Source organism: Schistocerca cancellata, chromosome 3, assembly GCF_023864275.1.
Source record: "Schistocerca cancellata isolate TAMUIC-IGC-003103 chromosome 3, iqSchCanc2.1, whole genome shotgun sequence".
In the NCBI taxonomy this organism is placed as follows: domain Eukaryota; kingdom Metazoa; phylum Arthropoda; class Insecta; order Orthoptera; family Acrididae; genus Schistocerca; species Schistocerca cancellata.
This window is the reverse complement of record NC_064628.1, coordinates 276785838-276930016: the sequence shown is the minus strand read 5'-3', so window position 1 is coordinate 276930016 and position 144179 is coordinate 276785838.

Below are 144179 nucleotides of genomic sequence, written 5' to 3'. Positions count from 1 at the left end.
TTCCAGTGTGCTAACTACAGTGGCAACCTGCGAGGCAACAGAACTTGTAGCAGGTGAATTACTAAAAGATGGCATGTAATTCACCTGCAGATATGGAGGAAGTCTCAAAATATACATACAGCTGTGATCTCTAATAGGACTGCGAAACGGCAAAATAATGGCAATCACCTCCTCCTTGATATATTTCAATGCTTTTAGTGGTCACAAATTTAATTAATGACAATCAAAGACTTGGTGTGGGCCCGATGGGTTCACATACAGGTGAACAACAACAGGTAAAGAACTATGACCATGTTCGTATTACCAATCGCACTTTCCCGTTCTCGTTTCAATACACATTGATTACTGTCCCTCGAAGTTTAATACGAGTATACGACAGGATGTGCTTGGTTTATATTCAATAACTCTGATAGACACTTGCAGTTATAGTCACTGTTTATTGGGCAAACATTTCAACTGGCTTCTGTTTACATTCATATCTATCATTGCCTTTACAACACCAATTTCACTGTGGTTACTTCTAACTTGGAAATTTCATCATGAAAGTTACTAAGGTTTAAATGAAACATCCCGCTTTCTATCGTTCAGACCTGACTTACTAACCTTAAGCACTTGAGCTAGAATATATTTAACCATATGTTCCTTTCTCTTACTCTTTTGCCATTTATACCTATCGTTGACATATACGAGTATTTCCGTTTAAAATTATCCAGTGTTCAACAACTTTGTTCCTCATAGTTCTCCAACTCCACTCAAGAGAAAGATCGAATCACATATGAGAAACTCACTAGCCCAATTCGGAAAACTTGCATTTACGGTACTTCAGTGATTGTTGCCCTTCAATAAACTTGGCCACGGGTAGATAAGCTGTTTGATCCGATTTGCCAGAGAGTGATCCAGAGACTAAAAGTAGACTAAGAACATGGAATGGTATCTGAGGAAGCGTTCTAGGACATCTTTCTTCATCAATCATTCTTGAGCGGTTTTGAGGTTTATTGCTTAACTTTTAAACCATAATGGATAATTTATAACATATTGAAACGTATTTTGCTCCATCTAGTTAAAAAAAGCTAAAAGTAATTATGTTTTTTTAGTTTTTCTAAATGTTCAAACTAGATGTCCGTCACGAGGTAGAAAAATACTGCTGTGCCAAGTGCCCAATGTGTTGGAGGTGCATCACAAAGAAATACCGGTCGATGTGAAAAGTAGACCATTATTAACTTTCTTCCTTCGCAGCCTGTTTCCCGCTCCCGGAATTGCAGCCAATCGCAGCAACACAGAATTTCATTGGAGAAGCTGAGACAGATGAACGAACGAGTTTCTTCTGTTGTCTGACGTCGATCAATGGAGTCAGAAGTCAGAGATATATTACCGTACGGGAAACTTATATCGACAGAAAAGGCAGGCAGAAGCGAGAACAAGGCACCAACTATCTCAATTTAAAGTTGGGCCTCATCTCAGTTGCTGCAGGGCAAACAAAAGTTTTCCGAAGCTAACGCGTTGTGGAGAAACACATTGCGGAGTGCTGAGCTCACGTGCGCAGGAAGTCGGTTCCTCTTTCGTGGAAGGAAATCGCTGCTTTTGTCCCACAGGGACTATGCTTCGGGAAACATGAACACACTGTTCACTTCCGCATCGTGAAGTCCTCTTCAGCAAAGAGAGGGATGAAGCAGATTAAGACATTTTCGACAGGAATATAATCCATAGATGCTGAAGTCGGCATATGGTACTCATACTACAACAGGTTTAAAGAAATAATACGAGCGGAAGTAACTGAAGTGGTGGTGAGGCTACTACAAGATAATAACAATAACACAAGCGAAAATTGCAGCATGTTAGCGACAGAGTCAATAGAAAACTGAGTTACAACTATAATAGCGTATATTGTCAAAATTCTACCGAGAAAATGTCTGTGAAATTGATAGCGGTTGTGGAGCAACAGTCGCAGTTAAATGAACCGAGGCTTACTTCGGAGTACTTTTAAAGTTAAGTAACTAGCTTATAAATGAAACACAACTCCACATTCTCGGTCTTATCAAGACCAGGACGGATGAAAGTTTGTGCAAGTATGGGTCTGACAGTCCAGACTGCTCACGATGCACCTGGACAGGCGAAAAATTAATTGCAGTTTCCCACTTTCAAAGCGAGATAGGTAAGGTAGTTAGTTACTAACATTTTTCATGTATCGTTTGACACAATAGTCCGTAATAATGTGGAACGAGTTTTTTATACTTACAGCGGAAAGTAATACATCTGATTACTTTCTGAACACACAGATATAGTCAATAATTCCTACCCACCATCTTTGAGACATTACAATAATGGAAATGCTTCTACGGAATAGGAGATGTTAGGGAGAAACTTTCTCAGTTTGCTTTCAAAATTTACTTTGCTGTCTGTCAGACATTTTATATTACTGGGTAAGTGAAAACAAATTTTCTTGCAGCGCTGTGCACCCCTTTTTCTGCTTAAGGTGACCTTATTGTGGAACAGTGATTGTCTTTTTTCCTCTTGTTTTGTAGTTATGTTCATCATTGTTCCTTTTGAAATATAGTGGAGTATATAAACAAACTCCATGAGGGAATAAATATAGTACGAATCATTAGTCAGAATGCCCAACTCCTTAAACTGATGTCTACAAGATGGTAATGGGTGAGCACCACATGTTACTCTTACATCACGTTTTAACGCAATGAAGGCTTTCTTTCTTTAAGATGAGCTACCCCAGAACATTATTCCATATGACATTACTGAATGAAAGTATGGAAAAAGTGTTGTCTTACTGATACGTCTCTCTCCAAGGTTTGCAATGATTCTGAGAGCAAATGTGGCTGAACTAAGTTTTTGAGGAGTTCCATAATGTACTTTTTCCAGTTTAAATTCCCAACAATATGAACATCTAAGAATTTTGAAGTTTATACCTTATTTATTACTTCGTGGACTTGTGTAGTAACACTAGATGCGAATAACTGAATATGTTGTGTCTTTTTAAAACTGAGACCATTCGCAGAAAGTTAGTCAATGATACTTTTAAGATTATTTACCATTCCTTATGTTTCCATATGTATGCCTGGACTGATTACAATATTAGTGTCATCTGCAAACATAACTGATTCTGCTTCTTGTATATTAGACCCAAAATCGTTTGTAAGGAACAGTAGTGGACGTAAGACGTAATCTTAGTAAACCCCATATCTGATTTCTCACAAGTTCTCGTACAATATTGGTTGAATTACGAAGTACGACTTTCTGCATTCTCTTGATTAGATATGACATAATCCACTGGGTGGCTATACCTTCAGCCCCATATATCTTTAATTTATTTAGGAAAGTACTATGATTCGCACAGTCAAATACCATAGATATGTCGCAGAAAATACCAACTGGCGTTGTTTTGTTATTTAATGTTTGTAAAATCTGTTGAGTGAACATGTAAATGGCAGTCCCAGTAGTGCATCCCTTCTGAAACCCAAACTGTGATTTTTGTGGATATTGTTATTGTGAGGTGCAATACTATTCTAGAATACATTAACCTCATAAAAATTTTGGAAAATGATTTCAACAGTGAGCGGGATCATATTTCAGTGATTAATTATCCGATAAGAGTAAAGAAAATGTAGTTTTGAAATGGACGTTATCTCTAACAAAACATTTTAAGCTCCAAGTCGCATGTTAAAAATAGAAACAAGTTACGAGGTCGTGAATTTTAAATGATTTGTAAATATCTCGAATTCCGTTCTTTGTCATGCTTTATAAAGGATGAAGTGCAAGTACGGTGACAAATACCTGCCATGAATGCAATCGGCATAAAATCCGGCAGAGAACGACATTACAAACGTAGGGACCGGGTTCGAAACGTACTTACAGTACTGCCGAGGATACGTGTGCTGTAAGAAAAAAGGGCTATCTCAAACGACATTTCACAGATCCAGTGGTAGCATTGATATTGAACTCGTTTCTGATGGGATTGGGGGGGCGGGGGGTACGATGAATAGGAACATTACCCATCAGAACAATTTCGCATGTCTAACATTGCCGCCGGCCCCCAAAATGAGTCTAGTACCACACCCGACAACTGACGTTTCAGAATGGTATTCAAATATTTTTGAGGCCATATGTACCGTATTTTTACCTTAGTTCAAGCTCTTCTATCATTTTTTCTTCTCTTCTTTTTCCTACCTAAGAATTTTGGTCTTCCCTCACAATCTGCTGTATCTACCTGAATTGTTTGTTTTATTTCATAACACATTCTTTCACTGCGGTCATCATCTGCGGAGCTAGAGCGGCAAATAAACTTGTGTTGCTGTCGTGAGTGTCTGCTTCATGTCTACGTTAAGCACGATAATGTGTCCACTACGTTTTCTATATTCCCCGTCTCTATTTTGTTATGCTGTACTAGACCTAATCTGTATTGATAATCGTGTACTCGTTTGAGAAGAATTCTGTTATTCCTGTCACCGCACTTCAGTAAATCCCACCATATCTAACTTCAAACTGTATATTCCCCTTTTTAAATTCTGAAACTTACATAATCGAGTAAGGGAGCTAACATTCCACGCTCCGAAGTCTACAACATTAAATTTGTTTTTTCTGATGACGACACTTTGTCTGTAGTCGCCGCCCAGAGCTCCGAATTAAGGCTAATTTTGCCTAAGATGATGCTATCATCAGTAAGCTACACGTTAGACCGGAATGGCTTCGGGTTGAACTACGGATGTTGTCCTTGTTTCAGCCGTTTTGGTACCAATACAGCAAGACAAAGTTGGCTTAATCTTACAAGGCCAGATCATTCAATCACCCAGACCATTGCCCCTGTATTTTCTGGAATGGCTGCTGCCCATCTTCAGGAAACAAGTGTGAGTCCTCCGTTGTGACAGCTCTTACGATACGGTTACCTGTATCGCTGAGGCACACAAGCCTTCCCACCCTCATAAGGTCCATGCTCCATGTGGAGGAAGTCGCTGGTAGATTCTTGTCTATAGCAAAGATGGTTGTATACATGGAAGAGACTGGGTGCACCGGACTGCTTCACATAGGTTATATAGTGGTAAGATAAATATTTCAATGATTTAAAACAGCAGCACATTTCCAGGGTCAGCTGTCGACTGTGATCACAATTTATTGCTCACGAATTTCAGAATAAAACAGAAAAAACTGCTGAAACGTAGGCAAAATTAAGGAAATGGGACCTCAATAAATTGGAGGAACCAGATATAGTTGACAGTTTCAGAGAGAGCATCAGGTAACGATTGAGTGAATCAGGTGAAGAGTATACCACAGGAGACGAAATGGTAGCTTTAAGAGATGAAATGGTGAAGATGAGAGAGGATCGCAGTCAAAAAGATAAGAGCCAGCAGATATGCTTGAATAATAAGAGATATTGAATATAATTGGCGAAAGGAGAAAACATAAAATACAGCAAATGAATGATGCATAAGGGAATTCAACTACTTAAAAATTATAGTGGCAGTAATTGCAAAACGGTTTAACAGTTACAGATATAGGGCAAATGCAAGACTGTGGGAACATGTACAATTCTAAGAAGAAGCGGTGCTGCCTACAGGAAAATTGAAGAGATGTTGGAGACACGAAAAGCAGCTGTGTGAGTATACAGTGGTCAGATGGCCACACAGAATTAATCAAAGAAGGGAAAGCTGAAATGTTGAATACAGGGACAATGAATTTGAAGCCAACATTATTGAAATGGAAGACGAAGTAGATGGTAATGGAATGGGACAGATGACACTGTGAAAGGCATTTGACAGAGGGCTGAAATACCTAAGACGAAACGATGCCACTGGAGTAGATGGCATTTCCTCAGAGTTAATCAGATACTTGCGACAGCCAGACATATCAAAATTGTTCAACTTTCGTGCAGGAAGCTCGAGAAATATCTATCAAACTGGAGAAAATATGGAGTTTCAGTCTTCGATCGCTATTCTTTATTTTCAATTACCGGTTTCGGGCTAGCTGCCCATCTTCAGATCATATGTTGTAGTTACAGAGTAACTTGTCCGTACAGAACACACTGTTCACTGTCATAAGTAAAGTAAATTAGGAAATTTACTTTACTTATGACAGTGAACAGTGTGTTCTGTACGGACAAGTTACTCTGTAACTACAACATATGATCTGAAGATGGGCAGCTAGCCCGAAACCGGTAATTGAAAATAAAGAATAGCGATCGAAGACTGAAACTCCATATTTTACTTATTGAACGATCGCGGAATTCCCAGTGAGACAACTATGTCTAGTTTTGATAAAACTGGAGAAGATTGTAATAATTTAATTATCAAATATTCAGGTAGTGACTGGTGTGAATATTACCGAACTATCATTTTGGTAAGTATGGTTACATAACACATTGAACAGTATGTGAGGAAGAACTAAGGAGAAATTTAGTAAGGGAACTCAGATTCAGGGAAAACAGGTAAAGAGTTTCAGGTCTGTTGATGAGACTATAATTATGGAAGAGGCAGGAAAGGACTTGGAAGAGTTGTTGAACGGAATGGTTACAATCTTCAAACGAGGTTAAAAGGTACAGCTCACCAAAAGTAAAAAAAAAAACGTAACGGAATGCAGTCGAATGGAACCAGTTTATTGGAAGTAACTAGGTTATGAAATGAAATAGTAAAAAGTAATAGATGAGTTTTGTTGTTTACAAAGCATAATAGCTAATAACGGTCGAATTGGAGAGGATTGGCAATAGCAAGGAAAGCGTCAGTGAGAACGATAAACGTTTTAACATCTGTTGTAAACTTCTATTAGGAAGTGCTGACTAAAAGAAAGGGTAGTTTCACAGTAATCCATATAACAACAATATGCATTATTCACACAGCATGACCGTCTTCGGAATATTTAAGCCGAAATAAAACAATTAGAAAGCGAAGAACAGGAAATAAAATGTTGACTGATATCGTCACACAAATCGTGACTACTAAGAATAAATATGTTCTGCGAACAAAATTGTGGCGCACTAGTTACCATAAAAAGCACTCCGTCTTCAGGCCACAAGTGGACCATCGGTACCATCCGACCACTGTGTCATCCTCAGTTGAGAATGTGCATAGGAGGGCCGTGTGGTCAGCAGAATGCTCTCCCGGCCGTTATGTTACCATAAAACCCTCGTATATTTCAAAAAAAATGTTTCTGCCTCAGAGTTACATTGTTTGCCAAAACAATTATCTCTCCTATAACTAAGGATATTATAGAATCGTTTTTGAATATGTATTGCGAGATGAGATAAACTATAAAATACACATACTCGGTTTTAATCCTTCAGGTGGTCGACTGCGTACACCAGAATTATGGGATACTTTTCGTTACATATATAGCTATGTTCATTATAGTTCCTGTCATTACATCTTGGCCCACATAAAACCCGAAAACCAGGCGAACCAGACATGTAAATAAGGCAACCAACTATCGACAAGTTTATTTGTCATAAAGAACTTGTGACACGTCTCAGCATCTTCTGAAACTGTTTTCTTGCAGATTACCACGGTCCAACGAAAATTAAATGTTTCTTCTGGTGGCCATTTTCGCAGCAGCTATACATACATTTCTGTGGCTTTAAGCTGAAACGCCTTTTGCACATAAATATTTGTTTTGTTGTGGCCCCTGATGCATTTCGCGTTATTTAAATGCGTTTTAATGGATTTCACGAAATGTTAGATGATTTTTATTCGTTTGCACTTATAGGCTATAGTCAGAGCAGTTAATGGAATTTTCTAGAATAAAATGGAATGTGCTTACGGATCAGAGTCTAATTCATTATTTGTAAGCCAAACAGTTTTCTCTCATCGGGGAAACTGATTGAAAGACTGCAGCTTTTCTAGCGGTCGTACTGCATTCGATACAAAGGAGTGTAACAGCTGTTTTCTGTGCCATATTGATGTATGATTTCGCGTGTTTATGTAAGTGTGTGTGTATGTGTGTGTGTGTGTGTGTGTGTGTGTGTGTGCTGCACGGTTTTTACTTTTTTTATTTGTATTTTACTTATTTATTGTTATTATTGTGCTCACTTTTAATTTTTATTTGTTTATTTACTCTTTTTTTATTTATATCTTTGTGTTTGGAATGGGATTTGTAATCAACCATTCGGATTTCTTCTTGTTATTCGATCAATCAGTTTAAACAGTGAGTGCTTAGTAATATTTACTTGCTTAAATTAGTAGCAATTTCTTTCCAGCCTCTGATTTGTGTATGGGAGAATATTCTCGTAAGCTTAGGAGGAGTCTTTCATTAGTTATTCTGTTTTCATGTTTGAAAAGAATACGACCGTTTTCATACGCCGTCCCATTTCGTGATATGTCCATAACTATCTCGTTCTCCTCTATGTGTCTGTAAATCTTAATGTTTCTTCATCTTGTAACAATTTTTAGCAAAAACTATCTAAATTGTTTCTGCTTGTTTGAATAATAAAGGTGTTCTGTAGACAACGGTTTGATCAAAACACAATGACAGAACGGATGATAAAATATAAAGAAACAAATTGTGCTTTGCTGAAGGCAGAATCTTCAAAACCTGTGCATTTGCTAACGTTGCTTCCAAAAACTAGAATATATAACTCACATTATCAGCACATACGTCAAATTTGTCCTCATGAAGCAGCATTAGGATACAAAACATTATCTGACTAGAAACAATAAACTACTCAGTGAATAAAAAAATAGATGTACTACTACAACAAGGTAATCCATAGCTTCGACCGTCTTTTGACTTTGACATACTTGACCCTGCCTAACGTATTCGCTAGTCCACGATATGTGATGTGGGAGCCTCGTGCCAAATACATTTATTGCTGTTGCCTTCGTTTTATAATATATGTTTCTTTACAGTAAAAACCGATAGTGCCAACTCTCATCTCAGCAACATTGTCGATTGATATACTGCTCTTTGCCAGCATTGAAGAACATGACTTTTCTTAAACCAGAAGCGAAGGCACAGTGAAATATTAACTGCTGATTACAGCTAACGAAAACAAAATTTAGATGTCTCTGCAGCCATCTGTAATTACGATTTGTAAATCTCATCAATATTTCGCGGACCAATAATTCAACAATAGACTATATTGTGTTTTAGTGAAATACTTGGCGCCCACTCAGCTCAAACGTTCGTAGAGTAGAAGCTGTTGCATCAACAAGCGCTGCAACCCATATTTACACAGTGGCTTTTTTTAATCTCGAGTATTACGAAATAATGAAATTTTAAATTTCTCCGCGTGGTTTTTAATAATCGGGCTACACTTCCATAAACTTCTTGTGTCCTTTTATTGACTTTCATTGGGTTATACCAGACGGCTTGTGTCGTTGAAGTAATATTGACTAAAGAAGTAATTAAAAGTTTCCGGGCTCCTACTGAAACTGCATCTAAGAAACGCGGCACGGCTAACATCATAAAGTAGTAAATCCTTGTAATAAAGGAAGTGCTTTGCGGCTCCGACAAGAATTGAGAATCGCATTTTCGATTCCAGGTACGAAGAATGCTGTTATAATTTCATAAGAAAAAATTTACAAATACCATATCCGGGAATCATTTGTTATTTTGGATACGTGCTGCATCAGCAGTTACACTTTGTTATTTGTTACTCTTTTGATATCCCTATGATTCTTGTTTCTTGGTGTTGTCCTGATGCCCTCAAAATACATCTAAACGAGCTGCTCTTTGTTTCTAGCCTAATATTTTGCCTTCCTAGATATTTATAAAAAAGGAGCTGTGTCTACAGTTTGGATTCCAGTTTGATTTTCTTTCTTTTTACTATTGCTCTGTCCTCCTTTACTCAGCAGTTTACGTCTACACTTGATCCTCTTCCCAATCGATTGCATCGTACCCAGTCGGGTCTCCATTTTCTTCCACGGTATGTTCTTTTCACTTCCCTACAAACTACTCTACACAAATGATTCTGCGAAGGACTTCAGCATTTCTACATTTATCATTACTGTCCTTTCTGTAATGAGATATTTCTCTGCCATTAATACTTATTTTGGTGATGTTATTCTTTTCTTCACGTCTACAAAAAAAAAATCGTGTGTCAGTATACTACCGAGAAACAAAATTCCATTATTTATGTACTTTTTGTAGCATTTCGTCGTTTCCTCTATGTTGTCCTTTTCAGTACTTTTTGCTGTCGCAATTATTACTGTTCTCTTCTTTTTACTTTTATTTCTCTCGTTTCATGTGTATTAGATATCACGCGTATCTTGTTATTAAAAAAAAAGAAAAATAGCAGAAAAACAGCTAAGACAGTTAACATCTTAAGTAAGAGCATTTTCTGCCTGGTTAGGAGCTTCATGAAGCACACCATCTTACATTCTGCGAATTTTGCGTGATTTTCTCTCATACCCCTGATATTTACTGCTGTCCATAGGAATTTGTGAAGAACATAATTTTTTTGGCTTTAATTTTCCTTCCAGATCTGTTGTGCTCCTATTGAAAGTAGTTAAGAGATAACTCTGCAAGTCATAGGGAACTGTAATTGTAGCTATTATATCAGAAACAGCCTACATTTTAAAAGTACGGTTCCAAATTAAACTATAGAAAGAAAATAAATTAATACTGTATGATGTGAAGTTGGTAACAACTAAACTTACTTGACATAACGGTATGCCAAGATACCAACAGTGAAGCTGTTAACACGTGTAGGGAAGTTACTACAATACATGAAACTTTAGACGTAGATCCAACCAGAATCCAGACTAGTGGTTATACTTAGCCAAAAGTCCACTAGCTGAATTGTGCGTGTGAAACAGAGACGGTAGGACACGCAGTTATGGCCTGTAATTATCACTCTTTAACACTTCACTTACTAAGAAATGTAATTAAAATTCAACAAACAAGACATTCGTCAGCAAACAATAACAATGGGCCACGATGTTGCTAGTGAAGTACACCACAATGCACAGATCACAAAAGAGAGGTAACGGTCAACATAAAGGTCTTCGGCGATATGTGTTAGCACACAGACGCTTACTGTGAGAACGGGACATTCATATTAGTTAGAGGAATAAGAACATATAGCAAAAGCATATTCCGACTGTAAAATGAAACATACCCACTAAGCGGAAATCTGTTAATCGGGATATTATTTGTAACAATGGGATGGCATCCGATATTGTAACTTCAATAAAACAGTTAATTTCGATTTGAAGCCTATTCTCAACGAACCGATTCTCTTGTATAGCCTAACTACCTTAGTTAGAATTATAATGTCCATTAGTTTGTAGGTAAGGTGAGATACTAGGTTTCCACTAAATCTTCAGGATATGGGTTATCATTTTTGTTATAATCTCACTGTTTACTCAGAACGAGCCCTTTCCATATTTCAGTCAAGTGACTACACGTAAATATTAAACATCCAGTCGACATTTGCTTATGACCCAGTCTGTTAAAGTTTCAAAAAACTGAAATAAACGTTATCAGAAAGCAATAAGAGCTTTGAATTTCTGTTGCCTCGCTAAGAAAATTACCAAACCTAAAACGTTAAAGTCTTGTTGTCACACTAAGAAAATTACTAAACTAAAGAAACCACGACAAAGATACATGGAAGAGATAATCAGCTAAAACATGTGTAATCAACCATTGTTGTAAATGTTCGGTCATTTAGAGAAACTGGCTCATACATTCAGAATAAATTGTACAGTCCGTCTTTATCATAGTTACTATAGGAACAATACATTCCGCTCATTGTGCGTTACAATAGTAGACATAAGGACATCGAAATTTCGGCAGAGGAATGATGTTAGCCATTGTACTATACTGCTCGTAATGATCTGTCGTAACTTCGTGATGTGCGTCAGACACTGGGGCACGGAGGGACTCACGGCGCATCCGCAGCAGCAGATCTCTCAGGTCTACAGAAGGAAGGATCACCTCACCTTAGGATACAAAGCCTGCCCCGTCTTCCTTTATCTTCATTGCCTCTTAAAGTCACTAGTGCACCCCAAACAGTGCTGCACATTACAAGAGCAGCGACAGTATTATGGACGGGAGGTTACCACAGATTTCTTCTCATTTTATACATGTAGATCCTGGTTGCGTGTTCTGAGATTTGAGTAGGGCGAAAGGGCAAGGGGAGAGGTAGTTAAGGGCATTATCAGTCTTCTGACTGGTTCGGTGACACCTGCCACGACTTGCTCCCAGTGCCAGATCATCGTCTCAGAAGAGCATTTACAGTGAACGCTCTCATTTAGCCGTTGCATGGATTCCAGGCTTTGTCTTTCCTGGAAGTTTTTGTTCTGTAAGGCTCCCTCCAATAACAGGTAAGTTATTGTTGAAGCTTGTTCTTGTTGGTATTCCTTCCTTCACCTACACTACGGCGAACTTCCTAATTTTATATTATTAGTCCAATTAATTTTCGTCATCTTCTGTAACGGTAACATCACAAAATCTTCGATCCTCTTTCTTACTTCCCCATAGTTCATCACTCACATCAATATGACGTACACTAGGCGTACATTTGCCGAAATTTGATCCTCAGATTAAGGTCTATGGTTCAAATGGCTCTGAGCACTATGGGACTTAACTGCTGTGGTCATCAGTCCCCTAGAACTTAGAACTACTTAAACCTAACTAACCTAAGGACATCACACACATCCATGCCCGAGGCAGGATTCGAAACTGCGACCGTAGCGGTCACGCGGTTCCAGACTGTAGTACCTAGAAACGCACGGCCACTCCGGCCGGCTAAGGTCTATGTTTTTTGATGTCAATAGATTTCTTTTATGCAAGGGGCAGTCAAATGAAAATCAAATAGGAGCCCCAATGGAACCATGGAATGGTTTCATCCAAAAGTAATCACCACAGGCGTTAAGATCTTTATCCCACTGACAGACGAGACGATCCACTCCTGCCCCATCGAACGCAGCCGGACGCCGACGGATCCACAACCGCACACACTCTTCCACTTCCTCGTCCGACGTCTACGCATGTCTTTCGCTAGGTCGCCAAAGATGTGAAAATGACATGGTAAAAGATCTGGGCTGAAAGAAGGATTTTGCAGTTTTCCCAACCACATCGCCAAAGGGTAGCCTTCGTCCGACTGTTAGCATGTGAGATGGCGTTATCATGCAACAGGATGATTCCACCCGACAGCATTCTTGGGCGTTTTGAGTTCATAGCGCGTCGCAGTTTCTTCATAGCGCCATAATGTCAACATGCCCAGAAATCGTGTCGGACGGAATTATCCCTAACACGATAACGCCCGTCCCCAGACTGCCAATCGGACGAAGGATACCGTTCAGCGATTTTGTTGGGCAGCAATGCAACATCAGCCTGTGTAATTTTGGCGATTTGAGGAAAGACATGCATGGACGTCGGTTTCAGTCGAAAGAGGAATTCGTCATCTCGTCGCCCAATGGGATAAATGCCTTAACGTGTGTGGTGATTACTTTTGAATCGAACCATTCCATGCTACCGTTGTGGCGAGTGTTCGGTTTTTATTTGACAGTTCTTCATATATGGGTGTTCTATTCGCTTTGCATCGCCCGCCATGGTTTATTTTCAAAGGCCGCGTGGTTTGAGGTGCCATGTCACGTATTGCGCGGCCCCTCCTGCCGGAGGCTCAAGTCCTCCCTCGGACATGTGTGTGTGTGTGTGTGTGTGTGTTGTTTTTAGCATACGTTAGTTTAAGTTAGCTTAAGTAGTCTGTAAGTCAAGGGACAGATGTCCTCAGCAGTTTGGTCCCTTAGGAATTCACAAATTTGTTTGTTGTTTGTCAGGGATGGAAGACTGCATCATTGCACTACAACCTCATTAACCTGAGCATTTATCTTCCATTCTTTTTATCCCCTATTGATTCTTGTCCATATTGTATAGTATTCATCTATACAAACAGACTACACTTATTTTTCTGAGAGAGAGTTACATATCGTATCATTTTATGTTGGTGGACGTCATTTCTCGTCGACATATGCTATTACGGTGTCACTCTTAGTCTGAAGTCTTGCTTCTGTTTATCAAGCGCAACGACAGAACTGCCTCTCTGTTGCCTTACCTTTCCTAAAGTCAATGTGATCGTCATGTGTTAAAGGTTCAGTTATGTTCTATATTCCTCTGTATACAATTTTTATTAGCTGTTTAGATGCATCAGATGTCTAAATGAAATTACTCCCGAAGGCAGATAGTACGTGTCCCTTCTCATAGATATTACACAATAACTTGAACAATACCTTTGTTGCCTCTCTTTCCGCGATTTTAGGAATTCTTAAGGAATCTTACCTATCCCTTCTGTCTAGATTGTTTAAATGTTTCTCAAGCTGTCATACCTTGACTTTAATACCTGAGCTAGTGGGTTTTAAAAATCGAAAATTACGTCTTCTTACATTACGTTGGTCTGTGGGTAGCGTCTTGGATTAGTAATCGAAACGTCTTCGGTCCCAGTTCCATCCCCAACACCGCTTAGATTCTGAACAAAAATCATCAGCAATGGCCACCGAAGACTTCGGGCGTAAGAAGACACCCTCATTCAGCCAGTCTCCTTGTCAAACATGACGGAGGAGCGGAGAGAGGTTCAGGGCACTCTCTTATCCTAGGGGTGGGAAACTGCCCCTAATGGCGGAAGAGTCAGCAATGATCAACGGCATGTGGATGCAGAAGGCAATGGAAACCACTGCATTTCAGACAGATATGTGTAGCCACAGGAGATGTGGCCTGTAATTGAGAAAGTGTCATGAAGATATTTGTACTGGTAAAAAATTACGGACTAGACTCCCATTCGGATTCCGGGAGGGCGAGTTGACCATAAGAGAAAGACTGAATAAACAAAGAAAGGATAACGTTCTACGAGTCGAACCGTGGAATGTCAGAAGTCTGAACGTACTAGGGGAGCTAGAAAATCTGACAAGGGAAATGCTAAGGCTCAGTCAAGATATAATGGGGGTCAGTGAAGTGAAATGGAAGGAAAACAAGGATTTCTCGTCAAGCGAGTATAGGGTAATACCAACAGCAGTAGAAAATAGTATAATGAAAGTAATATTCTTTATGAATAGGAAGGTAGAGAAATAGTTAGTGAAAACAGTTCAGTGATAGGAATTTTCTCATCAGAATCGACAGCAAAGCAACAACGAACCAAGAGTACAGGTATAGATGCTGACATCGCGAGCACAGGATGAAGCGATAGAGGAAGTTTATGAGGATATTTCACAGGTTATTCAGTACGTAAAGGAAGACGAAAATCTAATAGTCTTGGGAGATTGGAATGCGGGGAGGGAGCAGAAAAAATATGATGGGAGAATATGGCCTCGGTAACAGAAAGGAGACAGGAGAAAGTTTATTGAGTTCTGCGATGAATTTCAGCTAGGAATAAGGTTCAAGAGTGGAACGAAAGTTCAGGGTGAAAGAACATCAATGGTAAGAGTCCCTGATGACATTGCCATCCTCAGTGAAACTGAAAAAGTATTTCAGTAATGAAATGAACTGTCTAATGAGTAAATCTAAGAAAGGCGAAAGTAATGAGAAGTATCAGAAATGAGAACAAGGAGAAACTTAACACCAAAATTGGGGACCACGGCCGGTCGGTGTGGCCGTGCGGTTCTAGGCGCTTCAGTCTGGAACCGCGAGACCGCTACGGTCGCAGGTTCGAATCCTGCCTCGGGCGTGGATGTGTGTGTTGTACGTAGGTTAGTTAGGTTTAAGTAGTCCTAAGTTCTAGGGGACTGATGACCACAGATGTTAAGTCCCATAGTGCTCAGAGCCATTTGAACCATTTGAGGACCACGAAGTAGACGATGTGAAGGAATTCTGCTACCTTGGCAGCAAAATAATTGTGACGGACGTGGCAAGGAGGACATACAAAATAGACTAGCACTGGCAAAAGGGGCACTCCTGCCTTGAGGAGTCAACTAGTATCAAACATTGGCCTTAATTTGAAGAGTTTGAACGTCAGGAGCATAGCATTGTATGTTAGTGACACGTGGGCTGTAGGAAAAACGGAACAGAAGAGAATCAAAGCCTCTGGGATATGGTGCTACAGAAGAATGTTGCAAATTAGGTGGACAGATAAGGTAAGGAACGAGGTGGCTCTAAGTAGAATCTTCGAGGAACGGGATATGTGGAAAATACTGACAAGAGGCAGGGACAGCATGATAGGACATCTGTTAAAGCGTCATGAAATAGCTTCCACGATATCAGAGAAAGCTGTAGGGAGTAAAAAGTGTAGAGGAAGACAGAAATATACATCCAGCTGATAATTCAGGATATCGGGTGCAATTTCAACTCTGAGATGAAAACGTTGACACAGGAGAGAAATTCATGGCGGGACTCAGAAGTCAGAAGTCTGATGATTTCCCTACCCCTCCTCCAAAAAAACAAAAAAAAGTCACTTCAGTAGACAATTCAACACCTATGTGAAGGCGCTTTCTGTACTCTTTCTACCTGTCGGGTCTCTCCTCTGCGTTTAACAGCAGAATTACTTTGGGCGCTTACTGTTAATGCTCTTTCTTTTTAATTTTTCTTTCGATGGCGATTTCTTTCCCAATTTTTTTCTTATCCTATTTAGCTTCCCAGAACTTTCTCCTGATTTCATTCCTCGGTCTATTACACTTTTGTATTCCTTTCTTCCTGAACAGCTTTTAATTTCCTTGTTACATCGATGAATTGAAATATTTCTTTTGTTATGCAAAAAGTCATAGCAGTTTCCTTCGACCAATCTGAATCTATCTGTGCAACATCTGACATTCATTTCTTAGGTATGTCCATTCCCATCCAAATGAACTGCCCGCTATGGTATTTACTATCGCAGATGTAGAGTGTCAGAGCACTTCAAACGTACTTAATCATGCCTTAATATTTCAATATGTCACTTCGTTTTACATTGATTCTTCTTCAGCGTCAGCCTACTTTTCGTCATTATTAAATTGTGATCTGACTCCGTCTGTGTGTCTGATTCTGGATTAGCGTTACGAACTATTACCGGATTTATGAATCTCTATCTCACCACGACGTAATCCAGCCTCTATCTTCGCATGATTCCAACCTTTTTCTTAGTAAATAACCTTTTCTTGACATTATTTAACATTGAATTTGCTACTAATAGCTGAAATTTATTGCAGGAGGTATCTCAAAGGTGAGCAATACTTTGGCTTTAACACCTCCTCCCGCAGCCTAATAGCCAACGCTTATTCACCCTGAACTTTGTGATCTGTTCCTTCTCCTGCTAAAGAGTTCCAATTCCTAATGGTATGATTACTAGATTTTCCATTTATCTTGATTTACTGAGTTACCCGTTCAGTACTCTTATATACTCTCTCTCTTTCTCTGCTGCGTCGGTATGTATACGTGAATTAATGTTGTTGGTTTGCTGTCAGTTCTTATGAGACTATTTCTATCATTAAACTCTACGCTGTAACTCACTCTTAGCTCTACCTTTCTATTCATAATGAATCCTACTCCTGGTATACATTATTCCCCAACATTCATCTGTTCAGGAATCCTATCCTGTTACGTCTGAAACCAAAATAGCTCTGCTTGACAAACTTCTGTAGAAATCCTGTTATATCTGTCGATATCTTTGCTTTCTTTCTGTACGAACAGTAGAAGAGATGTTACACCTCTCAGGATCTTTGATTCCTTTCCTTACGAACACCCTTTTGAAACAACTGGTAATGCACTGTCTATCCTCGCGATAATACTAAGTTTTCCTTTTATTATTGAGAAATGGCATACACTAACTATCTGCTGCGGAAAAAGGGCAAATTGCTCTTACAAACCTAGGACTTGGAAATTAGAGGATACAGGGGGAGAAACTTACAGTATTTAATTGCAAGATGAGAGTGATAACCTTCCAGTGCCAGTCACAAGGGGGGGGGGGGGGGCTACAAAACGGTTGGTAAGGAACGAATGTACTATAATCCAAGAGTTTGCATTGTTGAGAGAATAATCGAGAACGCGTGTGCTATACCTGCTGTATTCCTTCTTCATTCGCTAAAGCTGCCGAAGCGCCACGGGACGCAATAATCTGATCGTTGACTCTGTGTGCTCTCTAAGTTCCCATTTATGGATCACCTTTCTGCTTCTTTCGTACTTTGCAGGCGATGTGCCTGTCATGGTTAGCATGCTTCAAATGTGATTCTTGAATGGACAATGGGCACAGGTTGGTTGCTCACTTAATAATTTGTGATATGCCATTTAAGGAAGCCACATTCTACATCCGCTGAGCTGAATTTTATATGTACAAACTACGAGGAGCACGGTGGAACACCTGCGGCAGACTTTGGTCACTGATTGAGCGCGATTCACCACACCGGGCACCATGGGTCTGGATGCCCACCACCCTGTCAAAACGGGGAAAATATACTATTGATCAAAAGTATCCGGACACACCCAAAAACACAGGTCTTTCGTATTAGGTGCATTGTGCTGTCACCTACTGCCAGGTACTCAATAACAGCGACCTCAGTAGTCATTAGCATTCGTGAGAAGCAGAATGGGGTGCTCCACGTAACTCATGGACTTCGAACGTGGTCAGGTGATTGGGTATCACTCGTGTCATACGTCAGTATGCGAGATTCCCACACTCCTAAAATTCCCTAGGTCTACTGTTTCCGATGTGATAGTGCAGTGTAATCGTAAAGGGACACTTACAGTACCAAAGCCTACAGGCCAACCTTGTCTGTTGACTGACAGAGACCGCCGACAGTTGAGGAGAGTCGTAATGTGTAATAGGCAGACATCTATCCAGACCATCACACAGGAATTCCAAACTGCACCAGGATTCACTGTAAGTACTATGACTGTTAGGTGGGAGGTGAGATTTCGTGGTCGAGCGGCTGCTCGTAAGCCACACATCACGCCGGTAAATGCCAAGCGACACATCGCTTGGTGTAAGGAGATTGAACATTGGAAAAATGTTGTGTGGAGTGACGAATCGCGGTACACAATGTGGCGATCTTACGGCTGTATGTGGGTATGGCGAATGCCCGGTGAACGTGATCTACCAGCGTGTGTAGTGTCAACAGTAAAATTTGGAGGCGGTGGCCTTGTGGTGGAGCTCTGTTTTTCATGGACGGGGCTTGCACTTCTTTTTTTTTTTTTTTTTTTAGTGGTAGTATTACAGTACACGACTACTGATGTTATAATAAGCACCTTCTTGCTTCCCACTGTTGAAGAGCAATTCGGGGATGGCGATTGCATCTTTCAAGCACCTGTTCATAATCCACGGCATGTGGCGGGGTGGTTACAGGACAATAATTTCCCTGTATTGGACTGGCCTGCACAGAGTCCTGACCTCAATCCTATAGAACACCTCTGGGATGTTTTGGAACGCCGACTTCGTGCCAGGCCTCATGGACGATCTTCGATATCTCTCCTCAGTGCAGCACTCCGTGAAGAATGGGCTGCCATTCCCCAAGAAACCTTCCAGCACGTTGAACGTAAGCCTGCGGAAGTGGAAGCTGTCATCAAGGTTAATGGTGGGCCATCACCATACTGAATTCCAGCATTATGGATAGAGTTCGGCGCGAACTTGTGTCATTTGCAGCCAGGTGTCCGGATACTTTTGATCACATAGTGTAGCTTCGTTGGCACAGTTGGCTTCACGGCGGAAGATTAAACCAGCCGTAGACTTTCGACACTCTCTGCAGTGAGCAAAATGCTGGCAACAAGATCACTTCATCGCATTTGAAAACCAGCAGCGTCACAGGCTGCAAATGACAATCGCAGGCGTACTGGATAGAGGACGGAAGTTTTTTCAGATGAATGGTAGAACGAAAAATTAAGGGTTAACATGCCGTTTACGACGCAGCAGTTGGGTTCGGAACATAATTTCTCATTAGGGAAGGACTTATGAAAAAAGATCGACGGCTTACTCATCAAAGGAATGGTATAGCAATTGCCTTATACGAGCTAGAGGAAGGTAACGTGTGTACCACTGCCATTTCATTTCTTTCCTTTCACGTTCTAATGATGAGTGATACGCTGGATGGAAGTCTGTTGGTAAACCTCCGTGTGAGTAGGAATTACCTTCATGATGTTTTCGTGAATTATAGGTAGGGGGAAGCAACATATTGATTGCTTTTCTGTGAACATACCTTCTAGAAAATTTAACAGTAAACTACACTACGATACACAGTGCCTCTCTTGACACACCTGCCTTTGGAATTGAAAGAACATCCCCTTACGGTTTCGACCTTTGCAAAAGAACCTGTGACGGAACGTGCTGCCTTTCTCATTCATTTATTTACTCTGTCAGTCCTATCCGGTGAATATACCAAACCGTCGAATAGCAGTCCAGTATAGGTCGAGCGAGTATTGTAAGTTACCCACTTCTTTGACGAACTAAGGACAATTTCAGTGAGCTCAGAATGGCAGATATCTGTCCTAAGATTAATTTTATGTGCTCGTCCACTATCCTGTCACGAAATAGCTCCGTTCGCATACTCCTATACATTTAACGGATGTGACTCTTCCTGTTACTATTCATCTATCATTTAATCCTATGTTATGTTTAACTACCGCCGGCCGATGTGGCCGAGCGGTTCTAGGCGCTTCAGCCTGGAACCGCGCTGTTGCTACGGTCGCAGGTTCCAATCCTGCCTCGGGCATGGACGTGTGTATGTGCTTAGGTTAGCTACGTTTAAGTAGTTCTAAGTCTAGGGGACTGTTGACCTCAGAAGTTAAGTCCCATAGTGCTCAGAGCCATTTTTAATCCTAAGAACGAGTGCTCTAAGAACGAGTGCTCTAAGAACGAGTGCCTCTAAATGGAGAAAGACATTTTAGATGCGAATAAAGGCCAAGGCATACCCGCTTTCATGCGGAGCAGGCGAATAGAGTATACGCAACACACGCAGACCGCAGAGTGCCTGCGTTCTGCCGCCCCACAAGAGCATACCCGACAGTTAAAGAAGCCTAGCGTCGGCCGGAAGCGTCACCGGACATTTTGTCTGTAACAAAAGCTGTTCTCCACAACAAGTTCTATCACCCTTAGAGGTTTGATAAATTCAATCAAAAAGCTGGTTTGATATACCGTTCACTTATATTTTGTGCTTTAGACGACACTTCGGAAACGTGTCGAACTCCTACAGTATTGCTCTAAACACGGTATCCATATAAACGCCGGCATCTAATGCATCCTAGTTCTAGACGACGAACATATTGTATTGTTCCCTTTCCTTCCTAATTCACCTAATGTTCACACTAGTCGTTTATGAAGAATTGAGAGGAGGAGTGAAGATTACAATAATTTTTTAGATCACTTAGCTTGTCATGTAGAGTTGGGTCCAATTCTTCTCGTCAAGGGGTCTGATACTTGAAGCAGAAAATGTCACATTTTAGGTCCTCACGGTTTGATTGATCTGAATAAATCTGAAAATTATTGCTGCAGAATTGTTGTTTTTACGTAAATCTGTTTTATCACATTTTAGTATATCATGTAGTCTTTTGATTTTTCATGTTAAGAAATCCGAAATTACAACATTGTCCACACAAAACACAAAAATACGTTCGATCACATCAGAGGCATGCTTACGAATCTCACTGTCTGCGTAAATAACCATATTCCAAAGGGTTTACGATTTTTCGTAAGAAATGAATTTCTATTAGTTCCTGTTACATTACTATTTTCGATTATTATTTCATAAATGAATCCATAAATAAACATAGTAACCAGTACAGTATTGCGTAATTAATAATATAAGTTTTAATGTGCCGAATAATTCTTAATTTCTAATGTATCTTACAAAGTAATTTTAATTGTACACGCGGAAATAATACTTATCGATTATAACATCTAAAATAAAGAAATTTCCTTCTTGTAAATTTTAGCTTGAAATACAATATACTGTATAAAAAGTTAGATAAAAGTTTTCAGAAAAGCTGCTGAGATAATACTGATCTGTCCAAAATTCGAAAAATAATACTGTTATCGACAACTACTGTTGAGGATAAATAATGCCAGAAGAGGATGTTCCGTTTCAAGAGCGAGCTCGATTTCACACGACTATTGTTTGCACAACTGATTTTGAGTCTTGCATCGGAGGTTTTTGATCTGCAAAATGGTCTTAATACATAGGCATAAAACTTGTTAAAGCATTCATCCCACCGACATGTGCGTGTTACTGTGTCTCTTTGTTCGACGCCACTTCACGAGACAGAGAACGAAGTGCACATTTTTGCACTCAGTTAGAATGCTTCGTTCATCATGCGGTCTAGAGTGGATTACTGCTTCAAGAGTATTTAATGAACACACCTAAAAGCTGATGAGCAGGTGAGGACTGAACATCTAATATAGAGAGCGATGTCGAGGTCAACTTGAGCGTCAATCGCTACACCTCGGAGGTTACTAAATTCCAGAAGTTACCCTCCTTTAACCGACAGCACAGAAAGTGTACAACTGTACAGTGCTAACCATTCCTGTATTATCGTGTACGCAATACATAATGCAGAGTTATTTTCAGTCACTTTCTGCTCTTACGGTTTCCTCCCTTGTTATAATGAAACTTGCGTTCTCTCGGTACTTACGGGTTCAATGTCTCTCCTTACTGAAGAAAATAATCGAAAAGATGTTTCGTTAAAAGTTACAGCAACAGAAATTAGATACCGCAGAAACATGTTACGCCGTATATAAGACATATCTGGCGTTACGTGGAAAGCATTCTACCCTTTCTGTTTCATTTACGTGTAGCATTCAAGCCTGCCAAAACGCCCATCATAGTTAAATTTGAAAAGTAATTGAAACAGATTAAAATGTGAAACAAAACAAAAGAATGTACAAAAATTTAATAGTTAAGACCCACAAAAAAGCATCCGAAAACACTTAAAACTAAACGTTATCTTCGGAGAAAATTACGTCGCGATAAGCAAGAGATAACCAGGTTTTTATATTTTGCAGCAGGCGGAACTATAGGAAAATAATCTTATTTATAAATATAGGACAAACGAAGGACACTGAGGCATCGTAAATGAAATATTTTGAAATACTCATAAGCTATACACCATACTTTTTCAGACATAACAGTGTTAAATACGAAATGAAGAGGTATGGTTTCTTAAATAATCTAGTACGTAGGATATATTTCAGTACATATACTGCAAAACTGAGTACTTACAGCTCACCTCAGTATTAAGTGCTATTGAGAAAGAGGACAGGAAAGTTCTCCACACTGAGTAGGTGTTCGGCAGTGTAAGAGATGAATTTCTGTAACATTAACTGAAAACAACAACCTCGATGATGGTCTTCAAAAATGTACGTGTAGAGAACCGTAATTAGATCTGTTCCTTTTTAAATTACCACAGCAAATGAATTGTACATAGATAGTGTTTTATAGTGTGGTTCTGAACTCTGCATAGCCACTAAAATTTCAAAAGTTTTTGGGGACACATCGATTTAAGGGCCAAGTGGTGTCCCATGGTTCCTAACAGAGGAATCGCACTTCTTTCGGTTTCTTATACACAGTTTTCTGTTCATGTTTAACTGAAAACATGCGCACAATACTATAAATGTCGATGTGTGCACTGGGTCTTGTTTGGAAACAAATTTTTTCTATTGACTCAGGTACTTGGAGATGGCTATTGGAAACAGTAATGCCTACTTTACTTGACTCGTTACCCTCAGATTTCCATTCATTACTGCTCGGTTCTGTGTCGAGTTTATTTTTCCGGCGGTGCTTGTTGTACTATGACAGTAATACACAGCAGTATGGATAGGATCACCGATGAATACCGAAAAACAGATTGAATACATTACGATAAAAGTGTCGGTGTTTCGTCTGAGGGTTGACTTACTATTTTGTGTTGTGCTTTAGGATTGCTGCAAATTGTAGGCATTTGCACTATTGTGAAGGACACACTAACAGTTGTAATGAGAATAAAAAATAGAATACGTTATAATCACATTATTTCTCTGTAATGAGACATAGGAGTCCACAGGTCCCTTGTACTCAAATACTCAGAAAATATCCGTGGAGAACCTGCGAAGCCTTGTCGGTGAAGTTCAGGTTCACCTACGGGTACTTGAGAACTATTATTTGCTTTAATTCCTTACACCATCCGCTAAAAACATAGGTAACAGATATATATTTGAAGCTATGCGTCCGTTACAAAATGACTTTCTGATAGAAAAACATTTTACACCAAAAATCATGTTATTCTAAAACTCGGAAGGAAATGGTCTGAATTGCAAACGATTCTTCCTGCGTATAATGTCTCTGTATGTTATCGATCAACCAGATTAGCTAGTGCACTCCGAATTAATAATACACTCAGACATTTCGCTTTACAGAAGGCAAGCCACGCGTTGCTGGAGTTAATAAAAGAAACAGCTATTAAGAGCACGAGACTGGCGCAGAAATCGGCGTCATAAATCTCTTCGCTGCGTGATCAAGTAGCCTTCTGTTTTCTATCACAAACGCTCGGCTCCATCGTGGTCTGCTCGACTCTTGTGAAGTCGCCTTTAGCTTACACCATCGCCTTTCAGCGCTATTTTGTGACGCTGATAATTTCTGTACTCAGCCAGAATCTGAGCCCTTTGAATCGCTATTAAAAGCACGCCATAAATATGTCCGAACAGAAACACGCTATAAATCTGGTTAACGAATATGCTATGGGGAAATGCCTTACATTGACTTCATGAGCTATTCAGTACTTACGATCCTGCCGAAACCGCATGGTTCTTTGACAAACTGTCAAACAAAAACGGTGGTAACTCTTCAGGGGAAACTTGGTTTTATTTTGTTTCTTTATTTATGAAAAGCAGGTATGTAGAATGGAACTGAAAATTGATACATTATAAGTAGAGTTCTGAGGAGATCGGTAATAATATTTTCTTTGCGACTTATTTTTCTTTTCAAGATCCCCTCCGTGATATGAGTTTAGAAGTATACTTAATATACATTTCTGCTATCTGACAGAAATTTTCTTTCCACGAGTCAAGACTTCTATAGCGGCATATTTCACCCTCATCTGTACCAATGTAAGATTTATTTGAGGGTAAAGTTTATAATTTTTCCTTCTAGTGCTGTGCTTGTGTATAGCTCTATTACTCTGAAATTCCCAAGGACCGTTAATAACAAATATCATAAGTGAATATATGTGCTGAGAGTCTGTGGTTAATATTCCTGGCTGTTTAACGAAAAGTCTGCAATGTGCATGTGTGTGTGAATCCCATACACATTTATAATTACTTACCTTTGTTCAATGAATACTTTCCACTTAAGTGACAACTTACCGAAGGATATAATCCCGTAAAACTAGAGTAAATGAAATTGTAAAATTTTTGAACGTAGTACCTTCTGTACCCCTACAGTTGGCAATTATTCTTATGACGAAAGTAACTGAACCTGAAAGTTGTGGTATTGGATTTTCAAATTCAAGTTTTTATCAATATGCCTACCTAAGAACTTTCTATCCTGTTTACTATTTCTCGCTGGTGTACTAAATTAATAGAAGTTGAGATATCTTCGATAATATGGACCTAGATGTTCAATGCTTTTTCCAAGTTTAGAGCTAACCGATTTCCGCAAAATCAATCGATTACTTTCACAGAAACGTAATTTACTATTTCCTGTGTGCTGCTCCTCTGTTTGGTTTCACAACAATGCTTGTTCCACATGTATACAGGGCTAATTCTGCCTCTTGATTCAAATCAAATTAACATAAAGTAAGGGCTGTCATGGGTCAATGATCGAACCCTGCAGGGCTGTCATCGTAGTTGCTCTTCATGCAGATAATGGGGCGTTCCTCTTTGTGTTACTCGAACGGTCTAGGGTAACTTGATGCATTCCCTTAGTTAAGTAAGAACAACCCAACTATGTGCTAAACTACATATTATATTACAGTTTAGCTTCTCTACTAGAATATTGTGAACAACGCAGTCAAAAATCATCAACAATTGATAGAAAACCATAACTGGTTATATTTTACTATTTACTTGTTTAATATGTGCTCACGAAATGTGTAAATAGTTGACTCAGAGCAGTAGCCTCTTTAAAATATAAAGCTTGATTAGCTAAGAGTCCCATTACTACATATATAGAGTACACAACTTTCTCAAAAAACTTATAAAATTATGTATCATTCTTGAAGTGAGAACTAACAATGCCATTTTTAATCTGTCTAGGAGAACCCACTGATTTAATGTTGCATCACATAAGAGACTAATATCATTACATATTACAGGGCTACAACTTTTTAGTGCCTCATTGGGGCTAATACCCGCCCCATACGAACTTTTACGTTTAAGACTCATGATGGTCCTTCTTGTTTCAGATGTGGATGTGAGATTAATTTTTAAATCATTAAATTATCACTTCTTCAGTGTACTGATTTGCTTTCTCTTCTTAACTATTTGAACCAGTTTTTTTATCTATTTTTAAAAAGTAATTATTTAAAATATCTCCTACGTATGTATTGGGCGTAACAATGTGCCATTCTCTTTTACAGAAGTAATATCTTCTATGGCTTCTTTCTCTTTCCTTCTTTTAACAACTTTCCATATTGTTGATATGTGCACACTCCTGAAGTTTTATACAGTTTTTTAACGTGTTACAGTGCTGTTTTCAATATGAAAGTATTTCTGGTTATTATTTGTCCTTGCTAGTTTGTGTGTGTCCCTTCTTCATTGTGCAGGTACTCTGACCCAAGGTTTTTAATGACTTCCCTGTATTGCACTTGATTACCTCTTTATGAAAACTACTTCAAAAAATGGATAGAACCACACTGAGAAATATGTAGAATTCGGACCTAGAATTATCCTCATTGTAAACTTAAACCAATCTAACTTCTTCTAAGCTTTTTTTTAAATACTCAGTTATTTTGTTGTTAATAAGTACTCAGCCTCTCAATTCTCTTTAAGTGTTTCTGCCTTTCTTATGTTTCGCGTATTATCCATGGAACGTTTGTACGACACCACTCGGTCAACAGTTTGTTTGTTGCCAGTTAATTGACAGTGAATTTAGGGTAACTTTATGGCCATGGATTTGAATATGTCACTTTTTTGCTACTTTAGCTCTATTTATTGTGGTAACGTAGAATATGTAGATAAACAACCAAACTAAAATGCAAAATATTAATTGAGATACATTGTGTACACAGTCAAATGAAAGTGAGGAAAACATACCGAAAGGATCACAAAAATTCAGTTTCATTGTTAATTCATCAAGAAGGAAAAAGCAGACAGTCTTTTAAAAACATTACAATTAGCATATGGAAAAACTAAGCCTGTGTGATTTTCTCTTGTGTTGATCGTCATGACAGTCACGCAGAAGATTCCAGCAGTAGTCTGCCATCATGTGCTTGTCCCATCTACCTTGGTATCGTTCTTCCATTACCTGAAAATTTTGATGGAATCTTTCACCTTGTTCTTTGCTGTAGCCACCAAGATTGTCCGGAAATCTATCAAGACGGCTGTGGACGTAGTAAATCTTAATCCTCATATTAGCCCGCAAGCTTTTGAGGTTTCTGAGCGTGTTTTGCACCAGTTCCTCGTAATTATATGCTTTGTGGTTACCTAAGAAATTCTTGACAACAGACACAAAACTGTTCCAGGCTGAGGCTTCAATGCAATTCATAACTTTAATTAATTCCAAATCATGTATAATCTTTCAAATTTTTGGACCATCAAGTGTACCAGCTTTTAATATTTTGTTACTGAGTCCAGGGAAACAGTCACAATTTTTGTCCACTGCTTTCACAGATTGCTTCATTAGACCAGGCTTGACATGAAGTGATGGAAGAATAATTTTGTCCTGTCAACTAATGGTTCTCTTAGGATATTAGCTGCTCCTACAGTAAAGCTATTTCTTGATGGCCATGATACGTTTTTCCAGTGATCATACTTTGCTATGCTGTCCCTCATGCAACTAAAGCAAGGGAATTATATGTATGTACTTTGCTGTCCAAGGATAAAGTTAACCACATTTAAATCAACACAGATGGACCATCGGTGTTGACTATATCGAAGCTTCTGGAGAATCATCTGGATATTTTCGTATTCCTCACGAAATTTTATCGAGTGGCCATTTGGAGTGGATGCATAGCTGTTACCACTATGCAGCAACACTCATTTTGGGCTTCTGGTTGAGCAGTCGATCAAAAGCCTCTAATCTTGAGGTTGATTTCTTGGTAGTCTTAATTTTAGTAATAATCCAGGGATGTCACTGCAGTAAACAAGCGCATCATCTTGACTGAATTATGGAAGTAGATCTTCTTCTCTTGTCCGGTAAGCTGTGATTTTAGTTCCTGGTTGTAGACAATTCTTCTCATTTAATCTAGATGCCCAGAGCTCAGAAATCTGTTTAGCAATTCCGAGGTTTCTTATCAAATCGTTAAGCTCTTCCTGACTGAAGAGATAACGTCATGAGGAACTTCTTTCGTATTCAGATTCACTGGTACTAGTGTTAAAATTCTGAAAATCATCATCATTTTAAGGAAGTAGCTGTGGCAGAGAGGTGAAAATTGGTATGGGAATGTCATCGCTATGTGGCACAAGTCGTCTTACTGATTCCAAATGGGGATATTCCCACTTACGCCTCTTGTAGCGATTGAAAGTTTTTAAATTTACAGTGGCAAAATAACAATCATTATGGTGGGTCTTTGGCACCGCCACACTATTGGCACTCGAAAGTTTAAAATCCTTCATTTGCCATTAGTCGACAGTCGTAAGGACTCGACATAGCTTTTGCAAACTTAGTGCCCCAGTTTAATCCATAATGCGCTAGATAGGCCTGTTTCACAAAGTCAGTGATATTCTTCCGTTGTTCTTGCAGAGGGTATTCTCCACGAATATAGAGAACACAACAGGAGAGTTGAAACAACCACTAGGGGAAGAACTCATGTTTATCTATGAAAAGAATAAAATAAAATAAATATTATATTTGCAAAAATATATTATTATAAATATGGTACGGTGGAACTAATATGACTAATGTATATTACAATTAGATCAATAACTTACATTTAGCTAACAATACTGTAATAACTAATAGTGAAATACCGTTTTCTTGATACAATGAACGAGAAATTCTTCGCTAATAAAAACGTATAACAGCTATTACGCAAATAGCGGCCTCTCACACGCTCTTTCCTCGCTCGACAGCTGCACTGAGCACAAACAAGGAGATGGGGGATACTGTTCTTCAATGCAGCAGTGTGACCAACTGACTCTCCTTGAAGTTGTGAGACACAAGAGGGTGTCTCGAGTTACTACCACGTCCCGTAATCTCACCTTCTCCTCTATAATGTGTAACATATAAGATATTACATTTGTGCATACCCAATCATAAAATATAAAATGAATAGGCATACAGAATATGGAATTCACGAGCAATTTACTGATAATTTAACAATTAGACGCTACACGTCAGAGTTAGCCTGTATCTAAGAAAATAGAGCCAGTAGGGGAAATCTGTTTTCTGATTGAGATTCAGATTGCCAAATATACCCAGTATTCGTTCAAATATCCATGGCAACTACATAACCTTTTTTTTTTGTACAGCTGTGTAATACGTAATGATGTAGAGTAAATCATTTTCCATTCATATTGTACATTCCATTGTAGGTATGGATACATAGTAACAATTTACGAGCTTCTTTCAGACATATGCGAACTAGTAATTGATACCCCCACCTTTCACACATTATATAAAATAAATTTGTTACTTATTAGATGAATAACTTCATCAAACCGATCATTGTCATTCTTATTTCTATCGCCTTTATCCACTCATGTTGAAAAGTTAATCATCTAACAACTTTCTTGATGACTCATTTTTGTAGGTTGTAGGTTGTGTAATTATACACGAAGCCGTCAAATGAAAATGAGAAACGTGCGGATAGTAAGTAAACTGTTTATTATTTCAAAAGTAGTCTCCATAACTGTTAATATATTTATGCCACTGTGAGACAAGACTGTCTGGAAAAAGTTTTCGCTTGTCTAGGGAATGATGATGGTACCCATTGGCGCACTTGTTCGTCTGAAGCAAATCTAAACCACAAATAACTTTCTTCAGGGCTCCAAAAACATAAAAATCGCATGAGGAGGAATCGGGATGTATGGAAGATGTGAAAGGGACTCAAAAAATAAAAGGGTCAAATGGCTCTGAGCACTATGGGACTGAAGTTCTGAGGTCATCAGGCCCCTAGAACTTAGAACTACTTAAACCTAACTAACCTAAGGACATCACACACATCCATGCCCGAGGCAGGATTCGAACCACCTGCGACCGTAGTGGTCACGCGGTTCCAGACTGAAGCGCCTAGAACCGCACGGCCACACCGGCCTGCGAAAGGGACTCCCAGAGAGACTTTTGCAGCACAGTTGAAACGATCTTGGCAACGTGTGAGCGGACCACAGAAGCTGCAGCAGCTTGTAAGATGGGAAAACAACGTTTCTAAATAATTATCTAAGGAATACTCCATTAAAATTTCAGGCACTAACTATGGTTAGTTATTCGGAAAACTGCTGCCTACAATGCAAAATAAAGACCAAAAAGCGACTTTTGCTGTTTTCTCAGGAACCGCTCATGAAAAAATGGGGCTTCTATAAGCCACGCTAGACCACACCCGATACAAACGAACTAACCGATATGCTCAGTTTGCGTAGGCTGGGGGAAGCGTGCAATATTTAAAATTTGACCATATACGGTACACCCACCTTTCCGATAGGTATATAAATAGGTGCTAGGCTAAGCACTATCCAAAATCCTTGATCGCTTATCTCCGTGATATGTACAACGATATTAGCCCCCGAGAAATTGCATTTTTTGTGCAACGCCTTTTTGAAACACATTGATACCGTGTACTGCCATGCACGAACCGATTTCATCGAGACAGTAGAGCTTCTGCTCTCAAATAAATAAGGATTAGGAAAGCATCGCTCGTACGATACTCAGCTTGTCCGATTCTCGTACGATGTCCTGCTATACATGGGTGAAGTGTAACAGGCAGATCCCACATCCCTACGAGGGAAGTTCATTTACTAATGCAACACACTTTTCTTCTGACAGCAGGTTGGTTTTATTCAGGATTCCACATATTATTCTACATTCTATTGGCTACAAAACGCTAACATAATCTCCACTCAAAGCGCTGGACTTGCACCACCTTACTGTGAGGGCCTGTATGCACGCATGATACCAGCTTACTGGTCGAGGTCGAAGCCAACATTCTGTTGCATCAACATACTCTCCGTCATCCAAGTACTGCTTCCAGCCGAGCGTATCCTTCATTGGGTGAAACACGTGGAAGGGGGAAGGTGCGAGATTCTAGCTGCAGGGTGGATGAGGAAGAACAGTCAGATTTAGGTTTGTTGAGTTCCTCTAGGGTGCACGGACTTGTGTCAGGCCTCACGTTGTCATGTATACGGAGAAGTTCGTTTCTATTTTTGTGGCGGCGAAGTCGCTAAGTCGTTTCTCCAATTTTTTTCCCTTTATTGTATTTCGATTCCCCTTGAAGCGGGCGGGCTGGCAGCAGCTTATTACGCTGCTCTGCAGCCTACGGACTTTTTAAAATGTAAGGAGAAGTTAAGAAACAATAAAAGCCGGCGATGAAACGGGGACTTCAATTGTAAAACGGCGGAAAATCGGGGAGAGTTAAAACATAAAGCAAAGGGTTGGCAAAGCGAATAAAAATACCCAGTATGCAGACAGGTAACATAGTAGACAGATAAATAAAAAACATGGTGACAGTCTGGTTTCTGTTCGCAAGAGATATAAAATCACACCCAGCGACAGTATGATGGCCGTTCGCAACTCTTCGGAAAAGACACACAACACTGAACACTCACTGTAAACACTGTACTAAAATGTCGGCACAAATAGGACACACCATAGCCGAGGGCAGATTGGGGGGGGGGGGGTGGACCTGGACAGATGAGGGGCAAAACAAGGAGGGAGGAGAAAAATGAAAAGTGGGGGGGCGGAACCAAAGGAGAGAGAGGACCCATAATGGGGGGGGGGGGGATGGGCAGGGCTGACGCGAGAGGGAATGGGAACAGAAAGAGGAGGGAAATACAAAAGGACTCGGAGGAGAGAAGGGGGGCAGAGAGAGGGTAGGTGGGGAAAAAAGAGGATGGAAGGGGGGGAGAGGAAGCCCAAGAAAAGGATGGAGGAAAGGATGGGAAGGGGGGGATCAGAGTTGATCGTTTCTTCAACGGCAGGCACGCGGGATACAGGAAGGTTTCCGCGATCTTATTGCGATAATGATTGACTCCTTGCCCAATGACTCACAGAGTGTTTTATTATTATTATTTTTTTTTTTCTGCCGGGTCTTGGTGGACATTCTGCAAGCCCCCATGAACGTCTGGTACACTCTGGTTCCGTAAAAGAAAAAAATCGATGATAACTCTTTCGTTTGAGCACACCTCTGTTATGGACTCCATTTTGAAGGCTACATCTAGCGCCGCCACCTATCGAAATTTCGTGAAACAATAGGGGGCTGAAGTGCGAATGTTCCACGATGTCCCACAATAAATTTCACATTTTTTCATCAGAAATTAGGCAAGAAGAAAATGTGTTGCATTACTTACTGAATGCCCCTTGTAACTTTCCTGAAGGCGTTGGACACGGTGCCCCACTGCAGCCCGTTAAGGAAGGCCTGGGCGTACTGGTTACGTTCCCTGACGTGTGTGGCTCAAAGACTTCATAAGTAATAGAACCCAGTACGTTGTCCTCTCTCCGACGGTACTCCGAAAGGATACCGTCCTTCGATTGTGCCATTCCAGCACTAATCGAAGCGCTAGGGTTTCAGGTGCCAGCCAGCCAGCCAGCCAGCCAGCCAGCCAGCCGAACAGCAGCGGTCCAGCCAAACAGCAGCGGTCCAGCCGAGCAGCAGCGGTCCAGCCGAGCAGCAGCAGCAGCAGCAGCAGCAGCAACGGTCCCGGCCAGCAGCAGTGGTCCAGCCAGCAGCAGCGGCCCAGCCAGCAGCAGCGGTCCAGCCAGCCAGCCCTCCAGCAGCAGCAGTCCAGCCAGCCAGCCCTCCAGCAGCAGCAGCAGCAGCAGCAGCGGCGGCCCCGGCCCCGTCCGCGACAGCAGCAGCAGCTGTGGCATTCCTGCCAGCCGTCGCCAGCGCAGCGCCAGTGCCAGCGCCAGCAGCGTGGGACTCTGGTCTTCGTCCGTCTTCGTCATCGTCTGTCCCCAGGTTTTTCCTCTCCTTCTCGTCCTGTGCTTTTTTGTTTATCCCTGTCGCCATGTCAGCCCCCACCACCACTGCCACTACTACCACCACTGCCTTTGTGTACACGTCGCCCTCCCCCGCCACCTCCACAATTACATGGTGTGCCCAGTCACACCCCCCTCTTTCCATCCCTCCACTTCTCACTCTCCCTTCGCCCTCGCTCTTTGTCGCCCCCTCTCCAGCTTCTTCCTCCCACTCCTCTCCCTCTGATCCTTTCCCCCACTCACCCAGCCTATCACTGCAGCTCCAGCTAGGGTGATGGCCAGTCGGGCCACTGCCCATGCCCAACTCTCCTCATCACCTTCGCCATCACCGCTACCACCATCGTCGTCGCCGTCACCTTCACAGTCACCATCTCCGGCGCTGACTGCTGCGTCCACGCCGGGACCTGCCCCTTCCTGCCACCTCCCTATAACTCCCGTCCCTCGTGTTACCACCCACTCTTCTGCCGCCGTTAAACGCCCTAGTGGCACCACCACCTTCTCTGCTCCCAAAAAGGCTCCGCCCCGTCCTTTCCCCCCCCCCCAGGATGCCATGGATGTCTCTCCGCCTGGCCCTCCTCCTCCTCCTTCTCCCCCCTCTTTATACAAATACCTCCTCTCCCGTCCCGATCCTTCCCTTCTTGAGGCCTGGAATCTCTCACTCCTCCTCCGCCAACACTTCCCTGGTGCCCCCATCTCACTCCTCACTCCCAGATGGGATTCAGTTCTCATCTCGTCCCCCAGCCCCAACCTCCGTACTGACATCCTCTCCCGCCTCCCCATCACCCATTTTGGCCCCATCGCCTCCCTCAACCCTGCTCCTTCCCCATCTACCACCCGCAAACCCCAACCCCTGCGTCGCCCGCAGACCCTCACCACCGTGATCACTCGGCTCAGACCGACGATCACGGAGGAGGAAGTGTTGGCGGAGCTCAAGGCATATCCCATGCTGGAGGTGCGGGCAGTCCGCCGCATTTTCAACTCGGCCGGCCCCACCCGCCTTATGCTGGTTTTCTCTGAGGACGCACCCTCCATTGACCGTCTCCTGAAGGAGGGTGCCCTCCTCTTCAACCAGCGCTATAAGGTCGACACCTCCAATTCCCCTCCTTAATCCCTGCACTGCCAGAGGTGTCTGCGCTATAACGCACACCCAACAGGCGAGTTCCGCAAGGCCCCCACCTGCCCGCATTCTAGGCAAGCGCACTTCCTCCGGCAGTGCCCTAACCTTCAATCCCCTCCCTCCTGTAATACCTGCAATCTCCCCCATCCCACCTACTCCCAAAAGTGTGAAGCCCGACACCCTCCAACCACTCCTGAACTCACCGTCGCTGTCCACCCTCTGCACGTCCCCACCCCACCTGGCAATTCCCTTCGTCCCCCCCCCCCAACCCCACCGCTGAGGACATCATCAGGTTCCTCACCACTGACCTACAAAACTTCCACCCTTTCCAGCGCGCTCACACCCTCCAACAGGTCTCCCTCGCCTCCTGTTCCGTCTTCCACCTCAAAATGTATGCCACCTACTCCCACAACCAGGCCCATTTCAGCTTCTCCCGTCTTGACCTCCTCGTCTAAATCCCAGTTATGGCATGACAGCACCGTATCCTTTTCAACAACATCCGCTCCCTTCCCGCCAACAAGAACCTCTTCCTGCACGCCCTTGCCACCCACCGCATAGAAGCCTTCCCCCTCAATGAAACCTTCCTCCAACCCCACCACACCGTCCACACGTCACCCTACCTCCTTCACCGCTCCGATAATCCCTACTCGATTGCGCGTGGTGGAGTTGCCATTGGTCACCACCGCCAGATCCCAGTTCAGCTCCAACCTCTCCTTCCCGACCCCACTGAACACCTGATCCTTAGTCTCTCCTTCCCCGGCCTTACCGTCACATGCGCCACCATCTATGTCCGCCCTAACGCCCCTATTCCCTTCGACTTCCTCTCCCACATTGACCATACCTTCTCCTCCTATGTGATCGCCGCCGACTTCAACATCCATAGTAGTTCCGCCGCCCAGTTATGGCAGTGGCATCGGTTCCTTTCCTCCCTTCAAGGCGACCTCATCCTCATCCCCCAGCACACCCATCCCACATCTAACTCCACGCTCGATGTTATCCTTTTCTCCCCTAACCTCCTTGGCCGCATAACGGTGGATGTCCTGGAGCCTATTGGTAGCGACCATCTCCCTGTCCTCCTCACTGTTTCAGACGGTCGTCGTCCCCGCCCTGACCCTCGTAATGACCCTCCCGCAAAGTACGTCCACGACTATTCCCGTGCCAACTGGAATGCCTACCGGAATACCCTCTCCACCCAGGACGATAGCCACCCCTTCACCTACCACCACCCTGACAATGTAACACATGCTTTCTCCAGCAGACCTTGTCTGAGGCCGTGGAGGCCCACATCCCTACTGTTGCCATCCACCCCCACCATCCTACCTTACCCCCACAGGCCGTCCTCCTCCTCCATGAATCCCGCCATCTCTACCGTGCCTTCTTCCACACATGTGACCCAGACACACTCCGACGTCACCGGCAACTCCAGCGACACATTCGAAATTTGCTCGCGGCTAAGAAACGCCAGGACTGGCGACAGACATGCACCTGTTTAAATGCTACCCTACTTATAAACTCGTCCAAGTTCTGGTCAGCCTTCTGTCGCCTTACCAGAACTAAACCCTTCCCCTACTATCCTCTTCTCTATGATGATCACCCCTTGCCTGACACCCTTAGTAAGGCCAATCACTTTGCCTCTTACCGCTCCGATGTCTTTTCCATTCCCAAAAGATCCCCAGTTCGATTACTCCCTCTTCCCTGATGTTCGCGATCGAACTGACACCTATTTCCCTCCCCTCGCACCTGGTTTCCAGTACTTGGACAACATTGGACACACAGAACTCAATGCCCCTCTCACTACACAGGTTCTCATTGCTGCACTCCGCACGAAACTCAACACCGCTCCTGGTCACGATCGTGTCACCTACCATCACGTTCGTGAAGCTCCTGTCTCTTTCCTCTCCACCCTGGCCAGGCTCTACAATGTAGTCCTGTCCACCAGTTACTACCCCAACCTGTGGAAAATCTCCTGTCTCCTGATGTTCCTTAAACCTGGAAAACCGCCGTCTGCCATCTCCTGCTGCCATCCCATCAGACTTACCTTGGTCTTCAGCAAGGTCCTGGAATCTATCCTCACCCGACGCATCCACCAGCATCTCCACCAGCACCGCCTCCTTCCCGTTACCCAATGTGGCTTTCGGTCGTCCTTCTCTTCCGACGACCTTCTCCTTCACCTCACTCATCTCTTTTCCGAACAGCTTAATTCCCGTCACTCTGCAATCTTCCTCTCCCTGGACCTCAAACGTGCTTATGACCGCATATGGCATTCCAGTCTCCTCTTCAAACTCCAAACCTTCGCCCTTCCCATTAACTATGACCGTCTGATCGCCTCCTTTCTCTCCCACCATCCTTCCTACGTCACCATCCATAAAACGGATTCCTACACCTTTTTCCCCTCCACCAGTGTGCCCCAAGGCTCCATCCTCTCCACCCTTCTGTACCTTTTATATACTATATACGGCGGACATGCCGCAGCCGTCACCCCCCCCCCCCCCCGTCAACCTTCTCCAGTTTGCCGATGTCACCGCCTTCCTTGACCTTGCCCACACCCTGCAGCGCTCCCAACACCTTCTCCAATCCCATCTTGACAGAGTTCACCGCTTGGTGCAACCAGTGGTTGCTCAAGGTCAATCCCTCCAAAACCAATGCGATCATTGTAGGCAAAACCACCCCTTCCTTCCGCCTCCTTGATTTCTATCTCACCGTCTATGGCCGTCCTATCACGCTCAGCCCCACCCTTAAGTACCTTGGCGTCACCCTCGACTGTCAACTCTCCTTGACCCCCCATCTCCGGACAATCCAAGCCAAGGCACGCTCCCGACTCTGTTACCTCAAGTTCCTTTCTGGCCGTACGTGGGATCTGGACCCCTCCACCATCCTCCACACCTATAAATCTCTCATCCGCCCTATCCTTTGTTATGCCCATCCGGCCTGGATCTCCACCCCCACTACCTTTTATAAATCCCTCCAAATCCTTGAACGCCATGCTCTCCACCTCGCCTATCGCATCCGTCTCCCTTCTCCCATGCGTATCCTGTACGATCTCATTCCTTTCCCCCACCTCCTCCTTTTCCATGAAAGGATACGGATCCTGTACACCTCCCGCAAACTCGATCCTCCTCACCCATTTGTCTCGCCCATCCTCTCCCGCCCCCGACCACTGCCACGCCTGCATTCCTACGTCCCACCTGGTCTCCATCCATCCACCCTCCTTACGCTCTCCCAAGGTGGCTTCAGCCAGCTCCCTCTCCCTGATGATGCCCTCCTCCCCTCCATCTACCCCTCCTACCAACTTTGATCCTCCCTCCCTCTTCCTGTGTTTGCTCCTTTGGGCACCCTCCCTCACTTCTCTCCCTCTTCCCTCCCTCCTCCATTTCTCCCCAATCCTCCCCCGGGCTTCCCCTCCCCTGTCCCTCTCCTCCTCCCCCCATCTCCTCAGCCATTGGCATCCTTGTTCTCCCCTCTCCCCCACCTCACGCTTTTTGCCCTCTTGTCAGGTCCCCGGACTCGCACACGCTAAGTGGACATTCGCGCGCCGGAGATCATCGCCATCAGTGTCTCGTGTGTGCCGTCGTGTTTAGTGTTCAGTGTTCACCGTCACACTCCATCGTTCACCAGTGCCATCGACATCTTCAGTGTTTGTGCTTCATGTCAACAGTTTATTGTGTGGATTGTCATCGAGTGTGAACGGCTTCATGTTTCTTACGTTCATGTGTCTACAGTTTTTTCGGCGCCGTTTTGTTCCAACTCATGTGTCTTCTCTGTTTTATCATTGTAGTATCTTTGGCTGAAGAGCGGCGTATTGCGCTGCTGCCAGCCTGCCTGTTATACGGGTATTAAAATCACAATAAAAAAAAAAACGTACGTCGTCCTTGATGGTGAGAAAAACATATCATCAGAAATGCCCCAAGAAGTATCATGGACCGCTCTTGTTTTCTGTAGCATACATGATCTGACGTATAGGATGAGCGGCCAGTTGCGGTTGTTTACCTTGACGTTGTAATATATGGGAAGATATCGTCGTTGAGGGACTGCTTGCGGTGGGCTGGGTTTGTCTCTCACTGTCCTTTAAAAAATCAGTCCACCTACCCGGAAAGGTTTCAGGTTGTCTACCTTTTCACTCTGCGGTGGTAAATACTGGTTTGGCAGACAAAAGCAGCGTTGACGAAAATTCAACTAATTACCTACCGCGCAAAGGCCGCATAACTCCAGTCCATGGACAGTAGCTGAAAGCTCGTTAAATGATCGAACATTAGGGACTATTGCATGACTCTTTTGAAAAAAATGTCTAAAATTTCCTTTAAGTTGGCTTTTTGTCTTTAAAACACGAAAGATGGCTATCAAGTCTGTATTTAATATCTCAACATCAATGACGAAGTGTTATTGACTGTCTCTCTTACAAGTTCACACCAGAAATCAGCCTGAAGATATTTAGTCCGCCCCGATATTTTGAATCTCCTGAACTGTCACTTACCCACGACTACTTGCGAGTTAACACATTCAGTCGTTCAGTATGCTTCTTGTAAAGAAGTGCTCCCCATAATGTCTCGTAATCTGCACGAAACACGCCATGCGGAGTTTATGTGTGACATGAACTGTTCACAAGCGAGTATCTCTTAAAGTGAAACATTCACACAGCTCAAACTTTCACAAAATACTCAGTGTTGTAGTCGCTTTTCTTTAATGACGCGAGAGCCGATTAGACGCTGTAATTTCTTCATTTTGGTACAAATTAGATCAGCGCGGTTTAATATAGGTGTTTGCCTGAAGACAGCTCTCGAGCGACTATATAGACTCAAAGAACTGAGGCACTAAGCCCTTCTCAAATGCTCGGGAAAATGTAAAATTCCTATTGGCTACTATGTTAAGTAGCGAATCAGATCATCTCGAGCAACTCTATACTCGCGGTATTTCTAATGTCAGACCATCAGGTTACCACAAGTAGTTTAGACTAGAAATATCGTAATTCCGAAAGTAAATAAAATTTAATGAAAACAAATTAAGATTGCTTTTCACGAAATAAATTACTAACAAATTTAATACTCAACGCCACTTCTGGCTGCATTTTACAAAATTAAGCTCGTCGGACTTACATCACAAATTCCCCTATTGCACAACGACTTTGTCACACATAGATTTACATAGTTTTAATAAAATATCGCATCCTCACTTTACGTGTAACCTCCAGTCACTCTCTCAGTCTCTCGAAAATACTCGCACAACCAAAACACGATGAAACAATTTCTCAAAGTACGTTTAATTACGTCAAAAATCTCTCGTAATGAAACTAAAGGAAATTTAAGAAAATTAGATTATTTGAACCTATCCTCTTGGTTGTAATTTGAATTGATACTATAGATCAATGAATTACAGTCCCTAACTAGGTTTCACAATGCCATCACGGTCAATATGAATTTTAGGTAAAATGATTATCTCCGTAAGTACTGATGTACTTGATTTGAAATTTTAACAGTGTAGTTGTGTTGTCCATAGAATTCGGTATACTACGCATGAAAAATATCGGTTAATATTGAATAATTCTTCTTCATATTTATAGAGAGTACGTGTAGGTATTGTACGCAGCATTAGTCAGAATCATCCACGATCTGTATTTATCCAAAAACAAAGGAACTGTTGTAAGATTTTCGTGAAAATCTTGCAGGACCTGTATTTATCCATTCTGAGTCGGATGGAAGCTGTTCTAAATGACAACGGTTTTCTACTCCGTATTAGGCATGGTGTTTTTAGTGTTTCTATATTTTTGTCACCCCCAACACTTTTAAGTATGTAATTATAAATGTGGATGTACAAATGCTCTTTCTACAACTTTTTATACCTCGTGGATCGTCGATTTTACGAAACGATCTCTATTTACTATTCTCAAATTCTATTTTTTACAGATTTATACAGAGCTACGGCGTCTTTTTATGAATATTGAGAGTTCCTTGAGATTTGTTTTCTTAACTGTAACTACTTTTAATGTTATTATATTCCAATGACGTTTCTCATAATAAGACATGAGAAGGAGTGATGGGTGTATGTACTTCAAAGATATTTTTTAATGGTAAGATCGCTTTTGAAGCTATTTTAATTGCCGATTTCGACAGGTAAGAATGTCTTCTTCAGATCTTTAGAAAGATTTTAGATTGTACTATGTTCCTTTCTGCGTTCATTACCCATGCCATAATAACATTCTAGTGGAGGATATATTGCACATTCCACAGAGATTCGCCAAAAATAAAATTACAGACAGGTATGCCACATGCAAAAAGATATACACAGCTGAAATGCACCTTGTGAGACTTATTCTAGCGAAACCGAAACTTTGTAGACAAACAAATGCCGAATGAAGTGAAAATGAGCTTAAGGGGTAAAATGACAGAAGCTTTTAATGAATCTGAAAGTAGTGTTGTCAAGCTACATGTATAAGAATCCAAAAAAGTTTTGGTCTTACGCAAAATCATTAAGCGGATCGAAATAATCTGTTCAGCTACACAGTGACCATATTAACACCTAAACGGAAGGTAGCAGAAGATAGAGATACTAAATTCGGTCTTCAGAAACTGTCTCAGCGGGAAAGATCACAATGTGGTCCGTCCATTCAATCATCGCACAAACCCCAGATTGGTAGAATGGTTAAAATGCCTCTGAGCACTATGAGACTTAACATCTGCCACGCGTGGTGGCCGAGCGGTCTCGGGCGCTACAGTGATGAACTGTGCGGCTGGTTCCGGCGGAGGTTCGAGTCCTCCCTCGGGTATGGGAGTGTGTGTTTGTCCTTAGGGACTGATGACCTTACCAGTTAAGTCCCATAAGATATCAAACAAATTTGAACATTTTTGAACTTAACATCTGAGGTCATCAGTCCCCTAGGCTTAGAGCTAATTAAACCTAACTAACCTAAGGACAGCACACACATCCATGTCAAAGGCAGGATTCGAACCTGGGACCGTAGCAGCAGCACTGTTCCGGACTGAAGCGCCTGGAACCGTTCGGCCACAACGATCGGCCCGGAATAGTAGATTTTGAGATAAGTGTTGGCTGAATAGAAAACCCACTTCAATTGCTTAATAGTGGACAGGAATTTGTACCAGAGGAGGCAATTGCAAGATCATGCAGGGATTATGTGGAGGAACTGTCTGTCCTAGGGGTTGTTTATCATAGGTCGCTGGAAAAAAAGCTCAAGTCATTCCCGTTATCAAGAAGCGTCTGAGGATATGTGCACATAATTATAGCCCTATACGGCTGATGTCAGTTTGTTTCAGAGTCATGCGACATGGTTTATACTAATGTAATACCACGTTTCTAGAGTATGAAAATCTCTATAAAGATCAACATGGAATGTGCAAACGGTGTTCCGAAAGTCATCTCACTCCCTTCTGCCATGAGACCTACCGCGACTTAAATATCGGAGCTCAGGTGATACCGCGTTTCTTGACTTCAGGAAGTTATCAGAAAAACTTCCGCATTATCATCTAGTGTAAAAAATTCCAGCTTACCTAGTACGGGATCAGATTTGTAACTGTGTTCAGGTTTTCCTTGCAGATAGAACTCTACACGTCACTCTTAAGAAAGCAAAATAGACATATGTACTGTAATTTCAGGAGTACCCGAAGAAGGTGTGATACGACCGTTACTGTATGCAGTATACATTAATAATCTAGCGGATAACGTCGGAAACTCCATGAGTCTGTCAGGAGATGAGAAAGTTGTCTACAAGAAGGTAGCAACGCCAAAAACCAGTAACCAACTGCAGGAAGAGCTGCAGAGGATTGATGAATGGTGCAGGAACTGGCTGTTGACCGTGAGTGGAAATAAATTTAACGTATTCCGTATTAACAGCAGTAGAAATCCAGTAATGTATTATTGCACAGTTGGTAACAAATCTCCGAAAACAGTATCTACCGTAAAATACCTGTGAGAAAGCTTATGGTGTGACCTTAACTGGAATGACCACATAAAACATCTACATCACATCTATATGTAATCTATGTCTGCTTCTACATCTACATGATAACACTGCAATTCACAGTTAAGTGACTGGTGGAGGGTGTATTGAACCAGCTTCGAGCTATTTCACTACCGTTCCACTCTCGAACAGCCCACGTGAAAAACGTACATTTAAGTCATTCTGTGAGAGCTCTGATTTCTCGGATTTTATTGTGATGATCATTTATCCCTAGGTAGGTGGACGCCTACAAATTATTTTCACACTCTCAGGAGGAATTTGGTGACTGAAATTTCGTGGGAAGTTTCTGCTGCAAGGAAAAACGCCTTTGTCTTAATGCCACCCCAACTCGCGTATCACATCCGTGGCACTCTCTCCAATAATTCACGATAATACAATACCAGCTGCCTCGATTTGGACTTTTTCGACTTCCTCTGTCAATCGGAGCTGAAGCGAAGTCCACTAATCATAGCAGTAATCCAAAAGACGTAGGACAAGCATAGTATAAGCAGTCCCTTTAGTAGACCTGTTGCATTTTCTAGGTGTTCTGTCAACAAATTGCAGTCTTTAGTTTGCGTTCCCCACAACATTGCCTACGTGACCGTTCCGACCTAAGTTATCAGTTGTTGTAGTCCCGAAATATTTAATTATCAACCCTTAGATTTGTACGATTTATCTTGTAACTGAAATTTAGCGGATCCCTTTTAGTACTCAAACGGATGACTTCTCAATATTCGTTATTTAGAGCCAATTGCCACTTTCGTACCATACAGATACCTTGTCTAAGTTGTTTTGTGATTGGCTTTTATCATCTGATGACTTCATAAAATGTTGAATGGCAGCATCAACTGCAAACAGTTTAGCTCGGATGCTCAGGCTGTCTTCCAAATCGTTTATGTAGATCAGCAACAGCAAAGAGCCTATAACACTTCTTTGGCAAACGTCAGATACTGCTTCTTGTTTACTCGATGACTTTACGCCTGTTACTACGAACTGTAACTGTTTCTGACATGAAATCACGGATCCAGTAGAACAACTTAGAATATACTCTACAGGCACGCCATTTGATTAGAACTCGCTTTTGAGGAACGGTGTCGAAAGTCTCCTGGAAATCTAACAATAAGGAATCAATTTGACATCCCTTGTCGATAGGACTCATTACTTCCTGAGAATAAAGACCTAGTTGCGTTTCGCAAGAACGTTATGTTTTAAAACTGTGCTGACTGTTTGTCAGTTAACCGTTTGGCGGTAATTAGTAATGTTCAAACACGGTGTATGTTCGATAATCCCACTGCAAATCGACGTTAGCGGAATGAATTTACAATTCATTGGATTACTCCTGTTCCCTCTGTTCGGTATTGGTGTGTTTTATGCGACTTTCCAGTCTTTAGACCAGGATATTTCGGCAAGCGAGGGGTTGTATATTATCACTAAGTATGTATATATTGTATCAGCAGCCCCTAAAAAGAATCTGACTGGCACACAATGTTAGGAAAGGCAATTGTCAGGTTTTAGATTCATAAGAAAAATCCTAAGGACACATAACTCAGGCGCTGAGGAAGTGGCATCCAAACCATTAGAAAATTCGAGAAACCATAGCTAATACAGAGATTTACCAACAATCATTCATCCAACGCACCATTTGCGAGTGGAACAGGGAAAGGGAGTTCAGATTCTCCGCCACACACCATAGACTGGCATCTAGATTGTTGGTGCAGATGTTGAATGAACAGATGTCTGACTGCTTTATCTACATTTCAGCCGAAGCGATCATTCCATTTCGTACAACTAAAATGAATACCCAGTATTACACTGTCCAGTCACATTAATGTGACATTCTGTCAGAAACCCGAATAACCACCTTCTCTAGCGCGTAGAGCTGTAGGAAGATAGTCGACGACGTTCTGAATAGTACTGAAACATCCCCTTAGAAAAATTTATGAATTACTGTGCAGGTAAACTTCTACGATATTTGATTTTTAAACAGCTGAGCAAAACTGAACGTACTCAGACAGTTCTCTCTTTACTTATTCTGATCAACACTAAACTGACACACAATATTTTTCGCGCAACGCAATCTGACTTTCAATAATCCCTACAAAAGAATAACATATACTTTTTACAAATCACTTACCTCACAAAAATCATCGTTACTCGAACTACTCCAAAACAGCGAGCGCCAATACAGCCAGCTAAATAAAAGTTTCTAACTACTGAAGACACTAACTACTGACAGGCATTATTAGGAACTGAAAGATTTTGATAGAGAACAAACGATGTATTTACCTGAATAGTGTTCAAAAGTCATAATATACACTCCTGGAAATTGAAATAAGAACACCGTGAATTCATTGTCCCAGGAAGGGGAAACTTTATTGACACATTCCTGGGGTCAGATACATCACATGATCACACTGACAGAACCACAGGCACATAGACACAGGCAACAGAGCATGCACAATGTCGGCACTAGTACAGTGTATATCCACCTTTCGCAGCAATGCAGGCTGCTATTCTCCCATGGAGACGATCGTAGAGATGCTGGATGTAGTCCTGTGGAACGGCTTGCCATGCCATTTCCACCTGGCGCCTCAGTTGGACCAGCGTTCGTGCTGGACGTGCAGACCGCGTGAGACGACGCTTCATCCAGTCCCAAACATGCTCAATGAGGGACAGATCCGGAGATCTTGCTGGCCAGGGTAGTTGACTTACACCTTCTAGAGCACGTTGGGTGGCACGGGATACATGCGGACGTGCATTGTCCTGTTGGAACAGCAAGTTCCCTTGCCGGTCTAGGAACGGTAGAACGATGGGTTCGATGACGGTTTGGATGTTCCGTGCACTATTCAGTGTCCTCTCGACGATCACCAGTGGTGTACGGCCAATGTAGGAGATCGCTCCCCACACCATGATGCTGGGTGTTGGCCCTGTGTGCCTCGGTCGTATGCAGTCCTGATTGTGGCGCTCACCTGCACGGCGCCAAACACGCATACGACCGTCATTGGCACCAAGGCAGAAGCGACTCTCATCGCTGAAGACGACACGTCTCCATTCGTCCCTCCATTCACGCCTGTCGCGACACCACTGGAGGCGGGCTGCACGATGTTGGGGCGTGAGCGGAAGACGGCCTAACGGTGTGCGGGACCGTAGCCCAGCTTCATGGAGACGGTTGCGAATGGTCCTCGCCGATACCCCAGGAGCAACAGTGTCCCTAATTTGCTGGAAAGTGGCGGTGCGGTCCCCTACGGCACTGCGTAGGATCCTACGGTCTTGGCGTGCATCCGTGCGTCGCTGCGGTCCGGTCCCAGGTCGACGGGCGCGTGCACCTTCCGCCGACCACTGGTGACAACATCGATGTACTGTGGAGACCTCACGCCCCACGTGTTGAGCAATTCGGCGGTACGTCCACCCGGCCTCCCGCATGCCCACTATACGCCCTCGCTCAAAGTCCGTCAACTGCACATACGGTTCACGTCCACGCTGTCGCGGCATGCTACCAGTGTTAAAGACTGCGATGGAGATCCGTATGCCACGGCAAACTGGCTGACACTGACGGCGGCGGTGCACAAATGCTGCGCAGCTAGCGCCATTCGACGGCCAACACCGCGGTTCCTGGTGTGTGCGCTGTGCCGTGCGTGTGATCATTGCTTGTACAGCTCTCTCGCAGTGTCCGGAGCAAGTATGGTGGGTCTGACACACCGGTGTCAATGTGTTCTTTTTTCCATTTCCAGGAGTGTATATACATTAGTTCATGACATCCAGTCTTACAAATTTCGTTTTCCTGACGGACACACGTCCATATCGTCCGCTCTCAAAAGTCTGCCATCTCTCTTCCCACATCCACCACTGCTGGCGGCTCACCTCCAACCGCGCATGGCTAGGCGCTGTTCACATCCAACTGCTCAACATTACAATAGCGAACATTCCAACAATGCAAACCAGCCACAGACTGCACACAGCACAATCAGTGATTTTCATACAGGGCGCTACGTGGCGTTACCAACATAAAAACCTGAACAGCCTACTTACAGGGATATGGGGCCATGTCGACTCCACTGCCGTACCCACCTACTTATAGGTTTCTCGGTTGAGAATCCATGGCGAGGTGGGCCCATAGATTCTCGACTGAGTTTAAATTCGGGGAGTTTGGTGACCAGGGGTGTACGGTAAACTCATCCTCTTCTCACTCGAGTTCCTCTTATCACGCATATACACAGAAAGCTATGTGTCATATTGCATTGTCCTGCTGGTAGATGCCAACAGGCCGAGGTAAATAAACAGCATATAGGGGAGGGCGTGGTCCCCAGGGTTAGATGCATACTATTTAAGATACAAAGTGCCGTCCATAATGACAGATGACGCAGGGAATGCACTGAAAACATTTGCCAGACCATGATGCTCCCTCCTTGTTTGCTATCAGATGTTGCACGCAATGCGCCACAACGGCCCTCTATCCGATGAAGCATTAAACGTGATTCATCTAAACAGGTCACCTATTGCTACTCAGTGGCCGTCCGGCTGCGGTATTGGCGTGCAAATTACAGCCTCAGTCGTCAGTGAACAGCAGTCAGCGTGGGTGCATGAACCAGACACCTGCTGCGGAGGCTCGTACGCAGCATAAACATTCTAACGTTGGTTGGGGAGACACTGTGGCAGCCCCTTGGTTCATCTGAGTGATCAGTTGCTCAACAGTTGCACTTCTATTCGCCGGTACACACCTCCGCAGCCGTCGTTCACCCGTATCGTCTAAGGCTTACGGGGCATCACAGTTGGATAGGTCCAAGTTTAGATCAGCGCCATTTTGCAATGCACTGTACATTTTAATCGTGGCAGCACGCGAAGAGTTTATTGTTCGGCAATGGTTTCATTCTTGGCCCTAAAGCCAGTGGTCACGTCCTTTTGGGCGACAGAAACATCGCTGTAACGCCACTTTACGACAGCGACGGTACGTTTTTCTGCGTACCCTGCACGCATTTTATATACTCTCCAATGCTAGTGGTGACAGTTACAGCCTGAGAGTGGTTACTGCATGTTGACGTCGAACATAGCCGGTATACACATTGGCGCGACTAAACCATGTATACAGGGTGGTCCATTGATAGTGACCAGGCCAAATATCTCACGAAATAAGCATCAAACGAAAAAACTACAAACAACGAAACTCGTCTAGCTTGAAGGGGGAAACCGGATGGCGCTATGCTTGGCCCGCTAGATGGCATTGTCATAGGTCAAACGGACATCCACTGCGATTTTTAAATAGGAACCCCAATTTTTTATTACATATTCGAGTAGTACGTACAGATATATGAATTTTTAGTTTGACCACTTTTTTCACTTTGTGATAAATGCCGCTCTAATAGTCACAAACATATATGTACGTGGTATCACGTAATATTCCGCCAGTGCGGACGGTATTTGCTTCATGATATATTACCCTTGTTAAAATGGACCGTTTAAACAGCTTAATTCCCGTCGCTCCGCCATCTTCCTCTCCCTGGACCTCGAACGTGCCTATGACCACGTATGGCATTCCGGTCTCCTCTTCAAGCTCCAAACCTTCGCCCTACCCATTAACTACGTCCGTCTGATCGGCTCCTTTCTCTCCCACCGTCCTTCCTATGTCACCATCCACAACATGGATTCCTACACCTTTTTTCCCTCCGCCGGTGTACCCCAAGGCTCCGTCCTCTCCTTTTGTATACCTTTTGTATACGGTGGACATGCCGCCGCCGTCACCCTCCGACCACCTTCTCCGGTTTTCCGAAGTCACTGCCTTCCTTGCCCTCGCCCCAACCCTGCAGCGTTCCCAACACCTTCTCCAATCCCATCTAGACAGATCACCGCTTGGTGCAACCAGTGGTTGCCCAAGGTCAATCCTTCCAAAACCCAGGCGATCATTGTAGGCAAAACAACCTCTTCTTTCCGCCTCCTTGATTTCTATCTAACCATCTATGGCCGGCCTATCGCCCTCACCCCCACCCTTAAGCACCTTGGCGTCACTCTCAACCGTCGCCTCTTCTGGAGACCCGATCTCCGGACAATCCAAGCTAAGGCACGCTCCCGACTCCGTCTCCTCAAACTCCTTTCCGGCCGTACGTAAGGTCTGGACCCCTCCACCATACTCCATACCTATTAATCCCTCATCTGCCCTATCCTCTGTTACGCCCATCCGGCCTGGATCTCCGCCCCCCTCCCCCTACCTTTTATAAATCCCTTCAGATCCTCGAACGCCATGCTCTCCGCCTCACATATCGCATCCGTCTCCCCTCAAAATGCCCAACTGGCGTGTGCTATGTATGCTGCTCGGTATCCTGGACGACATCATCCAAGTGTCCGGACCATTCGCCGGATAGTTACGTTATTTAAGGAAACAGGAAGTGTTCAGCCGCATGTGAAATGTCAACCACGACCTGCAACAAATTCTGATGCCCAAGTAGGTGTTTCAGCTGCTGTCACGGTTAATCCGCACATCAGTAACAGACAAATTGCGCGTGAATCTGGAATCTCAAGAACGTCGGTGTTGAGAATACTACATCAACATCGATTGCACCCGTACCATGTTTCTATGCAACAGGAATTACATGGCGACGACTTTGAACCTAGAGTACAGTTCTGCCACTGGGCACAAGAGAAATTACGGTACGGTGACAGATTTTTTGCACGCGTTCTATTTAGCGACGAAGCGTCATTCACCAACAGAGGTAACGTGAACCGGCATAATATGCACTATTGGCCAACGGAAAATCCACAATTGCTGCGAAAAGTGGAACATCAGCGACCTTGTCGTGTTAAGGTATGGTGCAGCATTATGGGAGGAAGGATAATTGTCCCCCATTTTATCGATGGCAGCCTAAATGGAACAATGTATCCTGATTTCCTACGTAATGCTCTACCGATTTTACTACAATAAGTTTCACTACATGACAGAATGACGATGTACTTCCAACACGATGGATGTCCCGTACATAGTTCGTGTGCGGTTGAAGTGGTATTGAATAGCATATTTCATGACAGGTGGATTGGTCGTCGAAGCACCTCACGTTCACCGGATGTGACGTCCCCAGATTTATTTCTGTGGGCAAAGTTGAAGGATATTTGCTATCGTGATCCATCGGCAACGCCTGACAACATGAGTCAGCGCACTGTCAATGGATGTGCGAACATTACGGAAGGCGAACTACTCACTGTTGAGAGGAATGTCGTTACACGTATTGCCAAATGAATTGAGGTTGACGGATATCATTTTGAGTATTTATTGCATTAATGTGGTATTTACAGGTAATCACGCGGTAAAAACATAAATTCTCAGAAATGATAAGTTCACAATGGTACATGAATCACATTGGAACAACCGAAATAAAATGTTCAAACGTACCTACGTTCTGTATTTTAATTTAAAAAACCTACCTGTTGCCAACTGTTTGTGTAAAGTAGTGAGCCATACGTTTGTGACTATTACAGCGCCATCTATCACAAAGCGATAAAAGAGGTCCAACTACGACATTCATATTTCTTTACGTACTACACGGATATGTAATAAAAAATTGGGGTTCCTATTTTAAAAAAAACGCAGTTGATAACCGTTTGACGTATGGCAGCACCACCTAGCGGGCCAACCATAGCGCCATCTGGTTTCCACCTTCAAGCTAGACAAGTTTCGTTCTTTGTAGTTTTTTCGTTTGACGCTTATTTCGTGAGATATTTGGCCTGGTCACGGTCAATTATACTACGCATACGATACCCATTTTAGCGCGCTACATTAAATCGTAGTATTCGTAATCATAGCGTTTTTTATTAATTGGCGTTTCTTGTAAGTGCGTTTGTGACTACCTTATTGTTAATTTCTCCTTTTTTTTTGTTTTTCCTTAATGCGAACGGCCACTTTGATTAAATATTGAAGCAAATTCGGCAGGTAGCTATGTGATAACTGTTCACGTATTTTACGAGGTAACTGCGCTTACGCATCGAACGGCTGCGCCGTGCTCGCTGCCGAGATTTCCATGTAACAGTTTAGCTGCAGGGCGAGAGTGCTTCGGTTTTTGTTTCGCTAATTACCCCGTGAAAGGGTAGCGAATGTGTCCGGGACGCAGGTGCGGGGCGTGCAGTTAATGGCGGACTGCACTCAGTAATGAGCTGGGGACACGCCGCGCCCGCTGCCGGCGCGTGGCAGCTACTTTATAGCACTGGCACTTGTTTCACTCGTCGGCGCTGGTCGTCCATCACGAGTACCACCGCGCCCTGGCAGGAAGTTCATCAGCATAAATTTGTGACCAGCTGTAAGGACTGCTTCCTACATCCCTCCCCACGACCACCGCCTCTAGACGGACGTTAAATTTGTACTTCTCTAATGACACAATGAAATCTGAAAGCCTCGGTCGCATTTATCCAGCTAATTTGTCCATTATAGTGAGATGAGGAATCCTCCAGCAGAGCGTCAAGCGGAGACAAGTACATCTCGCTTTAATCAGTTTCCCTTAATGTCTTTCCAGTCTATTTTGTTTCTGAATTTGGTCTTTTCCAACACAGATTTCGCGTTTCCTTAATATACCGGGTGATCAAAAAGTCAGTATAAATTTGAAAACTGAACAAATCACGGAATAGTGTAGATAGAGAGGTACAAATTAACACACATGCTTGGAATGACATGGGGTTTTATTAGAACCAAAAAATTACAAACGTTCAAAAAATGCCCGACAGATGGCGCTTCATCTGATCAGAATAGCAATAATTAGCATAACAAAGTAAGACAAAGCAAAGGTGATGTTCTTTACAGGAAATCCTCAATATGTCCACCATCATTCCTCAACAATAGCTGTAGTCGAGGCATAATTTTGTGAACAGCACTGTAAAGCAAGTCCGGAGTTATGGTCAGGCATTGGAGTCGGATGTTCTCTTTCAGCATCCCTAGAGATGGCGGTTGATCACGATACACTTGCGACTTCAGGTAACCCCAAAGCCAATAACCTCACTGATTGAGGTCTGGGGACCTGGAAAGCCAAGCATGACGAAACTGGCGGCTGAGCACACGATCATCACCAAACGACGCGCGCAAGAGAGCTTTCACGCGTCTAGTGGAGCGCCATCCTGCATAAACATCGTACGTTCCAGCAGGTGTTTATCAGCCAGGCTGGGGATGATGCGATTCTGTAACATATCGGCGTACCTCTCACCTATCACGGTAGCAGTTACAAAACCAGAATCACGCATTTACTCGAAGAAAAAAGGCCCGATAACAGTGGTTGTGGTAAATCCAACCCATACCGTGACTTTCTCGTCGTGCAATGGAGTTTCCACGACAGTTCTAGGATTTTCGGTAGCCCAAATTCTGTAGTTGTGGGCGTTGACAGACACTCGTAGCGTGAAATGAGCTTCATCGGTCCACAACACGTTACTCAACCAGTTGTCATTTTCCGCTATCTTTTGAAACACCCACACCGCGACACTAAGTCGCCAGGTAACATTTCATGATGCCGATAGAGTTTATAGGGATAGCATCGGAGGGTACGCCTAAGTGCCAACCAAACAGTAGTGTATGGAATGCCGGTGCGACGCGCGGCTGCACGAGCGCTAACTTCCCCGTGCATAGACGAACCCGCTACAGTCTCCATTTCTTCCTGAACTGTCTCAGCAGCATTACGCCTTGTGCTCGGTCGGCCACTACGGGGTCTATCGTCTAAACAACCCGTGGCTTCGAACTTCGAAATCATTCTCGCCACAGCTGCATTTGTCAACGAACCATTACCCATTCGAATCCCCTTCCTATGGCGAAAGGATCGTAATGCTGAACTAGCACATTCACCATTCTGATAATAGAGCTTCACTAAAAGCGTCTTTTCAGGTAACGTCAACATGCTGCGACTGCTGGCGCGTCTGATTCTCTCTCTCATTACAGCTCCTTTTATACGCGATTCCCATGCGCAGTCACTGATGTTTTGCTGTCCAGCGTCATCTGTCGGACATTTTAACTTTGTTTTTTTTTTGTTCTAATAAAACCCCATGTCATTCCAAGCATATGTGTCAATTTTTACCTCTCTATCTACATTATTCCGTGGTTTATTAAGTTTTTAAATTTATACTGACTTTTTGATCACCTGGTATATAGTAGCTTTCTGCCCGTAGCGTCACCCTTGGATATATGTTTCTCATACACTGACGGATAAAAAAATTACAAAAAAAGAAGGAGTTATGGGACGTAAATGAAGACTGGTAGGCGTGATTCCACATCTGAAAGATGATGTCTTGTCCAGTTTTGCGCCTATTGCATAAGAGTGGCTCTAGTAGCGCCACTATGAAGATGAAAATCTGGTTTGCTTTAAATACAGCCTGCAACGGTCTTGAGCGTTAGTTACCTTTGAGATTCGACGTGGTTAGTAGATTTTAGTCAGAACGCCTTTAAGGCGACTGAGGTTTCGTTACCAGCACCTCACTGACTTTGAAAGATGTCGTTTAATAGGGCTACAAGAAGATACGTGCTCCTCCTGTACCACTCCAGAAAGACTTAGCAGGAATGTAGCCATTGTACGCTGCTGCATGACTGCTTGCAGAGGCGGTCACGAGAATGTACAGTCGCAAGGAGGTCAGCTTCAGACGGTAACGTTTCAATACCGAGAGGGAAGATCGTCGTATGACTCTGGTTCATCGTATTTCATCTGCAGCAGCAATACGAGCAGCAGTTGTCGCCACAGTGACTCAACAAACCGTTACAAATCGGTTACTTCAAGGACAGCTCCAAGCGAGACGCCCCATAGCGTGCATTCCACTAACCCAAAACCTCCGCCATTAGCGATTTCAGTGGCGTCAAGCGTTAGCTCATCAGAGGGCAAGTTGGAGGTCTGTTGTGTGTTTTATGATGAAAACTGGTTCTGCCTCGGTGATAGTGATGGGTGTGTGTTGGTTAGAATGAGACCTAGTGATGATCTGCAACCAACCTGTCTGCGTGGTAGACACCTACAGCTGGAGCTATGGTGTGGGATGCTATTTCGTATGACAGAAGGGGCCCTCTCGTGGTTATCCCATATATCCTGCAGGCAAATTTGTATGTCAGTCTTTTGATTCGATCTGTTGCGCTGACATTCACGAAGAGCATTCCTGGGTGTGTTTTCCAGCAGGATAACGCTCACCCATAGACCGCTCTTGCAACCCAATATGCTCAACAGAGTGTCGACACGATGCCTTTGCCTGCTCGATCACCAGATATATCTCCAGTCGAGCACATATCGGACATCATTGGAAGACATCTCTAGCGTCGTCTACAAACACCACTAGCGTGGTCTACAAACAGCATTAACCGCACCTGTATTGACCGACAGAGTGCAACTCCATCCCACAAACTAACCGCAGCAACTGTGAAACACAATGCATGCACGTTCGCTTGCATACATTCAACATTCTCACGTTTAAACCGGTTATTATTATACCAGCATTCATGTTTCCAATGGCTTACCTAGCGCTTATCTTAACCTCTGATCTTGCAATGTTAATCACTTAAATACGTTACCTAGACAAATGTATTCCTAAACTTCATGACTATAGATATATATATAGATACTTGGGACTGATGACTTTAGCTGTTTAGTCCCCCCTAAACATCCCAACATATTTATATATTGGTGTTGTGATTTTTTCCATCAATGTATATTTCACTCATTTGTACGTTTACAATATATTTAACATAATTCACACATATTTGCACACTTATTTCGGTGACTGTAGCGAATTTTGCTCTGCAGCAGCGTGTGAATTCCGTAAACTTATAATTCTGCCTGGGTAGAAATTGGCAGTGTTTCAAATTTTAAGAGTGACAATGGTACAAATACTTTTTAATTTTGTAATTGTTAAGCATTTCATTTCATTTCTTCACATTCACTCACGATCTCCACTTTTTTATTTTTGTTAATAGCAAGAGACTGGGTTTAAATCAAAAGTCGAGGAGTTTTTAAAGGGATATTTATTTCAACTTAGAAACAAAAGGCTAAAAGCTGAAGTAGCCTTTATATTCCCGAAAAATGGACAGATCGTTACGAACATTTTTTCGTGTCACCCACAGACGATGTCAGCATTTTAAATAGAGGTGGATTCCCTCCACGCCCACACTCGCATGATGGCCAAGTCAATAGGTCTACTGCCATCTCTGCATAAGGGTTAGTTTTCACTAAAGTGAGGTGTCGCAGGATGTGGGTGCTGCGATGTTTGAGTACGTCTGGTTAAGGTTAACCATTAATACGCACTCATCCGGAGATAGATTGGATCGAAGTCGAACGAAGGGTAGCGGTTTGAAGGGCAGAGGAAAAAACGTGCCAAGGCAAGAGCCACGGGAAAAAAACCTCTGAAATTGTTAGATCGGGTGGTAAAAACACTAGCGGATGTATTGCTGCCTGCGATAGGTCATACAAGGGTAGGCTTTGTTAGTAGCGGGTATCATGCATGTCGATACCTTTGACGTTGTGCGGTACTGTTGCTCGGCGGCTGCTGCTGGATCAGCAATCAGCAACAGTTATGTTTATCATCGTTTTTGTATCCGATAGCTCATGTATTGGATGCACAGTGTAGGGTGATGTTGTCGAATTGTTTGTGCGTCAGTGGGCGAGCTCGTCGGTTTCCCTGCTGTGGCCTGTTGGTCGGCTCTAATAGCAGCTGGTAATTTCCAGTCACCGTTGCTGATATACAGGGGCTTGCCGACGTTTGTCGCTTGTTGGTGTATGTTAGCTTGCCGTAGGTGGTTATGCCCTAGATCGTAGTGTCTTGGGCCGCATGTGCTTCCACCTATGATTGTGATCATAGTTTCCCTGAGTAAGGATGTAAGGATTGTTCGAGTGTCACGAGTTCCTGTATAGCTGTGTGGCGTGTTTTTTGAATACTTCCTTGAGGTTTTCAAGGCGGTATTCTTTGTGAAAATCCACGGTGCGTTTGTAGCGTGTAGCTCTGCTAATGATTAGTAGCACTTATTACACCAGCGTTTTTTGTACACTGGCAATGAATCACGTATCCGTCAAATTTCGTTGAAATTACTCCAGGATTTTCTTAATTATGACTTTACTTCACGCCTTTTTATCCTTACCTTAGCTACATACATGTTAGGGTTACGAAGTTTGATAAAATTGCTTCAAACGTTACAGAAATATGCTGATACGTCACTGTCTTCCCACTTGCCCCTCCCCACACCAAGCGCTGGAAATCCGTCCGAAGACTATGGATTGGTTACTTTGATAGTTGTCGAATATTTTTACTGTCAAGGATTTCCGAGGCCACCCGCCACCCCTCCTCGCGATAACGCTGTTAAGAGTGGTACCGGCATATTTTCACAGTATCATTATACAAACAATCATACAAATAACACATACAATTAATCATGAATACACCAAATTTGGTCTAAATTGCTTCCGATGTTCCTGAGTTATACTTCCACGTCACCAGACTTTCACTCCACGCTCATGCCTACTGATCCGTCTTGGAGGTACATGGTTCTTATCACAGCACCGTTTCTTTCCGGATAGTAAGTGGTATTTGTACCAAGTTTGTCTGAAGTCGATCCTGTAACTCAGGAGGAGACGTGGAACTTGCATACATGCATACACTCTAATTAAAAAAAAGATAGACATACACCGGGAGGAATTATACGAATGGTATGTAAGTCGATAGATGTGGTGTACATGCACAGAAAAAAATTATAACTGTTTCACAAAAATTGGATGATTTATTCAAGAAGAAGAACTTCACCAACTGAGCAAGTCAGTACGGCGTTCGTCCATCTCTGGCCCTTATCCAAGCAGGTATTCGGCTGGGGATGGATCTTGAGGGTTATCGTGCCAAATTCTGTCCAGTTGGCGCGCTAGATCGTCAAGATCTAGAGAGGATTGGAGGGCCCTTCCCATAAAGCGCGAATGGTTCTCACTCGGAGAGAGATCCGATCACCTTGCTGGCCAAGGTAGGGTTTCGCAAGCACAAAGACCAGCAGTACAAACTCTATCTCTTTACGGACGGGCATTATCTTCCTGAAATGTAAGCTCAGGATGGTTCCTATGAGGGGCAACGAAACGGGGCGAAGAATATCGTCGACGTAACGCTGTCCTGTACACTTAATTTCGTACAGCATCCCTCAGGAGGTTATCCAACAACTGTGTCAATCAATGCCAACTGAAGCAACTGCTTGCGTAGGGGCCAGAGGTGAAGCAACGCGTTATTGACTTGTTCAATTTGTGAAGCTCTTGCTCTTAAACAAATCATTCAGTTTTTCTAAAATTTCAATCATTTGTCTGCCTGTACATGTACATCGCATCTACCAATTTCCGTTTCTCTTGGTTTATTCCTTCTGATGCGCTGATGTTTTCTTTTGTCTTAAAATGTAGATACGCAATATAGAATGTGACCAAATCAAAAGCAGACCACAATTACAAGTAAATAAATTTTAATAACATTATTATTATTATTAGAGTCTGACTACACATAACTGCCACTGAAATTGATGCCGATACCAGCACGTAGGAAGGGAGTGAATGGCTTCAGTGTAGAAACTCATGGGCTGTTGACACATCCAGTGTTCCATGGTGTTCTTCACTTCCCTGTCATAGGTGAAGTCTGACCTTTCAGAGATTGTTCTAAAGGGCAATAGGTATGCGAGAGATATAGGGGCTGTAAGGAGGTTGTTCCTGGACCTCCCATCAAAAGAGTTCGAGGGTCTTCTTGGTCACATGTGCCTTAATGTTGGGCTGGAGAATTACTAACCCATTCGAAAGTTTACCCTCATACTTGTTCTTGAATCATTGTTTGAGCCCCAGTAACGTGTTACAGTAGTCGTCAGCGTTAACTGTCACACTCCGTCGTAGTCAGTGGATCAGAAGAGATCCTTTTTCGTGGAAGAATGGCTGAGGATCACCTTTCTCGTCTTCGAGTCAGAGGGGCTTTTGTTGGACCAGGGAGCTGGGATGGTGCCATTCTATACTCATCTGCTTTGAGGCAAGGTCGAAGTGGTAACATCATGTTCATCAAGTGCCTCAGGCCCAGCAACGAAATCAGTTCCGTGCTCCACGTTTGTCAATAGTTGGGGAAACGACTTTGTACAAGCTACTGGAAGGTACTAATGGCAATGAGATCTTCATAAGACTGAGTTTCTTTCTTTTTTATGTACTATCACTATCGAAACAGTCACAATAGGCGTTGGGTTCTGAAACACTGGAGTGGTTGCTATCGACAAGTTGCCGTTAATCTATAATACAGGAGACATTGTTCACAACATTCTTTGTTGTCTCGCGTCCTGAACACTTTGTTACAGGAAAGCGACGTTCGATTGTGCTGCCTCTGCGCACGGCAGTGGTGTGCATTTGAATGGGCTCCCGGTTCGCATACATCACTTGGCGCCGACTCGGTCATTTGTTGTCGCGAGTGCCTACAGAAATAACAGTTTTAGAGCGGTTTATTGGCTTAAGTGGAGCAAAACGAGTCGAAATGATTTAAAACGACGAACTATTTATTCCAGCGTGTAAGCGCTCTCCGCTACGCGCTGTAGCTGTTCCATTTTATATTTCGCGTGTTTGGCGAAAAGCCGCCGCACTGCCACCCGCTGCGCGCGTGTCGGAGCTGTTAACGCGAAAATGGGAAATAACAGAAGCGCGCAGCCGGAAAAGCGGGAAAGCTGGCGCCGCCCCTCGCCTCGCTGCGGCCAGCAGGTGTGTCGCGGGTTTGTCGCGGGTGTCGGTGCAGCGGAGCGTGTGGCCAGTGCACGGCGTCACGCCCTTCGTGCCTCAGTCGTAAACAGGCTGCCTGACGCGACGAATTATTTGCAGCACGTCTTTGGACCATGAGGAGAGACGGAGGTTTCATTCGAAAAATTTGGCGGCATTTGTCTCTGTTAACAAGTTACTACATGGGTTGCGGTAATTAATAAATATGTCGAAATAATATTAAAGTTTCAGCGTTAAAATTAGTTTATTTATTTATTTACTACTAGCTGAGTACCCGAAAATGCCAGGATAGCTATTTATTCTAATCTCGTATTAGAAAATCTCCTCCTTCCACACATCACTACCCATCTCCTTCTCCACCCCCCTCTCTCTGTCCACCTCTTTCTCTTCCCCTGTGCATCTCCTCCTCCCCCTCTAAGTCAGACTCCTCCTCCCTCACTTCCTTCTCATCCCCTGTATCTTACCGAGCGAGGTGGCGCAGTGGTTAGCACACTGGACTCGCATTCGGGAGGACGACGGTTCAATCCCGTCTCCGGCCATCCTGATTTAGGTTTTCCGTGATTTCCCTAAATCGTTTCAGGCAAATGCCGGGATGGTTCCTTTGAAAGGGCACGGCCGATTTCCTTCCCAATCCTTCCCTAACCCGAGCTAGCGCTCCGTCTCTAATGACCTCGTTGTCGACGGGACGTTAAACACTAACCACCACCACCACCCTGTATCTTCTCTTATCCATCTCTTTCCTCATCTCCTTCTTCACTCCTCTCGTTGTCCCTCTTCTCCTCCTCCTCCTCTTCTTTTTCTTTCCATCGCTTCCTCTTACCTTTCTCTATCTATCTCCTTCTCTCCCCTCCCTCTACTCAACTCCTGTCAGTCTCTTCCTCTCCTCTGTCTTTGTCCATCTCCACCTGCCCCCTTTCTCAGTCCACCCGTTCCTCCCTTCTCTTTCTATTTGCTTTTTTCCCCTTTGTGCCAGTGGGATCGCCGTGCAGTCTAGGCCCCTTGCCACGGTTCACGTGGATCCCCCCCCTCCTCCCCCGTCGGAGGTTCATGGCCGCCCTCGGGCATGGGTGAGTGTGTTGTCCTTAGCGCAAGTTAGTTTAAGTAATGCGTAAGCCTAGGGACCGATGACCTCAGCTGTTTGGTCCCATAAGACCTTAACAAAATTTTTTTATTTTTTTCTCCCTTTGTACATCTCTTCCTCTCCCGCTCTCCACTCACCTTCTACTCCTCCATCCCTCAGTTCATCTCCTCCTCTTTCCTGTCTCTATCCGTCTCCTTCTCTTTTCTTTTCTCTCCTCGCCTTCCTTAACTCTGCCATTTCCTCCTTCCACCTTTCTCTGACTATCTACTCCTTTCCCTATCTGTGTCCATATCCTCCTTCCCCCTTTCTGTATGCTCGTCTTGTATAATTTTCTTTATTTGCGAAACCATTACCACCCGCCAACCCCTTTTTTTCGGTACTGTAGATTATTGAATATTTTTCTACGTAATGTCTCATATTTTTCACTCTATTCAAATTTGGTTTCATTTTTATATGTACGTACGTCGATATTTTGAGATGTTGAAATGGATATAATATTTGGTGTGAATATCTTTGTACTTATTGTTATCTTTGATGCTGGTTTGTGACTTTTGGCGCAGAAGCGTACAGAGTAGTCAAGTCCTTGTGTTGAATATGAACAGTCTTGACTTTGTGTTGGAAATGAAAAGATGAGTCTGAGTTGTGGACAATGAAAAATGTTGTGAGTTTTATTAAGAGCAGTAACGGCTGTGAAATTGTATGACGAAGTAATGTTTTGAACATGCGAAAGTATAAAGAGTTTAACAAATATAAATTTTTGTGAAAAGTGAGTGTCAAGAATTATTTTCAAGTGACCGTTGTTTAAAAAAGTATGAAGTACATTGCAATGAAAAACATAAATCACCAAATTAATCCTGAAAGATTGTCTTCGTAAGTTCTTGAAGTCGGCGTAATTAACATCCGAGTGCCTTTCGCACCAACAGCGATAGTCGTGCTACCTAGACAACATTTTTAATTACGAGCCACAGCCAGAGCGAGATCGTCGTTGGATTGCAAATACAAGATAAGTGATATTATTGTTAATTTTCTTCAGTGATTATAATCAATTGATGTAGCAATAGCTGCCACATAAAAGACCTTTTAGTTGCGCGACGTGACAATTTTTGAACTAATTAACTGTTAGTGGAGGTATTGTTATAGTCTCCTCCCATTTCATTCTCTCTTCACGTTATCACACCTATCTCAGTAAGAGGTTGCTGGTTTTTACCACCACAGTATTTCTTTTCAGTTAGCAGTTTGGTTGAAACCAATCCAGCGGAATGGGATGATGATTTTACGCTTTGCTTTGCAGACAATGCACATGTCACATATATTTAACAGATTTAACACATGTCTGTACACATGGTTCAACTGTATCGCTAGCAAGTTTCGCCCAGCAGTTTCGTTTTTACAGAACTCGGTGTTCATGTTGTCATGTCTCGTGAACTGAGTGGCAAACAACGATATATTTTTGTATATATATTCTACTGAATATGCACATACTGTCTGCTAAATGTGTTTCAAATAGAGTCAATAGCAAACAGTCATAAATGTTAACATCATGCGTGGTGCCGCAGTTCTTTTAGCATTTTACAAGTTCAAAATTAATACGTCAAGCATGTTGCGCCAGTTTTTCATTCATCTCCATGTTTGTGACGTCATACCTTGTGAACGTTGTGTCGTACAGTTATATTATTCTGCAGGAGCTTTCAGTGGTGTATGTGAATACTGTTTGCAAGGTTTGTTGCGAATAAAATTACTAGTAAAGAAATAATAAAAATAAACGTCATGGCCGATGTGCCAGTTTTAGTGCATGAACAGTGAGAATGAGTAAACGATAAAAGTTTCTCCGTTCATCTTTCAGTGGGAATTTTCAGTTACATAAAGCTTCGTAAGAGTTTGCAAATTATGTTTGAAGTTTGTTGCAAGTCACTAAGTATTTTCTTCCTCAAGTGCTGGACGAATTATCTCTACGATCTTTTTCTATCCTCACCCCCATCGCTTTGATGGGCAGTTGATTTTTAGCACCACAGCGATTCTTTCCATACGATAACTGCTATATATACCAAACTTGGCTGAAATCGTTCCAGAGATGTGGAACATATGTATGTGGACTCCAGATTTTCTCGTCGCATGGCACGTATGAGAAATGTAAAAGGAAATAAACACGCGCATGTGCCACTGACGCACTGCCATACTTTAGAAAGAAGAAATAACCCGCAGGAGACATTGCACTAGTACCGTGTAAAAGCGCATCCAGTCTTGGGGTCGCCCCAATCGGCAGAGAAAGAGAGTACACATGTATCTTCAGGTACGCCACATCGGGCAGAACGAACTCATTGATGATTATATCCCGCAGAGCTACCCAGGTGCGATCATGCTGATCGCTGTTCCAATTAGTCCCCGTCATTTGCTATGGCATTACTATCAGATGGCAGCTGAACTAGGGATAGGGTCCCTGAGTGTTCTTCAAACTAGGAACGTGTGCGTTAACCCCTATGAACATGTTGGTACAACGAAAAGAGGACAAACGGTTTAATAGGGAATCAGAAACACGTGTCACTCCTGGCGGTTCTTTAAAAAACTGAAAGAGGAAGGCTACATTAAAGACAAACTGAAAATTCCGTGGTCAGACTGAGATTCCTTCCCTCGAGTTTTTTTTTTTTTTTTTTTTTTGAGGCAATCGCTTTACCAGAACACCATCAGTTCCGACTTCATAGGTGTAGCAATAACGATTCTGGTTTCTCTCACGGTAACGTAACTGAATGGTCCAAAGTTTTGGTACAGAAAACACATCCCATCCAAACGGTCACAGATTCAGCTCCATACTAAACTATGCCTCGATGTACGGGGGTGAAACGTTTCATTCGACCGTCGGTGATCTCTACGACTTCGGTCGTTTTTCAAGAGACAAAACCATGACACAATGGACCATATCAAACGCCTCCTGTCTGCTGTTGTCAAATCCTGTGTTTTTTGCTCCATACGAATATGTGTAGTTTCATTTCCGCTAAGAAAGAAACGTGGCATTTACTGGTATTAAGGAAAAGGTGGAAGGAAGGACCCACCAATGTAATTTTCTTTTCACACAACCTGTTTATTTAACAATATATAATCATAAATTGGTTATCTTTACAAATTAATTGATTGACGACAACAGTGCTTCAATTACTCAAACAGATGACGCCTTTTTTTTTTATTTGGTCATTGCATGTCGAAAGGTTCGGGGTTAAAACGCGCATCGATGCTTATAGGTTAAAAAAATTATGAAACATTTACGACAATGCCGGCCGAAGTGGCCGTGCGGTTCTAGGCACTGCAGTCTGGAACCGCGAGACCGCTACGGTCGCAGGTTCGAATCCTGCCTCGGGCATGGATGCGTGTGATGTCCTGAGGTTAGTTAGGTTTAACTAGTTCTAAGTTCTAGGGGACTAATGACCTCAGAAGTTGAGTCCCATAGTGCTCAGAGCCATTTGAACCATTTATGACAATGATAAGGCTTTCTTCAAAGAGAGCAACCTTTTCATTTCAATCAGCAACCAAGGTGCGACTGGATCCCAACCTGTGCATTTTCACAATCTTATTCCGATTAAAGCCCTCCTGACAGTTGACTGTTAATATGTCAAAAGTTAAATTCCTTTTTCAGTTATGAAGGCCACTCTGAGGTACGTTTTAAAACATTACGTACGAGCACTTATTACAAGAGAACTCACTTGGCGGAACCACAAGATCCAGTTAAAAATACACCAAAAATGACCCGGTCTTGCAATGACAGGAACGCACAGCTTAGTACAACAGGTAGTTCATATTGTCTCAAATGCAGTTTGCATAAATCTAACCTTAAGACCCCTGTTTGCTTAACAGCAACCTGTGTCTTGGTATAATTGTTCCGGCTGTATTTCCGACCAGGAGCTGATTCGTTAAAACAATAACGATCGGGTATAAACTAGAAAGGAAGGGCCAAATAATATCAGAACAAATTTTCAAACGACAACTAGTGTCTAATACAATACTACGGTCTATATTTACGACTTAAAAGCCGTCCGAGTAAAACTCTGAGGGTCGCGTACAGACCAGAAAATAATTAGAAGGTCGTGTAGACAATGACACCAATCACAATGAGGATTACAGAATGTTACTCCCCTTTATCAGCAAGCAGCTCCACGGATCCGCGGTGCGTCGCGGCAGTTACTGAGTGGTGCCCGATGACGGTCAAGTAGAGGGGGTAGCCATGACACGAGCGGTCGTCGTCGTCTGATACCGATGTTGCCAACCAACCGACGGGATGTCGGCCTGCTGCTTGTAGTCGACGCTGACCCCTGTGAAGTACGCCGGTAACTTCACTCTGTTCAGGCCGTCCTTGCGTACCTCGTGGCTACGGCCGTTCGGACCTGGTGACCACCTCTTCTGAGGACAAAACCCACAGACACCAACTCATCCTCATAGATATTGGCAACTGGGGTGCCAGAGGGATAGTCGATACTACCCTTGAGCTAGTGGCGCCAGACGGAACAGTCTACCAACTTAACCCTTTGACTGCTGGGGACGTGTCGTCAAGCCTCGCCGTTCCCCTGGCGCGCCTGACGTGTACAAGCTCGGCGCTTGGGTCTTCCCTACAGCGCTAAGGACGTATTGACGCGTACTGTGGCACCGGCCTTTCCACCGTTAGGGACGACTTTAGGTGCGCTGGGTCAAAGATACCTGAAAAATAGTTCAAATGGCTCTGAGCACTATGGGACTTAACATCTGAGGTCAGCAGTCATCTAGAACTTAGAACTACTTAAACGTAACTAACCTAAGGACGTTACACACATCCATGCCCGGGGCAGGCTTCCGACCTGAGACCGTAGCAGTCACACGGTTCCGGACTGAACCTCTCGGCCACAACGGCCGGCACACACATACCTGAGCTCTACAGACGTGTGAACACGCAGAGTTGTCTTTCCGCCCTTCCATTCCAGTAGCTGTTCAGTGGTCTGACTGTATAGTTAGAGAGTGCATATATGTTTATTGCTGTGTTCCCTCTTTGCAGAATTCGACTTAGATTTCTGTGTTTTCGTGAGTTTCCTTGTTTTCTACGTTAGAAATATCACGTCGCCGTGGTTGCACACATAAAGAAATCCTGTATACGCTCACTACGAGCGACAATGAGTGTGAATTATCTGACGTTGCTAGCAGTGATGATTCTTCAACAGAATCTCGAAACTACAGTCCTCAGCCCTTTACATCAGAGGGGAGACAAGAATTACAGTCAGCAGTTCCTCTGAATCGGAGGAATAAGAAAGTGAGGAACTGTGTCGTTTTGTTGCTATTTGCCTTCTAATGGTACAAGTTAGCAAGTTAAAATTAAGTGATTATGGTCCAGAGATAGACTGTTGAACATAACAGTTTTCAGCGAAATAATGTCACGAGACCATTTTTGTCTACTTCTGAGAATGTTGCACTTCAGTGATAACTCTGCGAGTACTGGAGGCGACAGTCTACTTAAAATTAAGACGACTACTGACAAAGTTCGTAAGACGTTTCATAATACATTTCGCTCACATCACAGGCTTTGTATGAATGAAAGTGTCTTGCTGTTCAATGGACGATTGTCTTTTAAGCAATTTATTCCAATCAAGTGAAGTAGATTCCGAATGAAGACATTTGTACTGTTTGATTGTCAGAGTGGGTATATTTGAGATTTTATTGCATATACAGACGCAACCACATAAATTGTGTTTCACAATTTGGGAAAAAGTGGTGACGTAGTGACAACTCTTATGGGACCATATTTGGAACCGGGTCATATTCTACAAGGTGTACCGGTATAATTTGAGCGTTTTCTTCTGAAAATGAAACACTAATTTGGAATTGGAAAGTAAAAGCATTTTATTCAAGGTACTGACCATTGCTTTCTATACATTCTGACTACCTATCTGGCAATTTGTGGAAACCGCGCCAATAGAAATGTTCGTCTTTTGAAGCAAACCGATCAGAAACCCAATTTTCGACTTCTTCATAGGAATCGAAGTGTCCGTCAGCCAATGCTTGTCCCATTTATGAAAACAAATGGTAGTCGGAAGGGGCCAAGTCTGGTGAATACGGCGGGTGGGGTATCAGCTCCCAGCCAAGTGTTTTGATTGTATCCTGAACCAGTTTTGCCTTGTGTGCAGGTGCATTGTCGTGCAAAAAAATTACTTTGCCATGTCTTCTGGCCCATCTGGTCTTCTTTCGATCAATGCATAGTTCAAATTGATCATTTGTTGTCTGTAGCGATTAGTATTCACAGTTTCACCGGGTTTTAGAAGCTCAATATACGCCACACCTTTCTGATCCCACGAAACACAGAGCATTGGCTTCTTGCCGAATCGATCAGGTTTTGCATCGATGTTGATGGTTGTCCCGGATTAATCCATGACTTTTTCCGTTTAGGATTCTTAAAATAATTCCATTTTTCATCGCCAGTAACAATTCGATGCAAAATTGGTTTTCTTTCATGTCTTTGAAGCAAAATTTTACAAATGGTTTTTCGGTTATCCATCTGTCTTTCATTCAAATCATGTGGCACCCATTTTCCACACTTTTGGATCTTTCCCATAACTTTGAAACAGTCATAAATTGTTTGTTGTGCAACATTCAGCATTGCTGCCATTTGCTTCTGACTCAAAGTATGATTTCCATCCAACATTGCTTGCAAATTCGGCGTCTTCGAACTTTTTTGGTGGTATTTCACGTTCTTCATTTCTTACATCAAAATCATTATTTCTGAATCGTTGAAACCATCTTTTGCATGTTGCGTCTCAAAGAACATGAGCACCATATGACTCGACAAGCATTCGATGCGACTCTGCAGTACTTTTTTTTCAAATGAAAATAAAAAATTAATGCTTTCCGCAAATCATCACTTTCTGGTACAAAATTAGACATTGTTCACACGATGAAAACATATTATGATGTTTGTTCCGTGACATGATGTATACTAAATACCTTTGACAGATGTCATACCAACCAGACAAAAAAAAAATTAAGGCTCGTTCACAAAAAATGTTCACTAACGACACATTTGTATCTTAACGCTCATTTCATACCGGTACACCTGGTATATGTCGATAATTGGTACTCCAGCCTGGACCTGCTCCTCTGGCTTCACAACCATGGAACAGCCGCATGTGGCACTGTTCGTAAGAATAGGCGCAACATGCAAAAACTGCAGAAAAAATTGAAACGAGGAGAAACTGAGTTTAAGTCCACCGACAAGGTCCTTGCTATCAAGTGGTGCGATGAGAGAGAGGTATGCATGTCACACAACACAAATTGCTGAAACAGAGAAGACTGACAGAAATACTGTCGAAAAAATAAGGAAACCGCAATGTATTGTAGATTCCAATTCGAGTATGGGTGCAGCTGATCGGTGTGATATGTTACTGAGCTCAGTGGATCAGTGTTAAGATTGTGAAATGGTATAACAACTATGTTTTTCACATTCTGGATTTGGGCATTCTAAATGCTCATGCTCTCCATCGGTCGGTAATAGGGCGAAAAATGGCACTCGCAGGGTTTCACCTTTCTCTTGTAAGGGAGATTGTAGAAAAATATGCTACAGAACGAAAAAAAGCTGGTAGAGGAAAGCGCTACGTTGACGAGAATCCACTGCGATTCTCAGGGAGTCATTATCCTGCTGTTATGGTGAGCGAACATTCGCAGAAAAGTACCCTAATTGCGCAGCTGCGTGGTTTGCACGAAACAGAAAGTGCGCCGGGAAACTACAAACCAATGCAAAACGTACAACGTTTCATTATGTGTTGTACTGTTCTTTGAGACTTATCATACAAAGAAGTATTACTAATCATTGGGATCTAAATTCGAGAAAATTTATCGACACTTCTGAATGAATTACTAAAAAAAAGGCAAAAATGTTAAAAAAATATAAATCTGTTTTTAACTTCTCCAGTGATGGTCCAAACCCCGGATCGAAAAGAAGGATGGGAAATAGACGCAACATGTAGCACTTTACTGGCCAATGAACTGACTTGTTGATTGAGGTGGCGTAATATCTGTACTGTGGCAAATGTAATTACGCTGAGTATATTGCGCCATTCATTAATCTACGTGCAATACATTTATGTTATTAACTCGTAACATGGACAGTTATATTCTTTTATCCTTAGTAGTACAAATATAGATCACATTCGGTCTACTTGTACAAAACCTGTTTTCCATAACTGATTTAAACGCCTTTGATCAACGAGAAACAACATGCCAAAGTTAAAACACTGTTCTCAGCGCGATATTTCGTGCTACTTTGTCTCCCTTGTTAGCAAATATTTGAAACTAAACTCATTGTTCTGGGAGGGTGAGGGGCTTAAAATTTGTTGTTCGAATGACACTCGCTTGGACGCATTAATAGAAAACGGTATTTGTAAAAGATGTATGGAATATACCCTGCTTTCATCTTTTCATAAAAATTAACATCTTTTCGACTAATCAGTAGATTATTGTAAATTAGTAGAAGAATAAAAATTTTTATTCCTTACCGATGTGCTGTCAATCTATTGCACTCTAAATTTCATTTTCACTTTACTAGATATGCGAATCCGAAGTTAACATTGCTTTTGGGCCTGATTTTCGTGCCCACCTTTCATTTTAGTTATACAGCTTGGTATGTTTTACAGAGCATAGTTTTTTTAGCCAAATCAGAACAAAAATATCGTTATTTTCGACGTTTTTACAGAATTTTGGATTTTGCACTTAATTCATTCAGTACTGGAAAGTGCTATGGAAATGAAACTTCGTATTTAAGAACCTTGTGTCGTTAGGTTACTACATACCAAGTTTTACGTACGTCATAGCATTATTTCAGGAGATGCAAGAAACCTAACTTAGAAATTTTTTTGGGCGCCTATTTTTTTCGCCGATTTATCTACAATTTTCTGTCTCAGTATGGCTAGTTAAAATTCTATCCATTATTATTCTTAAGAGAAAGCATAAAGTTGTACGAGATGGCCAAATTCCACTTATTTACAAAAACTTGAAACGTCCCCTTAGAACAATTTTACACGAGACTGTGCTTAAACTGACACACAATATGTTTTTAGCGCAACGCAATCTGACTATCAAAGATCCCTGTAAAAGAATGGCCCTGAGTAACTTTAACCTATACCTTTCACAAATCACTTACCTCACAAAAACCTTCGTTACTGGAACTACTGCAATACAGCGAGCGCCACTACTGCCAGCTAAATAAAAGATTCAAACTACAGAAGGCACTAACTACTGATAGGGATAGTTAGCAAATGAAAGATATTAATAGAGAACAAACAATGTATTTACCTTAATAGTCATAATATACACTCCTGGAAATTGAAATAAGAACACCGTGAATTTTTGTCCCAGGAAGGGGAAACTTTATTGACACATTCCTGAGGTCAGATACATCACATGATCACACTGACAGAACCACAGGCACATAGACACAGGCAACAGAGCATGCACAATGTCGGCACTAGTACAGTGTATATCCACCTTTCGCAGCAATGCAGGCTGCTATTCTCCCATGGAGACGATCGTAGAGATGCTGGATGTAGTCCTGTGGAACGGCTTGCCATGCCATTTCCACCTGGCGCCTCAGTTGGACCAGCGTTCGTGCTGGACGTGCAGACCGCGTGAGACGACGCTTCATCCAGTCCCAAACATGCTCAATGGGGGACAGATCCGGAGATCTTGCTGGCCAGGGTAGTTGACTTACACCTTCTAGAGCACGTTGGGTGGCACGGGATACATGCGGACGTGCATTGTCCTGTTGGAACAGCAAGTTCCCTTGCCGGTCTAGGAATGGTAGAACTATGGGTTCGATGACGGTTTGGATGTACCGTGCACTATTCAGTGTCCCCTCGACGATCACCAGTGGTGTACGGCCAGTGTAGGCGATCGCTCCCCACACCATTATGCCGGGTGTTGGCCCTGTGTGCCTCGGTCGTATGCAGTCCTGATTGTGGCGCTCACCTGCACGGCGCCAAACACGCATACGACCATCATTGGCACCAAGGCAGAAGCGACTCTCATCGCTGAAGACGACACGTCTCCATTCGTCCCTCCATTCACGCCTGTCGCGACACCACTGGAGGCGGGCTGCACGATGTTGGGGCGTGAGCGGAAGACGGCCTAACGGTGTGCGGGACCGTAGCCCAGCTTCATGGAGACGGTTGCGAATGGTCCTCGCCGATACCCCAGGAGCAACAGTGTCCCTAATTTGCTGGGAAGTGGCGGTGCGGTCCCCTACGGCACTGCGTAGGATCCTACGGTCTTGGCGTGCATCCGTGCGTCGCTGCGGTCCGGTCCCAGGTCGACGGGCACGTGCACCTTCCGCCAACCACTGGCGACAACATCGATGTACTGTGGAGACCTCACGCCCCACGTGTTGAGCAATTCGGCGGTACGTCCACCCGGCCCCCGCATGCTCACTATACGCCCTCGCTCAAAGTCCGTTAACTGCACATACGGTTCACGTCCACGCTGTCGCGGCATGCTACCAGTGTTAAAGACTGCGATGGAGCTCCGTATGCCACGGCAAACTGGCTGACACTGACGGCGGCGGTGCACAAATGCTGCGCAGCTAGCGCCATTCGACGGCCAACACCGCGGTTCCTGGTGTGTCCGCTGTGCTGTGCGTGTGATCATTGCTTGTACAGCCCTCTCGCAGTGTCCGGAGCAAGTATGGTGGGTCTGACACACCGGTGTCAATGTGTTCTTTTTTCCATTTCCAGGAGTGTATATAGCAGTTCATGACAAATTACAAAACTCCGCCATCTCTCTCCCCACTTCCACCACTGCTGGCGGCTCACCTCCAACTGCGCAATGCTACGCGCTGTTCACATCCAGCTGCCGCTGCCCAACACTACAATGGCAGACAACAATGCAAACTAGCCACAGACTGCACACAGCACAGCCAGTGATTTTCATATAGAGCGCTATGTGGCGGCGGCGTTACCAATATAAGACATAAAGAAAACATAAACAGCCTACTTACATAGCCCCCATGCTCCCCACAAAAAATTTTACAAAATATTTTTGGGCAGTGGCCAATAATGATTTGAAAAAATTTTTCATAATAACAATAACAAAGATATCAAATGCACACACTTATTTATACAATGTTGGTCAAAAGCTAAAATTTTCTCACAGTCCATAAAGACAGTCCAGATTGATCATCACAGTAAAATTTCCGTGTTTTTTTTTTTTTTCAAAGTCTGAGCAGTAAAAGACAATGCACACGGAAGTAGTGGATTTCCATGCACTCTTGAAGAAGTAGTGTGGTCCTTCCAACTGAAAGACAGTGCTGACTCTTGACATGCTGACAGGTAATGGGCCACAATAGAGCAAACCCACAGCAGAGTCATTCGACGGTTTGAAGAAGATTGGTAGGTAGGTCATCACAGAGCAGACCCACTGTAGTCCTGGTAGAGAGTATGGTATTGGTGGGCCACCAGAGGTGCAGACCCACTGCAGTCCTTGTAGAAATAATGGTATTGGTGGGTCATCAAAGGTGCGGACCCACTGTAGTCCTTGTAGAGACGGCCAGCAGCCATCTGTTGCGACTGTGCAGGTGCACAATCACCATCGAAGAGTCTTGCGGAGAATATAGCAAGTCCATAACCACCACTTGTGAACTCACAAAGTTTTAGGAATTGTCCTTGGAACCAGCAATGCTGTTATCCAGTCCCTTGCTGAATTATTAACACACGTCCAAACACTATCAGTCCCTACTTCTCCATATACTATGACCAACAGAAACGTGTGCAGTGAAATGGAACGTAAAAGTTACTTAATTTGATGAACTGCTGTCAATTACAATTTTATAACATAAGAATACAATGACAAAGGTACAAAATACATCAATAAAAACATAACAATACAGATAACATTTGTAGTAATACAGGCTTTACAAAAGAATAGAAATAACATATACATCAGTGTTACAGGAATTATGACATGAGTACAAAAATAAAAGATCAGAATCACTTCCGAAACATCAACTTCACACATGAGCATTAAAACAAAACAGAATAAATAATGTCTAAGCATATTTATAAGGTATATAACATATTATTAATGCCAATTATATTTGAGGATAACAGTATTCCTCATCATAGTGAATGTAGCTTAGTATTAGAAGAAGAAAGAATTCTATCAAACTACACAGAGACAGGAAGAACATAATTACACACGGGTACCCAAACACATAGTGGGATAACACAAAAGGAAAGGACAGGGTTTGTTTCATTGCAGTATTTTGCAAACAAAACTTTCTTCGCTTCTTGGAGATCTCCCTTCATTCATCATTATTCCCAAAAGTCCAATCTAAGCCTGCCTTCTGTATTCTGTTCACATCCTCTGTCAAAAATAGTTTTTCTCCACTGTACAGTATCCTTTTTTTTTTTTGCCCAAACCATTTTCATATAGCTTCTCAATACATTTCTTCCAAGTCATCATAGTTAGTCTACCCCTCTTAAGCTAACTTAAATCTACTGAGCTCAGATATATATACCAAGGGACGAGGCAATGCAGCATCACATAAAACAATTAATATAAACAGCAATGAAAAAAAACGCAGATTTGCGAAGCAAGCAGCATTAAGAAATTAGCAAAGCAATTGTAATATTACAACTAATCTAAGGCAATGTGCAGCAAACAATAAAAATAAATCATTAGTAAAACTGGCTTAACAGAGTAATACAAAGTGAAATTTAGTAGCACTATGCCTGGCAAACAGCAGCAGCACATATAAAAAATATAAAACTTATATCTATACATGACAAAGCTCAAGCAGAAAAAATATTACAGTAAAAATGGCCATGTTTAATACCTATGTCACATCTTACCACTAAAGTGATGCATCATGAGAACTTATACTAGCAGATAAGTTACCAAATCGTAAAGAAATTATTTATGCAATTCCTGTGAAGGGAAATGTCTTTTTATGTGCCCTCGTTTTCTTGGAAGTAGATCATAAATTTCTTATTGACTGGATCTGTAGGCATAAAATAACGATATTAGTACATATATTAAATTTTATTTTAACCAATGCTGCAGTACAGCTAGAAACTAGATATTAAAGAAAATGAGCAAATATGTACAAAGGACTGCATGAAACATCATTCATTAGCCATATGGCATTTCATAACGCAGTAAAAATTCCCTCAATTCTTGAGAAAGACGCTTGTCATAATCAGGTGTGCAGATGTAAGCGTGTCGTGTTTGCGGTGCTTTCTACAAAGGTATGTCAAAAGAGAGGATAATGGCCTCCCTTTTTTTTTTCTACCTGTGCACCCAGAAAGGCACACCCTAATGGCTTGTTCTCCAGGTGTCTGACACAGCTGTGTGCCGACGACGCACGTGCTGGTGGTCACTTAACTTTCTTACGGAAATATTTACGACAGCAGTTTCTGCTACAGTGACAGTCTCATATAAAAATTTCACAGGTCGAGAATTTACGTTGCAAATGTGTAGAAACAAAATCCTATGAATATAACAGTGTCCAAAAAAATTTTCGCCGGCATTGTGATACATTCACGCATTTACACACATTTCATAACTCTTAAAGTGCGATTCTTGGTTTCCAACATCCATTTTCACGTCCCTAACTTCTATTCATTATTCATATACATGTAAACACGTAATCACATTCCTCATATATGGTAGCATCATCTTATTGACATAAACATACCTCAACAGCATAATACACATCGTCGTCGTAAAAATAACATCATAACACCTCAGTCAAATCTCAAAAAAGTCGTAGCTTTCTGCAATAATTTCAAACCATAAAAATATTCTCTGCTCATTCCAATAGTGTCATCTGCCTCAAACATACTTTAAAAATCATGATCTCATACCAAATACATCATTCAAAGCTCTCAAAGTATCACAATGGTTCCGAAAAAATATGAAGAGTTCACACAGTACAGACAAAATACAATTTCGTAAGTGTGAAGTTATCCAACGGTGTAATCACGTAAACATCTGTCACTGACGTAATAAAAAACTTTGTCTCTCTCAGTTAAATGATCAGATAGCTGTGTAATTTGTGTTAGAGAAATATGGTACCGATGTGTAAAGTTGTATAAGCAAATACCATATTAGCTAGGGCTCCTTGTGCTTGCCAAACACATGGTACACAAAGTAGGCATGTACCGCCCTGAGGATTATTGTAATTATAGCCTCAGGTATTACAGATTACAGCAATGGAATGAAATGTATCACGGAAAACTTTCTTTGTAATTCAGAAATCTTTAAAAATAAATGTTTTAAGTACAAAATTAATCACTCAAATACGTGTCCTGTAGCGCTAAATGTGCGTCTTGCTGTAAGATAATCTCTGTGGGAGTGTCGTAGTTATCGTCCTCCGAAAGCTAAGTTCAGCAGAAGTCAATGTACTTACCTCATGATAAACAAAAGTGAAATGCTTTGGGTATAGATTTCTTAGTTATTACGCTGATTGTTGTGATGAAGAAATTACTGTGCTGTAACGTATTGTTGTGCTACGGAAAAGGCTGTCTCATTATAGCTATACCACAAAAGTTACTATTAAATATGTTTTACTTTCCAGAAGAATTCAGAAAAACCGTGCACATATGAAACAGAAACACCGCAAAAGCAATAATATAAATTGTGTCACTCATTAGTAGCATCGTGGTATAATTGTGTAGCTGTCAAAGAAACCAAATACTAAGTCATCTTTAATCTCACAGAAAGTGCTTCAAATAAAGAATGTCTTTTCAAGTAAACCGAAATGTTGCATTAAAATCTCATTAGCAGTACCAGATATGTTCTAAGTATGTGAGCCTTATAGTCGTTACGTAATCGTGCAACTAACAAGCAAGAATGTACACACACAATAACACTGTATCGTCTGTTCGCAATAACAATGCAGTCGTACTTTCTATTTAAATAAGTTCTCTTGGTTCTTGACTGGATATTTAACTTCAAAACATTGTTGCATGTTAACAGTTTCTCAGTGTGACAAATTGTACAAGTAGCGTGAAGTGAAAACTGCAAAGACTAAGTTAAAAAGCAGATTATCTGTCAATAAATGGTTTTACATGTGAAATGTGGTGTAAACCTTTACTCTTCCTAGTACGCAGAGTTTCAACTTCAACGCAATTAACATGTGGTATACGTCGGTAAAGAATACTGGAATTTTTCTCAAGGTTAGCGTCTATGTTATTTTTCCCTGAGCCAGCGGGCGCAGGTGGCTGCCTGCAGTGAGAGTTATTGTCTGTCTCTTTGTTGGCGCGCGTCGTTACTGGGATTAGGAGGCCTAACTTCCACAAATTCGCCTTTCCGAGAGGGCCCAGCTCTGTTTAAAGCTCGCCAGTTCTGATGGAATTCAGGTCTGTCGTTTTGTCGGTAGTTTACACAGTTTCTTTCGTGTCGGCCACGTGGTGGAGAATTTCTCCCTGAATCGTAACTGCGCGCTGGACCGTTGCATCTAAAGTTATTCTGTCTCCCTTGATAATAATTGTTTTGGTTCCCATATTGTCTGTTTCTCTGATTGTCTCTGTGATAGTCATTACCGCGGAGAGGTGATCTTTCCTTGTAATTATTACTACTCTGCCAACAGTTGTCATACAGGTGGTGCCTGTTTTGGTCACGATTTGCGTTGTAAGAATAGACTTGTCGTGTCCATTTATTGTTTCTGTCGTCACGGAATTGTGACGGATGTGCCCTGTAGTGATTGTTTTCCCATTTTCGCATCCCCCGACTCTCTGTGTCAATTTATAATTCTTGTAAGAGTCCCTGAAATGCTTCAATGTCGTCTTTGCAACGTCCTGCTAAAATAATATGTCTCAAATGTTCAGGCAGTTTGATTAAGCAAATGCGGATGAGTTCTGAGGGGCTGTATGGGTTTGAAAGATACTGATTCTTATGCAACATATCTTCAAAATATTTCACAAGACTGGAAAATTTAGATTGTTCGAAATGTTTCATCATTATGATGCCGTGTTTTACTCGGTCTTGTGTGGCTTGAGACCAATATGCTGAGAGGAAGGCATGATAAAATTCTCCTTCACTGTGACAATCGTGAATGACCGATCGCATTCTTACAGCTGGTTCATTCTCCAAGTAGCCACACATAAATTCTAACCTGTGCTCCAATGACCAGTTGGGAGGAAAACAATGGGAGAATTGATGGAGCCATGCTTGTGGATGAATGTCGTTGCCAGAATTCTTAAATGTTTTGAATTTACATGTAGTAATGAACAGCTTATAGTCAAAATCATCATGTCAGTGAGTCACATATCGGTCATTGTTACGTCGTGTCGGCGGTTCCATCTCAAAATTCGGTGCACCTTGCCAATTCCTTTCATAATTACCGAAATGCCCTGTGTTATTATTTTGTGGCTTTTCCGTATTTCTATGTCCCTCTTCCCGTATTGGGGCGCGAGTGTCCTCTGAAATACGTAATTTTTGTATTACCTGTGTCAACTGATCTTGTACTTCCCGGATTTCTCTTTTGTACTGTGTATTGATTTGATTTTGATTTGTTTGAATTTTCTTATTTGTTCATACTCTTCTGTGTCAGTGAAGGCTACGGGTCTTGTGTCATTCAGATAAGTTAGTGACCTGATCCGAAAGTTCGGCTACTTTCTCCGATAGTGAACACATTTCCTCAGTTTGTTTTCCTGAACCAAGTTTCAGAGTGTCCATTTGTGTTGAAATCGAATCTACTGTGTTCTTTAAGTTTTCCTGAGTTTTTGCAAGTTGCGTAACCGAATCGGTAGATGCAACTGAGTCAATTTTAGCTTGCAAGGTATCATGATTTTCATGAACAATAGTTTGCAGTTCTTTTATGGCTGCTTCGTGATTCTGTAATGCATTTTCATGACGGGAAAAAATAGGTTGGAAATGCTCACAAATTTGTGTTTTTACGTCATTACAGACCTTTTGACATTTCGATTCAATGTTATGTAACTCAGTAGTTAAATCTTCACGTGTTTGTACAAGTGTGGTGTCTAACTTCCGAAGATTTTGTTCCATTGTGTCTAACTTTTGAAGACTTTGTCCCATTTGTTGCATTAATTGTAATAACAATGCATTAGTGTCTGGAATCTGTTCCTCTACGCTTTTCAGCAGTGCATTTGCACCAGCAAGATTCACATTTTGACAAGCTGAAAATGTGTCTTGACTTATTTGAGAAAACGGTGAGGAAGCAAAACCTAAGTATACAGTATTTGCAATATTGTGTTCTGTCATTTCGGATTGCTGAGGGGAGCTGTTGCCGACCGATCGATCGATAATGCTTCCCTGTTCACTACCTGTTTGACTGTCTACACCATTATTTGCCACCCGCTCCATTTCCCTATGCACAATTACCAAATTACTACTTCGAATGTCTGTTAATTCACTACCCAGTGGTGCTGATAAGCTACGCTCGTCGTCACTATTATTTCTCAGTTTACTTTGGAGCCGAGTGTTACGTTTTTCACACGCCATTATTGTCACAATATTTCACACGACAACACAGAAAAACACAATTTGAATAGCAAAAATAGGAGAACACATTAACGTAGCACTGAAAATAATATCTAGTTAATTGCAGCTGCGAAATACTTGGTGCAAATCTACATGCATGCCACAACTCTTTTACTGTGCAACAATGAAAAACCACAACTACCAAGGAAATTCTCTCTATAATTACGCGCTAGCAATAAACAAAATCTACACTAAATACACAAACTACAAGAAAAAATCAGAAGATTCCAGTTAGGTATCCTAGGCTAAGGGTCGACATATGAAACGTCCCCTTAGAACAATTTTACACGAGACTGTGCTTAAACTGACACACAATATGTTTTTAGCGCAACGCAATCTGACTATCAAAGATACCTGCAAAAGAATGGCCCTGAGTAACTTTAACCTATACCTTTCACAAATCACTTACCTCACAAAAATCTTCGTTACTGGAACTAATGCAATACAGCGAGCGCCACTACTGTCAGCTAAATAAAAGATTCAAACTACAGAAGGCACTAACTACTGATAGGGATAGTTAGCAAATGAAAGATATTAATAGAGAACAAACAATGTATTTACCTTAATAGTCATAATATATATAGCAGTTCATGACAAATTACAAAACTCCGCCATCTCTCTCCCCACATCCACCACTGCTGGCGGCTCACCTCCAACTGCGCAACGCTACACACTGTTCACATCCAGCTGCCGCTGCCCAACACTACAATGGCAGACAACAATGCAAACTAGCCACAGACTGCACACAGCACAGCCAGTGATTTTCATATAGAGCGCTACGTGGCGGCGGCGTTACCAATATAAGACATAAAGAAAACATAAACAGCCTACTTACAAACTATTGCCCGAGATATTACAGCTGAAAAACGCCGAAAATTCACACTGGCTGTGCGCTAGTCGTAATCAGCTGACAAGGAAACCTCCCTATCGCACCCCCCTCTGATTTAGTTATAAGTTGGCACAGTGGATAGGCCTTGAAATACTGAACACACATCAATCGAGAAAACAGGAAGAAGTTGTGTGGAACTATGAAAAAAATAAGCAAAATATACAAACGGAGTGGTCCATGCGCAAGACTGGCATCATCAAGGAGAGTCCGAGCTCAGAAGCACCGTGGCCCCATGGTTAGTCGGCTCTCAGCCGTGGCAACGTGCGGACGGCCCCGCGCGCCGGCCAGTGCTCCGCTGCAGGCGTTGTTTATTTCCGAGTCGCAGCTTTAAGGCTTGTGTCCGTCCACCATGAACAACATGTTGAGCGCTTACCGCCGTGCGACCCTTAAAGTTTCCTTCCCAACTGAACATGCGCGACCTTGTGCACATGAAGTTGAAACTTTCATAGTTATTTTGGATCCTAACTACGTTATCGAAATCCATTTTTCGATCATGAGTAGTGTCGTTTATATTAAAATGACAAACACCGATGTGTGTGAAGATGTTATTCGCCGCCATACCAATGGGCTTCAGTTCAAATACCCTGATGGTCACGTCGGAGCTGTAACACTTGAACTCGCAGAGTACGGTCAACGCACGATTAGGGTGTTTGAACTACCTTTTGAAGTGCCGAAGGACGAAGTTGTCTCTGCGTTACAACCATACGGTAACGTCGTCGGTTACGCAGAGGAAAAATGGCAAACCTTCACGATCTACCATGTCCTTAATGGTGTGCGTCAGGTCAAAATTGAACTGAAAAAACATATACCATCATACCCGCCAATTCCCGGGATGCGAGCCATTGTCATGTACGACGGCCAACCCCTTACATGTGCGGGTTGTGGACAAGAAGGCCACGTCAGATCCGCCTGCATGCGACGCCGCCTGATCCAGACGCCGGTCGGCGAGGAAGCATCCCCAGCGGTGATCACTCAGATCCCTGTCACATATGCCAAGGTTGCCAAGGAAGGTAGCACCTCTACACAGGGTCTTCAGGCTCCGTTGACGTCGTCTGATCAGGTAGAAGCAACCGCTACTGAGATTCCTTCTGAGGTGCCACAGACGCCAGATCCTGACCTGCCGAATATTCGCGGCACTGTGACTGAAAATGCTACTGAGATGGACGTTGATTCGGGAGTGGTACCTACTTCTGCTTTCCTTCAGACTGGTCCGTAGTCAGACGAAAGCCACCCGCCATCAGACTCTGAACGACATGTTCGGAAACAAGGGTCGACACGAAAGAGAAAGACACGTAGCCGCACACCCCCTGATGAATCCATTCTACGGATGGATACCAGGGATGCAGACCCGAAGATGGACGACAAACCGCTCTTTGATGACCAAAAGTCTGATGCGAACGACCCACTACAGGCGACCACTGGCAACGAACACCCCTCCTTACTGGCGCCGTCGCCCCCACAGGTCGACGTTGAAGAGAGCCTATCCGCTGAGCCGAAAACAACGTCTCCTCTCCGCGTGGATGATGTGCACAGCCTATGCCCTACCGCAGTGTCAGTCTTCTAAGCAGACGACGTGGAGATCGAAGGGACTGGGGTGGACGGTGCTAATGATGGGGCACCCCCATCGGTTGCGCCCGCGCCCGCAAACTGTCCACAATAGCAACCTCTTCAGCGGACCGGCAAGATCGACGACCTCTCGCTCCTGAAGAAGGAGCCCCACCTGTGCCTGTGGGACTCCAACACCAGGATTATCGTGTCGCAACAATTAACCTCGCGACATTCGTGAGCCCCACAAACCAGCGCTGCTCCGCGATATGATTTATGATGCGGACATAGATATTGCGCTTTTTCAGGAAGGGCATGTCGCCGATTTTCACCACCACATGGCTTCACGGCGCATCTTTCTCCCACTTCGGACACCGGTAGTGGTGTTGCCATCATCTTACGAGAAGGTCTTCCTGCCGAAGATGTCCTATACCTCCCCAACGGCAAGGGTATGGCCCTTCCTCTCTTTGGTGTACGCATCGTCAACATATATGGGCCGTCGGGCTCCAGCTACCGTCGTGAACGCAATGACTTCTTCGCGAATGAAGTTACACCCCTTTTTATGGGACCACACGATGACAGGGTCATGGGTGGAGACTTCAACTGCACCCAGCGACCTCAAGATCAATTGCCGCGTCACTCACAATGCGCATCTCTGGAAACAGTCGTCACGCGACTACAATTTGTCGACACGTGGAGACATGTTCACGGTGATCTTATGGGCTTTACGTACTACACTGCGCACTCCTCTAGCCGACTGGATCGCATCTACATCTCGCGATCCCTAATTCAACACACTCGACAGGCTGAAATCTGGCCTGTTGCTTTCTCAGATCATGAGGCTTACTTCTGTGATGTTGTTCTTACAAGACAGGCAGTATGGCACGGACGTGGTTTATGGAAACTGAACACTGCACTTCTTAATTCACCTGACTGTCGACTTCTAATAGAAGACACTTGGATCACATGTAATAGACGCCGTCCCACGTATCCGTCTACCATATCCTGGTGGATCCAGTGTGCAAAACCTGCTCTTCGAAAAACTTTGATCCGGTATGGCAAAGATGTTGTCGCCTGGAGGAAGAGTACTATGGACTTTTACTACAGGATCCTACGAGAATGCTCCACGATGCCAGCCTCCCCTGAGCGCCATACAAGGATGGACCATGCTGAGGCACAAATCTCCAGTCTCATGCGGAGGCATTTGGAAGGAGTGATAGTACGATCTCGTACTGCTGATCACATGCCTCATGAACATCCGTCGAAGTACCATATCATCCAAGATCGCCAAAATCGACGCCGAAAATTGATTCACGTCCTAACAGACCAAGAAGGGCGTCGTAACGTAACCCAATCTGCGATAGCGAATGTGCTTCACGCCCACTACCAGCAACTCTACGCCGCAATTCCACATTCCCCAGAGTTGATCGAGGAAGTCTCACAGGTCAACTTCGGTAGTATCCCAGGAGATGCGGCGATTGACTTGATGTCAGAGGTGACTGATGATGAAGTCCGCAATGCGATCCGGGCAGGAACCATCAATCGCTCCCCAGGACCCGACGGTCTTCCCCTCGAATTTTATCGCACCTTCCGTGATTTGTTAGAGTCCACCTTCGCCACCATCTGTCGGGAACTGATGTCTCTGGAAGTACCTGTGCCGGACGCTTTCATGGGAGGAATTATTATTCCTGTACATAAACCGCATGGTGGCAACAATATCAGTGATTATCGGCCCATCACCCTCCTTAACAGTGATATGAAAATCTTCACTCGCCTTTTGGCGGCACGACTTAAAAACGTTGCCCGATATGTTGTGTCGCCAGACCAAGCATCTTTGGGAGGGGATAATAATATCCGCACGGCTTTATGCCGCTACAGGGATATGATCGCCGTTACCCAGGCACAACGCCTGTCTGGGGCACTTGCGTCTTTGGACTTTAGTCAAGCTTTTGATAGGGTTGACCATTCTTTCCTTACGGCCGTTCTCCACCATATGGGTTTTCCAGTCGCCGTTATCACGGTAGTGATGCGCCTTCTGCGAGGTGCCTCATCCAGGATTATGTACAATGGCAGACTCACTCCTCCGATAAAAATAGATCGATCCGTACGTCAAGGTTGCCCTCTATCAGCGATTTTCTACGCCTTTTCCTTGGAATCCTTGCTATGTGGATTAAGACAACGTTTGGTAGGGTTGTCCATAGATCACTACCGATTCTGTTGCACGGTCTATGCTGACGATGTAGTCATCTGTTTACGTAATGCCGACGTGGTTCGAGCTGTTTTGACGTGGGTAGCGACTTATGGTGAGGCATCGGGTAGCTCTTTAAACGTACGTAAGTCACAAGTTATGTTCACTGGCACGGGACTTCCCGTGGAGAGCGTTACACCTCTCACCACCGTTGATACCATTCGCTGTTTGGGAATAGATTTTTCATCTTATCTCCGGCGTTCAGCCACCATCAACTGCCGACGCCTCCTTTTAATGATCAGAGCATGTCTTATGGACCATCGCCTTCGATCCCTAGATATTCTCCAACGATATCGATATGTAAATATATATATCGCATCCCGAGTTCCCCATGTAGCACAAGTTCTACCTTTCCCGATTACTGTGGCACGTCGAATGTTGGCAGCGATGGCATCTTTCGTCAGCTCTGGGCTGTTGTTCAAAGTTAACTATGCAACCCTTACTCTTCCCCGTGAACGAGGTGGGATAGGTCTGTTTCACGTACCGGATAGAGCTCGCGCCCTATTTGTCAGCTCCCAGATGACGGTGTGTACACGTTGCCCAACGAGCCTCACTGGTCTCCTCCTGTCGGCATATTCGCCGGTCTCACTGTCAGCCCCAGTGGTAATCTCGGATGTTCCTGCCCAGTTCCATTATATACGATACTTCTTTCTTGAACTCAGTTATCTACGCCTCACCTTACCAAGACAACTTTTACTCAAGACAAAGGCAGTATACAATGTCCTCCAATTAGGTCGTCCACCTAACCCGGTTGAAGAAAAGTTCCCCCAGGTTGACTGGCGTCTTGTATGGCGCGCGGTGTTCGCCTGTTACCTTGACACGAATGTTCAGACTCTCTGATACCTAACTGTCAATGGTAAGCAAATCAACCAATTTCGCCTTCATCGTATCCAACTCGCCCAATCACCTCTATGATCCACGTGTGGAGTGCCAGACAATGACGAACATCGGTTTGTTTACGAACCGGCGGCGGAGGTTTGGAACCTGGTTCGTCGTATTGTAGCTTTTCTAACGCGGGACATTCCGGATCGAATTGCTCCCCTTTCATTATTATTTCCGGAACGTGACTATTTTCCTCGGACAAAGACCAATGCTGTGAATTGGATTCGCGGACATGCCATTCACTACCTACTTGGACACACTGTAGACTCTGTACTCGATTTTTGGACATACCTCAATGACCGTCATTGTGCCGTTGCCCGTCACCCAAAATACAGACAATTTTTCTCAAACTTCCTTTGGAGTGCTTTCCACGACCCGCCTCGCAGCTGGAATGTGTTAAGCCAAGAGAAAAGAAGGTTTCCTGTTTGAACCAATGAACATTTCTGAACAATTTACCGGAACACATCAATTTCGAGAAGACGTGACTCAACATGTTACCAGCGGGGCGCAGAAGGCCTCTGATCCATTACACACACACACACACACACACACACACACACACACACAAAAGGAAAAGAGAAAAAAATAAAAATAAAATTCAGAAAAAGGAAGATTTTGTAAAAAAATATGGTTAGCGTGAACAGCTGCGGAATGAAAGGTCCTCGGTTCAAGTCTTCCCTCGCCTGAAAAGCTTATTTTCTTTATTTTCACAAACTTATGATCTGTCCGTTCGTTCATTGACGTCTCTGTTCACTGTAATAAGTTTAGTGTCTGTGTTTTGCGACCGCACCGCAAAACCGTGCGGTTAGTAGACGAAATGACGTGCCTCTCCAATGGGAACCGAAAAAATTTGATAGCAAGGTCATAGGTCAACTGATTCCTCCACAGGAAAACACGTATTATATATTCAATACGACACTGGTGACGGCATGTGCGTCACAGGAATATGTTGTCGACCCACCTAACTTCTACACTTGGCGAATGGGTAAAAAGGTTCTTCTACCTTGCCCGATTTAGGATTTCTTGTGGATGTAATAACCACTCCGAAAAAAGTGATGAAAACATAAGAGTTTGTCACATAAACTGCACCTAATGAATGCAACAGTTTCACAGTCGCACAGTTTTCCCTGTGCTCCGTCAAAACATGTTTTTAACGTTTTCAAATTTTTCTGGGTGTAGACTGTTAAATCCTTCATATGTCGAAGCAAATCTGAACATGTCCTGGAATTTTAGAGAGCGAAGTTGATTATCTGTGAGTGCCTGAACTTTGGTAATTGTCAGAAAATAAAAAATTAAAATTTTCGTCGGAGGAAAGATTTGAACCAAAGACCCTTCGTTCCACAGCTGCTCGCAGTAACCACGGGACCACAACGGACTGAATTCAAATCATTCTTGATGTTGCCTATCTTGCGCATGGACTACTCAGTTGGTATATTTTGCTTATTTTTTTCGTAGTTCCACACAACTTCTTCCTGTTTTCTCGATTGATCTGTGTTCAGTTTTTCAAGGCCTATCCACTGTGCCAACTTATAACTAAATCTGAGGGGGGTGCGATGGCGAGGTTCCCTTGTGAGAATTATTCAGCACAGGGCGGGTTGGGCAGCGCGGACCGATCCGGTCCCGGCGGCAGCTCCGAGGGTCAGGCGCGCAGTGCAGGTGGCCGTATTACGCCGCCGGCCGCGGCGTATCAGCGCGCCAAGCAGATGGTGCGCCTCATGCACTCAAAGGGTTAATGGCTCCACGGCTCAAACAAAAATGCGCCTTCGATGGGTACTTAACTCAAAATGTCCACTGTCAGCTGTGCGTGGCTCGTGTTCCTGCCATCATCTGTTTGACACCCTGCTTTTAACGTACTTCCATCTCACGAAGTTAATTTAAATTACTACTGTCACTGAGCTGCTGCTTTGCCTGACCGTGAGCGGCGTTAGCAGCACGTATCGATATATCCCCTCTCGTAGTATCTTTGCTTGACTGCTATTACTTCCCGGTCGTTGTCTGTCGTAAGGAGTTCGGGTAGCGAGTCGGGTCTGCCAGTCGGTTGGAAGGCGTCTGGAGCGCAGTCCGGACTTGCCAGTCGGGCAGTTGCAATGCAGCACCAGTGCAGTCGGGCTGGAGCAGCAGTGAGGCCTGCGTCGAGATGGCTCGCCCGACCATCGTCGCCACGCATCACTTGAGCCGGGCCACGGTCTTGGTGGGTCGTCTGTCGGTCGTCCTACCGGGCGACGCGTTTTGGCTCGCCGATAGTTCATGAGTCGGCTGTGTGTGTGCGTTCATCGACGCCAGATTTGTCTTCGTGTGTGCTTAGTTACTGTTGGGTATCGTTCAGGTCTTCATGCAAGTGTTTGTCAGGCTGTGTTTGTAGTTGGCGTTATTTCCACTGACGACGATTTTAGATGTTGTCGGCATTCTGAAGTGAGTCGGTCGGTTGTTGTGGACGAGGGAAGTTATCTCCGAGCGGTGCAGTCGGCTGGAGCTGCTGGCAGCCCCTGCACAGTGTCGGAGCGTGTATGGAGCTGTCCGATCGCTACGAGCTTCGTGGTTCACCGACACAGGACGTCAAAGTTGAATAGTGGCTTCAACTACCCAAGCCACGTCCATTCATGTTGTGTTGGTTTGTTTCAGTGGTTTGCTGTTGTGGAGGCTTTCCTGTGAGCAACATCGAGGGTTAGTACTGTTGAAATTTAGCCGCCATGCGGTGCAATTAACTATTTTGGTCGACTAAAATTTGACTGCACCAGAGGAATTTTCTTTCTTGTGGCCGTTAGTGTTCTGGTTTCCTGCCGTGGGCACTGACGTAAATTCAGGCAGTGTTCTTTTGAGTGAAGTTAACTATATTATCGTGTTTCAAATTCAAGTGTACCTGCGGAATTTTCTGCCTAGTGGCTGTTAGTGTTCCGGTTACCTGCCCAGGCTACTAACGTAATTTCAGGCAGCGTCCATTCCTCACCTGTTGTCTCTGTCCAGCATGGTGTGTAATTTTGACAGCTAATACATACCCCATTGTGGTTTATCAAGTTTGTAACATTGCCGGTTTGAGTTCTCATGTACTGATTGACCGGAAGTAAGTCGTTGTGTCGGTCTGTTCGTGGCTGTCCCCTGGCTGGGTTCCGACGGATCAAATATAGTGGGGCTCACCACCTGTCTCGCCTAAGTGAACGAGGGCAGACCGACCTCCCTGGAGGCTTCTGAGTGCCACCGGTGTTTAATTATCTTTTGTCAGCTACTTTGAATTTGAGGCTTATGGTTGTTTGTTTCTATTTCCTTAAAAATTTTGCAAAATTAATTTTTAAATTTATCTTTCAAGCTTAAACATTGCGGCCTTCTGCCTTTAAAGGATTATGATAATATATTTTAAAATTTGGAACTTAATTGCATCCTTCAGCCATTGGTATTGCACTTTGCTTATGTATGTTCTATCTGCTTAGCCTTAAGGCTTTCCACGTAGCCATGATACATTTTTTTTTAATTTATTTGATTTGCCTCCTTAATTGCGTTTTAATCTTGTTGAATGTTAAGATTTCTTGTTTGCAGGCCTTCAGCCGTGAAAGAGTTGCATTCGATAAAGTTCCAGCTATGTGCTGCTTTGGTTGTAAAGGTTATTAAAATACAGTAAATGACAATTAGAAGGAGAAACTGACCGCAACCCTTGGCCCTTTCCACAATCCTATTACCTGTTCTGCCTAGCGGGTTTAGCGGGCGTATCACACTGCGAGCCGTTCCCTTCTCAGTGTTATCACGGAAACTGCTCGAAATGCATCTGCATTCACTAAGAGCAGTTCTTCTAGTGTTTGAAAGCGAATGCCATTGAAAAGGCGTGCTGGCCATGGTCTTCTTACGACGGCTGTTATTACACAAAGTCAAGTAGCTGCTATTAGTAATACATGCCTTGCAGACACGTTAGAGATTTAGCCTTGATAGACCAACAAATCGAGGAACTTCACTGATGGTGTGGTTATGCGCACGTCGAAACGTGGTAGCTCCTTTCTGCCATTCAGTTACGCATCCACATCGGCACATCTTACTGCATTGATTCAATAAACCGTCTGACACATACACATTACTTTACTGCCTTGAATTGCGACAGCATTGCAGGGTCACATGACCGCCTGTTACCAGTTCCTCACCATTTACAGCTCTCTGAGGCGACCAGTGTGCTTTTTTAAAGCAGGTGACTAATATTTTGTCTTAAGACTTTACATATATGCATACATACATACACACGTACAAATATAAACATCTCAAAATCGCAGGTGTACACCTACTACACTATCATATGCCTCTTTCCCCCCTGCCCCCTTCAACTATCCCACTCTATTTCTACCTTTTCTATCATTACCATGGTGTCTCATTCATACCAACAGCAAGTTCACAGCAGCATGGACTATTTCAGTGAACCACTGGGTCTTAACATAAAGCTAATTAAAAACTTTGAGTCAAGATGTGTTTCCACAAGAGCCAATATACTCACACAAAATTCAGAAGACATAAAAGTAAACACTGAGTAACTTTTCTGCTTGCCTCTAATGACCTCACTGTCGACAGGATTTTAAGTTTTAATTTTTCTTCTTTTAGGTAACAATGAAAGAATTTCATAATTAAGCTTGGAAGTCCGTGACTAAAAAGTTTATAGATGTCATACTATACACTGTGAAAGGTCATTTAACAGGATCATGACACAGTTGTTAAAGCACAGAGTGTCAAACTCGGCAACTGTCAATAGCTGCCACAGTGTTGGTCTCACAAGGACCTAAATTGCTAACAGGTAGTACATTGTCCTGTATCTTTGCAAGAAGCTCTTCACATTGCTCGAAGTCGATATTAAGGTGATTGAGTAGTAACTCTTTAGATCTCTGCAGTTCTCCCCGTCTTTGGCCTACCAATAATTACACTAGATTGCCTTACTATAACGTAGATACTGTGATGTAGAGCCGAATTTTATGCATGTGTTATACATGTTGTCTCCACAGCATGTATTTTCGAATATACAATACCTTCACTATACCTAGAACTATCTTCTTGGGTAGATACTTGATCCTCTTTGCTCTTCTTCCTCTGCGATAAAAATCGATGGACATGTTGACAAAGTAATTAAATTTTTTTGTTTGTATTGTGGTCTTCAGTGGGAATACTGGTTTCATACAGCTCTTCACTCTCATTTTCACATAACTGCTGCAACCTACTAGGGTCATTCAATAAGTAATGCTACACATATTTTTCTCAGAACATACTTATTGTTAAGAGTCATAATTTGGTGGCGATATACATCAACATGTATATTCCATGTCCTATTTTCCTACGTAGTCTCCGTCACGTTCTATGGCAGTACGCCAACGATGTGAAGAGCTCTTATTCCCTGCTGGTAAAAGCTCTTGTCCTGTAGGTGTAGCCATGCTTTCATTGCATGACTGACACTCTCGTAGATAATCTCCGTCGCTCTCAAAACTCTCCGACAATTCAGTTGAAATGGCCTTTCTTTAAATCTTGTGATTCGCTGCGAGCATTTGTGGAACTCATCGTGAGCACCTCTTTGAATATCGGAGAGTTTCGATCCTTGCAGACGCACTTCCAATATGTCCGCCACTCGTGGTCTCGCGGTAGCGTTCTCGCTTCCCGAGCACGGGGTCCCGGGTTCGATTCCCGGCGGGGTCAGGGATTTTCACCTGCCTCGAGATGACTGGGTGTTTGTGTTGTCCTCATCATTTCATCATCATCCAGGAAAGTGGCGAAATTGGACTGAGCAAAGATTGGGTAATTGTACGGGCGCTGATAACCACGCAGTTGAGCGCCCCACAAACCAAACATCATCATCATCATCATCGCACTTCCAATGCTGACCGACAGCTGTTGAGCCAACTGTTGAGTTGTAATGCGCCAGTCGGCACGAATAATGGCGTCCGCACGATTCAACACGTCTGGAGCAGTGACTATGACAGGACATCCCGAGCATGGGTGATCATGGAGCTTTGTTTCTGTATTTCCTGAGGCTGTAACTTTCTTTACCCGTCGCCCGAACGTACTTCTATCAACTTCAGCATCGCCATACGCTATACACAAACGTTTATCCATGTTCACCACAGTTACTTTTTCTGCACACAAGAATTCAATAACAGCGCGCTGCTCGTAACGTGCGTCGTATGTAGACGCCATTTTGATGCTGTACTGCGGGTCTGCCATCTGCCAGAACTGTTCAGATCTTCACCGGCGCAAAGAACAAACATCAAATGTGAAGCACCAACAAGGACGTTTGTCTATGTATGATTATGGCTTTTTAAATAAATGTGGGGCATTGCTTACTGAGCGACCTTCGTACATCCCTATGAATCTGCTGACTTTATGCAAGCTTTGGTCTTCAATTGTTTTCCCCTACACATACCTTTACGAAGAAACTGATGATTCATTGATGCAACACGCAGTGCTCTTGTAACCCATCACTTCTTTCAGTCAAGTCTTGCCACAAATTCCTTTCTTCCCCAGTTCATTTCAGTAAGTCGTCATTAGTTATTGAGTGCACCTGTCTAATCTTTAGCAGTACCACAAGTTTCAAAAGCTTATGCTTTCTTCTTGACTGAACTGTTTATTGTCCATGGTTCAAATGGCTCTGAGCACTATGGGACTTAACATGTGTGGTCATCAGTCCCCTAGAACTTAGAACTACTTAAACCTAACTAACCTAAGGACATCACACACATCCATGCCCGAGGCAGGATTCGAACCTGCGACCGTAGCGGTCACGCGGTTCCAGACTGAAGCGCCTAGAACCGCACGGCCACGCCGGCAGGCTATTGTCCATTTTTTACGTTCGTTCAAACCTCAAAAAGCGCTGAATTTTGTTACGCCAACTACAGAGATTGTACACCATGGTAGTCACCAAATAATATCGGATGTGTGGCTGGGTCGCATGGTGAGAAACATTTATTTGGAACCCTCATGTTTTATACATATACATCTGCATGATATTCTGAAAGCCACCATGTCATCCGTGGGGAAGGTTACGTCGTGTTTAATGATCACTTTGGGTGAGACGGCTGAGGCGAAACAAATAACCTTAAAACGTATGAAACTATGAACTGATTCCACGAAGAGAAATAGGCTAATATGGAAAAATACACGATAAAAGAAACAAATCCATAATTAATTCGTGTGTTCCATGAAACAAGAAATTAAGCAATGACTCATACGTTTGAGAGGTACTAAGCCAGGACAGGAGAAAAGTCGCACATAATTATGCCATATAGGCCGCTGAATGCTTTACGAGTATTTGCCCGGCAGCAGAGTGACGTATCGCCCCTGGTGAAAAAAAAAAAAAAAAAAAAAAACGGTGAGTTCCTTGGCCACTCTACGGTTGATTGGCCAAGCTGGGTAGGGGAGTGGCCTTCGCTTTACGTTGCGGCAGGTCCATCGTTCACCTGACTGAGCTCGTTAGCGTTTTAGGCACTGAGCTGGCGAACCCTTTGTCGTATCGATGGGTCGATGGATATCGTCCGGTGGTAAACATGCACGCAGACTGCCCAGACGATTAGAAAGCGGGAGAATCCGCAGATGAATAATGAGCGGCTTAAGATCATTTCTTGAGGTACAGCCCTTGAAACATTCAACACTTCCTATTCTATTACCAGCGATCCATCCTTCATTTTATTTCTCTGAGAAAAGAAACAACTAATTTTTGATCACAGTTCCGTATCATATACACGTTCCATTCACATCAATATGACGACATGTTAAAAGGCTGAATAACTACCATTGGGAGTCCGAGCAGCTGCGTGACGTGCAGGAAGAGCGTCAATGAGTTTCTGGAAGGTATCTACAGGGATGTAGAGACAACATTCCAGCACCGTGGCCAGCTGCGCTAGGTTTCTCGGTTGAGGATTCATGCCGCGAACAGCCTTCCAGAATGACGAGGTTAACTTTGAAATGCCACGAAAACATCCCACAGACCATAACCTTGTTGCTGGATGTTTTTTTCTAAACGATTCATGCCGATGGAGCATAAAACGTAATTTATCTGAAGAAGTCACATGACGTCCCTCAGTGGACGTCGAGTTGTGGTACTGGCGTGCAAATTCGAGCCTTCGTTGCCGCTGAACAGCAATGAGCATAGATGCATGAACCAGCAGCTTGCTGTGGAGAACCATACGCAGCTGAGTTCGCTGAACAGTCGTTGAGGAGGCACTATTGATAGCCCTTGGTTCATATAGGCGACCAGTTGCTTAACAGCTGACCGTACACATCTCCGCGGCCATCGTTCGTGTCATCTTTGACTCGTGGTACACCACAGCTACGTCAGCGCCGGTTTTGGATATTGCCAACTTCCATCCACGGTGTACGTAACCGTGGCGGCCTGTGGTTCGACACCCTTTGCATACCCTCCACTGTGAGTGCTGCCACCTGTCGTCTGTAAGTGGTTATTGCACGTTGATCTAGAATTTAGCCGGTGGCCACCCTAATGTGAGTGGACCATGTATGTACGCTACACATGTAGAATAGTTTTTTTCATTTTTCTTGTAACATATGTTATAAATAAGCATTTCACTGAATGGCCGGCCAGAGTGGCCTTGCGGTCCTAGGCGCTATAGCCTGGAACCGAGCGACCGCTACGGTTGCAGGTCGAATCCTGCCTCGGTCATGGATGTGTGTGATGTCCTTAGGTTAGTTAGGTTTAATTAGTTCTCAGTTCTAGGCGACTGATGACCTCAGAAGTTAAGTCGCATAGTGCTCAGAGTCATTTAACTGAATGTTACTTGACTTTCATTTGACATTTGGATACAATGTATCGGTTTTAGCTTTGTAAGCAGTGTTGATCGATCCATGTATAAGGGAAATCTATAAGCTCCGCCTTTCTGACCTCTGTCGATCGAACTGGAACTAACCGACCGTCGTATCGTTCTAAGTCGATGGAGTCATTTGGATGCTGTATGGAGGAGCGTATACAAGAGATGTTGAATTTAATCGATGAAAGGAGAAAATATAAAAATTCAATAAATGAAACAGGCGAAACACAATAGAAACGTCTAAGAAGCTAGATAGACAAAAGTGCAAAATGGCTGAGCAGGAATCGCTGGAAGACAAATGTAAGGACGTAGAAGCATACATCACTAAGGGTAAATTAGATACTGCCTACAGGAAAATTAAAGACACATTTGGAGGAAAGAGAACCACCTGTATGAATATCAAGAGCTCAGATGGAAAACCAGTCCTAAGAAAAGAAGAGAAAGCAGAAAGATGGAAGCAGTATATAGAGAGTCTATACAAGGACGATGGGCGTGATTGTGATATTATGGAAATGGAAGAGGACGTAGATGAAGATGAAATGGGAGATATGATACTGCGTGAAGAATTAGACTGAGCACTGAAAGACCTAAGTCGGAACAAGACCCCAGGAGTAGACAACATTCCATTAGAACTATTGATAGCCTTGGAGAGCCAGCCATAAGGAAACTCTTCCATCTGGAGAGCAAGATGAATGAGACAGACGAAATACCCCGAACCTTCAAGCAGTGTGCAGTAGTCCCAATTATAAAGAGAGCAGGTGCTGATAGGCGTGACAATCAACGAACAACCAGTTTAATAAGTCACGGTTGCAAAACACTAGCACCAATCCTTTACAGAAGAATGAAAAAACTGATAGAAGTTGACCTCGGGGAAGAGTAGTTGGGATTACGGAGAAATGCACGAACGCGAGAGGCAATACTGACCCTACGACTTCTCAGAAAAGATAGGTTAAGGAAAGGCAAACCTACGTCTATAGCATTTGTAGAATTACAGTAAGCATTTGACAGTGTTGACTGGAATACTCTTTTTCGAACTCTAAAGGTGGTAGGGGTAAAATACAGGGAGCGAAAGGCTATTTACAATTTGTACAGAAAACACATGGCAGTTGTAAGGGTCGACGGGCATGAAAGGAGAGCAGTGGCTGAGAAGGGATTGAGACAAGGTTGTAGCCTATCCCCGATGTTACTCAATCTGTATACTGAGCAAGAAGTAAAGGAAACAAACGATACATTTGGAGTATTAATTAAAACCCAGGGAGAAGAAATAAAAACCTTGGTTTGCCGATGACGTTGTAATGCTGGCAGAGACAGCAGGGGACTTGGACGAGCCAGTAAAACGTAATGAACAGCACATAAGATGACCATCAACAAGAACAAAACCAGAATAATGGAGTGTAGTCGAATTAAATCAGGTTATGTTAAGGGAAACAGATTAGGAAACGAGATACTTGAATTGGTAGATGAGATTTACTGTTTGAGAATCAAAAAACTGATGATGTTGGAAGTAGGGAGGATACCAAATGTAGGCTGGCAATCGCAAGAGAAGGAATTCTGAAGAACAGAAATTTGTTAACATCAATTATAGAGTTAAGTGTCAGGAAGTCCTTTCTGAAAGTATTTGTATGACGCCATACAAAGAAACAGTTTAGACACGAAGAGAATAGAAGCTTACGAAATGTCATGCTACAGAAGATGGCTGAAGGTTAGATGGGTATATCACGTAACCAATGAGGAGGTACTGAACTGGGGAGAAGATAAATTTGTGGTACAATCCGACTAGAATACGGGATTTGTTGGTAGGGGACACACTCTGAGGCATCAAGAGATCACCAGTTCACTGCTGGAGGGAAGCGTCGGGGGTAAATATCGTAGATGGAAACCAAGAGATGAGTACAGTTAGCAGTTTCAGAAGAATGTGGGTTGCAATAGTTACTCAGAGATGAAAGGCTTTCAAAGGATACAGTAGCATGGAGAACTGTATCAAACCGCTCTTTCGGACTGCAGACCACAACAACTACAACATGGACGGGCATGAGAGCATTACAGCTCTCTCCCAGCCGTGTCGGCTTTGCAGACCTTAAAGCCGCCACTCCTCATTGAAGAAACTCCTCAGTTGGCCCCAAGATGTCGAGTACCCGTGGCAGTACCGACACTCGAACCTCAGTCCACCATATGGCATTCAGCTAAGCTGACCGTTAACTTACGTATGCGGAGAGGAGCAATTTCTGGAAGAGAGAAATTAAAGTTGGTCAGTTAGAATGAAGATAGCGTGTAAGTAACACAAATGAACGCTGACAATCTTGACACAAGCAGTTGGTCGATATAACCTCGGTTCGTCATAACTGGTGTGTCAAAGGCATAGAAGAGTGACACGGACAGCTCCATGGCATCTTATGAGATTCTGAAGAATGTGAATCAGGTAAAAGGTGTTACATATCGCCCACACGTAGAATGAGGCTGTGTGGACTGTAATATCTCTTTATATTCGATGAATTATTCTGATACAATTCTACCCTATAATGACGTTTACAAATTTTCTATCTTCGTACTCGCAGAATCCATGCGCAAAATAGTTTCATACAATAGCTATGCCATGAGCGCATATGTATTCTTTGTAGTACTCTCTCTGGTGGTTGTTAGAAAAAAAAGAAAGGGAGCTTCCTAGATTCTCTTCGTGCCGATTAGCCTGAGCTTGGTTTGGAAGAACTGTAATCCGATTATTGAGATTTATAACAGAAGATAACTGATACGAACTGTACGATTAAAAAGGAAATATGTATATAGATTGCTCCTTCATACCAAGGTGTGTATTTGACAATTGAGAATTAATGATATTTATCGATATATTGCGTAGTTGTTAATCAGAAGGGACTTCCGAAAGACTGGATACGAACCTGCATTTAATAATCCAAGAGCTCCATTACTTCTTCGGAAGGTTAAACTTCATCAAAGCCAAATAACCGCTTGATCTGAGGTTTCCCCACTGATTATACAACGCTCCCAAAATTACGAGGCATTTTATTTGTACAGATTAGCAGACTGCCGCAAAGCACGAGCCTGCAGAGAAGAAGAATCATCGCCTGATTTCATTCTAACAAGTAAAATTTCAGAATCATTTTGGAGTGACTGAGCTATGACTGTGTTTCCTATCATGAATGATTGATTGCTCGAACGAATTGAGAGCTACAGAATTACGTAGATAGGAGGAAAAATTAAACGACGAAGCGAATAACTCTCGCTGCGACACAGTATTACACAGTCTCCAGATACAGTACAGTTTCGAATTGTGAATGCATGTGTCTGTGTGTGGTATGAGGCCTTGAAGACCCAACGGTACCGACCGGCAGCCGTGTCAGCCTCTGCCAGTAGGCGTCATCGGATGCGCGTACGGAGGGGCACGTAGTCAGCTCTCCGCTCTCCCGCCCCTTGTCAGTTTTCGTGATTGGTACCGCTACTACTCCTCAACAAGCAGCTACTAAGTTGACCATGTGATACATAAAATTTAAATTCCATGTGGCTTCCCACTTCATATTACCTGAAATACGTTCCCTCTCTCATATTCTGTTCCGAACTTTAGCGTTATGGAAACGATGTACTGTACTAGTTTCCTTTAGCGTAGTGAACTCTGTAAAAGGAAGTTTCCAGTTATGTACAGTTTAATTAGCCAAGTTTATGATTACAATTCAAACCTTGGTTTTGGATAGAACCTTTTAGATTTTAGATGTTTATCAACAAAACTTAAAAACAATCTCAAACTGTATTAATGTCACTATTATAAATGTCCTTTAAATCAATCTTAATCCATGTGACGGTCCGTCAGCACGCAGTTTCACTCCTCGTGAACATTATAATGAGAGCATTTGATGTTTTTCTGGTCTTCAGTCCAGAGACCGATTTGATGCAGTTCTCCATGCTACTCTATACTGTGCAAGCTTCTTCATCTCCCAGTACTTACTGCAACCTACATCCTTCTGAATCTGTTTAGTGTATTCATCTCTTGGTCTCCCTCTACTATTTTTACCCTCCACACTGCGCTTCAGTACTAAATTGGTAATCCCTTGATGCCTCAGAATATGCCCTACCAACCGATCCCTTCTTCTAGTCAAGATGCGCCACAAATTTCTCTTCTCTTCAATTCTATTCAATACCTCCTCATTAGTTATGTGATCTTCCCCATCTAATCGTCAGCATTCTTCTGTAGCGCCACATTTCGAAAGCTTCTATTCTCTTCTTGTCTAAACTATTTATCGTCCACGTTTAACTTCATACGCGGCTATACTCCATACAAATACTTTCCGAAACAACTTCCTGACACTTAAATCTATACTCGATGATAAAAAATTTCTGTTCTTCAGAAACGCTTTCCTTGCCATTGCTAGTCTACTTTTTATATCCTCTCTACTTCGACCATCATCACTTATTTTTCTCCCCAAATAGCAAAACTCATTTACTACTTTAAGTGTCTCATTTCCCAATCTAATTCCCACAGCATCACCCGATTTATTTCGACTACAGTCCATTATCCTCGGTTTGCTGTTGTTGATGTTCATCTTATATCCTCCTTTTAAGACACTGTCCATTCCGTTCAACTGCTCTTCCAGGTCCTTTGCTGTCTCTGACAGAATTACAATGTCATCGACGAATGTCAAAGTTTTTATTTCTTCTCCATGGATTTTAATTCCTACTGCGAATTTTTCTTTTGTTTCCTGTACCGCTTGCTCAATATACAGACTGAATAACATCTGGAATAGGCTACAACCCTGTCTCACTCTCTTCCCAACGACTGCTTCCCTTTCATGCCCCTCGACTCTTATAACTGGCGTCTGGTTTCTGTACAAATTGTAAATAGACTTTCGCTCCCTGTATTTTACCCCTGCCACCTTTAGAATTTGACAGAGAGTATTACAGTCAACATTGTCAAAAGCTTTCTCTAAGTCTACAAATGTGAGAAACGTAGGTTTGCCTTTCCTTAATCTATTTTCTAAGATAAGTCGTAGGGTCAGTATTTCCTCCCGTGTTCCAACATTTCTACGGAATCCAAACTGATCTTCCCCGAGGTCGGCTTCTACCGGTTTTTCCATTCGTCTGTAAAGAATTCGTGTTAGTATTTTGCAGCCGCGGCTTATTAAACAAATAGTTTGGTAATATTCACATCTGTCAACAATTGCTTTCTTTGGGATTGGGATTATTATATTCTTCTTGAAGTCTGAGGGTATTTCGCATGTCTCATGTATCTTGCTCACCAGATGGTAGAGTTTTGTTAGGCCTGGCCCTCCCCAGGCTGTCAGTAGTTCTAATGGAATGTTGTCTACTCCTGGGGCCTTGTTTCTACTTAGATCTTTCATTGCTCTGTCAAACTCTTCACACAGTATCATATCTCCTATTTCATCTTCATCTACATTCTCTTCCATTTCTATAATATTGTCCTCAAGAACATCGCCCTTGTATAGACCATCTATATACTCCTTCCACCTTTCTGCTTTCCCTTTTTTGCATAGAACTGGGTTTCGATCTGAGCTCTTGATGTTCATGCAAGTGGTTCTCTTTTTTCCAAAGGTCTCTTTAATTTTCTTGTGGGCAGTATTTATCTTACCCCTAGTGATATGCGCCTCTACAGCCTTACATTTGTCCTCTAGCCATCCCTGCTTAGCCATTTTGCACTTCCTGTCGATCTCATTTTTCAGACGTTTTTATTCCTTTTTGCCCGCTTCATTGACTGCATTTTTATATTTTCTCCTTTCATAGATTAAATTCAATATCTCTTCTGTTACCCAAGGATTTCTATTAGCCCTCGTCTTCTTACCTACTTGATCCTCTACTACATTATTTCATCTCTCAGAGCTACCCATTCTTCTTCCACTGTATTTCTTTCCCCCATTCTTGTCAATCGTTCCCTAATGCTCTGCCTGAAGCTCTCTACAACCTCTGGTTCTTTCAGTTTATCCAGGTTCCATCTCCTCAAATTCCTGCCTTTTTGCAGTTTCTTCAGTTTTATTCTACAGTTCATAACCAATAGATTGTGGTCAGAGTCCACATCTGCCCCTGGAAATATCTTACAGTTTAAAACGTGGTTCCTCGATCTCTGAGAGCATTTATAAGACGATACTCCTGAGCATCCGAACGAAACTAAACAGGGAGTCACGACATGTGATAATGATTGTGAAAAACTGTTGCAGAAATCTGCTTTTTCTAGCGAGACAATTACCTGGCACCCATCTGCATGAGCAGCGACAGCAGGGAGACAACAAAAACAGCCAAAGAACGTTGGGATACCACTGCTGCTGAAGAAGAAACATTACATAAAACAGTAACGCACATCCAATATCCGTACCGTATTCGTAATCGACTGACGTAATATCATATTCTAAGCCTAATATTGATATTGATACTGGATCTGAATTTTTTCAATTACTTAAAGGATAGTAAGGTAAAACAGGAGCACTTCATTCATCTATGTTTTTCAAACGATGTGCAGATAATGAATTACAGGACATATCGTCTTATGATTGGTGGATTTGTGCTATTGAAATGATGGTAGGTTACGGTGATTATGGATTTGGCGTTTGGAATTGGTCAACTTTATTTCAATTGAAAATAATTACATGAACTACTGAGAGTCTGTTGCTCTTACAGAATTGAAACTTAAAGATTACGGGCGTAACATTTTCGGGAGTCACTTGTAGATTATAGTCGTATAATTATTAATCAGGGCCATCTTTTAAAATAATAATTGCACATTCACTGCGAATTTATTTTAGGCCCCTTCTGCGGGTGATCTCACCTGAATCACATTAATGTTCTTGTGCATCCAGGATCGGGAGTGTGTGTAGATAGAAAAACAGTCTAACAACATTTAATGTTCACCTCGGAGAGGCAGAGCAACACATGCTGATTTGTGTACGTACCTGAGCTGAATCAGCGTGGTGTGCTAATTACTTTTCTAACTACTGTTGAAATGGATTTGTCAGAGCTTGCCCCGTTTTACACTAGCACTTGCTATGTGTTTGCGACGGCAGCCTGCCTCTAGGAAGGAAATGAGTCATTTTCATTCTCAACACTACATTTGTACGCATGTATACTTCTGTATCATATTCCCTTTACTTACACCAACATAAGCGACTGGGATGAGCGAGTATGAGTTTGGAGTTTCGTAAAGGAAGCCAGTATCTGTTGTCTGCTGGTATAGCTGTTATCATCTGTGATAGTTGTAGTGGAAGAGCCGAGAGGCTTAGCGTTAATTTAGGTCATGTAGCTGAGTAGGTACACAATGCATTGTCTGTATGTGGTATTAGGAACTGAATATTTGAAACCAAGTCAGCAAAACAAACACCGTCCGAAAAGGCCTTGAAGACGCAACGTTACCGATCAGCAGCTGTGTCAGACTCTCTCCCTCTCTATCTCTCTCTCTCTCTCTCTCTCTCTCTCTCTCTCCCTCTCTCTTTCCGCGAGCGCGCGCGCGCGCGCGCGCGTGTGTGTGTGTGTGTGTGTGTGTGTGCGTGATAAAGAGAGTGAGAGTTGGCTATCACTTGTAACGTGGTAATCAAAAATTTCACACTTCCTTATAGTTGGTTAAGTGAAACTATGCTGTGTAATGTAGGTTCAGGGAATGTAATTTCAAGTAGCATAGGTTTAATTTAATATTTTTCTTGAGTTTTCGGGGCATGGAAGCAGATGGCTGTTTCTACCACGCCACATCACATAGTCAGTGGTAGGATTTGCGCCTGTTCCCAGTTTATCTTTCAGCGAACACTTGCACCTTCAGTTCTTAAGCGGTGTATGTGGAGGTTCCTGAATTTAAGCTGATTTTTCTATGGAAATGCAAAGGTTTTCTTTGTGTGGACCTTGTGGCACTCCAGGTACATCGGAACACAGTTTTTGGTTAGGTAGTAAATAGATCTAAATTCACAGTGTAGACTGCATACATACAATTTTTTTTTTTTTTTTTGATTTGGAGTTGTGTAATTCAATGCATTTTTCGTGTTTTGAGGACATGTTCAGATTACGTGCATTTATTCACTTGTTCGTAAATAAAGTGCTTGCAGCTTCAGTACTCATGTAATAAAACTGTAGTTTTCCAATTTTAAGTTGAATTTTCTTGCGAGAGAGAGGAGGACCCTTTCTATATGTAGCAATGTGTTCAACCAACTGCCAATCAGAGTTCATCTACATTCAGTTTGCTTATCTCTGTATATACAGGGTGTCGCAGCTATTTTGTCCACCCAAAATATCTCTGGAACAATGACAGCTATTGGAAAACGACTTTCTCCGGTACCAATGTAGGGCTGGGGCCCATGAATGTACATATTTGGAAACATTCTAAAACGAAAGCATATGTGTTTTTTAACACAAACTTATGTTTTTTTAAATGGACCTCCTATATTTTTTCTTCAGCAGTCCATAGCATGACAAAGCACATACACAATGGCGTTGATTGCATCGCAATATTCCCATTACATCCCGAGATATTGAGACGCGAAGTTGACGCTTGAAACACCCGACATGCGCTGCTAGCGCACGTCCTGAGGCTCAGGAGTGAACCGCATGCTGCCCGTAATCGCGATGTGATTGACATGTGTAATCACACCTCCATACTTATCAAGAGGTCCGAAACGAATAATACGGTCTGCTGCCATCAACTGTCATAAGCACATAGTGGTTCCCTCTTGCACGTTTTACGTATCTACGTACACAATATGAACCAGTACCGATCGATGTACACCCGTCATGTCTTATTTATCCTGCACACCTAAAATAAGGTTTATCTAATGCGTTATTTGACCCATTGTGCCTGTCGCGAAGGGCCTGGCTCTACCTAGTCAAGTGTCCAACGTAGTTCCTACTACTGTCACAGTTACCAGTTCGCCTTGTTTATGATTTGCGACCCATGCGACCCTCCGAGCATCCAATTTGTTGTTGCTTTGGCGTGCAGTACACCGCCCTCCAGTGTAGTCGTGCATCAGAGTAGTCTAGTGACGGCATGGAGGTAGTACACATTGTGAATAAACACATGAAGATATGGTAGAAATGCTGCTGATCTATGGTGAATGTACGTTGACGGGAAATACGTTATGAGATTGCTTGTTTGTTGATAGTACTGTTAGCGAACTTTATGATTATTAAGTTAATATCTCTGTTTTCCACCCTACTCTACATACCTGTACTGTACGCTGTTGTAGGTGGACGAAATGCTGTTCAGGCATCACCCCTATCCTATGGGATAAATACCTGCTGGAATGTACAACGTTAATGCAGGATGGCAGCAGACCGTATTATTCGTTTCGGACCTCTTGATAACTATGGAAGTGTGATTACGCATGTCAATCACATCGCGATTACGGGCAGCATGGGGTTCACGCCTGAGCCTCAGGACGTGCGCTGGCAGCGCATGCCGGATGTTTCAAGCGTCAACTTCGCGTCTTAATATCTCGGGATGTAATGGGAATATTGCGATGCAATCAACGCCACTGTGTATGTTCTTTGTCACGCTATGGATTGCTGAAGAAAAAATATAGGAGGTCCATTTAAAAAAACATGAGTTTGTGAAAAAACACATATGCTTTCGTTTTAGAATGTTTCCAAATACGTACATTCATGGGCCCCAGCCCTACATTGATACCGGAGAAAGTCGTTTTCCAATAGCTGTTATTGTTCCAGAGATATTTTGGGTGGACAAGATAGCTGGGACACCCTGTATATTAATTCAAGGAAGAGAATAAATATCGGCTTTTGGGGATTGCTTTTTTTCAATTTTTACAATGAGGAATTTAGTATATTTCTCGTGGTGTGGAATTTGCTTAGGATTGAGCTAAGGCTGCTATGCAACGTATGCCGCCGGTTTAGTAGTAGTTATCAGGAACAGTAAACTACTTTTATCTATATTTCTTTATACATGGATTGAGAGTGTGATTATGAGATTTCCATCGTAAATCACGTATTTTTTTCCTCTACGTATCCCGGTTATTCCCAATTCCTGCTCAATGTTGGTAGGCTAATACATTTAATTTAACTTTTCTATCTAGTAGTAAAACATTCGGATCAAACGTTTAACATAAAAACACGGCTTATACATTATCATCGCGTGCAATCGTTAATGTATGCGTGAAGCAATAAGGTAAAATTTTACTTTTTTAAACATAGTTGTGTACCTGCAACTATGCAAGAATATGATTTTATAATACAGCCAACTGGTTATAAGTAAAGTTAGTTATGGTATTTTGGTCCTTTGGTTACACTATGTAAATCAAATGAAGTTATCTATTGCATTTTTAAGAGTCATTTTCACATTCAGATCTTATGTGGACCAGTAAATCAAACAAGTAATTAAAGGAAGAGTTTATGAAATGAAAGTGACCATTTGGTTTATGACGAGACTGCAAATTGGATGTTCTTCGTATCGTGACCTATGCCAAAATATTAGGAATTAATAGAGCAAGGACCTATCAGTTATCTGGCTCTGACACGACGTATTATTTAATCGCAATAGGACACCTGCAATAAGCTTACTCTGAGAAGACAGTTTTCTTAGACATCATCTCCCAGTAATAGAATAGTTTCAATTGGTGAGCCCTCCCAGAATGTGGTAATTCCGTTATCATTAGTGTGCTTTCACTATTAAGGAATACATTGTTAAGGAATAAACTTTCCTAAAAACTACACGTTGCTGTGAAGACGTGGCAGAGTACTCCATCAGTTGAAAAATTCTCTTACAGACGTTTCAGGAAAGTATAATGCGTTCCTTTCTGACTATTTGTTTCATAGTTATTAAGAAAGAGCCATAAAATACAAGCTGCCGTCTGGAGAATAGTACATGTTCTGATGATGGTTTCAACGTCGTCCGCCAACAGACAGCATAGCTGCATACCTACCAGAGCTCCAACTATGTTTACCCTTTAGTATGGTATGCTCGCAGCCAGAAGGCTCAGTGCAGGGCAGACGTGTGAAGAACACAGGCAGTCATGCCACGGAGACGCACTCCTGCTTCCTACAGCCAACTAAACTGGTTTGAGACGGATCAAATTGTTGCCTTCTGAGTGGCGAAATGGTCCTTTCGGAGAACTGCTACGAAAGTTGGACGTGCTGCTTCGGTGGCGCACCGATGCTGGTATCAGTGGTCACGTGAACATTCTCACGTCCGTAGACGAGGTTCTGGACGTCCACGCAGCACAGACATCAACCAGGATCGTCGTATTGCAAGGACAGCAGTGGCAGATAGTACAGCCACCACAACCAGACAAGGGGGTTTCTGATTCCAGTTGTGTCATCAGAAACTGCTGCGAACCTGTTATTAGTAATGGGACTACGAGCACACACAAATCTCTTGCCCGTCTTCCATTCACGACACAGCATCGACGTGTACGGCTCAACTGGTGCCGTCACAGGATCACTTGGAAGATAGAACGGCGCGCCTTGGTTTTCAGCGATGACAGTAGATTCTGCCTGCACACAAATGATGGACGATTGTGCGTACGACGTAGACTTGGTGAGCTCTCCCTTACAAACTGCAGTCCTCCAAGACATACTGGCCCCACCCCAGGCCTTACGGCCTGGGTGCAATAACCTACATCAATCGTTCACCTTCGATGTTTCTGGAGCGACGCTAACCAGCGCTCAGTACGTTTACATGTTGTGGATCCGCTCTTTTACCGTTCTGCTAACAGGAAGGTGACGTGTTGTTCTAACTGGATAACTCTGGCCCACACACTGCTAGTGGAACTCTACGTGCTTTGTAAGACGTGCGGCAACTTCCCTGGCCAACACAGTCTCCTCACGTGTCGCATATCATGGTACGTCAAGTGGCTCATACGACTCTTCATCCCACAGCTCTCACAGAACTATGTCAACAGGCTGAAGAGGCGTGGCATAACATATCCCACGACATTATTTTCCATCTGTACCAGTGGTCTAAGGATGCCGGCACGATAGCTCAGTTGAGTGAACGGATCAACGACGAACCTGACCGGGTGTTATCAGGCGTCCACCCCAACAAATTCAACGAACAATATAGAACAAAATGAGATGAAAAAAAAACGGAGTAGTGTCCTTGATTCACAATAAAACAAAAAAAAAGTGGAAGCGTCTTTGATTCATAATCAAAACGTCTTCGGTCATGGGTTCGAATCACGCTGCTGCTTAAATTTTGATTAATAATCCGCATTGGCGGCCGAAGACTTCCGGCATAAGAAGTCACCCCTCATTCTGCCAACAGCCTTGTCAAAGAGGGCGGAGCAGCGGACCGAGTTTCAGGGAACTCAATTGTCCTAGGTGTGGGAAACTGCCCCTAAAGGCGGAAGAATCAGCAATGATCAACGGCATGAGGATGCAGAAGACAATGAAAACCACTGCATGTTGTCTGCGATTGAAGAAGTATCCTGATGATATCTACATTGGCAAAAGATTCCAAAATAGTCCCCAATTCGGATGTGCCAAGGTGGAGGTTACCATGAGAAAAAGATTGAATAATCAATGAAAGGATAACGTTCTACGAGTCGGCGCGTGGAATGTCACAAGCTTAAACGTGGTGGGTTCAATGGGTCAATGGATCTGAGCACTATGGGACTTAACTTCTGAGGTCATCAGTCCGCTAGAACTAAGAACTACTTAAACCTAACTAACCTAAGGACATCACATACATCCATGCCCGAGACAGGATTCGAACCTGCGACCGTAGCAGCAGCGCGGTTCCAGACTGTAGCGCCTAGAACCGCTCGGCAACCTCGGCCGACAACGTGGTAGGGAAACTAGAAAATTTAAAAAGGAAAATGCAAAGGTTCAATGTAGATATAGCATGGGTCAGTGAAGTGAAGTGGAAAGAAGATAAGGGTTTTTGGTCAGATGAGTATAGGATAATATCAACAGTGGCAGAAAATAGTGTAATGGGAGTAGGATTCGTTATGAATAGAAAGATATGACAGAGATTTTGTTACCGTGAACAGTTCAGTGACAAGGTTATTCTTATCAGGACCGACAGCAAACCAACACCGACAACTATAGCTCAGCCGGTAGAGCACTTGCCCGCGAAAGGCAAAGGTCCCGAGTTCGAGTCTCGGTCCGGCACATAGTTTTAATCTGCCAGGAAGTTTCATATCAGCGCACACTCCGCTGTAGAGTGAAAATTTCATTCTAGAAACTATAGCTTAGCTATACATGCCGACGTCGCAAGCTGAAGATGAAGAGATGGAGAAAGTTTATGAGGATGTTGAAAGGGTAATACAGTGTGTAAAGTGGGATGAAAATCTAATAGTCATGGAGAACTGGAATGCAGTTGTAGGTGAAGGAGTAGAAGAAAAGGTTACAAGAGAATATGGGCTTGGGACAAGGAATGAGAGAGGAGAAAGACTAATTATGTTCTTTAACAAGTTTCACCTAGTAATAGGAAATACTCTGTTCAAAGATCACAAGAGGAGGAGATACACTTGGAAGAGGCCGGGTGATACGTGAAGATTTCAGTTGGATTACATCATGGTCAGACAGAGATATCGAAATCAGATACTGGATTGTAAGATGTAGCCAGGAACAGATATAGACTCAGATCACGAAATAGAAGTCAAGAAGAGTAGGCTGAAGCTTAAGACATTAGACAGGAACAATCAATACACAAGGAAGTGGGTTACGGAAGTACTAAGGAATGACGAGATGCGGTTGAAGCTCTCTAAATCTATAGATACAGCAATAAGGAATAGCTCAGTAGGCAGTATCGTTGAAGAGGAAGGGACATTTCTAAAAAGGGCAATCACCGAATTTGGGAAGGAAAACCAGCTACAGGGAAAGATAACTGCGAAGGAACTATGGGTAACAGAAGAAATACTTCAATTAATCGATGAAAGGAGGAAGTACAAAAATGTTCAGGGAAACTCGGGAATACAGAAATACAACTAGCCGAAAAATGAAATAAATAGGAAATGCAGGGAAGTTAAGACGAAAAGGCTGCAGGGAAAATGTTAAGACGTCGAAAAAGAAAAGATTGTCTGAAGGACAGACTCAGCATACAGGAAAGTCAAAACAACCTTCGGTGACATTAAAAGCAGGAGTTGTAAAATTAAGAGTGCAACGAGGGGAGGGAGATTTGTCTGATGTGATAGAAGAAGAAACAGGAGTCGATTTAGAAGAGATAGAGGATTCAGTAACAGAATGAGAGTTTAAAAGAGCTTTGTTTGACTTAAGATCGAATAAGGCAGAAAGGGTAGATAACATTTCATAAGAATTTCTAAAATCATTGGGGGAAATGGCAACAAAACGACTATTGACGATGGTGTGTAGAATGTATGAGTCTGTCGATATACCATCTGACTTTCGGAAAAGTAATATCCGCACAATTACAAAGACGGCAAGAACTGACTAGCTCGAGAATTGTCGCACAATCAGGTTCACACCTCGTGCGTCGAAGTTACTTAGAAGAAAACTGTACAGAAGAATCGAAAAGAAAATTGACCATGCGCAGGATGACGATCAGTTTGGCTTTAGGAAAGGTAAGGCATGAGAGAAGCAAGACTAAAGAAAAATTAAGATACATTCGTAGGATCTGTCGACCTGTAAAAAGCGTTCGACAATGGAAATTTGTGCAAGATGTTCGAAATTCTGAGAAAAACTGGGTTAAGCTGTAGGGAGAGACGGTTCATATACAATATGTACTACGGCCAGGAGGGAATAATAAGAGTGGACGACCAAGTACGAAGTGCTCGTATTAAAAAGGGTGTAAGACAAGGATGTAGTCTTTCGCCCCTACTGTTCAGTCAGTACATCGAGGAAGCAATGATGGAAATAAAACAAAGGTTCTGGAGTGGAATTAAAATTCAAGGTGACAGGATATCAATGATACGATTTGCTGATGATATTAATATCTTGAGTGAAAGTGAAGAAGAATTACATGATCTGCTGAACGGAATAAACAGTTTAATGATTACAGGTTTGAATTGAGAGTAAATCGAAGAAAGACGAAGGTAACCAGAAGTAGTATGAATGAAAACAACAAGAAACTTAATATCAGGATTAATGGTCACGATGTAGATGACGTTAAGTACTTCTGCTACCTACCATCAAAAGCAGATTAGCAATGGCAAAAAGGGCATTCCTGCCCAAGACAAGTCTACTTATATTAAATATCGGCGTCGATTTGAGGAAGAAATTTCTGAGAATGTACGTCTGGAGTACAGCATCGTACGATAGTGAAACATGGACTGTGGGAAAACTGGAACACAAAAGAATCGAAGCACTTGAGATGTGATGTTAGAGGCGAATGTTGAAAATTAGGTGGACTGATAAGGTAAGGAATGAGGAGGTTCTGCGCAGAATCGGAGAGGAAAGGAATATGTGGAAAACACTGATGAGGAGAAGTGACTGGATGATAGGACATCTGTTAAGACATGAGGGAATGGTTCAAATGGCTCTGAGCACTATGGGACTCAACATCTTAGGTCATAAGTCCCCTAGAACGTAGAACTACATAAACCTAACTAACCTAAGGACATCACACACACCCATGCCCGAGGCAGGATTCGAAACTGTGACCGTAGCAGTCCCGCGGTTCCGGACTGCAGCGCCAGAACCGCTAGACCACCGCGGCCGGCCATGAGGGAATGACTTCCTTGGTACTGGAGGGAGCTGTAGAATGCAAAAACTGTAAAGGAAGATAGAGATTGGAGTACATCCAGCAAATAATTGATGACGTTGGTTACAAATACTACTCTGAGGGGACGAGGTTAGCACAGGAGAGGAATTCGTGGCGGACCGCATCAAATCAGTCAGAAAACTGATGAAATAAATAAATAAACGATCGACTTAACGCCAGTGCTTGCATTGCTGCCCGTGGAGGCTACATCACCTCCTGTTTAGGGTGTTTCAGCATTTGTCGGTAACTGGTACCTCAGAAGATCTTCTGCTACTTATCTACAAACGTGCTCCTTTCATGTACTCCATAGGGTGTTTCAGCATTTGTCGGTAACTGGTACCTCAGAAGATCTTCTGCTACTTATCTACAAACGTGCTCCTTTCATGTACTCCATATGCAATGTTGCAGTAATAAATATTGAGTGAAATGAGAACCTCTAAAATAACGTAGTAGTTTTTCTCCGGCAGTGTGTTAGTGTACGTCGAAATTTGCTCAGGGACCTTTCAAATTATTACCAATTACCGACACTAATATCGCATAAACTAAGTTCTACCACGCTGAGCTCAAACTTCTTTGTATACGTAACTGTGCAAGGGTAAATCATAAAGTGGAGATGGGCTGCGCCATTCGGTTTTTCCTCTTCTAGCAGCGTGCTACGACAGTGTGGCATGGGGATTTCGTTGCATAACAGAAATGCCTATATGTACTTGCAACAAAACACAAATTTAATGACTTAACTCTGTTTCTCGAACTGATGGCTCCGAGCACTATGGGACTTCTGACGTCATCAGTCCCCTAGAATTTAGAACTACTTAAACCTAACTAACCTAAGGACATCACACACATCCATTCCCGAGGCAGGATTCGAACCTGCGACCGTAGCGGTCACGCGGTTCCGGACTGTAGCGCCTAGAACCGCTCGGCCACCCCGACCGGATTTCTCGAACTGATAGTTAACATGAGATCTACATTATCATTTCCTCTCGTATTAAATCATACTTTCAGTCTTCGGACTGCGGTAAGTGAGGAGAATGCATCGTGAATTACTTATATCGATCTTATCGATATTCTGTAAGAAGATTTATGGCCTGGTGGGAAGTATGGGCCTCTTCGTGTTTCTCCGGTTTGCCGTTGGATTGCTGGTGCATACTGTGCTTGGAATAAATCGCAGACATCACTCCACCATTTCTAGAACCTAAGTGTTGTAGCTATTGAGTTTGAGTCACAAGCAAAAACATTAATTGTTTCTGAGTGTCGAAACCGGTGAGCGGTACAATTTTCAGCATCGGCTCATTCTGCTGACGGCAGGAAGTAATATTGTAATGTTAGTATTAATATTTAAGTAGTAAAATGTAGATTGTGTAATTATGATGAAATCTTGCTCACTTAAGTTTGTTTCTCTTTCCGCCATTCTTTGAATCCGTTATTACTCCGGTGGTGCGGACCATACCAAATTCCGGTGGTATGGGCCGTATAAGTAACTCATTCTTTGGTTTTTAGGTACGAAGGCAAGGGTCAAGATGATAGCTGCCAGTGAGAGTAGAGGGAAGTGGTCCTCGACTGCAATGAAGCAAGACGTTCCAAGTCTTCTCATAGGTGAAATGACCGAAATGGCTAAACTACATTGCAAACGTTGTAAGGCATCAGCAGGCATCCATGGTACCACAGATGGAAATTTTCGATCTAAGATCGTTTGTGGAGAAAGTTTTGAAGAAAAGTGGATCCTATGTGGAGGATGTGAGGGCTGGGAATATGAATTTTGTTGCAGATGTTCACTATTCATTGTATTACCAGATAAACAGTTTTCTTCCAACTGTAAATAAACAAATATTATTTATCTAACTGGCATCATGTGAAAGATTCAAAATGTTATTTTTCATAGTAAATTTTAATTGTACTTTGGTACATACACTTCTGACATTTGTTTCTGAACCAACAAAAACACGTTTTTTTATTTGATAACTTATAATTTGTATTCGCCCATACCGCTCAAAATGTACATTAACATCTCAAATTGTAAGTCTTAGAAAATCTTTTCTTACTTTGTATCGTTTTGGTTAGAAATCTATTTTTCACCATTTACACAAAAAAGTTAAAATAAATGTTTTATGCCGTTATACTTTATTTCAAAACAAAAACAAAAGTTTTAAACCAGTTTTGCCCAAAACGGGCTAACTACCTGCCGTTCCCCTTGGTGTCTTACATCAGTACTTAATTGGCACTCTAATGGTGTTAGTAACACATTAAGTTTTAGTAATATACGTTCCCCCAATGACAGATTAATATTAACAAACCATCAGCACTACAAATTAAGCAGGTATATTACAGTGTAAGACATTACTGCTGATTCATACCGATGTCTAGCTTCCAGTTTATCATCGTTTCTCTTTCGCCTCTCTAATAACACGTCGTTACAAACTTTTCCGTGCCACGCTGACAGTGTTATCCTTTGTGGACTTTGTAAAGCGTGACACGACACGCTGAAAATTCATTCCATTTAGTCGTGCCATAAAAATTGCTCATGGAACGCTGTCCAGATTGAAATGTCTCTCCAGTGCCGGTGCGCGCAGTGTAGAAATGTGTGACATTTGTCAGACTTTGCAATACGCGCTCCGTAATGAATCGTGTTAGGTTTGTTAGATTTCAGCGGCATCGCATGCTTCCAACTAATATAGTCCTCAGCGAGAAACATGAGAGTGTAATTAGTCTTCCTTTGTCCCTGCAGAATCTAAATGCAAAGACCGACAAAACAGCAGAATCGGTGGTGGTTGTTAGTCATCGTTCAGAAGGGAAACAGGGACATTATCATGTTAATACGTGTATATTTTTACGATATTTGTCGGAACTACAATGAATAACAATAGAAAGCAAGTATGCTGATCTCTGGCTTAGTTAAACATCGGTATGCGACAACGACGTGAAGATTTAAACACAGGACGTCAACATGCTTAGAAATTTCATTAGTACTGTCCGAAATTACAGTCGGTGGGTTGGTGACAAATTTTGATAACTGGAAACGGTACATGATTCAGTAGTTACCATTATGTTGCACAAACTTTTACGATGAAGTGTGTTCTTGCGATAATTTCTCCAGCAGAAACTAATGCAAAACAATCACTGGAATAAATGGTATATGTGGGATATAACTATTCTAAGCTATGAAGTTCGTTTAAGTTTCGTTAAAGTCAGATTATCTCTGCTCTGTAAAGCATAAGTCCAGAAGCGATAAAGCTACCATGACTTGACTCATATGCAAGGAGTGGCAACACACCCGAAACATTTTTTCTCACTCGTGACTTGTCTTCTAGATTTTTCGTGCGTTCGGTTACTGAACCTTACTGACTATTACAGTTTCTTTAATTAACAGCTCCTTTCGTAAGTATTATGTCCTTTTATTTAGTGTAAGAATGCAGCTAGAAATACAATATTTTTGACGTGAGACAATGTTTTAATTTCTGTTTTATATTTCTTGTGATCAGTTAGAGATGTTTCATAGTTTCACATTTGATGAAATTTAATTTGGTGTACGCGCAGGTGCATAGTTTTACCACGAATAAGGAAACAAATATGGATTAATTATTTTTGTAACGTAGCCATAATAAAAAAGAAGGAGAAACCCTTAAGATATTTCACTCTGTTAGGAAGAATAAAGTAACAAATGCCGTAGTAACAAACAGTTATCAACATAATCTGTATTGTATCATAAGTAACTATAAATTAAACATGAGTCTAAATTTCGATATTTTCTTTCTTTTATCATCCGTAGGAATATCAACTCATTCAGTAAGAGAAACATATATAATATAATGCTTTACTCAAGACTTTTCTCGTGCACTTTGAAAGTTGCTTTCCGTTAGAACTTTCAAAACAGGGTACTAGCACAAACAGGCAGCCTGGGTGGCTGACTAGAAGGATAAGAATATCTTGTAGAACAAAGTGGCAATTATATCAAAACGTTAGCAACAGTCAAAAACCAAATGCAGCAGCCCATTACAAACAGTATTGCAAGGTGCTTAAAAAAGTCATTAGGAAGGCAAAAAGTATGTGGTATGCAGATAGAATAGCTAAGTCTCAGGATAAAATTAGAACCATATGGTCAGTCGTAAAGGAAGTGGCTGGTCTGCAGAGACAGGTCGAGGATATAGAATCAGTGCGTAGTGGGAATGTCCGTGTTACTGATAAGTCGCATATATGTACAGTATTTAATAATCACTTTCTCTATATAGCAGGTGAAATAAATAGAAACCTAGTCCCAACAGGGAATCATATAGCGCTCGTAGAGAGAAGTGTTACCTGAAATGCTCCTCCATGATACTGACAAGAGGGAGATTGAGTTAATAATTAAATCACTAAAGACCAAGAACTCTCATGGATATGACGGGGTATCTAGCAGAATACTGAAGTATTGTTCTATCTATGTTAGCCCAGTACTTAGCCATATCGGTAACTTTTTCTTTAGGAGTGGGCGGTTTCCTGACCGATTAAAGTACTCGATAGTGAAGCCACTTTATAAAAAGGGAGACAGGGATAATGTTGACAATTATAGACCTATTTCTATGCCATCGGTGTTTGCTAAAGTTATCGAGAAGGTTGTATATACAAGGTTACTGTAGCATTTAAATTCACATAATTTTCTGTCAAATGTACAGTTTGGTTTTAGAAATGGGGTAACAACTGAAAATGCTATATTCTCTTTTCTCTGTGATGTTTTGGACGGATTAATAAAAGGTTGCGAATGCTAGGTGTTTTCTTTGATTTAACGAAGGTTTTTGAGTGTGTTGACCACAAAATATTACTGCAGAAGTTGGACCATTATGGAGTAAGGGGAATACTTCACAATTGGTTCTCCTCTTACTTTAAGAACAGAAAACAGAAGGTAATTCTCCGCAATATTGAGAGTGGTAGTGATGTTCAGTCCCAATGGGGCACTGTTAAGTGGGGCATTCCCCAAGGGTCGGTGCTGGGGCCACTGCTGTTTCTTATTTATATAAATGATATGCCTTCTAGTATTACAGGTGATTCAAAAAAATTTCTGTTTGCTGATGACATCAGCTTGGTAGTGAAGGATCTTGTGTGTAATATTGAAAAATTATCAAATAATGTAGTTCATGAAATAAGTTCGTGGCTTGTGGAAAATAATTTGATGGTAAATCACAGTAAAACTCAGTTTTTACAGTTTCTAACTTACAATTCAACGAGAACTGATATTTTGATCAGACCGAATGGGCATATTATAAGCGAGACGGAACAGTTCAAGTTCCTAGGCGTTCGGATGGATACGAGTAGTAAGCTGTTGCGGAAAGCCCATGTTCAAGATCTTATTCAGAAACTAAGTGCTGCTTTATTTACCATTAGAACAGTATCTGAAATAAGTGACAGTTCAACACGAAAAGTAGCCTACTTTGCATATTTTCATACGCTTGTCATATGGTATTATTTTTTGGGGTGATTCTTCTGATTGAAAGAGGGAATTTTGGGTCAAAAACGGGCTGTTCGAGCTGTATGTGGTGTAAGTTCGAGAACCTGTTGTCGACCCCTATTCAATAGTCTGGGAATTCTGACATTGCCCTCACAGTATATATTTTCTTTAATGTCGTTTGTTGTTAGCAATATTAGCTTATTCCCAAGAGTTAGGAGCTTACACTCAGTTAATACTAGGCAGAAATCAAATCTGCATGTGGAATGCACTTCCTTAACTCTTGTGCAGAAGGGAGTGCACTATTCTGCTGTATCAATTTTCAATAAGCCACCACAACAACTCAAAATCTTAGCAGTAGCACAAACGCTTTTATGTCCAAACTAAAGAGTTTCCTCATGGCTCACTCCTTTTATTCTGTCGAGGAGCTCCTGGAAGAGCTGAAAAATTAAGCAAAATCCAGTGTTACATTGTTTAACGAATTGTCATCTGAATATGTTTCTTGTATTTCATTTTATCTGTTTCTACTATCGTGTTATAATTTCATGTATTGACTCGTTCCATTACCATGGAGACTTCTCCTTAATTTGGTCCCACGGAACAATAAATAAATAAATAAATAAGATATCAGTTATATCTATTTGGGAGCTGGAGTCCTCGGATGTCTTATCTGCTTCCTTATTTCCAAGAAAAATTCTTATGGTTAGTATACGGATTGCATCTGTAGACACTGAAGTCAATTCATTGATTGAAAGAGTTGTCTATCTCAAAAGAAAACAACGAAAACATTTTTCACTAAAATACAGAAAGCTCAGAATGTTGAACTAAAACTCGAAATTATCGTTGACAGTACCGAGGAATCATTTATGTGGAAGTACTACTGAAGGTTACTGTTATGGGAAAATTTTGTGGCTTTCATGTAATGTTTAACATCTCAAAACGCAGTCACGACTTCCACGCGGTGTTTTCCTGTCGCCACGTTACAATTTTTGGAAATTTGTGGTAAGTTCTGTGGACCAAACTGCTAAGGTCATCGCTCCCTATTCTTACAAACTACTTACTGTAACTTAAACTAACTTACGCTAAGGACAACACACACACCCATCCCCAAGGGAGGACTCGAACCTCGGACGGAGGGGGGGAGGGTTGGGAGTGGGGGAGACCTGCGAACCGCGGCAAGGCGCCTTGGACCCCATGGCTACGCCACGCGGTCCACTTTTCACAGAATGTGATAGTTGCCGAATGTATTAGAAACATTGGTTCTGTGTAATTGTTTTCTTTTGACGTGTCAAACTTTCCATGTCCGAGTAGCACTTGCACAAACGTCCACGAATTATTTATTGTATATACACTGAAGAGTCAAAGAAACTGGTACACGTGCCTAATATTGTGTAGGGACCCCGCGAGCACGCAGAAGTGTCGCAACACGACGTGGCATGGACTCCACTAATGTCTGAAGTAGTGCTGGAGGGAACTGAAACCATGAATCCAGCAGAGCTGTCCATAAATCCAAAAGAGTAAGAGGGGGTGGATATTTTCTCTGAACAGCACCTGGTAAGGCATCCCAGATATGCCCAATTCTGTTCTTGCCTGGGAATATTGGTGGCCAGCGGAGGTGATTAAACTCAGAGGTGTGTGCCTGAAACCACTCTGTAGCAGGTCTGAACATAGGGGGGGGGGGGGGGGGGGGGTGTTACATTGTCCTGCAGGATTTGCCCAAGTCCGTCGAATGCACAATCGACATGAATGGATGCACGTAATGAGACACTATGCTTATGTACTCGTCACTTGTCAGAATCGTATCTAGAGGTATCAGGGGTATCATATCTCTCAAACAGCACACGCCCCATACCATTACAGAGCCTCCATCAGCTTGAACAGTCCCCTGCTGACATTCAGGGCCCCGTACACGTCCATCCTCTCGATACAATTTGAAACGAGACTCGTCCGACCAGGCAATATGTTTCCAGTCATCAACAGTCGCGTGTCGGGGTTGACAGGTGTAGGCGAGGCTTAAAGGTGTGTGAGGTGCTGTCATCAAGGGTACACGAGTGGGCCTTCTTCTCCGAAAGCCCATATCGAAGATGTTTCGTTCGATGGTTCAGTACTGAAATCTGCAGCAATTTGCCGAAGGGTTGCTCTTGCGTCAGGTTGAACGATTCTTCTCAGCCGTCGTTGATCCCGTTCTTGCAGTATCTTTTTCCTGTCGCAACAATGTCGGAGATCTGATATTTTGCGGTTTCCTGATGTTCACGGTACACTCGTGAAATTGTAATACGGAAAAATCCCGACTTCATCGCTTCCGCGGAGATGCTCTGTCCGATCGCTCGTGCGTCGACTTTAACACCACTTTCAAAGTCACTTAAATCTTGATAGCCCTTTGTAGCAGCAGAACACAACTGCGCCAGACACTTCTTGTCTTATATTGGCGTTGCCGACAGCAGCGCCGTATTCTGCCTGTATACATATGCCGATACTAGTTTCTTTGGCGCTTGAGTGTATTAACTGTTCCATTTAAATATGTATAAAATGACCAAGAAATGATTGCAAGAAATCTAACATTTAAATACTGACAAAAATTCTCAAAACAAGTTAGCCTTCGTTGTGTAGCATTTGCTAATGAAATCATAATTTTCTGCAGTAGCAACCTAGAAGCAATCCAGTCTGTACAGAAATTCCACGAAAGATCGTAAAAGCGAGGACCCGGATTTCATACGAAAAGCCGCACTATTTTCAAAACACCAGATAGAAATTCAACAATTAAACTTCAGTTAGCAAATTCAGAAAGAAACTTCCAAGTAGGGAAGTTAAAGTGTCCATGCGAAATTACTGAATCCGCTGGGGCTCAACTGGAAATCTAGAAAAGCGAAAATTGCAGAACTGCAAAATGCACACAGATCCAAATGAAACCCATGCAAAAAAACGTGTATCACAAAAGGGAAAATTACCACATTATAATCTTTAAATAGAAGTTCTTCGTATATCTGAAAGTGTGTTAATTAGTAGCAGATGCCAATTAAAAGTAACTGAAAATGGAAAAAGGTAAATTCTGGCAGAAATCGTAGGACCAAAATGCTTTATGGCTTAGGAAAGTCAAAGAAATCACAAGAGATATCTCAAGTTATAAGAAAAAATCGCAGATTCTGCCTTAAAACGTCGATTACAGCTTTCCAGGCAGGTATATAGAATAGACAACAACACGCTCACAGACAAAATTGTAAGCTTAGCTTAATCGACGAAATGCCTCTTCAGTAGGTTAACAGAAGTCAATAAAGATGGTAAAGATTTTGGCATTCATGAAAAAATCGTTCAAGATAAAATGAAAGTTATATCTACATCTGCATCTACATGACAACTCTGCAGTTCACAACTCAGTGCCTGGCAGAGTGTTCATCGCACCATCTTCAAGCAATTTCACGCGGTGCCACCCACGAAGAGCCCGCAGGAAGAACGAACACTTAAATATTTCCTCTTTTATTACAATGGTAATCTTTCCTCATGCAGGTGGGCACCAACAACATACAACGACAGAAAAAAATCATAGCACGTAGAAGGAACTGTCCGATAGAAACGGAACTTGGTAGGCGTTTTTCTAGACCTGAAAGGCAGGGATTAAATTTCGCTCCAGCCGCAAAAGAGCGGCACAGGTAGAACATTAAGAGAATACAAATCACGTTACTTTTGACAATGTACATGCTGAGTTGCGGTTACTGAAGAGTGACTTCAAGGCGACAAAGACGCCATTATCAACACATCACTGAGACTGAACGAGGTCGTGTAATAGGTTTCCTAGTAGTTAGATGTTCCTTGTGTAGCCACTGCACATGAAGGCTAGCAGCGGTGTTCAAGAGAATGTGCTGTCAAAACAAGACCGGTCTCCGGACGGCCTCGTGGAACTCACTACCGAGGGAGATGGCCATTGAGTTCGGCATACGACTCTGTCGAATAGTACTGTATTTGCAACAGCAATCCGGGCAGCCGCTTACACCACAGTGACACAACGTACTATTACAAACCGCCTACTTCAAGGACAACACCGAGCCAGAGGCCCTGTAGCGTGCATTCCACTGACCAAGCCACCGTCTTTTACGACTTAAGTGGTGTCGACCAAGAGCTTATTGGAGGGCAGCGTGGTGATGAATGGTACTTTTGCTTCGGTGCCAGCGATGAGGGCGTGTTAGTTAGAAGAATGCCAGTTGAGGGCCTGCGCCGGCCGCTGTGGCCGAGTGGTTCTAGGCGCTTTAGTCTGGAACCGCGCTATCACTTCGGTCGCAGGTTCGAATCCTACCTCGGGCATGGATGTGCGTGATGTCCTTAGGTTAGTTAGGTTTAACTAATTCTAAGTTCTAGGGGACTGATTACCTCAGCTGTTAATTCGCATGGTGCTCAGAGCCATTTGAACCCATAGTGCTGAGAGCTATTTGAACCATTTGAGGGCCTGCAACCAACCTGTGTAAGGCCTAACAGTGGACCTATACCCGGAGTTATGGTTTGGGGTGCGACTTCGTATGACAGCAGGAGAACTGTCGTGGTAATCCCATCCACCTTAGCTGCAAATTTGTCTGTCAGTCCGGTGATTCGATATGTTGTGCTGCCATTAATGAACACCATTCCATGGGGTCTTCTCCAAAAGGATAACTCTCGCCAACATCCTACTGTTATAACCCAACATATCCTACAAGTACTGCCTTGGATGCTCGATCTGTCTTCAATGGAAAACATATTGCGCATTATTGGATGTCTGCTCCAGCGTCATCCACAAACAGCGTTAACGGTCCCTGTGCTGGCTGACCACGTGCAGCAGGCAGGGATCTTCATCCCACAACCTGACATCCAGCATCCTAAAACACAATGCAAGCACGTTTACCATATTAGCGTTCAACATTCTTGTGTTTACGTACGTTATTAATGAACCAGTTTTTCACATTTGTAGAAGACTTACACTGAAGAGCCAAATAAACTGGTATACGCATGCATATTCAAATACAGAGATATGTAAACGGGCAGAGTACGGTACTGCGGTCGGCAACGCCTCTATAAGACAAGACGTGTCTGGCGCAGTTGTTAGATCGATTGCTACTACTACAATGGTGGGTTATCAAGATTTAAGTGAGTCTCAACTTGGTGTTATAGTCAGCGCACTAGCGATGGGACACAGCATCTTCGCGGTAGTGATGAAGTCGGGATTTTCCCCTACGACCGTTTCACGAGTGTACCGTGAATATCAGGCATCCGGCAAACATCAAATCTCTGACATCACTACGGTTGGAGAAGCATCACTACGACAGGGGAAGGATCCTGCAAGAAAGGGATCAACGACGACTACAGACAATCGTTCAACGTGACAGAAGTTCAACTCCTACGCAAACTGCTGCAGATTTCAATGCTGGGTCATCAATAAGTGTCAGCGTCCGAAACATTCAACGAAACATCATCAATATGGGCTTTCTGAGCCGAAGGTCCACTCGTGTACCGTTGATGACTGCACGACACAAAGCTTTAAGCCTCACCTGGCCAATCAACACCGACATTGGAAATTGATGACTGGAAAAATGTTGTCTGATCGGACGAGTCTCGTTCCACATTGTATCGAGCGGATGGACATGTACGGGTATGTAGACAACCTCATGAATCAGTGGACCCTGCATGTCAGTAGGGGAATGTTCAGGCTGGTGGAGACTCTGTAATAGTGTTGGTAGTGTGCTGTTGGAGAGATATGGGACACGTGATACGTCTAGATACGACTCTGACAGGTGTCACGTACGTAAGCAGTCTTTCTGATCATCTGCATCCATTCATGTCCATTGTGCATTCCGACGGACTTTAGCATTTCCAGCAGGACAATGTGACACCCCACACGGTCAGAACTGCTACAGAGTGGCTCCAGGAACACTCTTCTGAGTTTAATCGCATCCGCTGGCCACCGAACTGCCCAGACATCAAGATTATTGAGCATATCTGGGCTGCCTTGCAACGTGCTGTTGAGAAGAAATTTGCACCCCTCGTACTCTAACGGATTTATGGACAGCCTTGCAGAATTCATGGTGTCAGTTCCCTCCAGTACTACTTCAGACATTAGTGGAGTCCATGCCACGTCGTGTTGCGACATTTCTGCGTGCTCCCTGGGATCCCTACACGATATTGGGCAGCTGTACGGGTTTTTTTAGCTCTTCAGTGTATCTCGCGCTGACATTAACCTGTGATTGGAAATCAGTTAAAAATGTTATCTAGACAAATGTTTTCCCGAAATTTCATTACTATACATTAATTACGTTTTGGTGTTACGATTTTTTTAGGTCAGTTTATTTTCGCTTTGGGAGGAGATTTTTCGTGACGGAAATTTTGCGAAAGGGTTCTGCTGCAACAAAAGATGCCTTTGTTTTAATGATTGCCACCCCAACTCGGGTATCAGGTCCAGGACACACTCTTCCCTATTTCCCGATATTAAAAAACGAGCTGCCCTTCTGTGAACTTTTCAGGAATCCACCGTCATCCTACCACATGCGGATTCCACACCCCACAACAATGCTCCAGAAGAGGACGGATAAACGTGGTGTAGGCAGTCTCTTTATAAGACTTGTTACATCGTCTAAGCTTCCTGGCAATAAATCGCGGTCTCTGGTCATCTTTATTCACAACGGTATGTACATGGTAAGTTACTTGTAACTGTATCCGTAATAATTTGATTTAATTCGCAACCACTATATATCTATGATTTATCGTGCAACCGAAATTTAGCCCATTCCTTTTAGAACTCATACGGATGACTTTACAGTTTTTATGACTTAGAGACAATTGCCGCTTTTCACACCATACAGATATCTTGTCTAATAAGTTTCCAAAATTGTTTTGGTCATGTGATGACTCTACAAGATGGTAAATAACAGCACATCGGAAAACAGTGTAAGAGGGTTACTGAGATTGTCTCCCAAATCGTTATTGTGTTTTAGGAACAGCAGACGACCTATAACACGTCCTTGGGCAACGCCAGGTACTGTTTATGTTTTACTCAATGATTTCCGTCAATTACTACCAACAGTGAGCTTACTGAGAGGAAATCATGAATCCCGTCGAACAACTGAGACAACAGTCTATAGGAGCGTAGTTTGATTGGAAGGCGCTTGTGAGGAAGGGTGTCAAAAGCCTTCTGGAAGTCGAAAAAAATTGAATAAATTTGACGTCTCCTGTCGATAGCACTAATTAATTCCCTAGAATAAATAGGTACTTGTGTTCCAAAAGAACGATATTTTCTGAATCCGTACTGCGTATTCATCAGTAAATCGCTTCCTTCGAGGTAATTCATAATGTTCGAACACAGTATACGTACCAAAACCCTTCTGCAAATCGACGTTAGTGGAGTGGGTCTGTAATTCAGCGGATTACGGGTTTCATTTCTTGGGTAGTACTGTGGCTTGTGCAGCTTTCCAGTCTTTAGGTACGCATCTCTCAATGAGCTAGTGGCTGTATATGATTGTTAAGTGTGGAGCTATCGTATAAGCATGTTCTGAAAGGAAGATGTCTGATATATAATACGGATCGGAGATCGTGGGTTTATTAAATTATTTAAGTTGCTTTGCTACACCGAGAATATCTACTGCAAAGTTACTCAGGTTGGCAGTTCCTTTTTCATTAGAATTCTGGGAAATTTACTTCGTCTTCTTTAGTGAAGGAATTTCGGAAACATTGATTGGAAGGTGCGGAGATTTTCTCTTAGGATGGAATCAAGCGAATTTTTACCTTTTTTAAAAAAATAGATATATTTTACTAATAAAATTATAACCAGCCGACCAGTTGCAATGGAATTTCTTTATCCATTGCAACTGGTCGGCTGGTTATAATTTTATTACGTGAAACAGTTGCTGTTGTGCAGCTATGTTTAAAATATTGATATATTTTACGTTTATTTTTGGTGGATTTGGATGTTTCGGTATTTAGTCTTCCTACAACAACCTTGTGCACATTAATCCCTTAATCCGCGAACGCAAATCTGCTTTGAAGCCCACACGACATAATTGAGGGTACACTGATCAACAGTAAAAGAATGAAGAGGTTTTGGTAGGGAAAAAAGAAAAAAAGATGCTCAGTTATTTCAGATGCAGTGTACTGTTAGGCACAATGATTCAAATAACAAAATAAAGAAGAATCAATTGACTTATTATGGACATAAAGAGCTAACCGCAAAAGTGGAAGTAAATTCTGGTAACATAATAAACGGTTCGCAGCTGCAGTTGCTGTAAATACGGCTGTATGATACGCCACCGTGTGAATCTATGTATTTCACTTAAAAAGAAGCAATTGTAGACTTATAAAATGACGAGACAGAACATTCACATTGAAACGTCCCCTTAGAAAACTTAATGAATTACTGTGCTGATAAACCTCTTACATTATTTGCTTTTCAAACAGCTGAGCAAAACTGAACGTACTCAGATATTACTCTCTTTACTTATTCTGATCAACACTAAACTGACACACAATATTTTTAGCGCAACGCAATCTGACTTACAATAATCCCTACAAAAGAATGGCCCTGACTAACATTAAACTACACCTTTCATGAATCACTTACCTCACAAAAATCTTCCTTACTCGAACTACTGCAAAACAGTGAGCGCCACTACTGCCAGCTAAATAAAAGATTCAAACTACTGAAGGCACTAACTACTGATAGGCATAGTTAGCAAATGAAAGATTTTGATAGAGAACAAACAATGTATTGACCTTAATAGTGTTCAAAAGTCATAATATATAGCAGTTCATGACATCCAGTCTTACAAATTTACTGTCTCTGATGGACACACGTCCAGATCATCCGCACTCTAAACTCCGCCATTTCTCTCTACACATCCACCACTGCTGGCGGCTCACCTCCAACTGCGCAACGCTACGCGCTCTTAGCATCCAGCTGCTCAACACTACAATAGCAAACAACAATGCAAACCCGCCACAGACTGCACACAACACAGCCAGTGATTTTCATACAGAGCGCTATGTGGCGTTACCAATAAAAAAAACTAAACAGCCTACTTACAACATGATGTGACAGAATGGAGTAAGTAATAATAAGTGAAGATAACTTATGTCGTAAGAAGAAGCCGGGTGGTGGGGTGTACTGCATTATCATTAACATAGCTAGATAGTAATGTCGTTGAATGGAAACATTGAGGTAGACATATTTTGATTCATTATTGTGGACACAGTTATCATGAGAGATAGTACTAGTAAGAGAAAGCCGGTGGAGGAGATGAGAAAGGTGGAAGAGGAACAATTGGTAGGCAGACGCAGGAGCAGAAGAGGGACAGAAAGAGGTGAACAGAGGAGTGGGGATAGAGAGAAGTGCTGAAAGGCTGAACAGAGGAGTGGGGAGAGAGAGAAGTGCTGAGAGGATGAACAGAGAGTGGTTTACGTGAGAGGGAGTACCAAGTGGCGAGTGCTAGTTCAAGAGGGGTAGTGGGCAGATGTAAAAGGAAGATAGACAAGCAATTGGATGGAGAGGGGCAGGAGGATGTGGACAGAAGGTGGGGAGAAGAAGATACGATCAAAGAGAGGGGGTTGAGGTGAGGGACAAAGAGAAAGGGAAGGGTGAGATGGAGAGATGGAGGTGAGAGGATGTGAAAATATAGATGGAGGGAGTATGAGGTGGACACAGAAATCGGGGAGATGGAGAAATATGCATTATGTGAGTCAAGTACATACACGACTCGAGCTGCAGGAAAAGCTAATGATATTAACAAATTTGAAGTGGATTAGGTACATACTGAGGGATTACAACTACGAATAACTTAAATTGGAATGATCACATAGGTATTGTGTGTAAGGTTAACCGAAGATTGATATGTATAGGCAAAACACTTAGAAAATGTAACAGATCCACTAAAGAGACGGCCTAGACTAAGCTTGCCTTTCCTCTTGTGGACTAATGCTGCAGAGTGTGAGATCCACATTAGGTGGAATTGACTAGGTGTTCTAATATTTACAGAGAATGGCAGCTCGTTTTGTATTATTCCGCAAAAGTGTGGAGAGTGTCGCGGATATGATACACGCACTGGAATAACAATTGTGGTGTCACAGCCAGACACCAGACTTGCTAGGTGGCAGCCTTTAAATCGGCCGCGGTCCGTTAGTATACGTCGGACCCGCGTGTCGCCACTATCAGTGATTGCAGACCGATCGCCGTCACACGGCAGGTCTAGTCTAGAGAGACTCCCTAGCACTCGACAGTTGTACAGCCGACTTTTCTAGCGATGGTTCACTGACTACAGAGGCTCTCATATGCAGAGACGACAGTTTAGCATAGCCTTCAGCTACGTCATTTGCTACGATCTAGCAAGGGGCCATATTCAGTTACTAGGTATTCTGAACAGATAATATTGTGAATCATGTACCGTCAAGAGCGATATTCATCATTAATGGGTTAAAGTTAAGTATCAAACTAATTCCGGCCGCTTTCTGAATTCTAATTCCTTGTCATGCCCCAGACCTCACGTCAGTATAGTCCTTCCCTCCTCACGCCAGCCTGCGTGAGCTAACACGCGTGCATTTCGGCCTCCATTCATAACATGGTGTTGGCTCTTCTGGGAACACAACAACAATCGTTAAAATAAAGGCGTTTCTGGCTGCGGAAGGGTCTTGTCATAAATGATAATCACCAATTTTCTCCTCAGAATGCGAAATTATTTTGTTGGTACCCATCTACTGAGGAAGAAACGATTACCATAATTAGTGAAATGAATGCTCATTGAAGGATTTAAGTAAGCGTTTTTCCCGAGCTGTTCGAGAGTCGAACTGTAGAGAAATGTCTTGAAGATGGATCGACGAACCATATGGCAGGCACTTAAGTGTGAATTGCGGAGCTGTCATGTAGGTGTAAATTGTCAGCATAGCTTAGTAATCGCAGCCGCTGCGAAACAAAAGAACCGAAAGTTAATGTAGACCTTCAGCAACACGCGTGCTACAGTACGGTAGTAGAGAAATGCTGACTTGAGGTATCGCTCTATACGCGTTCTAATATCGTGAACGTGTGAGCCGTGCGAAGGCTCAATGAAACTGTGGAGCGAGGTCGAGGCTTGCAGCGGCTACAAAGCGTGTGTGAGCACGACAGGTAGAGCAGCACAAAGGTCAGGGGTGGCCGGCCGGCCGGGCCTTTTATAAATGTGATTATTATTACGCTCGGCCGGCGGGCCGGTGTTTCGGCGCGGAGTGGCCTTGCAGAGGGGCAGCACAGAGGCGGCGCGGCCGGCCGGCACAGGCGCCCTGCGCTGCGCTTTTGTGTCGGGTCCGGCGCGCTGCCAACGCTCTTCATAACTCCATCTCCCGGCAGCTACGCTTGTAATTGTTTGATGTTTTAAAGCCGGCGCGGCGAGCGCCAAAGCGGCTCGTTCATCAGGACGGCCCTTCGAGTCCACAGATTAAAGACCGACTGCCTGTGCAACCAAAACAGCACATGGCGCGGAGGGGGTGCTGCACCGCCGACAAGCGAGGAAGACTGGGACTTACCCAGCATTCCCGATTCCTCTTTTTCTCTGACTTCATTATCAGTTTTCCTTTTATTTTCACGCTGTTCTTTAGCACTACCACGTAGTGTGCTCTCTTCATCTCTTAGCCGCGCGGGGTAGCCGTGCGGTCCGAGGCGCATTGTCACGGTCCATGCGGCTCCCCTCGTCGGAGGGCATGGGTGTGTGTGTTGTCTTTAGCGTAAGTTAGTTTAAGTTAGATTAAGTAGTGTGTAAGCTTGGGGACCGATGACCTCGGCAGTTTGGTCCCGTAAGACCTTACAACAAATTTCCAATTTTTTCTTCATCTCTTGATCGCTTGTTCACTCTACTTTCTTAAGTAAATCAGCTGCTGGTCTGTAGGCGATTTTGCCACTTCTATAAGACTATATCTACTAAGATATAGTAGGGGTCAGTGAAGTGAAGTGGAAGGAAGACAAGGATTTCTGGTCAGATGAGTATCGGGTAATATCAACAGCAGCAGAATATGGTATAACAGGTGTAGGATTCGTTATGAATAGGAAGGTAGGGCAGAGGATGTGTTACTGTGAACAGTTCAGTGACCGGGTTGTTCTAATCAGAATCGACAGCAGACCAACACCGACAACGATAGTTCAGGTATACATGCCGACGCCGCAAGCTCAAGATGAACAGATAGAGAAAGAGTATGAGGATATTGAAAGGGTTACGCAGTATGTAAAGGGGGACGAAAATCTAATAGTCATGGGCGACTGAAATGCAGTTGTAGGGGAAGGAGTAGAAGAAAAGGTTACAGCAGAATATGGGCTTGGGACAAGGAATGAAAGAGGAGAAAGACTAATTGAATTCTGTAACAAGTTTCAGCTAGTAACAGCGAATACCCTGTTCAAAAAGCACAAGAGGAGGAGGTATACTTGCAAAAGGCCGGGAGATAAGGGAAGATTTCAATTAGATTACATCATGGTCAGAGATTCCGAAATCAGATACTGGATTGTAAGGCGTACCCAGGAGCAGATATAGACTCAGATAACAATATAGCAGTGATGAAGAGTAGGCTGAAGTTCAAGACATTAGTCAGGAAGAATCAATAGGCAAAGAAGTGGGATACGGGAGTACTAAGGAATGACGAGATACGTTTGAAGTTCTCTAACGCTAGAGATACAGCAATAAGGAATAGCCCACTAGGCAGTACAGTTGAAGAGGAATTGACATCTCTAAAAAGGGCCATCACAGAAGTTGGGAAGGAAAACATAGGTACAAAGAAGGTAGCTGCGAAGAAACCATGGGTAACAGGAGAAATACTTCAGTTGATTGATGAAAGGAGGAAGTACAAACATGTTCCGGGAAAATCAGGAATACAGAAATACAAGTCGCTGAGGAATGAAATGAATAGGAAGTGCAGGGAAGCTAAGACGAAATGGCTGCAGGAAAAATGTGAAGACATCAAAAAAGATATGATTGTCGGCAGGACATACTCAGCATACAGGAAAGTCAAAACAACTTTTGGTGACATTAAAAGCAACGGTGTTAACATTAAGAGTGCAACGGGAATTCCACTGTTAAATGCAGAGGAGAGAGCAGATAGGTGGAAAGAATACACTGAAAGCCTCTATGAGGGTGAAGATTTGTCTGATGTGATAGAAGAAGAAACAGGAGACTATTTACAGGAGATAGGGGATCCAGTATTAGAATCGGAATTTAAAAGAGCTTTGGAGGACTTACGGTCAAATAAGGCAGAATGGATAGATGGCATTCCATCAGTATTTCTAAAATCATTGGGGGAAGTGGCAACAAAACGACTATTCACGTTGGTGTGTAGAATATATGAGTCTGGCGATATACCATCTGACTTTCGGAAAAGCATCATCCACACAATTCCGAAGACGGCATGAGCTGATAAGTGCGAGAATTATCGCACAATCAGCTTAACAGCTCATGCATCGAAGCTGCTTAGAAGAATAATATACAGAAGAATGGAAAAGAAAATTGAGAATGCGCTAAGTGACGATCAGTTTGGCTTTAGGAAAAGTAAAGGAACGAGAGAGGGAATTCTGACGTTACGGCTAATAATGGAAGCAAGGCTAAAGAAAATTCAAGACACTTTCATAGGATTTGTCGACCTGGAAAAAGCGTTCGACAATATAAAATGGTGCAAGCTGCTCGAGATTCTGAAAAAAGTAGGGGTAAGCTATAGGAAAAGACGGGTCACATACAATATGTACGACAACCAAGAGGGAATAATAAGAGTGGACGATCAAGAACGAAGTGCTCGTATTAAGAAGGGTGTAAGACAAGGCTGTAGCCTTTCGCCCCTACTTTTCTATCTGTACATCGAGGAAGCAATGATGGAAATAAAAGAAAGGTTCAGGAGTGGAATTAAAATACAAGGTGAAAGGATATCAATGATACGATCCGCTGATGACATTGCTATCCTGAGTGAAAGTGAAGAAGAATTAAATGATCTGCTGAACGGAATGAGCAGTCTAATGAGTACACAGTATGGTTTGAGAGTAAATCGGAGAAAGACGAAGGTAATGAGAAATAGTAGAAATGAGAACAGCGAGAAACTTAACATCAGGATTGATGGTCACGAAGTCAATGAAGTTAAGGAATTCTGCTACCTAGGCAGTAAAATAACCAATGACGGACGGAGCGAGGAGGACATCAAAAGCAGACTCGCTATGGCAAAAAAGGCATTTCTAGCCAAGAGAAGTCTACTAATATCCAATACCGGCCTTAATTTGAGGAAGAAATTTCTGAGGATGTACGTCTGGAGTACAGCAATGTATGGTAGTGAAACATGGACTGTGGGAAAAACGGAACAGAAGAGAATCGAAGCATTTGAGATGTGGTGCTAAAGACGAATGTTGAAAATTAGGTGGACTGATAAGGTAAGGAATAAGGAGGAGGTTCTACGCAGAATCGGAGAGGAAAGGATTTTGTGGAAAACACTGATAAGGAGAAGAGAATATGTGGAAAACACTGATAAGGAGAATGGACAGTATGATAGGACATCTGCTAAGACATGAGGGGATGACTTCCATGGTACTAGAGGGAGCTGTAGAGGGCAAAAACTGTATAGGAAGACAGAGATTGGAATACGTCAAACAAATAATTGAGGACCTAGGTTGCAAGTACTACTCTGAGATGCAGAGGTTAGAACAGGAAAGGAATTCGTGGCGGGCCCCATCAAACCAGTCAGTAGCCTGATGACCAATAAAAAAAAAAGGCTACGTCGGGGATCTGCTCTCCCGCTTCTCCTCTTGATCACAGTCGTACCATCTGTTGCCACCCCTCACCCCTTTGCCACATTATCATCAACTTTAGCACCTAACTGAACAGTACAATGAAAGACTTTTCTTCAAACACCTTTATTTTTAAAATAATAAAAGGTGAATGATAGTTAGTTAGTTTGTTTGTGTGTGTGTGGCCGGCCGGAGTGGCGCTACAGTCTGGAACCGCGCGACCGCTACGGTCGGAGGTTCGAATCCTGCCTCGGGCGTGGATGTGTGTGATGTCCTTAGGTTAGTTAGGTTTAAGTAGTTCTAAGTTCTAGGGGACTGATGACCTCAGCTGTTAAGCCCTATAGTGCTCAGAGCCATTTGAACCATTTGTGTGTGTGTGTGTGTGTGTGTGTGTGTGTGTGTGTTGTGTGTGTGTATGTGTGTGTCTTAGAATGAATAATAACAAAGGAGTTTGTGATGCAGCCCAAGTGCTACCCACAACTCCTTCTAAAAAGAAAAAGCTAACTATCCACAGTGATGTTACACACTTGTTATAAAAATGCTTCCTCTCCACTGCGGCACTTGCTTGACCTGCACACTACGAACAACCTCATTTAAAACCAAAGAAGTACAGATGTGTGAACTATACTTGCGGTTCGTAAATCACTTCATTGCTGCAATCCTACTTCTGAACCGCCAGAAATTGGACGAATTCAGCCTGTTAATCCTTTCTGTCTGCATACTCCAATAATAATAATAATAAAAACTGTGTACTGCACTACAGTAGTCCTTTTGTAGTTATTGCGGTGTTGTGCTGTCAATTAACTCATTCATCCGTTTTCAAGGGAGTAATGCAGTAGTTTCTGGACTGCTGCAGGTACACATCAAATGAATTCGCAGTTGCGATTAATGTCTACCAGTAGCTATAGAATGGAATGGAGACATAGAAAATTTATGCCCGACAGGGACTCGAACGTGAATTTCCCGCTTATCGAGAGCGGTCGCCTTACCATGTTGGCCGTCCGTGCTCGTCTCACGGCCAGACACAAACTTCCACATGTCTGCAATGACGCGTCTACGACCTCAACTTGCCTTTGCGTGCAAGTCCAAGGGAACTGTGCATCGTATTCAGAATAACACAGGCACTGCAATATCGTATTTATCTGCCGATACCGGGTAAGCGACTTTCAAGTAGAAAGTTGACATGTACGGGGGTATACATAATGAATGTACGAGTTCAAGTCGTAGACGCATGGTTGACGACATAGGGAAGTTTGGGTGTGGCCGTGAGTCGTGCACGGGTAGCCAAAATGGTAAGCCGGCCGCTCGCGATAATCGGGGTTGTGTCCCACACTGGCACAAATATTCACTGTCGTCTTTCCATTCTACATTCGCAATAGACAATTCATTTGATGTGTTTCGCCACTGTGGTCGTCACATTGCCTTTTCCTTTGGGCGTGCATGCGTGTCCAAAGGAGCTTTGCATCGTAATCGGAATAGCAAATAGCACAGGCACTGCAATATTGTATGTTGCAGGTACTGCCTTCAACGTGAAGAACATATGTTCTTGGGATATTTAGCATTTGTTACGTGTATGCCCTCAGTTTTATCATCAGCGATGTACGGGACAAAGCGCAAAACATGTGTTTAATGGGTGGAGTATGTGAGAAACCTGTAACCTGTAACCTCTACTGTATTAATGCTACTAACTGAGAAAAAGTAATTATTGATAACTTATGTAATCAATATTGCAATATTGCCCTAGAGGTACGTTTCTGATGCTTCGTGTGACACTGGGAGATATATCACTGCCTCCCTGTGATGCACTGGGCCCCACAGTCGCACTGAAAACTGTGATAACTGTAAACGTATCTGCCGTCCTAGTAGGGCTTTGATCCAGCCAAGAACGTCCTTAATATCCTGCGTTATGTGGAAGACAGTCATCATTTGGTGCTTGTCCGTTATTCTCACAATACTGACTGTCAGCGGCCCCACTTGCGGCAGCTGAGCTACGTGTTTTGCTTCGTCTTTTTCTTCTTCCTTTGCTTTGTTCTCCCTTCTGTTATCATCTGAGTTACAGCATCTGCAGGCAAATTTCCGCAAAATGTCCACAAGTGTCGCAAAAGAAGGGGCGACTTGCGAACTACTGATGCCACAGGTGTGCTGAATCCTTTATAATCACTTCTTGTCAATAGTCGGCAAGTTCAAAATTTTATTGACACAGGTAACTTATGCAAAACTCTAGAAGCTAGTGTTCCAAGAAAATTAAGTGGCAAGCCGGTACAGGAAGAAACCAAATATGAAACTGAATCAGTTATTACATAATTGTTAAAATTAATGGTGAACATTCAGCTGTCCTTTTTTATTTTTACATACTCTCTTCGCTACTAGTTTCGGTCAAAAAGCTGGCGTGAACGGCTGGAGAGTTATACCACAATAAGAGTAATTTGCTCTTTTGAGCCCACAGTAGTAGAAAAAAGTATTTCACATAAGTACTTGTGTACAATAGTTTTCGTGAAGAAGCAAAGCTCACAACGACGGCTAGTCACACACTCAAAATTATATAAAATTATCACCTAGTTAAAGAGTAAATACTCTTAAGTCTGTGATGAAATTGGAAAAGTTCTGTACACAGTCGTCAGTGCAATGTGACTTTCAGGTGTGCTATTTTTCATGAAGGACTGAAATACTGGCTAGTGAAACAGCTTTATAAACCCGTTAAGGAAATAATGAAGACAATTACTGGCCAGTGTTTCAAGCGTTTTTGAGAAAGCAATGTATCAGAGAGTAGTGGCACATCTCAAGTGCACATATATCGCTGTCACTTTCGCTGTCTGGCTTCAGAAAATGCAGTTTATTGTTTTGGGTTTGAAGCACCATCAGGACTAAACGGTAGGTTGGGGACATTTTCGTATTTTCTTTGAGTTCGTGAAATGGTTTGATTGTGTGGCCCATAAATTACATCAGCATAAGTTGAAAAATAATAGGATTAGGAAATAAGCTGAATAAATTTCGATGGTCGCCCACTAAACATGATAGGTTGCTCTAAAAATTTTTTCTTTGTAGATGACACAAGTGTTATTGCGATAGACGCGAAATGGGATATAACGGACGTAGCTAATCGGCTGAAAGCAAGGGGAAACTACCGCCGTAGTTTTTCCCTAGGATATGCAGCCCTACTGTACTGTTAACTGATGATGGCGTCCTCCTTGTGTAAGTAGGCTGTTGAAGCACAAGGAGCCCTAGCTAATATGGTATTTGCTTATACAACTTTACACATCGGTACCATATTTCTCCAACACAGAATTACACGGCCACCTGTTTATTTAACAGAGAAACAAACATTTTTTTTCTACATCAGTGACACATGTTTACGCAATTACACAGTTGGGTAACTTCACACTTACGAAATTGTATTTTGTCTGTACTTTGTGAACTGTTCATATTTTTTCGGACCCATTGTGATATTATGAGAGCTTTGAATGATATATTTGGTATGGGATCACGATTTTTAAAGTACGTTTGAGGTAGATTACGCTATTTAAATGAGCAGAGAATTTTTTTAGGTTTTGAAATTATTGCAGGAAGCTACGAAGTTTTTGAGATTTGACTGAGGTGTTATGATGTTATTATTACGACGACGATGTGTATTATGCTGTTGAGGAATGTTTATTATGATATGTATTTATTATGATGAATTGTTGAAGACGTGTTGATGAATATGTATATGTGTAATAAGGTAAGGAATAAGGAGTAGTGGTTAGGGACTCTGACTTGTGAAAAAGGATGTTGGAAACCGAGAATCGTACTTTAAAAGTTATGAAATGTGTATAAATGCGTGAATGTATCACAATGCAGTCGAAAATTTTTTGCACACTGTTATATTCATAGGATTTTGTTTCTACGCATTTGTAACGTAAATTTTCGACCTGTGAAATTTTCATATGAGACTGTCACTGTAGCAGAAACTGGTGTAAATATTTCCATAAGAAAGTTAAGTGACCACCTGCACGTAATGTGTCGTGGGCACCCAGCTGTGTCACACGCCTGGAGAAAAAGCCATTAGTGCGTGCCTTTTCAGAGGCATAGGTAGAAAAGAAAAAAAAGGGAGGCCATTATCCTCGCTATTGACATTCCTTTGTAGAAAGCACCACAAATACGACACGCTCATTACTTGGAAAGATACTTACATCTGCACACCTGATTATGACAAGCGTCTTTCTCGAGAATTGAGAGAATTTTTACTGCCTTATGAAATGCCATATGGCTAATGAATGATGTTTCATGCCGTCCTTTGTACATATTTGCTCATTTTCTTTAATATCTAGTTTCTAGCTGCACTGCAGCATTGGTTAAAATAAAATTTTATGAATGTACTAATATAGATATTTTATGCCTACAGATCCAGTAAACAATAACTTAAAAAAAAACGAAGGAGCACAAAAAGACATTTCCCTTCACAGGACTTGCATACATAATTTTCTTTTCAACTACTTGGTAATCTTTTTCGTAGAATAAGTTGTGGTGCACCACTTTAATTACATAGACATTAAGATGTGAATAGACATTTCCCTTATCTGCATTGTTGTCTTTAGTGTACTATTTTTTCTGCTTGAGCTTTGTCAGGCTTAGGTATAAGTTATAGCATTTACTGCTGCTGATTGCCAGGCATAGTGCTACTGAATTTCACTTTGTATTACTCTGTTCAGCTAGTTTTACTATTGATTTATTTTTCTTGTTTGCTGCACAGTACCTTATATTAGTTGTAATATTGCAATTGCTTTGCCTATTTAAATTTTTTGTCATTGATGTTTGTGTTAATTGTTTTGTGCTGCTGCATTGCCTCATCCCTTAGTTTAGCATCTGAGCTCAGTAGATTTAAGTTAGCTTAAGAGGGGGTAGACTATATAAGAAACTAACTATGATGGATTGGAAGAATTGCATTGAGGAGCTATAAGAAAATGGTTTGGCCAAAAAAGTAGTGTACAGTGGAGAAAAACTATTTTTGAAAGAGGATATAAACAGAACACAGAAAGCATGCTTGGATAGGATTTTTTGGAGGAAGCAAAGGTTGAAATAAGACGAAAGATCTATGGAATGAAGTTTTGGGTTGGACTGCAGTACCAAATGTTGCACTCAAAACAAACCCTGTCCTTTCCTTTTGTGTTATCCCACTATTTGTTTGTGTACCCTTGTGTATTTATGTTCTTCCTGTCTTTATATGTTTATCTGATAAGACTTACGTTGTAGAATTTTTCTAATACTCAGCTACATGAACTATGATGAGGAATACTGTTATCCTCAAATGTACTTTGCATTAATAATATGTTATTTACCTTGTAAAGATGTTTAGACATTATTTATTCTGTTTTGTTTTAATGCTCATGTGTGAAGTTTATGTTTCAATAATTATTCTGATCTTTTATATATTTACTTATGTCATAATTCCTGTAACACTGATGTATATGTCTATTTCTATTGTTTTGTAAGGCCTGTTTTACTACAAATGTTATCTGTATTGTTATGTTCTTTAATGATGTATTTTGTACCTTTGTTATTGTATTCTTATGTTATAAAATTGTAATTGACACCAGTTCATCAAATTAAGTAACTTGTAAGTTACATTTCACTGCACACATTTCTGTTGGTCATAGTATATGGACAATATGTGAGAAGTAGGGACTGATAGTGTTTGCACGTGTGTTAATAATTCAGCAAGGGACTGGATAACAGCATTGCTGGTTCTAAGGACATTTCAAACAAATTTTTTGTGAGTGGATAAGTGGTGGTTTATGGACTTGCTATATTCTCTACAAGACTCTTCGATGGTGATTGAGCACCTGCACAGTCGCAACAGATGGCTGCTGGCCATCTCTACAAGGACTACAGTGGGTCTACACCTTTGATGACTCACCAATACCATTATCTCTACAAGGACTATAGTGGGTCTGCATCTTTGATGGCCCACCAATATCGTAATCTCTACCAGGACTACAGTGGGTCTACTCTGTGATGACCTACGTACCAATATTCTTCAAAACTTTGACTGACTCTGCTGTGAGTTTGCTCTGTTGTGGCCCATTACCTATCAGCATGTCAAGAGTCAGCACTGTCTTTCCGTTGGAAGGACAACACTACTTCTTCAAGACTCCATGGAAATCCACAACTTCCGTGTGCATTTTCTTCTACTGCTCAGACTTTGAGAAAAACTCTGCAATTTTACTATGATGAACAATCTGGACTGTCTTCATGGACTGTGAGAAAATTTTAGCTTTTGACCAACATTGTATCAATAAGTGTGTGCATTTGATTTCTTTGTTATTGTAATTACGATTATGAAAAATTTTAAAAAATATGTATTGCCCAGAGCCCAAAACAATTTGTAAAATTTTTTGTGGGGAGCATGGGGACTATGTAAGTAGGCTGTTTATGTTTTCTTATTGGCAACGTTACGTAGCGCTCTGTATGAAAATCACTGGCTGTGCTGTGTGCAGTCTGTGGCCAGTTTGCATTGTTGTCAGCCATTGTAGTGTTGGGCAGCTGGATGTTGACAGCGCATAGCGTTACGCAGTTGGAGGTGAGCCGCCAGCAGTGGTTTATGTGGGGAGAGAGATGGCGGAGTTTGGAAATTTGTAAGACTGGATGTCATGAACATGTATACTATGGTTTTTCAACACTATTAAGGTAAATACATTGTTTGTTCTCTATTAAAATCTTTCATTTGCTAACTATGCCTATCAGTATCCAGAATGAGATTTTCACTCTGCAGCGGAGTGTGCGCTGACATGAAACTTCCTGGCAGATTAAAACTGTGTGCCCCACCGAGACTCGAACTCGGGGCCTTTGCCTTTCGCGGGCAAGTGCTCTACCATCTGCGCTACCGAAGCACGACTCACGTCCGGTACTCACAGCTTTACTTCTGCCAGTACCTCGTCTCCTACCTTCCAAACTTTACAGAAGCTCTTCTGCAAACCTAGCAGAACTAGCACTCCCGAAAGAAAGGATATTGCGGAGACATGGCTTAGCCACAGCCTGGGGGATGTTTCCAGAATGAGATTTTCACTCTGCAGCGGAGTGTGCGCTGATATGAAACTTCCTGGCAGATTAAAACTGTGTGTCCGACCGAGACTCGAACTCGGGACCTTTGCCTTTCGCGGGCATGTGCTCTACCATCTGAGCTACCGAAGCACGACTCACGTCCGGTACTCACAGCTTTACTTCTGCCAGTACCTCGTCTCCTACCTTCCAAACTTTACAGAAGCTCTTCTGCGAACCTAGCAGAACTAGCACTCCCGAAAGAAACGATATTGCGGAGACATGGCTTAGCCACAGCCTGGTGGATGTTTCCAGAATGAGATTTTCACTCTGCAGCGGAGTGTGCGCTGATATGAAACTTCCTGGCAGATTAAAACTGTGTGCTTCTGTAAAGTTTGGAAGGTAGGAGACGAGGTACTGGCAGAAGTAAAGCTGTGAGTAGCGGACGTGAGTCGTGCTTCGGTAGCTCAGATGGTAGAGCACTTGCCCGCGAAAGGCAAAGGTCCCGAGTTCGAGTCTCGGTCGGGCACACAGTTTTAATCTGCCAGGAAGTTTCATGCCTATCAGTAGTTTAAGTGTGTGCATTTGATATCTTTGTTATTGTACTTCTGAAAAATTTTATCAAATCAGTATTGGCCACTGCCCAAAAAAAATTTGTAAAATGTTTTGTGGGGAGCATGGGGGCTATGTAAGTAGGCTGTTTATATTTTCTTATTGGCAAAGTTACGTAGCGCTGTATATGAAAATCACTGGCTGTGCTGTGTGCAGTCTGTGGCTAGTTTGCATTGTTGTCTGCCATTGTAGTGTTGGGCAGCGGCAGCTGGATGTGAACAGCGCGTAGCGTTGCGCAGTTTGAGGTGAGCCGTTAGCAGTGGTGGATGTGGGGAGAGTGATGGCGGAAGTTTTGAAATTGAACTGCTATATATATTATGATTAGTAAGGTAAATACAGTGTTTGTTCTCTATTATAATCTTTCATTTGCTAACTATGCCTATCAGTAGTTAGTGCCTTCCGTAGTTTGAATCTTTTATTTAGCTGGCAGTAGTGGCGCTCGCTGTATTGCAGTAGTTCGAGTAACGAAGATTTTTGGTGAGGTAAGTGATTTGTTAAAGGTATAGGTTAATGTTAGTCAGGGCTATTCTTTTGTAGGGATTTTTGAAAGTCAGATTGCGTTGCGCTAAAAATATTGTGTGTCAGGTTAAGCACAGTCATGTATAATTGTCCTAAGGGGACGTTTCACTGGGTAAAATATTCCGGATGTAAAGTAGTGATCCATTCGCATCTCTGGGTGGGGACTACTTAGGAGAATGACGTCATCAGGAGAAACTAAACTGGAATTCTATGGATCGGAGCATGGATTGCTAGGTCCCTTAATCGGACAGGTAGGCTATAAAACTTAAAAAGGTAAACGGACAGGTTGAATTACTATAGTTCGGTGGCAGCAGGAACAGGACTTCTGGCCACGTGAATACAGGGTTATAATTACAAACTCAAGTAGCGGTAATGCAGGAGTATATTTAATAATGAATAAGATAATAGCAATGCGAGTAAGCTACTATGAACAGCATAGTGAACGCATTATCGTAGCCAAGATATACATGAAGCCCATACCTAACACAGTATTACAAGTTTACATGCCAACTAGCTTCACAGATGATGAAGAGACTAAACAAATGTATGTTGAGGTAAAAGAAGTTATTCAGATAACTAAAGAAGACGAAAATTTGATTATCATTGGTGGCTGGAATTCGATATTAGGAAAAGGAAGAGAAGAAAAATAAAAGTTGAATGTAGACTGGGGGGAAGGAATGAAAGAGGAAGCTGCCTTGTAGAGTTTTGCACAGAGCATAACTTAATCTTAGCTAACACTTAGTTCAAGAATTATGAAAGTAGACTGTATGCGTGGAAGTGACCTGGAGACGCCGTTTCAGGCTTATTATATATTTAGGTAGCAGATTTTAAAATGGAGGACAGTCCCAGGGGCTGATGTGGACTCTAGTCACAATATTGGTTACGAACAGTTGGTTAAAACTGTAAAAGGTAGGAAAAAGGTAGGAACCTAAGGAGATTGGGCCAGGGTAAGTTGAAAGAACCAGAGGTTGGTGACAGTTTCAGAGGGAGTATCAGGCAACGGGTGACTAGAACAGGGGAAATGAATACGGTAGGAGACGAATGATTAACTTTAATAGATGAACCAGTGAAGGCAACAGAGCATCAAATAGGTAAAAAGAAAAAGCGTAGTAGGTATCCCTGGATAACAATAGAGGTATTGAATTTAATTGATAAAACGAGAAAATGTAGAAATTCAGTAAGTGAAGCAAGCGAAAAGGAATATAGATGTCTAAAAAATGAGACTGACAGGAAATGTAAAATGGCTAAACAGGAACGGCTAGAGTACCAATGTAAGTAATTAGGAGGAATAATTCACTAGGGGAAAGATAGATCTTACCTTTTTTCTGGCTCATCAGTCTTCTGACTGGTTTGATGCGCCTCGCCACGAATTCCTCTCCACTGCGAACCTCTTCATCTCAGAGTATCACTTGCAACAGACGTCCTCTATTATTTGCTGGATGTATTCCAATATCTGTCTTCTTCTTTAGTTTTTGCCTTCTACAGTTCCCTCCAGTACATTTGAAGTCATTCCTTCTTGTCTTAACAGATGTCCTATCATCCTGTCACTTCTGCTTATCAGTGTTTTCCACATATTCCTTTCCTCTCATGTTCCGCACAGAACCTCTTCATTCCTTATCAGTCCACCTAATTTCCAACATTCCTCTGTAGCACCACATCTCAAATGCTTCGATTCTCTTGTGTTCCCGTTTTCCCATGTTTACCTACCATACAATGTCTCAGAAATTTCTTCCTCAAATTAAGGCCGATATTCGATATTAGTAGCCTTCTTTAGGTAAGGAATGTCCTTTTTGCCATTGCTAGTCAGCTTTTGATGTCCTCCTTGCTCCATCCGTCATTGGTTATTCTACTGCATAGGTAGCAAAACTCCTTAACGTCAGCTACTTCGTGACAATCCATCCTGATGTTACGTTTCTCGCTGTTCTCATTTCTGCTACTTCTGGTTATCTTCGTCTTTCTTCGATTTATTCTCAATCCATACTCTGTACTCATTAGACTGTTTATTCTGTTCAGCAGATCACGTAATTCTTCTTCACTTTCACTCAAGATAGTAATGTCATCAGCGAATCGTATCATAGATATCCTTTCACCTTTTATTTCGACTCCAGAACTTTTATTTTATTTCCATCACTGCTTCCTCGATGCACAGATCGAACAGTAGGGGCTGGGTCGAAAGACTACACCCTCGTCTTAACCCTTTTTAATACGAGCACTTCGTTCTTGGTCGTCCGCTCTTATTATTCCCTCTTGTATGTTGTACATATTGTATATGACCCGTCTCTCCCTATAGCTTACCCCAGTTTTTCTCAGAATTTCGAACATCTTGCACCATTTTACTATGTGGAACGTTTTTTCCATGTCGACAGATCCTATAAACGTATCTTGATTTTTCTTTACTCTCACTTCCATTATTAACCGCAACGTCAGAATTGCCTCTTCGTGCCTATACCTTTCCTAAAGCTAAACTGTAATTTAGCGGATCCTCAATTTTGTTTTCCATTCTTCTGTATATTATTCTTGTCAGCAACTTGGATACATGAGCTGTTAAGTTGACTGTGCTATAATTCTCGCTCTTGTCAGCCCTTGCAGTCTTCGGAAATGTGTGGATGATGATTTTCCGAAAGTCACATTGTATGTCGCCAGGGTCATACATTCTACACATCAACGTGAATAGTCGTTTTGTTGCCACTTCCCCCAACGATTTTAGAACTTCTGTGGGAGTGTTATCTATCCCTTCTGACTTAGTTGATCTTAGTACTCCAAAGCTCTTTCAAATCCTAATACCGTGTCCCCTTTCTCATCTAAATCGACTCCTGTTTCTTCTTCTATCACATCAGACAAACCTTACTCCTCATAGCGGCTTTCAGTGTACTGTTTGCACCTATCCGCTGTCTCGTCTGCATTTAACAGTGGAATTCCCATTGTACTCTTAATGTTATTGCCCTTGCTTTTAATGTCACCGAACGTTGTTTTGACTTTCCTGTATGCTGAGTGAGTCGTACGGAGGAATATTTCTTTTTCGATTTCTTCACATTTTTTATGCAGCCATTTCGTCTTAGCTTCCTTGCACTTCCTATTTATTTCATTCCTCAGCGACTTGTATTTCTATGTTCCTGGGCCTCCCGGAACATTTTTGTTCTTCCTCCTTTCATCGATATGTTAAAGTATTTCTTCTGTTACCCTCTTGTACCTATGTTTTCCTTCCCCGCATCTGTTATCGCCCTTTTTAGGGATGTCCATTCCTTTTCAACAGTACTGCCTACTGAGCTATTCCTTATTGCTGTATATATAGCCTTCAACCATATCTCCAGCTTCTGACATTCCATGCCCCTACTCATAGATAGTTTCCTTTCGTTGATTATTCAGTCTTTTTCTCATGATAACCACTTGGCAGTCCCCTCCCGGAGATCCGATTGGGGGACTATTCCGGAATTTTTGCTAAAGGAGAGATCGGTATAACACTTTTCATTACAGGCCACAAATTCTGTGGATACACGTCAGTGTCTTTAATGCAATGGTTTCCATTGCCTTCTGCATCTTCATGCCGTTGATCTTTGTTGATTCTTCCGCCTTCAGGGGCAGTTTTCCACCCCTAGGACAAGAAAGTGCCCAGAACCTCTGTCCGCTCCTCCGCCCTCTTTGAGGCCGTTGGCAGAATGAGGGTGACTTCTTATGCTGGAAGTCTTCGGCCGCCAATGCTGATTATTAATCAAAAATGAATCAGCGGCGTGACTCGAACCTGAGACCGAAGACATTTTGATTATGACTCAAAGACGCTACCCGAAGACCACTGTGTCTTTCCTACAGGCATTATAAAGAGGACTTTGGGTAAACGAGAAGCAGCTGTACGAATATCAAGAGCTCAAACGGTAAACCAGACCTAAGCAAAGACGGGAAGCAGAAAGGTGGCGGGGGTATATAGAGCGTCTATACAAGGTATATCTACTTGAGAGCAGTATTATAGAACTAGAAGAGGACATAGATCAAGATAAGAGAGAAAACATAATACTGAGAGAAGAATTTGACGAAGCTCTGAAAGATCTAAGTCGAAAAAAGCCCCGGTAGTAGATGGCATTCCATCTGAACTACTGATAACCTTGGGAGAGCCACCCACTATAAAATCTACCACCTGGATTGGAAGATGTACGAAACAGTCAAAATAACCTGATACTTGAAGCAGAATAAGACTGGTAGAAGCTGACCTCGGTGAAAATCAGTTTGCATTCCGGAGAAAGTACTAACACGGGAGGTAATAGTGTCATAACTACTTTCACAGAAGATAGGTTAAGAAAAAGCAAACCTACATGAATAGCATTTGTAGACTTAAAAAAAGCTTTCGACAAGGTTGACTGGGATACTCTCTATGAAATTTCGACGATAACTGGGGTAAAATACATGGAGCGAAAGGCCACTTAAAACTTGTACGGAAATCAGATGGCAGTAATAAGAGTCGAGCGGTATGAAAGGGAAATAGTGGAGAAGGAAGTGAGATAGGGTTGTAACACATCTATTATGTTATTCAATTTGTACATTGAAAATGTAGTAAAATAAACTGAACCGTGAATTTACTTCCAAAACCTTTTCTTAAGAATTTACTTTATTTACTAGCGATTCATCACTATGTGAGCGTGGAAGTAGTTCCAGTGGGTAACTGATGAAAACAAATTAAATTTCTTTCAACATATGGAAATTTTATTCCTGCAAGCCTTTTTTTTAACAGATTTAAAACTGTTATCAGAAAGTACCCTTTAAATATCAAGTTAAAATTTATTCAGAGGCAGAAAGAACAAATATTGACAGTATGAGCTTTCGGGCTGAGAACCTTGCCGCTCCCGTTTGACACGGCCGTAGTCACGACCGCTCACAGTAATCTCTGAAAGACTACACTGCTGCAAATCTGCAACACACCAGATAACTTTAAACTAATAATTTTAACAACTCACACAAGTACATAAACTATGCACCCCGTAGGAGGGATGGAAATGGTACAAAACACTAACATTAAAAAAAATTTAACTTGCCACCGGAGGTGCTACTTGATTTAAAAAAAAAAAAAAGAAAAAAAAGACTCTTGCGGTGGAAGGGTGGCAACTTTATATACTAAAATGACCATTTAAATAAAAACCCATGAAATGCAGTGTTACATAAAATATACAGACGTGCTCTACATTACACATATATCGCCTCTCAAGATGATAGGCAAGATAAAGTCATATTTCAGGAATTCGGCCGTTACACTTTAAGAAATAAATTCGTTAACACCGAATCCTACAAACACGAAAGAGGCAGCTATTAACGTACGGCAGCCCGACAGACAGACACTTAACTGCCTAACAAATGCGGACGAGAGACAGGCGAGTAAGCTTGGGGCGAGAGACTGACCAAGAAACAAGTAGAATTTAACAAGTAAATAAAACAACTTATCACGAAACACTTAACTTCTAATAAACAACGATGTCTGGGGAAGACCTGGCGCAGCACTCCCAAAACCCTCTCCCGAACCATCCGCTGCCAGCCGCTTCAACGGACGCAGGAAGGCGCGCCCATCTCCCGTCTCACGGCGTCGCACCTCGCGCCGACCAGACCGATGTCGTGGGTTGACTCCTGTTGCTCTCGTGTCGGCCGCGAAGCCACTACCCATCGCCATACGCTCAAGACGGACAAGTCATCTTGTGTCTCAGTGCGCGACCGACCAACCGATCGATCCAACCGCCAATGAACATTGCCTGAACAACACGAGCAGACTGGCGGCCTAACACATAAGAGCACTCTGGACGACAGACAGACACTGACTGCCCCACACTGACCCGGCTGACCAACTGACCAGACTCCCCTACACTGACAGACTGACCAACTGCCAAGCTCATAGCGCCCCTTAAATGCACTTGAACAGGCAACTTTTCCCCTTTCCCACCATAGGGAGACACCAAAGCTGCTATTGCCACAGCGGCGCCACCGCCAGAAACGGAAGGCGACTGCTTTACACTATGCGCTGCAGCGCGCTCTTCAAAACAGCAAATTTTACCACGGCTCATAAACCAAAGAAAAATTTGGAGTAGGAATTAAAATTCAGGGAGAAGAAAGAAAAACTTCGAGGTGAATGTAAATGGCGCTTGACTAGGGCCTCCCGTCATGTAGACCGTTCGCCGGGTGCAAGTCTTTCGATTTCACGCCACTTCGCCGACTTGCGCGTCGTGGGGATCAAGTGATGAGGAGGACAACACAACACCCAGTCCCTGAGCGGAGAAAATCTCCGATTCAGCCGGGAATCGAACTTCGGCCCTTACGATTTACACTCTGTCACGCTAACGACTCAGCTACCGGACGAGCTTCGCGCTTAGACGATGACAATGCAATTCTGTCAGAAACAGTAAACGAGTATCAACAGCAGTTGAACGTAATGGACAGTCTTTGAAGAAGAGGACGTAAGGTCAACTTTAATAAAATCAAAACAAGTGTAATGGAATGTATCCGAATTAAATCGCCTGATTCTAAGGGAATCAGATTAGAAAACGAGACACTTGAAGTAGTAGATGAGGTTTGCTATTTGGGCACTAAAATAACTGAAGATGGCCGAAGCAGAGAGGATATAAAATGTAGACTGGCAATGGAAAGTGAAAAATTTCTGAAGAAGCGAAATTTGTTAACATCGAATACAGATTTAAACATTAGGAAGACCTTTCTCAAGGCATTTTACTGGTGTCTAACCATGTATGGAATTAAACATGGATGCTAAAAAGTTTAGGTAAAAAGAGAATAGAAGTTTTTGAAATGTGGAGCTACAGAAGAAGGTTGATGATTACATAGGTCGCCGGCCGAAGTGGCCGTGCAGTTAAAAGGCGCTGCAGTCTGGAACCGCAAGACCGCTACGATCGCAGGTTCGAATCCTGCCTCGGGCATGGATGTGTGTGATGTCCTTAGGTTAGTTAGATTTAACTAGTTCTAAGTTCTAGGGGACTAATGACCTCAGCAGTTGAGTCCCATAGTGCTCAGAGCCATTACATAGGTCGATCACGTAATTAATAAGGAAGTGAAATGGACTGGGAGACCAGAGATTTGTTACTCAACATGTCCAAAAGAAGGGACCGGTTGATAGGACGCATTCTGAGACATCAAGGGATCAGCAGTTTTGTATTTGAGACAGTGTTTCTGGGGGGGGGGGGGTAAAAATCGTAGTGGGATATCAAGATGAGGAGGCTCGCACACGATAGAGTAGCATAGAGAGCTGCATCAGGCCAGTCTTAGAACTGAAGACCACAACGACAACAATAGCAAATGGGGAAGTCAGTAACACCAGTACATGGTTTTTAGAGAGGAGATTTGCAGTGAATTGTAATAGAACGCGCTGTATACAGTTTCCGACAGCAGACTATTGCTAAGTTGAAGTTTTCTTGACACAAGCTGGTCAGTCAGTGAAGTCGCCCATCTTAAACAATTTGGCCTGAGGGCAGGCAGAAGACTATTGAAAATACCATGATAAGATCTCGTACTGAAACCGGACGCTGTTATCTTCGCTATGTAAGCGTCCGGAGGTCAGTAGGCGGTGAATTTACAATGTGTCGGAGTCCGAGCTCTAGGGGTTGGTGAGTGTTTCAGACGCCACAGAAACGGTGGCTTCTGAAAAAAAAGTTTTATAACGTTTGTAATGTAATGAAAACAGTCTCTCCTGGGGCTTAGGCAAAAAGCCTGAGCAAAGGCGTCGGTGAAGGAAACTGGACAAAGCAGCCAAACAGCTTGCATAGTGTGCGGCAGGTCAGGCGCACCGCCTGACAGCGAAGCAGCACGTGGGCGGCAGCGGGATCCCACGTGGGTGCCAGCGGACGCGCCGTAGCAAACACGAAAGCGGCAGCACACTCGATGAGGGACGCGTGCTTCGACCTGTGAGCACAGGATCTTCCGGAAGGCAGTTGTCGTGAAAGCGGAAGCCCAGGGATCTCTCAAAACATACAGCTTACAGCCAGCAAAGCTGTACCCATTAACCCAGGTAGAAGGCACTCCGGAGCTCACCAAGCAAGTAGAAGATGTCATCCTGTAGTCGGTTGGCTACGCTCTTCACCAGAGGAAGACCCCATACGTCTGCATCTTCTACCAGTCACTGCAGCAATCTGCCAGGAGCGACGGTGTGGAGCGCCGAGGTCCACCTAGAGCAGGCAAGCTGGAATCTCGTAGATGACATCTTCAGACAGGCGTTAACGTAGGAAATCATGGCTAAACTGTAATTGTCGAATCTGCCACTCCTTCGGGGTCGTTGATGCAGACGGAATAAAGAGACAGACTGAGAAAACAGTGGTATTTAAAGCCAAGTATCACGTCACTATAGAGGGTGAGGCGGCCATTTGTTCTCCTTTAATCATAGATGTCAGTGGTCCTGTCCATACTGTGTCGCCTCAAGTACGGCTACGAAGGCTTTCCCTGCCTCCACATAAGATTTCGCACACATCTGAACATTTTTTTTGAAGATGAGATTATTAGAGACTGGGCAAGGATTTTTATATTTGGGATAAATGTAATTGGCTTTTTCTGCCTCAAAGGAAGTGCCACTGCACACGCATTAAGTATTTTTTGAAAACTTACTTGGATATGTGAACCTCGTCAACGCGACCCGAGTGTTCGTTGCTCATTCGTTTATTCATTCGTTCGTCCATGTATTCATCGTGTTCCGTACATCCCGTCAAGGAGGACACCCTTCTGGGATACAGGACGGATTAGTTATCTATTAGCCAAATATGAGAAAATTGCACGAATTTAATCTGTATCGTGTGTCGACAACAAACAGTCAGTACAGACATTAAAGCTCTTCATGGCTCAAATGGTTCAAATGGCTCTGAGCACTATGGGACTTAACATCTATGGTCATCAGTCCCCTAGAACTTAGAACTACTTAAACCTAACTAACCTAAGGACATCACACAACACCCAGTCATCACGAGGCAGAGAAAATCACTGACCCCGCCGGGAGTCGCACCCGGGAACCCGGGCGTGGGAAGCGAGAACGCTACCACACGACCACGAGCTGCGGACAGCTCTTCATGGATAAGATAAATAATTTAGTTAGGTATATTACATAGGAAGCAATTAGTTTGGAAAAAATGCTGCCTCCTCCGCTATACACTACGAAAAAGTAGTATCACTATTTCGAAACCACGTAACTGTCTCCTATTGCGAGGCAAATATTTGAAATTCGGCTCAAAGGGCCTACAACCTTCCTCTGTAACGATGCAAAAGGACGACGGCCTCAGACTCGGCTATGTTTCAAACAGCAAGGTGTCCACACTCCCATCATTACCTCTGCCGAACATGAAGTGGAACATCTTCCAGAGCATCAGACAGATAGTTTGAGAGGTATGCATAGTACCTTCGTGCAGTGAACCGGTGAGGCAACAAGTAGGAACAGAAACTGCTGTCTCCCAATATTCAGATCCAGACGTTGATGCCAAAGAAACTTGACATCCATGGTCACGGTTGACATGCGGGTTAATGTCACACCAGGGGGGGGGGGGGGGGGGATGGCATTGTGCATATTGAAGACAGCCTCGTGAGTGAACGCTGCTTCATCCGACCATATTACAC